General features: G+C 36.1%; 2 protein-coding genes and 1 long non-coding RNA gene across 8 annotated transcripts; 1 reads left to right on the forward strand and 2 right to left on the reverse strand.

Annotated features, from left to right (window-relative positions):
• Positions 1 to 13,492: 13,492 nt before the first annotated feature.
• TENT5D (terminal nucleotidyltransferase 5D) lies at positions 13,493 to 89,916 on the reverse strand. Of its 5 annotated transcripts, XM_084789593.1 has the most exons (7): positions 62,609 to 62,624; positions 62,329 to 62,398; positions 57,928 to 57,996; positions 53,745 to 53,822; positions 21,005 to 21,076; positions 18,277 to 18,390; positions 13,493 to 16,309 (listed from the first exon to the last, which is right to left on the reverse strand). In XM_084789593.1, exon 7 carries the CDS (start codon positions 16,288 to 16,290, stop codon positions 15,118 to 15,120), a length of 1,173 nt encoding a protein of 390 aa, XP_084645719.1. In that variant the 5' UTR covers positions 16,291 to 16,309; positions 18,277 to 18,390; positions 21,005 to 21,076; positions 53,745 to 53,822; positions 57,928 to 57,996; positions 62,329 to 62,398; positions 62,609 to 62,624; the 3' UTR covers positions 13,493 to 15,117. The 5 variants fall into 5 exon arrangements, with proteins under 5 accessions (XP_084645719.1, XP_084645717.1, XP_084645718.1 ...); XM_084789591.1 differs by lacking the exons at positions 62,329 to 62,398; positions 62,609 to 62,624 and adding an exon at positions 89,746 to 89,916; XM_084789592.1 differs by lacking the exon at positions 62,329 to 62,398 and having other exon boundaries at positions 62,609 to 62,678.
• LOC311601877 (charged multivesicular body protein 1B2) lies at positions 62,688 to 106,823 on the forward strand. Of its 2 annotated transcripts, XR_014780674.1 has the most exons (9): positions 62,688 to 62,857; positions 68,497 to 68,594; positions 88,779 to 88,925; positions 89,296 to 89,364; positions 89,452 to 89,559; positions 98,861 to 98,904; positions 100,651 to 100,723; positions 101,146 to 103,835; positions 104,009 to 106,823. XR_014780674.1 is itself a non-coding variant. In XM_084789596.1 (8 exons), exons 1-8 carry the CDS (start codon positions 62,842 to 62,844, stop codon positions 101,188 to 101,190), a joined length of 600 nt encoding a protein of 199 aa, XP_084645722.1. In that variant the 5' UTR covers positions 62,688 to 62,841; the 3' UTR covers positions 101,191 to 106,823. The 2 variants fall into 2 exon arrangements, 1 of the variants encoding a protein (XP_084645722.1); XM_084789596.1 differs by having other exon boundaries at positions 101,146 to 106,823.
• On the reverse strand, positions 106,594 to 113,767 carry LOC311601878. Its single transcript, XR_014780675.1, has 2 exons — positions 108,678 to 113,767; positions 106,594 to 108,610 (listed from the first exon to the last, which is right to left on the reverse strand). It is a non-coding gene; the product is annotated as an uncharacterized lncRNA (long non-coding RNA).
• Between the last annotated feature and the right edge of the window lie 30,412 nt (positions 113,768 to 144,179).

A 144,179-nucleotide genomic window follows, 5' to 3' on the forward strand; every position in this document is an offset into this window, starting at 1 on the left:
CCCACCCTCTTCCCCCTAGCTCCTACCTTAGTCCTCAGATAGGGAGCCCTTCTCCCTTATCAACTGACTCGAGTCTCATCAGGACTGTCTGCATCCTCTTCATCTGTGGCTTGGTAAGGCATCCCACAAGAGAGAAGTCATCAAAGAGCAGGCAACAGATTTCATGGTGGGGACAGCCCCTGCTCCCCCAAATAGGGAACCGATGTGGAAGAGACTGAACAATCTATAGGCTACACCTGAGTAAGAGGCTTAGGTCTTCTCTATGTGTGATCCTTGTTTGGTACATCAGTATCTTCTGGCCCTTCCTGGGCCTAGATTTGTTAGCTCTGTTGGTCTTCTTGTGGAACTCTTGTCCCCTCCAGGTCCTTCTATTCTGACCTGACTCCACTCTTCCACAGGACTCCTTGTACTCTGCTCAAAGTTTGACTGTGAGACTCAACTTCCATTTTGATCCCCTGCTGGGTGGAATCTTTCAGAGGACATCTATGATAAGCTCCCTTCCTGTTCCTTCTCTTCAACTGCTTCTAGTGGCTATTCTATTTGCCATTCTTAATGAGAGTTAAGCATGCTCCCTAGGCTCCTCCTTGTTACTCAGCTTCTTTAAGTCTGTGGATTGTAATATGGTTATCCTGCATTATATGGCTAATATACACTTATAAATGAATATATACCATGTGAGTCCTTCTGAGTCTGTGTTAGAGAAATCTAAGGAAATAGAAACAGTCATTAAGTCTCTCAAGCAAAAAAAGCACAGCACTAGATGGTTTTATTATAGAGTTCTAACATACTTTCAAAGAACTAACACCAATACTCCTCAAACTATTCCACAAAGTAGGTACAGAAGAAACATTGCTAAATTCATTCTAAGAGGCCACAATCACCCTGATACCTAAACCAACCACACAAAAACTCAACAAAGAAAGAGAATTTCAGACCAATTTCCCATATGAACAGTGCTACAAAAATGCCCAATAAAATACTACAAACTGAATCCAAGAACACATCAAAAACATCATCCACCATGACCAAGTAGCTACATTCCAGAGATATAAGGATGGTTCAACATCTGAAAATACATTAATATAATCCACCATATAAAGAAACTTAAAAAAAAAACCCTACATGATCATCCCATTAGACTCTGAAAAGGCCTTTGAGAAAATTCAATACTCCTTCATGATAAAAGTCCTGGAAAGAACAGAGATATAGGGCTCATATATAAATGCAGTAAAGACAGTATACAGCAAGCCAGTAGCCAACATCAAATTAAATGGAAAGAAACTTAAAGCAATTCCAATGAAATCAGGGAAAAGGACAAGGCTGCCCACTCTTTCTGTACCAATTCAATATAGTACTTGAAGTTCTACTTAAAGGAATAATGCAACTAACGGAGTAAACATCAGAAAGGACAATGTCAATATATCACTACTTTCAAATGATATGATAATATACACAAGTGACCCTAAAAAGTCTACTAGGGAACTCATACAGCTGATAAACACCTTCACCAAAATGGCAGGATACAAAATTACCTACAAAAATCAGTAGCATCCTGTATACAAAAGACAAACAGGCTAAGAAATTAGGGAAACAACACTCTTCATAGTAGGCACAAATAATATGATTATTGACAAAGAAGCCAAAACCATACAATGGAATATAAAAAGCATCTTCAAGAAATGGTGCTACTCTATTTGGATGTCTGCATGTAGAAGAATGCAAATAGATTTATATTTATCACTCTGCACAAAACTCAAGTCCAAGTGGATCAGAGACCTCAGCATAAAATTAGATCCATTAATTATGATAGAAGAGAAAGTGGGTAATAGCCTTGAACGCATTGACACAGGAGATAACATCCTAACAGAACACACCGCCTCAAATACTAAGATCTACAACTAATAAATGGGATCTCATGAAACTGAAAAGCTTCTGCAAGGCAAAGGGCACTGTAAATAGGACAAAATGGCAACCAGCACAATAAGAAAAGATCTTCACCAACCCTACATCTGAAAGAGGGCTAATATCCAAAATATTTAATGAATCAAGAAATTAAACATAAACAAAACAAATAATCAAAGTTAAAAATGGGGTAGTGAGCTAAGCAGAGAATTCACAACAGAGGAATCTCTAATGGCTGCGAAACACTAAAAGAAATGTTCAGTGTCCTTAGTCATCAGTGAAAGGCTAATCAAAATGACTCTGAGATTCTGTCTTACATCCATCAGAATGGCCAAGACACAAAGGTCTATGCATAGACAAGGCTCCATGTTGGTCACAGATTATTTGTGACTTATAATTAGAGGCCGTTCTTAGTATGGCATGGAGGAAGATTTGCAGATGTCTTACTTCTGTTCATACAATGAGCAGAGAACCAGCCTTAATTGCTCTGTGCATCCTCCACACCTCATACAATCATAATTTTAGAACAGTATAATGCTTGTGAGAAATTATCTTTTCAGAACAAAAGAACTGGACACTGACACTGGATCACACCTGACAGGATTCATTCCTCTCAGCATGCTGGGTGCTGACATTCTGCATCCCCCATGTTCCAGCCCCAGGACCTTCAGTTGCTGTTACCCAGCAGCACAGGACAGCTTCCAGAACAGCGTTGTAGAATGTTTCTGATCCCAATTGGTCCAGCAGTTCAGACTATCCCACAAACAACTCCTATTAGGCCTGGAATTTCATAACATTTAGAAAATGGACCACAAATGCTTTCCCTGGCTTACTTAACCATTTTCCCCATTTTTTTGGGGGGGAGGACTTCAAAGGAATTATTAACCCTAAATCAATCTGAGGAAACCTTAAGAGAACAATGTCCCATTTCCTCTAATGGGGGCTGGATAGGTTTCCATTTACTCTTTTGGTCTATAGATGCTTATTTTCATTGGGATTTGGTTATAAGTATTATTAGTCTTTTGCAGAGAGGAAACTAGGTTTGACTTAAGGACAGCTCTCTTTCCCTTTATCTTTCTTTTGTAGGTAAGGATATAGGAGCTGAAAAGAAAGAAAGGGAGATATAGCAATATAAAGGGAGGATAGAAGAAAATGTAGATTCAATAATCTCATCTCAAGGCCCTAATAGTTAATTACAAACAAGGTTATTTTTTAATTCAATGGTATTGATTTTTGTATATTGATGCAAATCATGCTCATGTCAAAAGCTAGTCTAATTTTATCACAAGAATATATATTCTAGGTCTAATAGGTAGATAAGATTCTATAGATATATAAGGTAAAATAGTTAAATAAGGTCTTAAAAAACCCCAGAGACCTACAGAATATGGCACTTAAAGATATTTTTATTATGCTAAAGATTCTTTGACAACAAGACAAGTTAACTCCTGGCAATACCCAGCCTTTCTCAAAGAAGACAATGAGCATCAAATAACCTCCTTATGGAGGTGGTTTCAAATTTGGCAAACCAGCCACTGGGCAAAATGTCGTTTCTGCAACAGACAGAATTCTTCCTAAAAATGGGCAAGTTTAGATGCAGGCAGAGTCGATGGCCAAACTCTGCCAAGACAGGGTAAGCAAGTCCTCAATAGTTCCTGCCTCGCAAATAGGTCTGTCAGAGATATTGGGCCAGAAGCCTTAAGATGATGCTCCAAAGTTATAGAGAATATTGGGTGACTGTTCACGCAGTGAACTGTCTCAGTAATTTTTTCATTTTGGAAGTTGCTAACCTGCACTCCAGATTCATTCAAGTATTTAAGCTTTACCCCTTCTCAAGTCTCTGATGGGTTTGAAAACCATACAGTTTAGTCTGTCAGTTAAGCTTAGTATGTTAGGGGTTAAGATGTTTTTAGATCAAGATAGATGTTTTAAGTTAATAGAAATGAGATATGATAGATACTAATCCCCAATCAGAAATTTAGACTCAACAAGAGAGGAAAGATGTTTACTTCAAGTTTGCCAAATAAAAATAGCCAAATTGAAGCCGGGCATGGTGGCGCATGCCTTTAATCCCAGCACTTGGGAGGCAGAGGCTGGTGGATCACCGTGAGTTCGAGGCCAGCCTGGTCTACAAAGTGAGTCCAGGCCAGCCAAGGCTACACAGAGAGACCCTGTCTCGAAAAACCAAAAAAAAAAAAAAATAGCCAAATTGCTATGAATGTAACATTTTTATAATTCTTGATTGTCTCATGGTTCTTCCTGCCATATGTAGTTTATTTTACTCATGCATAATAATATAAATGTATGTTTAAAAAGAAACATAATAAAAATTTTTTAAAGGAAGCTCAAGTGATAGCACATGCTGGTGAGGATGTGGAGCAAGGGGAACACTCCTCCATTGCTGGTCAGAGTGCAAACTTTTACAACCACTTTGGAAATCAATCTGGCATCTTCTTAGAAAATTGGGAATAGTGCTACCTCAAGAACCAGCTATACTACTACTGTGCATATACTCCAAAGATGCTCCATCCACCACAAGGACAACTATGTTCATAGCTGCTTTATTCATAATAGCCAGAAACTGGAAACAATCTAGATAAGCCCCAATCAAAGAATGGGCAAAGAAACTGGGGTTCATTTACACAATGGAGTGCTACTCAGCTATTGAAAACAAGGAAATCATGAAATTTTCAGGCAAATGGATGGAACTAGAAACAATTATCTTGAGTGAGGTAACCTAGACCTAGAAAGACACATATAGTATGTACTTACATATAAGTGGATACTAGCCATAAAACACAGGATAACCATACTACAATCCACAGACCCAAAGAAGCTAAATAATATGGTAGGCCCAAGGGAGGATGCTCAAATATCTCTCAAAAGGAGAAATAAAATAGACATCTGAATTAAATGGAGGGAGGGAACTAGGTGGGGCAGTGGTGGTGAGTGGAATGGGGATGGGGGTGACATGTGACAAAAGCAGTAGTAGAAAACACTAGAAGAGGGAAAGGAAATTGGTGGAGGACATCTCTGGGACAGGGGAGACTCCTTGGAGTCTATGGGAGGGGATCATAGCTGAGACTCTTAGCAGTCAAGTATATGGAGCCTGAAGTCACCACCTCCTGTAGCCAGGTGGGACTTCCAGTGGAAGGAGTGGGACAACAATCCACCCATAAAGCCTTCAATCCAAAATTTGTCTTGCTTACAAAGGTGGAGCAGAGATTGATGGAATGGCAAACCAATGCCTGGCCCACCTTGAGACCCACAGCATGGGAGAGATCCAACTATTAATTATACTCTGCTATGCTTGCAGACAGGAGCCTAGCATAACTGTCCTCTGAGAGGCTTCATCTAGCAGCCTAGCAGTTGAAGGAAACAGATGCAGAGACTCACAGCCAAACAATAGGCTGAGGTCAAAGAATCTTATGGAAGAGTGGGAGGAAGGATGGAGGGAGTTAGATAGGGCAATGATACCACAAGAAGACCTACAGAATCAACTAATGTGGGCTCATGGGAGCTCACAGAGACTGACTCACTAAAGAACTTGCAAAAGCTGACCTAGGCCTTCTACACATATGTAGCAGACATGCAGCACAGTCATCATGTAGCTCTCTTAACAAGGTGAATAGGCTCTATCTCTGACTCTTGTCTGCTTTTGGATCCCTTTCTCCTAGCTGGGCTATCTTGTCTGGCCTCAGGGAGAGAGGATGGACTTAGTACTGCTGTGACTTGATGTGCCAAGGAGCGACCCCATGGGGTCCCTTGCCTTCTCTGAGGAGAAAGCAGGGGCCAATAGGGGAAAGGATTTGAGGGTGGGACTGGATGGAGAGGAGGGAGGGGGCTGGGATTAGTCTGTAAAGTGATTCAATAAATACGCTAGTGGAAAAAAAAGAAATAAATACATACCATACCACCTAGCAATCAGACGTTTTAGTATTTACTCAAATCAGTGGAAAATATCTGCACCACAAAGAAACTATATACAGATGCTTACTGTAGTTTTATTCAAAATTGTCTAAACTTAGAACAATCATGGCATTTCCATTGAACGGATAATCTATATTACATCCAACCCAAAGTAATATTATATTTAACGAAAAAGAAATGAGTTCTTACAAGCTATGAAAAACATTGAGGAAATGCATACATATTATTCAATGAAAGAAGACAAACTGAAAAGCTGTATAATGAACTAATCCCACTATGTGAAATTCTTAAAAAGAAAAGCTATGGAGAAGTAAAATAATAATTGTTAGAGGATAGAAGGGAAAGAGGAATGGAAGAGTTAGAACGTGCATTTCTTCTCCTCCTCCTTCTTTTTCTTCTTCTTTTTGCCATGCTATTGGAAGCATTCTGCATTATAATGATGAATACATGCTATTTTCCACTTGTCAAAATCTATAAAGTATACAATATAATCTATGGAATTTAGTAAGCAATGGGTTGCCAATATAGGTTTATTGAATCTTAACAAATCAATCACTTTGGTGTGTCATATTGACAAGGAGATACTGAAAGCATGAGTATGTAGGAAATTTATGCTTTCTTCCTAACTTTTCTGTGATCTAAAACATCCTTGAAAGTGATTTCTTTTCCAGAAGTGTAACATGGTTTGCTATTCTAAGATTGAACCATTTTCTCCTAACATTGAAAGTTTTGAAGTCATTAATTCAAATCTTGTATGCATTCTTCCATTGCCTGTCATTCCAATATCTTTTGAAATCCCATGCTACACCATATCCACTGATTGTACTTTGGTTATTTCACAGGACCTTGTTTGTATTTTGATATAAATATGTAGAGAATACAGCTTATAGATGAGAAACGACATAAAATTGTTAAAGATGGAGTTCTGAGTTGTTATAACAGATAGTTTAATATTTTACCTGTGGGCTTCCCACAAGCAATTTGCTTAAAGTTACTCAATGTAGACTCTGAAAGTTTTAATAGAAATCACTTCTCTAGAAATAATGACTTTGGGGTGAAATTTCGAGGAATGTATCTTTCTAGAGGAAGAGTTGTTCAGGAGAGTTTCAAATAACCTTCAAAATGTACCCAGGTATGCGAGCTCTGTAAGAGTTGCTCTTTCATAAAACCACAGATTGCCCCCATTTTCTTCAAAATTTTCTATTATGCTAACTTGTCAGTTCAGCCAGTTACCTTAATCTTAGTATATCCATAAAAATTCTTTTACTAAAACTTTGAGGTTAGACAAGCCATTTGGTACATCTATCTGTATTAAGTGTCCTTAAAATTTGAAAAATGATTTTTTTCTCCATGAATATATTTACTGTGTTTGCCATATTTATGTATCCTTACAAGAATTGATGTGGGAGTAAAGGAATCTACACTACAGAGCTGAAAGAAGTGTGGGATCCATTTCACAGGTGTATGTGAAGTCTAAAGGATACTCGGTTTTTCATTTTGTTCATGTCATTCATTATAAATTCAGTGTTTTTCTGTATCTATAGAAACACATAAGAAGTTCAGAAAGTAAGATTGTGTAATACATAGCTTAAAGACATGTAAGGTAGCAACTAGGAAGGTTCACAGTACTTAATGGTAGGAATGATGGAAACTCATGTACCACTCTTAATTTTATATCTTTACAGACAACTTTACTGATAATTTTTCAAAATATGTAAAATTTATTCAAATTTTAATATAAAACAAAAGGTACCCTTCAATCATACACTAGATAATTTTATATAATCTTGTTAAGAACCAGATTTACTTGGTGAGATATAAGAATGTATATGCATATGTACATATATACTTACAAATGTGTGTGTACATGAACATGTATACATTATATAATATGCATGTGTGTGCATTTATTTTAATGTTGGAAATAATGTGGAAAGAATCCAAATATAGCAATCACATAATCTAGTTAGAAATTAGGTTTTATGTAATATTTATTTATTTATTTATTTTGAGAACCTGTTTCTCTGTGCAGCTTTGACTGTTGTGGACTTGCTTTGTACACCAGGGTGGCCTTGAATTTACAGATATCCACCTGCCTCTGCCTCCCAAGTGCTGAGATTACAGGCGTGAGCAACTGCACCCAGCTTTAAAAATTTTTTATTTTAATTTTATTAATTTATTCAGATTACAACTCAATTGCTTTCCCATCACTTGTATCCTCCCATTCCTCCCTTCCTCCCACTTTCATCCTATTCCCCTCCTCTAGGTCTATGACTGAGGGGGACCTCCTCCCCCACTATATGGTCATAGGCTATCAAGTCTCATCTTGGTAGCCTGCTTATTCTTTCTTTGAGTTCCACCAGGCCTCCTCACCAAGGGGAGGTGGTCAAATATGGAACACCAGAGCTCATGTCAAAGTCAGTCCCCGCTCTCCACATAACTGTGGAGAATGTCCTCTCCATTAGGTAGATCGATGTTTACTATTGTATTGTCATTGGTTAGTGCAATAGTTTGAGCATAACACCCTGGGCCCCAGTCCACCCATCACAATGTTCTACTTGTAGGTTTCTAGGACCCTCTGTGTCCTTCTATTTCCCCATCTCCTATATTTCTCTTACCTACAGTCCCAGTAGGATGTCCTCACATCTATCCCAATCTCCGGGTAAGTGAAGTTTTTCGTGGGACGTGCCTTTTGGGCTAGTGCCCAATTATAAGTGAGTATATACCATGTGAGTCTTTCTGCTTTTGGACACCCAGCTTTATGTAGGTAATTTAATGGCACCACTGTCAGGTTTCAAAAGTTGATGAATATGACTTCTATTAATGCTAAATAATGAAACATTGTTACCATGCTTGATGAAATATATAAATATAATGGTTTTACATATCAGGAATGGTCTTAACCAGAAGGACACAAGCAAAATATCATGGACCAGATACATGAATATATTGGGATTTTTATGTATATCCAGTTATTACTAAATTTAAAGTTGTCTATACACTTTGAAAAGATGGAAACTAGGATTCTTGTTATGTTTTAAAGATTACATAAGGGAGAACTTACCCTTGTATATTAAAGGATTAAGAACAGTGAGTCATTTTGGCTTTTTCTAAAATCATGTTTTGACTTCAAACCTTAGTCATCTAATAATTTACATTGTGTAGAGAAAATACCTTAATAAAAACTAAGTTACTGCTTCTTTTCCCCTACAATTTAAACACCTAGAATGTGGCTAGATAGTTGCTATGACTAGTTAAACCTCAAGCAAGTGACACAGGGTGCCTTATTTTTTCTTCTCCCTATTATTTTTACCAGTGTTCATTCTTTTAATGATGTCTCTATCCAAAACCATTTTTCATTCTTTAGTCACTTTTTCTCACTTGAATATGTGGTCATCATATACACCCTTTAAATATCACCAAGTTCTGCTAAAGGTGTATGCATGTATGTGTGCATTCATGTGTGTATGTATGTAGAATGGTATTTGTTATATAATTTTTGCCCGTTTCTCTGAATGATTCTGGCATGTAATTTCATTTAAATCCAATTATGTACATATATAATACATTATAGATAACAGTAATTTGAATAAGGGAAGATAGTAAACAAGGTTTACCAATGGGAAAAAATCAAATAAAGCTAAGGGAAATAAATGAATACAAACCATTTGTATACTTAGATGTTGTGGTTAGCAGTTTATATTGGACAGTGTTATTAGTTAGTCATACATGGTGATAGTAGTTACTTATACAAAACCGAAATGTACTTCAGGTCAGTAGCTTCTCATGTTCCATATTTACAACCTTTAATGAGAGCTGTCATTCTATACAAACTGTATGGAAAAACTCAAGCTGGTTCTTTTAAAAATACGTAACCAATGTGGCTGTTTTTGAAAGAATAGGCATTTACCCATTTTGCAGCTGGTGCACTGCTGTATGTTTCACAGTCATTTTATTTCAAAACTCATTTTGATCTAATAACAATATCTACATTAGATTTTCCACCAATTTTACAAACTCACAAACAGTTTATACAAGTATAAGAGCTATGTAGTGAACAATAAAACATACATTTATACTATTATCAGAATCAAAAATAGTTTCAACAAAAGATACTTCACTCTTCATATATTAATTTTTGTCAAACAGCAAAATACATTTCCAAAAATGTAGTACAAGTCTCAAAATTATATAACATTGTAAAAATCTATCCTTATTTAACATATATTTAACATTAAAGTAAGTATTCACAGTTTACTAAACTTTGGGCATTTTGGGGCATGTACTTAAATATGCCACTTCTGAAATAGTCCTGAAAAATTTACTTATGGAATCATGGTAAAGTTATTACATTACTTCAAAATGTTTGCACTAAGAGACTAAAAGTGGTGTTATAAACTATAAAAATAGAAAAGGCACCTTAAACATCATAAAGCTATATTTATATTGCCTGCTTTCCTAAAACAATTCCACAAACAATTCAGTGTATAAAAGATCATTCTTCTTGATGTAGTAGGGAGAGCTATTAGCAACTTTACTTGATATGGGCAACTACAGTTAGATTTTTTTAAATTTATTTTCCTAGTCTGACCATTACTTGTATCTCTGACATTTTCCTTAATGTTAAACATTTGGCTTTGAAATAACTGAATGTTGAAATATCTCTTGAAGAGACACATTTATGAATATAACTTGCTTAGTTTTGAAATGAGATGCTCTAACATCACTTGTCAGAGGAATTTACTGAAATGATATTGTAAGGCTTATGTTGTATTCCATAGTCATTTTAGATCATGACTGAGAAGACAGAATTCAGTAATGTGTCCCATAAGTAACTCAGATTAATCTTTCAGTATTCATTATTTATTGAGATGTTTATGTACTGAATTACCTGAGCATTTGCCTTCTTTGTTTTGTAGGCCAAGAAATTCCCTTAACAGAAGAATAACTTTAAAGAAAAAAATGCTTTGTGCTTGCTAATACTTTCTGAGCTAGAAGGAAAATTTCCTGACATTCAGCTCATGTAATCTGAACAGGAACTAGGCAAAGTTTAACAAATAAGTTATAAGCTGCCAAAGAGAATGCTACTCAGTTAAACCCAGTAGCAGTGTATACACGTGATGAGGCAGTAGTTTTCAAGGTATATTTGACCTGTTTTAAAATAGCAGGCAGTGTTCATTAAAAGAGGAAGTCAGCTTTTGCTCTGTCACCTATAAAATGGTAAATAGCCATATGGCAATATTATTTTACACCAGTGGATTGATATCTGGATATCTGATATTTTCAGATAATGAAATGGGTTATTTCTAATCTTCCTGGGATAGTTAAGCTTACTGAATTAAATACATACAATGTACTGAAATAAATTATTTAATATATGGGATATTAAAATATAATTTATGGAGGCAAGTTACCTATTACTTTGTTTTTTAATATAACATCATAGGGATTTTTATGTATTGTATGCTTTTAGTTAGTGCCTTTTGATCTTAAAATTTTAGTGCTTTGACGGCTAGTTTTTAATGTAACTACATGAAAAAATTACCGAGAACAGTTCAAGATCACAAAATATTGTACACAGTGGGTCTGGATGTGTCTTACTGAAAAAGAAGTTAGTTTGTACATCATACTCTTCTGGACATTAAATTAAAGAGAAAGGGAACTGAGTGACTTATGTCTTTTGTGTAGAATGCAAGGAATCTTCAAGAATCAAAAAAGCTAACATCTATTTCCAGAATCACAGCCTGTGATTTAACATTGTTAACATGTCCTAGGCAAGAGAAATCTTGAAAATCAGAGAGCCTAAAATTGTGTTCTATATGATGCATACATGTATGTTACTTTTCTACAATGAGGCATATATGAACACAATGATATTAAATTAACAGTTCCAGACTCCCTCCTTACTAGGAATTAGTCTTTTGTAAAATAAACACTAAAAAATTATTACTAGTTTTACTTTTTAAATTTCTGTCAGTGCTAAAAACAGAAGTGCCATTTTAGAAAATGAAGAAAATGTGAAAGAAATGGGATAAATTAAAACTTTGCTCTTTGGTAGGATGTCAATAGATAATACTAATATACTGTGAATTTCCAAAAGCTAGAATATGTTCAAAGTTCTCACCATAAAGAAGAACATGTGTTTGAGGAAATACATGTACTAATCAGATTTAAACATCAGCAATGTCCACATGTATCAAAACACTATATGATACTCTACTAATAAGTATACTTCTAATGTCTTATTTATGATAAACATATATTTTAAATAAAGATAACATGAAAACCTGCAACAAAATGTAGAATGCTCCTTTTTTGGAAGCTGCCAAGATTACCACAAGCTGTATCAGCCACTGATACTAATATAGCTCTATGGCTTCCATGTTTGCATATAGCCCTCAACATGGCTAAACCATAAAACCTCACATGTAGAATTTCTGTTTTAGTACACAGATATGGTATTATAGAGAAGGGTATCTTGCTTTTGACTTTAAAGATTATTTGAGTGCTTTTAAATTAATACAATTTTAATCTTGAAACTTGTTTTAACTTATATTCCTAACTTGCAGACAGAAGAATTTTATTTGTTAATGAAATTATAATTCCAGTAGTTAGTGAACAACAGATATTTGAAGTTTATTCCCTGAAAGTCAGGGTAGCAAAGGTGCCTTTAAACTTTTAAATCTGTAAAGATGATCAGTTTAAAGATATACTTTATGGTCAAGAAAGTCACCTATATGGCATAAATAAAATTACAATTTACAGTTTTATTTGCTCAAATAACTGTTAATATGGGCTGTATAAACTTTAATTTTATTTGTGGGAGGTGATAAAATTGTAAAACCCTTTAAAACAGAAAATGTAAGTATCAATGTTTTACTAATATTACTTTTAACTTTCAAAACATTTGGATGAGACTAATATAAACATATAGGAATTCTCTTTAAATTCTGATTTTGCAAATTAAGGATTTGATAATATCTTTACATTCTTGTTTTGGAATTAAGACTTCATTCTATATAGAAAGCTTTCAAGTTATTGTACTATAGTAAAAATAAAATGGTCAGGTACTGTATTAGTTGGAGTCCTCATACAGCTCTGCAATGTCATTTTTCATAGGGAGCAGTCTTCCCAACTCATTACCTCCAAATCTTTACAAGCTCTTAAACAAGAACCCAATCCCAGACTTCTGGGGTTCTTACACTAATTTAGTGTAAGGAATACATACATAGACACACACAAAAAACCCACATATATGTGTGTGATGTATGCATATGTGTCATACCTATAATGTATAGTGGATTAGTTAGCTATTGAATACATGTTTCTGGTTGTTAGGCAATAAAAGAAGGTTTAAGAGTGGTGATGTATTTAGAGAAACAAAGTCATGAGGAATAGGCTAAAGCTTTTTCTTCTATGGTATCATTCCCAATCAACATGTTTAAATGCTCTAACCTGAGAAAACATTTACATTGAGCTTCTTAAACAAAAGAACAAGACACTTAAAATGTTAGGAGAAAGCATGTAGATTTTAGGCATTCTTCCTATATTATAACTTAAAGCTTTAAGATAAAGAAAATTGCTTCTTAGTAAATAAAGAGTTTGGAGCAGATACCAGTAAGAAGCAACGGGATCATAGCTTTGATAAGATGCTCTCAAATGTCTACACAAGTCTATTATTGAACTACTATGAGAAATACTGAACCTTTAGCAATTACTAATCACTAATTAACAATCACTAATGCAATCCTTTCATTCTCAAGTAACCCCGCTTTAGAATTATTTTTGTTACTGATGAGTAACTTTGGTTTTATGTATATGTTTTCCATATTGTATTTCTGAAAAGTAAAGTTTATATATTAGGACACAAAGAAGAATCACTATGCTTTAGCTAATGTGACGTGTAGATAGATACACTGATACAATTTCTTAATTTAGTATTTAATATTTTTATTTTATTGCAGCCTGAAGGGGTCAATCCAAATATTTTAAAGCCTTGGGATTCTGTATTACACATGTAATTATTTAGATACACCAATGGTCAGTGATGTATGTGTGCAAAAAGTCAAAAATATTGGCTACTTGAAAAATTCCACAATGAGAAGAGACTTTAAATATAGTCTGTAGATAGCACATTCCCAGAGTTTCATTGCTAGTTCATGTTGTGAAGGAAAAATACTTGAAGTTTTCCAATGGCTTTATTGATATTCATTCAGAATAGCTTGCTGCTAGCATCCCAAACAGTTAAAATAAAGTAATTTAATCAGTTAAAAGAAACTTATTTTAAGTCCTCCTCATAAATTTGTTAGTGGATATCTGATGTACTGAATAGATATTCAGAATAATGGCAAATCTTGGTGTTTGAAAAATGAAAAAGTCCTTCATTTGATGATAAATTATTTCAATTACTAATGACGAACATTTCCAGATGTATAACGATGTCGATCAAGTAAGTAAAAAATCTTAAATGTCATGACTAAAATCTCTAATTTACTGTTGTTGGTGGTGGTGTTTTTTCTTTTCACTTCCATTTAGCTTTAATCTTAAGAGATGATGACAGAATAGTTTCACGTTCAGAATTGGTCTTTTTTTTTTTCTTTTCAAGTTATTTACATGCCAAAAAAACTTACAGAACTATCTTCTCAGTCGTTCAGCTGCAAGGTATTTTTTCAATCCATAGATTAGCTAAATTCTTACAATAAGGAGGATAAGTTCCTGTTTTCTAGAAAAATTTCCCCAGCAGTCTTTCAAACTTTAGTAGTATTTTCTACCTGATGAATATTATTGGGAAACACAGGCTTACAATTCACTGTTTAAACATCATTTAAATTTGTTATCTTTGAAATCAGACAACTTTCCATCTAAGATAAAAATTATTGTTGTTAAGAAAAAACTGTAACAAGGAACTAAGTGAACATAGAAATATTGTAATATGTCTTCGCTACACTTCTTTGTTTGAAAACAAAAGAAGGGTTCTTTTATACTTTAGTCAAAGGTGCAGGCACCGTTAACATACCAGTCATAGCAAATTTTAAGTATGAAATGCCAGTAAGATTTTAAAAGTCACCTCAAGGATTCTACTATATTTGAAATATTTTACAGTCAAAACATTTGATGATAATTTTAAAATAACTATTCAGAGATGATACCTTATCTGCTATGATTATTTAAGCTGTAATTGGTGAAAAATAGTTGGTAACTACATAAAAATAGAACTTAACTTTTACAGAATTAGAAAATTGCTTTTCAGAGGTGCTTAGACAAAACTTCTGGTATATGTGTTTCTTACATCATACCATTTTGCACAGGAAACTGTACTGCAGGACATGGCTGGAAATAAACAAGTGGTGGCCCAGATGCTACATAATAACTAGGGTACCCTCCCTCAAGAACTAGGTATGGAGCAGGTTGGTAAAAGCAAGTAACATTGTCTGTATTGGGTAAAATATTCTGTTCTCCAAGTACTTTCAAAGCCAAAAGGGTGATCATGTTAAGGGTCTGCCTTCTTTCATAACCCATGAGGCAGACAGTGCTTTGGTTCACAACTCCATGCAAGGTCATAAGGTAGTCATACTTGCTTTTTTCTTCACCTATGAAATGGTTACGGAGGTACGATTCAATTTTCTTTTGCTGTTCTGCTACATCAGGGAAGTCAATGAAAAATCTAGAACACATATAACGTTCCAGAGTCTTAATTTCTGTTTGGCAAGCTGGTTTGAAGTCGCGAACCAACAAATTGCTATATTTCAAAAGGCCACCACCTCTGATCTCTTCAGGTTTTCTGGTAGATATAAGCTTGTATTTCAAATGTATCATTGCTTCTTGGAAATCCCCATACATACTTTCAGCCACCACAACAGGACAGGATTCTTTGGTTAGCTTAGCATTTGGGACACTATAGAAATCTAACAAGGAATCCAAAAGAATCTGAAAAGAATCGACACTAAATTCAAATTGTCGTCTGAGTGAATTCACAAATTTTAGTTCTACATTCTTCCCAGTGTTATTTGAAAGGGAGATGAGACTCCAACGGTCCTGGTTATTGCAAATTTTGACCATTTTCTGTACATATGCTTCTTTCATGGTTTTTAGAGTAATCTTTTCTTTTTTAACACCTTTTGGTAAAAAGTCAAGTAGGCAGCCTAAAACTGCATCCTTAACGACCTGAAAGTCTTGATCACTTGGTAGATCAACACCGAAAATAATGTCCAAATCTTTATAGCTGATTCCATTATGGCTTGCGAGTATGTAACTTGCCGTAGAGCCATTCAGTCTGGTATCTTTAACAACAATGCCTTGCTTTATGAGTTGTTCTTTCACAACATGAACAATGTATTTTGGTTTTACCTCCAGCGTGGGGAAATTGCCCCTTCCATGAATTGGGATTACTTCATCTAACACACGATCCAGTGTGGTGATGTGATCCCAAGTGAGATTGCTGAATCTGATCTCTGACATTGTGAAGTCAACAGTTCAACTTGGGGGCAAAAAAAAATATTAAGAGAAAATGTCAGCATCATAAAACGAATGTTACATTAGTAACATTAATGTAACATCTAATGTAAAGCATATGAAAAAGTCCAAAATAGATTTACCCAAACAAAGTAAATGCTTTTTAAACAAAGTAAATACCGGCAAGTTATTAATGGGTATAATCACTCTAAAATATGGCAAAGTAACCGTCAAAAAGATGATAACAAATCTTGGTTCATTAGTAAGTGGAAACAGATTTCTCAGGGATTAATTGCAATTATATAATTCATAAAATAAAAATAGACTTTTTCTAATTATTCCTCACATAAACAAAAAATGGTGATACCTTAACATATGAGTACCTTATATGTTATTGAGTTTTTTATTTCATTGTTTTCATTTTAAATATCATTATGGAAATCTTCCATTATTAATTCTCTGTGTTTCTTGATAATAACGATAGCATCTAATTCATGACCTTTTCTATATACCCAGAGGCAACTTAATATCAGGTGAAAGAAATAATGACTGTTAGCTGAAATGAAAAATGAAAGTACCAAATTTGTACACTAAATTAAATAAGAATATAGAGAAGCATGATTCCAAAGTTTTAAAAACATCTAATGCAGGTATCTGATAGCTGAGCTTCTATCTGATTATAAGTTGCTCAGAAAATTTTACAAAGAGGAGCATCAAGACCTTCAAGTTTTGTAATATGCATAAACATAATGACTACAACTATATATAATTATGTATGTAGGACATCTATAGTGATTACATGTATCTTCTGGTACTCTATTAGGCTGTTCAAACAAATTAATTTAGGAAAGTAAGTGAAGTTTTTCATGGACATAGTCTTTGAACTAGGCATTATTTCCTGAATTCCAAGAAAGAAAAAAAAACCTGCACTATTCTTAAAGCAGATTGATATAGATAGCATTCATATCTTGAATATTTAGGGAGCTATCTGAATATATATTTAGAATTAAATTATGCATGTATCTCAAGTACAACTAGGGCAACAGGATTATATTATTTGATATTTGTAGATCGATTTGGGCAATTCAATTATTAAGATCTGCTATATCTGTGTTAATGATAAAACTAAACCTACTATGTTCCTTTACATATTATCCTCATAAATATGAATTGAAGACTCAGTGTGTATTTTATTATATAATAATATGGTTTTTATAATGGGTTGCTTGTTTTCTTTTAAGCTACTTTGTGAATATTTGTAGAGGTTGACAAACTATGTAAGTATACAGATAAAATCATAAACATGGGTGGATCAAATTGAATTACTTCAGGTTTTTGGATTTAAGTAATTAATCTAGTGAGCAAAATGAACAATGAAAAGAGCAAGAAAACACATTGGTTGCTAGGACATTCAGTAAACAATTATAAGACTACTTAAAATACATTCTCCTTGAACTACTATTTTAAACTAATGATTTGTCATGCTCAAGTTATCAGCCTGGAAAATAGACTTCATAACAACACCTGGATTTATGTCACTATTGTAGGAAGTTCTATATTATCTAGTAAATATTTTATAAGTTATCTAGCTTAAATCACTGTCATAAGCATTAAAATTCTTCCTTAATATTCAAATTTGTTTGAAAATTGAAATTTCCATTTTATTAGTGGAAAATTTCCTTTGTTAATATTAGTAAAAAAATGTAATGGCTTAATAATAGACTTACAACCACAGAAATCAAAATAACCTGTTTCAGTTATTTAATTGGTTAAATTCACCTGTTGTGTAAGCAAAGCCAGGAACCAGTCATGCTCTCAGAAAGGGTCAGAAATAGTCAGTTATATAGTAAATAAATTACAACTGTTTTCCTCAAGACAAACTTATTATCCTTCTGACCATAGAAATAAAAGGGAAACTCACTAGCAATTTTCCAACCATATTAATATTAGAAGTTTATCTTGAAAGAGAATGAGGAATGTCTTACAACTTACATTGCAAAGATAACTTGTGAGAACTCTATATAGTCAATATGATGATTTGGTGGATAGTTCAGACAAGATATGAATTTTCATCTTATCATGAAGTAAAGTCATGAAGCAACCAGTCTAAAGAAAAACAAAAAAATTGATACATGTTACATGAATAATCTGCTGTTCCTGATCATACTCTTACATACCATAAGTATACATGCATATACAGGCATGCACACCAAATAAATGACGGAAAAGAGGTTCCTAACTTTCAGGATGCATCATTAAATAGAGTTTGTGAAATATTTCTTGATCCCACTTCCAGAGTTTCTGAATAAGTAGGTGAAAGGGGAACCTGAATATATGCACTTACAACTACTTCCCAGATGCTGTTGATGTAGCTATACTTTAAGAACTATATTACTAGGAAGACACTCAGAGGCCCACTTGCCCCATTGCCTTTCTGCAGCAGGAGCCACTATGATATTCAAGTTTGTGGAAGAGAGAAAGAAAATCAATTGGGAAGTATGTGGAGAGAAAGTTATGAAGAGGTGAAAACGGGAGGCACAAGGGTAGAGGGAAATAGCCTGATGTGAGTAGCCTGCCCTGCCACCTGAGGCCATGGTGACGTGCTATTGAGGGCCATGTCTGGGTCTGTGGTCATGCAGCAGCAGGGGTCTGTGTCAATGTCCACGACTCATATGTCCATGTCCATACCACCAAAAGCCATGCATATGTCTCTGATCTGATCTGGGCTGCCATCTGTGACCATGCTGATGTCGCAAGGGCTGTCTTCAGCATTCCAAAGAACAGGCTCTGCACCTCACTTGGTTAGCTCAATAGAGCTGGCCCTGCTAGGAGAAGGGCAGGAGAGCTGGCCCCAAGGGCATGAGCTTGAGAGAACTATTGAGTTACTCTTCTGCTTTTGCCTTGAGATGGTTTGGGTGCGATACATGCCCTCCCGCACACCTTCACTTCTTGCCACCTCCAGCAGGCTGGGGAGCTGGCTCTAGGGTCATGAGAGCAGGCCCTGAACCTCGCCTAGGTATCACAATAGAGCGGCCTCAAGGATGTTGATGTGGGAAAGCTGAATGCACTACTACTGTGAAGTGGCGTGGGCACTGGAGAGATGCCCCATACTCCCCCATCCTCTCATCACCTCTGACAGTTTAGAGAGCTGGCAATGGAGTCATGAGAGCAGGCCCTTAACCTCACCTGGGCAGCACAGTAGAGAAGGCCATGAAAGCCAAGCTACTCTTCTGCCTTGAGATGTCATGGGTACCCCCTGCCTTTGCTCCTCACCATATAGTAGGCTGGAGAGGTGGCCCTGACGTCACGAGAGCAAGCCTTCTACCTCACCTAGGCAGCACAGTAGAGCAGACCAGAGGGATTTTGCATCGGAGAGCTGGTCATGCTACCCTTCTGCCCTGAGATGTCTTAGACACTGAAAAGATGCACTCTCACCCCCTTATTCATAGCAACCTCCTGCTGGCTCTAGGGCCATGAGAGTAGGACCTGCACCTCACTTGCACAGAATAGTAGAGCTGGCCCTAGGGTATGAGCACTGGAAAGCTGGCCCCCAGGGTGTGAGCTTGGGAGAGGTAGCCCTGCTACTTATCTGTGACATGGAACTGGCTCTGCCCCTTGCAGGCTGGAGCAATGGGTGGGTGGGGTGATGCTAGAGAGTTCTCCCTGGTGGTGAGGGTGCAGGAGAGCTAGCAGGCTGACTAATTCAGCCACCAACCAGGCCCAGATCCAGGGCTTTGAATTGGCTCACCTCAACATATACCTTATCTATGAACTCCTGGAGCATGTGAAGGGGCTGGCCTTGCATATCCAAACTGCAGGATCTCCATGACCCAGAGCAATAACAGAATATCTGAGAGGAGTTTTAGTGAGGATCCAGTTTTGACAGTGTAGCAGAAGCAAGAGGCTTTAAATCAGATCAATGACTCACTGCAATGAACATTTGCAAGTAAAGATATGCAGACAAAGGGGTATGCTGAGTGACACATTACAACTTCCATGACGAGATTTTTTTGCTTCATTTTATTTTTTTATTCTATAATTTTTCTGGTGGGGGGAGGTTGCAAAGGCAGGGCAAATACAAAGGGATGGAGAGATGAGTGGGATTGTGGTTCATGATGTGAAATTCACAAAGAATCAATAAAATGTTTAAAAACGAATCACATCACTAAAGGAAACTTAGAATAAATGATAGAGGGACAATACTATTAACAGGCATACCTCATTACTTGGTTACTTCTATTATATACAAAATAAGAACAAAAATACTACACTAAGAGCTGAGGATATGGCTCAGTGAGTTAAGTGCTGTGTAAATATGAGGATCTAAGTATGGATATCTGGAACCCAATAGAAACCAGGCATAGTAGGGCACATCTACAATCACAATTCTGGGGATACAGAAACCCATGGATTCTCAAGTGCTCAGTAGCCAGCCAGTCTAGCAAAAATGGCAAGCTCTAGGGTCAGTGAGAAGACCTTATCTCAAAAGATTAGATGGAAAAGTCAGAAAGACACTTGATGCAGATCTCTGGTCACCACAAAATAAATTAAAAATAGAAATTAAAATGAATAAATCAAAGAACTCTAATCCAAGCAAATGTTCTTTTAAAAGGTTTTTATAATCAGTTTAACAGTTCAATATTATTTTTCAACTAGATGTTAAGATTAATGAAGTCTGAACCTTGTATTGTGATTCTAAAACAGAAATGTTGCTAGTTACCTTAATTACAGTAATGTTTGTATGTAGCAGTAGGTGTCTCCTACTCTGGAAAACTTCAAAATTTGTATCCACCTACAGGTAAATAAACAGACATTAGTAATACTATGTACCATATTTCATAGATTCAAAGAAGTATGGAATATTATGTGACTGCTAGATTGCATATTTTGATATATTGCATTTGTTTCTAGGAGAGAAGATTAGGTCCATAAGAAATGAAGCTGTTGTATGTAAAAATAGTTTACTGAAACTGGACATTATCTCTTAAAGTTGAAAATACCTACTTCAGAAGAAAGCCATATGTATATCATGATGAAAACAGATTGATTTGGTATTGTCATGGTATACTAACTAAAACAGTAAATTGAACACCCTGGTTAACATTAATAGTAAAAAGCATCAAAAGAAAACATGAGATGTCATATCATGGAAACCCCTTTCATTGCTTTTGCACTACTAAAAATAAATTCTGAAGTATAACTTTAACACAGAGAAAACTCACAATGGCAGAATGCTTGCTTGGCATATGCAAGGTAGTAGGTTCAACTTCCAGCACTGCAAAACTAAAACTAAGATACAATTTCAACCCATATTTGATTAAAAGTTTAAAAGAATACTTAACATAATATTGTGTGATACCTGAAATTACTAAGCTAGACAAAAGCCATACAGAAGTGCTATCTGCTTGTGGTCCTACATTGTATCTAGATCAATAATGAAAATGTAAAATTGCAATGTTTTTTTCATTTTATCCTTCCAAACTATTTGTAATATCAAATTGATGATTTTTCAAAACATATTCTTTGGATTTAGTAATTGTCATGGAGTATAATATTTATGATGAGAATAAAATACTACAATAACTATATAAGAATAAGAGGAACTCTTAATAATATTCTTTTAAAAAATTCTCTCATACATTATATCCAAGCAATTTCCCCTCCCTCCACTCCTCCCAGTACCCTCCCACCCCTGTCTCCCCCAGATCCATTCCTCCTCCATTTAACCAAAAGATTTGACTTGTTTTTATTCTTAGCACTGCAAACAAGGATACAGAAATTAGTATAAGTAGTACATATCAAAGCAAGTGAGGTGTTTTTCATGTGATAAAAGTGGTCCTTGCTCTAGCAGAGAACTATGTTATTTAGTTGCTTGATTATAGAGGCAAATAAATTAAAGAAGTAGGCCCTATAACATTTAATGTGAAGGATATCAACAAAAAGTACACATAGGCCAAACTTCCCTTGTAAAAGTCATTGTAAATAGTAATGACTTTTTACACACAAAGTTTCTCTAGTAACCCAGTTAAGCTAAATTCAAAGGTATTATACATATTTAATTTTCTTAATATCTATATATACCTATATAAAACCTAAAGTAAAGCTTATAATAGTCAACAAATAATAATGTATGTCTTTTCAAAGAGACAGATATGATTCCATAGACTAAGATTATACTTAAACCCTCCTTAAATGAAGATTAACGGCTAGAGAGATGGAACAGCCGTTAAGAGCAGTGATTGTTCTTCCAGAGAACCTGTGTTCCATTCCCAGCCTCTATATGGTGGCTCACAACTATCTGTAATTGCAATATGAGGCAACCTGGCACACTACTCTCTCTTCTGTGGGCACCAGGCATGAATGTGATGTATAAACATTTGGGCAAGTACACTACTCATACACACAATAATAAATAAAATTTAAATGAAGATTCTTAGTTGGGATGCCATGAAAAACACTGGTTGTCTGTGGCTGTTATGGATATTATAATAAGGTATGCTAGAGTCTAAAACATACACACACACACACAAACACAAATGAAAATTAAGATAGGAAAAGAACTAATTTTTATTTTAAACAAAATTCATTATCTCTTTGCTTTACTAATTTCAAAGCAGATTTTGCTTACAAATGAAATAAATGTTTGTGTCAGTAGTTCAACTATAGATATATATAAAAGATCTCTGTTACCTAAAAGATATAATTTTAACATAATTCTCTTTTGAAAGTCTATATAGACCTGTTTATAAAAACATAATCACAACTTATTTGCCATTTTTCCACATAGATCGATATTTTATGATTTGTTCAAATGTTAATAATGAAAGAATTTCTTCATTCTTGGAGTATTTTTTCTCTTATCTCATTATATTAGTTTTAAAAAACTAATAAAAACATAATCCTAAACTGGGAACAGTGGCACATGCCTGGAATCCCAGCACTCAGGGAGTTAGAGGCAGTTGGGAGGTAGAGGCAGTTGGATCTCTATGAGTTCAAGGCTACCCTAGTCTACAAAGCTAGTCCAGGACAGCCAAGGCTACACAAAGAAACCCTGTCTCAAAAACAACAACAACAACAACAAAAGTAACCCTAAACCATTTTTCTGGTTAGATATAGTAAAGGATCAAGGGGAACACTCCTCCATATTGGTGGGAGTGCAAACTTGTACAACCACTTTCGAAATCAAACTGGCACTTTCTCAGAAAATTGGGACTAGTGCTATCTCAAGACACAGCTATACCACTCCTGGGCATAAACCCAAAAGATGCTCCACCACACAACAAGGACATTTGTTCAACTATGTTCACAGCAGCTTTATTATCAATTGCCAGAACCTGGAAACAACCTAGATGTCCCTCAACTGAAGAACAGATAAATAAACTATGGTATATTTACACAATGGAATACTAGTGAGCTTTTAAAAACAAGGAAATCTTGAAATTGGCAGGCAGATGAAACTAGAAACGATCATCCCGAGTGAGATAACCCAGACTCAGAAAGACACGCATGGTATGTACTCACTTATAAGAAGATAATGGCCATATTATACAGGATAACTACACTAACAATCTACAGACCAAACAAGCTAAATAACAAGGAGGACCCTAGGGAGAATGCTTAATGCTCATTCCGAAGGGCAATTAGAATAGACACTGGACGCATTTAAAGAGAAGGAACAGAATGGGAGCCTACCATAGAGGTCTTCTGAAAGACTCTGCCCAGCAGGGGATCAAAGTAGATGCTGAGACTCACAACCAAACTTTAGAGTGGAGCACAGAGAGTCTTATTGAGGAGCTGGGGAACAGAAGGACTTGGAGGTGTCAAGAGCTCTACAAGGAGACCAATGGAGCACAACAAATGTGGGCAGAGGAGGGGGATACTGCAGAAACGGATATACCAACTGAGGACCATACATGGTGAGGACCAAGACCCTTTGCGAGGATGTAGTAGATAGGCAGCACAGTCTCCTTGTAGGTCCCATAATATGGTGAGTAGGGAATACCTCTGACATGGACTCTGGTGACCACATGTTGATCACTTCCCTTTGGGCGGCCATTCCAGGCCACAGAAGGAGAGGATCCAGGCAGTCCAGATCAGACTTGATAGACTGAGGTCAGATGCTAGGGGAGGAGGAATTCCCCTTTCTGAGGATTAGGGGGAGGGGTATAAGGGAGGAAGGGTGGGAATGGGAGGTGATGAGGGAGGGGTCTACAATCGAGATGTAAAGTGAACACTTTTTTAAAAAAGTAACTCTAAACCCATTTTTCTGATATAGTAAAGGATATTTTATTAAAAATTGCAGACATTTTAAAAATTAACATGTTCAAATATTTTTGTGCATTGTTGAATTTGGAATTGTAATATGGATATATAATAGTTCCACAACCAAATTTAACATTTAAGTAAGCATGAGGAACTCACAGTAAGGAAGACTAAGCTATTTGAAGGGTTATAGTAAGCTTTTACTATTGTGTACATGAAAATTTTATATAGTCAATATTTAGAAAAATAACTACTTCAAAAGTACTATGTCACTTATGTGGTAATACACTGTTGATGTTGCGAGTCTAAAGATTCGCATGCATGTTCTCTCTTTTTTTTAATTTTTATTTTTTTTAATTAATTTATTCATATTACATCTCAGTTGTTAGCCCATCCCATGTATCCTCCCATTCCTCCCTTCCTCCCACTTCCCCCCTACTCCCCTCCCCTCCCCTATGTCTGTGTCTGAGGGGGACCTCCTCCCCCTGTATATGCTCATAGGGTATCAAGTCTCTCCTTGGTGACCTATTATCTTTCCTCTGAGTGCCACCAGGCATCTCCATCCAAGGGACATGTTCAAATATGGGGCACCAGAGTTTGTGTGAAAGTTAGATCTCCTTCTCCACTCACCAGTGGAGACTGTCCTGTCCATCGGCTCAAACCTACTTTGCATGACTCAGCATGTTCTCAATAGTGCTCACCTTTGGCATTATGAATTTCCAAATTTGGTTATGAAAAATGAGTCACATCACTATTGATGTTAAAATAATTTCAATTTAAGAGAATTTGCAAACTCATTTTAGTTTCAACATGGTCATCTCTGAAAGCATTTGTAATAATCCATTTGTCCTGGATTCTCTTATTAAAATTGATATTCACTGTCAACATTTATAGCTACTAGTGAATATATAAATGATAACTGTAAAACCTGTATAAAGGGTGTTAAAAGTGTTCTTAGTTTTTAAAAAATTAAGATCTTTAATTACATTGTGAATGAATTTGTTTATGAACATTTTAAACTACTAGAAATGACATAGTTGTCACAGAGGAAATAATGCTTATAATTAGAGTTAGGGCCATACTGGGAGAGGGAAAAACATCAATTTCTGTTGTGCCAAAAGATGATGGAATTGTTAAAGGTTTCAATTCTATGTAGGCACACAATAATAAAGTAATGTATTTTCCATTCTAATATTATTTGTATATTTGTCTATACTTCACTTTATGATCATGTCTTTTCAAATATCATGCTAAGTCCATCTTTTGCTCAAAGAATCAAAATAGTTACCACTGGATGTATTTACAAAAAATATCCAATATCCTGTCACTAATGTACAAAAAAGAAACTTTGCAAAATTTTTGTATGTAGGTGCAATAATGCTGCAAGAAGGCTTTTAAGTGCAAAGGATTACGTGAAATGTGATTAGAGGAATTAAGAAACATGCCAGGCATCTAGTTCCTTAAAGAAAGGAACACACAAGTCTGAATAAAGAACACCTTTGGATTTAAAGGCATGATGCTCATAAAAGAATGCCTCCCCATCGCGTTAAACCTATTCCTTTAATTCCATAAACACAAACAAAAACCTTGTCACTTTCTTTTTTTCCTAACAAACATACATGCTTGTTTGTTTTTTAATGTATGTCTGTGCTCTAGTTATCTGTTGCTTTTAAAAATGTGCACTCTTCTGAGAAAATCATCTCCTGCTTCCTTTAAATTTAGCATAAATGCTTTACAGTGAAAAGTATAAGGAGGTGACATTATAGCATCTTTCTTCCTCTTCTTCTTCTTGTATTACCTGGTAGAAGGTGATCATTATAAAATTTCAGTAGCTGCTTTTGACATTCTTTTTGCTTCTGATATTACCCAGTCAAATTGCTACCTCTGGAAAGTGCTCCAAAATTTAGAGAGATGAACTGTCCAGACACAACTCTAGTTTGCTTTCAATGGAATTCAGGACTAGGGCACCACTAAAAAGTCTCTGAAGTACAAAGAGCTTCCTGTACAGAAGCTACAGCTATCCAGTGAGACAAAATATCGTGCTTTCTGTACAGAACGCTTTTAAACTAACACAGCACACATAATACACCCAGAAGCCTGATAGCATTTAGCAAGTAGTTTAAGATCTCTAATTTCTCTTATGTATATGCCTGTCAAGACTCAGGGATTAAGGACTATACAGAGAATGAAGAAGACTCAAGAATTATAGTCAATACCACATACATGCTGAACATGACTCATAAATTCTATCCAAAGAAGCAGGAAAGTAGGAACTCACCAGAATAGTCCAAGAAAGCAAAACAAAAAACCCTTGTAAATACATAACAAAACCCTCTGTTCATGACTCTCCCCAGCCCCTCTCCATACCCTCTCAGCCCTTAGAACTCACTTCACCAACTGCTGATCTCTTCAAATCCGACCAGTGAAGGAGCAACTGGAGGGGGAGGAGGGATGCTAAAGTAAGGCTTCTGAAGAAGCCTGCTGATAAGCATACAGGAGCAAACGGTGTGGAGTGTTAAAGAGAGAAACTGAAAGAAATAAAAAAAAAATGTTGCAAAAGACAGGGAGGCATAAGAGAAATAGGAAGAAAGAGAGAATGAGCTTCAGAAAAAGAGCACAGAAAGCAAGCTACTGCAACAGCTGGCAAGGCTGCTACACTGCTGCTGTCCAAGGGCTAGGTGCTGAATGATTTCCCCAACACACCCCTCTAGTCCCACTCATCCACTCCATAGACTTCCCTGCCTCCCAGGCACATCCCCCTTTAGTAGCGTAAAACCATTTCCATGGCAACCTGTCGTCATACAATTTAAGGTGGTCCTTACTTTTGAGTTATGTGAGTTTTTCATAGCATAGGCAGAGTAATCTATTACTTCCATTCTCCTTTAGCATGGAACTTTCCCTGGTATGATAATACTGCCTTTTCTCCCTCCTAAACTGAAAATCAATTTCCCCTTCCCTTGCAAATGCTGCCTGGCCTCAAGGCTTTTCTACTTCCCACCTACATAACCTTCTCTCTCTCTCTCTCTCTCTCTCTCTCTCTCTCTCTCTCTCTCTCTCTCTCTCTCTCTCTCTCACACACACACACACACACACACACACACACACACACACACACACACACACACGGCACAGAAGGAGAGAGATTTTATCTCTCAAGTGTTTCTTCAATCTTTACTAACACAAAATGAACTAAAGTTTATACCCATAGGCAGTTTTGCTGAAACAAGCTCCTTGTTTTGTTTACAGCAGATTTCTGCACAACTCGCATCACCTTGGGAAATTTCCTCCCTCGCTTCAACACATTTTGCTCTCAGTTTGCTTAGAAGCATCCACAACTTCCATGTTTTCTCCTATATAAGCATAAACATAACAGCACAAAGGCATTCTTTCCTTTTCCAGGTCAGGGTTTCTCTGTAACAGAGCCCTGGCTGTCCTGGACTCCCTTTATTGACCAGGCTGGTCTCAAACTCACAGAGAGCCACCTGCCTCTACCTTCCAAGTGCTGGGATTAAAGGCCTGTGCCACCATGTCTTACTGCAAAGGCTTTCTTTAAAAAACAATTTAAAAATGCAATCACCAAAATCTTAAAAAGACTTGCTTTAATGAAATCAACTAAGTTTACTATTAATTTAATTCTTACTTCTATTAATGGCATTAAATTTTTCTGCTACAGGAAAACAAAGTTAACTCACTTTTAAGGTACTTAAAGACTGTACCAAATGGATGACTCATGAATGTTTATTTGGAAAAAAATCTAGGCATGAAATTTTAAAATGTAAAAAATCCATAATGCAAATATATATACTTGCCTATCTTACTGTAACTTTCATTCAATCAAATGCCAAAACTAAAGACTTCTTTCTATCTAAAGAGAGAGCTAATAATATACTGCTACTTTTATATGCTTCAGTTTAGAAATATCTTAAGATAAATCTGGTAAACTAGTCACTATCAGCCTATGTAGCCAATTAATCTAAGGAAGTTCTGTAACTCTTTTAACCTACTACAATTATGAATAAATGAACTTCTGGGTAATGTCATATTAGTAACATATCCTATCTTCCTCATAAGTAAGCTCAGCAAGTATATTAAAGTAATTATTGAAGAAGTTTTCAGTTAATTAATGTCTCAGTTTTTACCACAGTTATAATTATTAGCACAATTATTTATAAACTATATTTCCTATAATACTCAGCATAGAACTTCATTTCAGCTGAATAAAATGTTTATAAATCAAGCAAAAATTAAACATCAATTTCAATGTCTAGTCACAGCAGAAACTAAAAGGCAAAGTAATGAAATTCCCTTTATATATGATCTTACCATATTTTTGGTAACATTGTTGGACTGGATTTAACAATACTCTAGACTAAACATTAACTTCTTCCTATAGAGTTCCCCATTAACTTATGTCCCAATAGTTTCTGCAGCTCACTTCTCACCACACTATGGATACTGTTGCTAGGAGACTAAGGGTATTACTATTACATCAATAATGCTCATGGCTAGGACCATGTTTTAAATGAGAAATTTAGGTGAGCCAATTCTATCTGAATACAGAAGTGGATATGATACAGTAAAGATTATTTTAACTTTATTTATTCTTTTAAAAATTTCATACACCCTTTTTTATACCCTTCCTCTCCCAGCAACTCTCCTCTCACCAAGTCTCCATCCCACTGTCATCTTTTAATGTTGTTTTTGCCTATAAATTAAAAATAATAAATATAAATAAATAGAGATACAGATTGCCATATATTAGTGTTCTATATGTTTTATACCACCTACTCTGACTTCAGAATTAAAGTCTAAGTTTTGAAATACAAACTTCAGAAAAATAATGTCCATTTGTTTTTTTATACTTCACAAGTGATCATTGTTTAAAAGTACCCTTAAACAGCCAAAATAAACTGTAATTAACATTTACAATTTGTTTTGAGTTCAGCAATGAAGAGACTTCCTTGAGTTCCAAAATTAAAATTAATAGCATTTCTTTTCCACAGGATTCCACTACCTTTTGATAACATACTTTGTTGAATTCGAAATGAACAGTACTCCAGATCTAAATAACTTCTAAAGGCTAAGTTCGCAACATCATATCTTATTACCCTATAATTATCTCATAAATATTCTAATAGGACTATCAAAATTTAGAAGACAGGCTACTAAATAATATTTTGTATAAAATTATTTGGAGATGTAAATGATCCATTTGGGACAGCCTATTTAAAGACTTTTTTAAAGTAAAATAGTTAAAGGACTGAGTATATTTTGGGATGACTGAAGATAAGTCCAGATACCGGCTTTAATCCCCTCGGAACTATGGTATGCATGTCAAAATGAAACAATTGTGATTATTTTTTGTTTGTTTTTCAAGACAGGATTTCTCTGTGTATTATAGCCCTGGCTCAGTACAGCCTTGCTCTGTAAACCCTGTTGGCCTCAAACTCACAGACAGCCTGCCTCTGTCTCCCAAGTGCTGAAATTAAAGGCATGCATCACCACCGCTCTGCAATTATGAATAATTTCCAAGACAATAAACACTATATATAAGGAATGAAAATACTCATAGCTTAACTATAAGGAAAATATATAGTTTCTAAATAGAAGATAGGTAACATTTTATATGGAATATTGAATATGGATTTTCAATTTTACATATTTTGAACATATAAGTCTAAATAATAATGGGAATATGCTAAATACTTTAATTAGCTCATTTAATTCTCACTAAAAGGAATGTAAAGAAATCAGAACTCATAAACCAGATGGAAAAAATAAAGAAAAAATACATAAAGCATTTCATGAATAGAATAGATAAAATATCTCCAAAATGAGCTAAAAGCTAAAACAGGCAGAGAGTGAAGGAAAAGTTTTAAGTACAATAAAACATCAGGTATTTTGAGTTGTCATTTAATATACACAAAAGACTAATTGTGAAAAAGTCCTAAAATATCACAAAAAAGATTTCACTGGTTAGCAACAATCAATTCAAGAAACCACTATAAAATAAAACAATAAAATATCTATCAAGTGTGGATCAGAATTTCATCTTTCTTGTTAAGACGGTCTAAACTTTTATTAATTAGTGCATATCTGTGATAACAACATATGAGCATACTACAGTGAAATATCATCAAAAGATTAGCAGGAAACTTGGTAGAGGACAAAACAGAAGTAAAAGACAGCTATCATTAAATAGTTGTTTAGCAATCCAAATACCTGGCCTCAGGTCCTCTTATTCCAGTGGTTATAGTTCTTAATTTTACTTGATTACCCGTGCTGGAGGTCTTTTGATTGATTACACATGTGCACATGAACATGTCAGTTATTGAGGTTCAAACACAACCCTGAAATACTTTAAAAAGTCTTATCACTGAGCTATACTCTAGCTCTCTTTTAACTAAATTATGTTCTATTCTAAAGTAGAACTTAAAACCATTCTTCAAACAAGAAGCATGTCCTCAACTTCATATGGAAAAAACAAAACAAAACAAAAAACCTGAATAGCTAAGAAAATCCTGTATAATAAAAGGTCTTCTGGAGGTATCTCCATCCTGGATCTCAAGCTGTATTACTGAGCAATAGTAATAAAAACTGCATGGTGTTAGCAGAAAAAATAGGCTGGTTGATCAATGGAATTGAAACAAAGAACCACACACCTAGACACTTGATTTTTGACAAGGAAGCCAAAACCACACAATGGAAAAAAGAAAGCATCTTCAACAAATGGTGCTGGTCGAACTGGATGTCTGCATGTACAAGTAAGCAAATGAATCATGTTAAGTACACTGAGTGACCTCTCACATCATAGGAAAGAACACTTGACTCCTCTGAGTTGTAGTGAGTAAACAGAGTAGAGCAATTGTTTTCTGGAGAGTCGGAAATGTAGACATCTGGACAATCAATTTCAAATTTAACCTAGACATTGCCAAACATCCTTAAAAGGGTTTCTGAAGGTACCAGTAGAGAAAAGAGTCAATTTTTTTGCATTACAGATTGGATATATACTTGACTAGAAACATCTATTAAATGTGGCTTGTATTCTCAACTGTCTGGTTAAAATAGTGTTTACTGTTGTATCTGTATAAAACAGGTAAGGTAAATGGTAGCAACTGTTTGTCATTACAGATGTCTTAGTCATTAACAAGCATCAACATACATTTACTGATGGGATTAGCAGAGTGAAAAAATGCAGTGTGTGTGAAAGAAGGAAAAAACATGGTAAGTAGTGGATAAAAGAGATATAAACACATATTTAGGAAGTTTATATCCACAGCACAAGTCTGTTTCTCAGAGAAGCTTCTTATTGCAGAGGGTACTGGTTAAGGCAGAGACTCATAATTGTTCACAATGCTGAGACTAAACAACTGTGACTGCTCAGCCATCGATGGGAGCATCTATATAAACCTTCCCTCACAATTGGGACCTTACGGACCATCTCGGAAGGAGTAGGAAGAATGTAAGTAAGACCTGGAGGGTGGAAAGATGTGCTATATGAGATGCTGTCTTCCAGACAAGAACTCATAGCAGCTGTGGTTGCCTGCACCAACCCTGAACAAGATCAAGTATGAATGGGGAAGGGGCTCAACAGCCCCAGAGGAGCAAACCATATAACATCTTACACAATTTCATATGAGAAACAAGATTGCTCCTCATAGTGGTTTCCAGCTAATTTTTATTCATAGGCGGTCTCCATTCTTAAAAATCAACTTTAGGTTTTAATAACAATAACCCTATGACCACTCTGCTTCATTTAGATGGGCTTTGAAAAATCATATTTTGTGGATGCTAATACTGGTTTAAGTTTGTCATCCCTTTTTTGCTTACTATGCCACTTTATTACATTATTGCACATTAGTAAAGTACAGATTTGAAACTAGTCATTTCCTAAGTGTATCTGTGCTTTCTTATGACAATTTCTTTATTAGCTCACTCTGTCAACACTGAAAACCCCACAGAAACAAAGACCTTTAATGTTTCCTGACCATTATATTCTACAACACTGAATATATGCCTAACATGTTTTAAATGCTTAAAAACTCTGGAGATGGAGATATGACTCAGGGGATAACAGTACTGGCTGCCCTTCTAGAGTACGCAAGTTTAAATGCCAGCACCCACAAGGTGGCTTTCACAGCTTTCCATAACGTTAGTTATAGGTCACCTATTGTCCTCTTCTGGCCTCCATGGGTACCATGAACACAGGTGGTACATAGGCACACATGTACAAGTATGGAAAACACCCATAAACATAAAATAAAAATAAGATTAAGTTTAAACATCCTTCAGGATCTAGAGCGATGCCTCTAGTGTTAAGAGCTCTTGCAGATTACACTGATTTGATTCCCAGCACCCACATGGAGGCTAGCAACTGTTACTCCATTTCCAAATCCAGTTGCTGCCATCTTCTTGCCTCTATGGGTACTGCATGGATGTGGTGCACAGTAATACACAAAGGCAAAGCACCCATACACATAAATTAAAATAAGTAAATATTTTTTAAATGCTCAAAATGTTTGGTGTTAGAGAAAATGAATACATTTTATAAAATTAAACAATATTTTAATTCAGTATCAATTTACTTTGGATCTGCATCTTGGGAAGAATACACAACATGCTGAGAAGTGTCCCTTTAAAATTAATAATCACTAATTGCAAATGAAATTGTATTGTAGCTGTACAATCTTATAAAAGTTTCTTAGTTTATTCACACTCATATTTTCCAGACAATTGCCCATACTGTCTCTATTTTCCTTGACCCTTCAATACCTTTCCCCCAGTCCTTATTCTGATTTGAGCATCTTATCTCTCACCTTAGTGAGAAAAAAAGCTATTCTAAAAGCAACTTTAACTTATTTATATTCCTTTGTATCTCTGGTTACATAGGTCTACATCTCCCTCACTACTAATAATGACTGAATTATCCATATTCATGCAAAAGAAAGTCCCTGAACCTGTGTATCATGACCTATTCTCTCAAATACACAAGATACTGTCTATTGCTTTTGCTTTTCTACATTTGGAATAAGCTCAAATCTAGGGTTTTTATTTTATGCTTATAAACTTGTTGAGTACTAATTAATTTCATAGTTTAGTATTTTTCTTGATTTTAATGTTTCCAAAGCTGAGTTCATAGGAGCATTTGCTGTACCCAAGCATATCTCCATGAAGGTTTCATATACTTAGATAACTATGTCATCATGGACTTTGACTTTCTTTCACACCTAAATATATACCATCCAAATGAATTGTTGCTTTCTGCCACTAATATAAACCAGATGCCAAGTCATTTCTTCCCATACCATCACTTTCACTCTAATCCAACCTATCATATTTTGCACCTATTAATGCAGCACTTTCCTAGCTGGTCTCCCTGTGCTTGATTTTAAGGCTCAGCAATCTTATCAATAAAGAACCCATAGTGACTCTTTCAAACTTGTAGAATGAATCCAATAAAGAAGATTCCATGTGCCCTGGATGGGGAGACCTGGTGGCACTCAGAGGAAGGATAGCAGGTTACCAAGAAGAGACTTGATACCCTATGAGCATATACAGGGGAGGTAATCCCCCTCAGGAACAGTCATAGGGGAGGGGAATGAGGGAAAAATGGGAGGGAGGGAAGAATGGGAGGATACAAGGGATGGGATAACCATTGAGATGTAACAAGAATAAATTAATTAAAAAAAGAAGATTCTCCTCTATACTAAACCAAATAAAATACAAATATAAGTAAGCTTCACTATGACTTATAAGGGCCTACATAACTTGGCTCTCCTGTTAATTGTCTAATGTGTTTCAACTGTTCTTTCCACATCAACTCCAATTACACTGACATTCTTTGTGTTTCCTAAATATGCTTAGCGCAATAAAAATGAGAACTATCTGGTTTAGAATGTGTTTTTTTTTTTTTACTATGTATCTACCATGCCTTCCATACTTCTTTTGGATCTTAATTTAAGAGTTGCTTTTTCAGTAAGACCTTCCTGAGGCATCCTACATAAAACTCTGTTCTTTCTCCCATGTGTAAACTCATAATTTTTTCACTTTCCTTTGCTTTTTATCCTTACCATGGTTTACATATAAAATTCTCTATTTTACTTATTTTGTTTATCGTCTTTTTCCAGAGTAAAGGTGAGTGCTGGGATTAAAGGCACGGGCCAACATTTATCTTCAAATTTAGTTAACTTTTGTTGGACTGTGCCTTTCAATACTTCTGTGCAGAGTTGAAGTAGTTTCACAGTCATCACTGTGCAGCAGAACTCAAAAGAACCATATTAAGGTTTTAAGTTTATTTTCATAGTGTTCATAAGATAATTATTTAACTAATAATAGAAAATTAAAACAAAGCACAAGAGTATAGGAACCTGCACAATAATCACAATGCTATCAAGGAGAAATTAAACACTTTATAAAAATATTAAGATGGACACCACAATTTCTCTGCGTATATATATTCATGACTGTGTTTTCTCTGTCCACTATGTACCATAGAACTTAGGAGTAGATTGGCTTTACACTACATTTTGATTTTATTCATTCAGTCAACAAATGTTTATTAAATACCTAAGCTGCAAATGCTGTATTGGCTATTTGGGATATAAAATGAGAACAAGAGAATAATGATCCCATATTTGAGGTATCAACAATTGAGTAACACATAACTGAATTTCTATGTAGAACTTTGTCCATTTTTAGAAATTATTACACAAAAATACATGCAGAATATGCAAACTATTTTCAATTTAAACAGACACACAGCTATGTAGGTATCAGACAGTTTTTGGACCTAACGGTAGATACAAAGGCAAGATTTTTCACCATCACCACCATCAACCATTCTCGTCTGACAGTCAAAGAAAAGCCTGCAAGATAAAAAAAAAATGAATGAACTTCCTGGATATACAATGTCCAAGGGAAATGAAGTTTCCTCCTTTTTCAAGAGAAGTCTGCAAACCTCATCAGGAATGAAAGGGTTTCATCTGACCTCAGCCTAGCCAGGTTCATCAGGAATGCCTGTATCTTCTTCCTCTGTGGCCTGGCAAGGTTGCCCCACTAAGGGGAAGTGATCAACGTTGGGGTAGCCAAAGTCCATGTCAGAAGTAGTCCCTACTCCTCATATTACGGGACCCACTAGGAGACTGTGCTGCCTATCTACTACATCTGAGCAGAGGGTCTAGGTCCTCACCATGCATGGTCCTTGGTTGGTGCATCAGTCTCTGTAGGTCCCCATGGGCCCAGATCAAATTTAGTTATATTTTAATGTTTCTTATTTTTAGTTTTATAGTTTCTATTAAGCCTATTTAAGTGTACTATGAATACTTCTTTTGCACATATTTAAAGTTATAAAATACAGAAGAGGCTTCAAAAGTCCTTCTTCCTATGCTAAGCCTGTGTGTAGTCAATACCATGCTTATGACGTTCAGAATACAAGACCAAGATTGTGCTAGATATTACTGAGTAAAAGTACAATATATTATAAAAACCATTACTTTGCAAATGTGAACATATAAGTCATTGTTTAACTCTATTGAACACCTCTGACATACTCTACCTAAAATGAATGTGATGTTCAAACTCTGATATGTGGCTCTACTTTAATCTCCCTATTTCAAATGTAGATCATGCCTGCCTCCTTAAAATATGCTATGCGGGTCTTTTCTCTCTTACTTTCTACTTTTTTCATATAGTCAAACTTTCAGTTATAAATTAGAAGAAATTTTAGGAATAAAAATAATATATTTTAAAGTTCTGCATGTATGGTGTGTGCACATGTACACGCTTTTATGTGTTCATAAATATGTACCTGTAGGTGTGGTGGAGGACAGACATGAAATTTGAATTTATTTATCAGTTGCTCTCCATCTTTCTTTTTGAGACAGGGTCTCTCACTAAATCTACAACTAGACAGGAGGTAGGAAGCCCAAGGATCTATCTGCCTCTGCTTTCCCAGTATTGAAATTGCAGACATACTGCAATGACAGGCCTTTAATGTGCGTGCTGGGATCTGAACTTAGAACTTTGTGCTTGTGTGGCAAACACTTTACCTGCTTTGCCATTCACCAGTCCCAAGAAGAGAAACAATATGTTCCATATATCCTTGTTCATTAAAAATTCTTAAAAGGTAGCCAGGCGGTGGTGGCACACGCCTTTAATCCCAGCACTCGGGAGGCAGAGGCAGGTGGATCACTGTGAGTTTGAGGCCAGCCTGGTCTACAAAGTGAGTCCAGGACAGTCAAGGCTACACAGAGAAACCCTGTCTCGAAAAACAAAAAAAAATATTAAAAAGCAAATGAAATTATGCTTTGTACATTTTTTATAGAAAGCAGATGACAGAGAACTCATCAGACTATAAAATGTAATGATCTATCATATGTTTACTATAGCTTTAACTATATATTCTATACCTCATCTAACCATGGCCTTACATACACTTATCAATGACCTCAAGATCCTGTAACATTTTTACCACCTGAATTATCATTTCATAATAACTGATTCCTTAAAGAAGGGATAAAACAGTAATGGCATCTGGACTGAATTAATCAAAATACCTCTCTAACCAAAAGTCGAAATAACGGAGGCTTATTGCCCACAAATTATATCCAGTAAATTAATCCAAATGCTTCAAATTTATACTTACAATATATATAGTCATGGCCAACATACCTATAACTTTGGTTACTTATGTGATGGATAGCCATTACAATGTCACTATCAGTGAAGAAAAATGGAACCATAAATTAGATTAGTTTGTTAAAAATGCTTGTTAAAAATTGTGTAGAAAACGTGCAATTCTGCCTGCTTTGAGTAAAGAACAGCTACCAAGGTATCTGACAAGCATGTCACTATGCTGCTTACTCTGATTTCATTGCCCACATGTCACTTCTTGGTGCAACATAAGCTTACAGTTAGCAGTATAAAACAAAAACAGAGTAGATGCCACTTTTATGAATATAATAACTAGCCAGCCTCCATAATCCTCAAACATTCTTGATTTACTTAATGACGTATTTGTAGTTATCTTAATATCTTCATAAAAATGAAGTTTGAATGATAAACTAACAGAAGACATTTAGGAAGAGAAATAATATATATTTTCAGTGTTTTGAGATGTGCTGTATGCTGTTCATGTGGGTGGATTTGGAGGCCAGGGGTTAACTGTATGTGTGGATTAAATAATATTATAATTGTTTATTTGTGAATGTGTTTGTACACATGTGCTCATGTGCCTTGGGACACGTGTGGAAGTTAGAGGACAATTTACAGGAATTTGTTCTCTTTCCACCTTGTAGGTCCTAGGGATCCTACTCAGGTAGGTTCTCACCTTTGGCAGCAAGCACCTTTACCAAGTGAGCCATTTTGCCAATCCTATGTAGATTTTTCCAAGGCATTTTATGTTGCTTTGTGTGATTATACACTTCTGTACTGGCTAATTTCTATGCCAACTTGACTTAGGCTAGTATCATCTGGGAGGGAGGAAGCTCAATCGAGCAACTGCCCCTACCAAATTAGCCTGTGTGCAAGACTATGGGGCATTTTCTTGATTAATGATTGATCTGAATGGGCCCATTCTACAGGGAGGCACGCCACCACAGGATGGGTGGTCCCCAAAGTTAATGAGAAAGGAGGCTGAGGAGCCATGAAGAGCAAACCAGTAAACAGTGTTCCTCCATGGCTACCACTTAAGATTCTGCCTCCAGGTATCTGTCCTGAATTCCTGCTCTAACCTCTCTCAATGATGGACTGGAGTTTGTGAGGTGAAACAAACCATCTCCTCACCAAGCTACCTTTAGGTCATGGTGCTTCTCACAGCAATACAAACCCTAAATAAAACAAATTTTATAGCTTATACTGATGTCATCAACTCAGAAGATGCGCCCACACCAAATACTAAATAAATAGCACAAATAACAAATATTTTTATTACATATTAAGGACAAAGACATTTGGATTTAATCAAACCTTTTGTATTTTTTTAAAAAGACTGATTTATCCTATTGCAAAAGCTGCTGTATTGGCATAAATGTAAAATAAAATCCTATAGCAATCAAATTATACAGGGGCTGGAGAGATGGCTCAGTGGTTAAGAGTGGTGCCTGCTCTTCCAAAGGTTCTGAGTTCAATTCCCAGCAACCACATGGTGGGTCACAGCCATCTGTAATGTGATCTGATGCCCCCTTCTGGCCTGCAGGTGTACATGCAGGCAGAGCACTGTATACGTAATAATAAATAAATAAATCTTTAAAACAATTATACACAGCATTCCTGTTCTGAGATTACTCAAGTGGTCCACCGTAACACATCGAAATGGGCATACACATACAAACCTGTGGTGTGTGGGTACACAGACACATGTGCCCAAAAATGCCAAGTCAACCTTTGGTGTCATTCTCTGGATCTAAGCAATATAACATTTTCCCAAATGACAATGATTTCTGTATTACATAAAAAATATTTGGACATTGGCCTGCTCATTCATAGTACTAGAAGTCCCAGGAGATTCCATGGTTTAGTTGATGCTTAGAACCATTATTCTACATCCAGGACCATCATTTTCTAGGACCAATGACTTGTGAGAAAAACTGACCATTCCTTTTCTTGATAAAACATACTATATAATACACAATTAAACTAAAAAATAACCCATATTATGAAAAACTTGCCATGAAATGAAGCAAAATTCTCCTTATAGAACTTCACAGAATATGGTAGGAATAACTATAGCCTAGATATTCCTTAAGCAGCCAAACTGCTGATAAAATAAATGTTATTATGTGGTACATTATAAAATGTTCATGCAGTCAGCGTCTTTAGTTACTTCTCATGTGAACTTAAATTACATTTAACTATTTTCTCTACATTTGTTAGAATGATGCAAATGAACTGAAAATGAGGCAAAGCCCACAACTGGCAAATTAAATTTAAAAACAACAGAAATGAAACAAGCAATAAAGCGCTAAAACAGCACATGCATAAATCATTGACTATTGAGAATATGGTGATCTTCATAAGGGGATTCGTCCTATAAAATGGGAATTTTAGGTGATGCTTTATGAAGGAAATGGTACAAGATAAATGAGAAAAGGGGAATAGTATTAAAGATACATGACAAAAGAAAATGAAGTCCTGTTAAAACGGATAATAAAAAAGACAAAAAGAGTTTAAAATGGGAGGGAGAATTACACAGCAATTTTAAACAAATGTAAAATTAGCAATCATTGAAGAAGTAATAACCCTGAATCACAAGTGAATTTTATTCTAGCTTCTAATATGCACTACTTGTCTCGCCTTAAAATACTCATTTCAAATTTATCTAAGTAAGATTCAATTTGCAAAATGTAGAGTATTATCTCCATTTATAGAGTTGTTCTGAAGATATACGATTTATATGTAAGTTTCTTGGACAGTGTCTCAAGTATGTAAGTGGTTTAAGACGTATTAGCTGTTCTACATGTACATGTTTAAGAAGACATGCATATATGTAAAATTTATGCAATATTTTCAATTCACATCAGAAAATGAAGTTCAAACTGGCAAAATGACTAAAAATCAAATATCTGGGACAGATTATGCAGCAAACTTTGACTAAAGGTACTGGGATACATTTTCAAAATGTATTTGGCATGAGTTTAAATATAATTGCTTAGAGAAACACAAACTGAAGCAGAAAATGTTTTATGGTATTTAGCAATGAAGATAATATAATTGCAGAAAATTCAAGCAATCTACTAAATCAAATATGAAACACACTAAGTAATTGACAATTTCCTACTTTGATGAGCATTCATTCTGTGTCTTTGGAGACCTAAGCTATTTCTTTTGCACATATTTGTGATCCTTGGAACATGTTAAAAATATGCAAATGAGCCTGGAAATCCAGACAGATTTTCAGCATCATTTATAGTACTCTGGCTCTGACTTAGTTGTTCATAATATTCTTGATATATATTGAATTTCCTCTACAATTGCTTATTATTATCTATAATCACTTGCTGTTGCTTGTGAGTAATAAGTACAAAAAGACATGATTCAAAGTAATAGATAATTCCCTTGAAACTAGGTTTAACTGAACATGCATTACGGTTTTTGATGAAAATTCATGTTTATATGTATTTTCTGATTAGAAAAATAGTAAGATTAAATTATATACTTTGGATGAACATATACTGGCTACTCAGAAAAACTAAAAGTAAATAAATAAAAAAAGATGACCAACATGATAACATAATGACAGAAAGGAAAAGCTAAAATTCCAGAAAGAAGTGTATTCACAAATTTCAAAACACATGTCGAAAAAATGTATACCTAATTAATATTCCATTACATTTGAATAGAATATTTGTGTATGGGGGGACAACTGAAAGGAAAAAAATGACCAACAGATAAATTTTAGTTACCAGTTTGAATAAGTGATTCTCTGACCCTACCTATTCCTAGAAAATAAATTCATTTACAATCATGGTAAGAAAAATTAGCAACATTTCAGAGATATAGGAAATGTTTTGGTGCTTTATTGACTTTATAGATGGACATCATCATTATACAAAAAAAAAGAATTTCATGTCTAAATCACCTATTGTTCTTTCAAGGGAGGAAAATTAAAATCAGAAGAAGTATACAATTAGAACATAAACTTCAACCATTTAGAAGTAGTAAAATATTAAACTATGTCAAAGATCTAACATATACTCCTTAAAAGAACCAGCCTTTAAATTACCCATCTAGCCCAATAGTATAAACATATTATGCTATTCAATTTATCATTAGAGACATAAAATCTTTTTATACCAAATAACAGAATAATATATGGTACCTGATATTTATTGGCTAATACAATATAATCAGGTATTTGATTTCACTTGAAATAAGAGCAAATACAAAATTAAGCAGGATACATTTTTATAATTCTATATAGTATAAAGTTGAATTTTATGTTTTTATATTAAAGTTTCTGAATTTGGTTTGGAAATGCTGTAATTAAGTAATCATATAATTTTCATTAAAACCTAATAGGAGGCTTTTAATGTAGCAGGAATCTTTTTATCCCAGGGAATTTCTTGTTTAGGAATGAGCACAGAAAGTGATTAGGGAAAGACAATAGGTAAAATGGTCATCTGAATTAAACTGACTGAAAATATACAGGTACTTAGTATGCAAAATAAAGTGTCTGTGAACAATATATTGAAGTTATAAATTCTTCATTATGAAACATATATTTGATAGTTTAAAACAAAAGGGGTTAATGAAAAAGGTAAATTTCCATGACTCCTAAAAGCCAACCAGCAAGCTGTCTCATAAATAACAAAATGATCCACTGAAATCTGCATGACAATGCTCATGAACACTGTTTGCAGCTTGGTGATGATTTACCAATGGTATTAAATTAATAACACCTCCAAGTGATGCATTTTAAAAATTCATTTCTTATGTGTATATGTCATTTTACTTAAGAGTAAATTTGAGACAATTAAAAGCATGCTGATCTGTCGGTCTTGATTCCTTAGTGGAAAATAGGTAAATGCTTACAATTTGGTAACCATTTCCTTGTGCATGAATTTGGCAAACCTGAGGTTTATGTTCTTAGCAACAATAAACAATTCTGAAGTACCTAATCAATTCCATGCAAGATGACAGCTTCAGCCCCAGAGGACAAAAGATGAAAAGATTTCCCACTTTGAAAAAGTTAAGGAAAATTAATAAAAGCATTATAATCCGCCAGTACAGGGGATGATAGAATTGTACAAAGAAATTATTTTTTTAAGCGGGAAAGAAACTGTTCCTATCATTGTCATCATATCCAAATCTTAAATGAAGAACAAGAATTCTGGGACAGAGGGGAGGACATTCTAGTGGGACTCTAGATGAGAGAATCATGGGAGAATGGCAAAGTAGAAGGATCCAGAGGGTCCTAGAAGCCTACAAGAAGAACATTATGATAGGCAGATTTGGGCACAGGGGTCCCGCTCAAACTATGGCACCAGCCAAGGACAATACAGGTGGTAAACCTTAAACCCCTACCCAGATCTAGCCAATGGACAGAACATTCTCCACAGTTGAGTGGAGAATGGGGTCTGACTTTCTCCCGTACTCTGGTGCCTCACCTTTGACCATGTCCCCTAGAGGGGGAGACCTGATGGCACTCAGAGGAAGGACAGCAGGTTACCAAGAAGAGACTTGATAGCCTATGTACATATAGAGGGGGAGGTAATCCCCCTCAGGAACAGTCATAGGGGAGGGGAATAAGGGGAAAATGGGAGGGAGGGAAGAATGGGAGGATACAAGGGATGGGATAACCATTGAGATGTAACAAGAATAAATTAATAAAATTTTAAAAAAAGAATTCTTGGGGTTTAAAAAAAATGTTGGGATTGAAAACTGAGTAAAAATCCAAAGCTAAGAGACAGAGATGATAAACAGCATTATATGAAATTTGAGGCAAGTTTCTGGGTTGGTGCTATAACACATTACATATAAACATGGCCAAATTAGACAAGAAGAGGTTAAACCATACTTTGTAAAATCATCTGTGATGATGTTAACATTGAAATTTTATTGCAAATGTTGAGGAACAGGTTAAAACACTGATGAAAGATATGGCTAGCCTTCTGTTTTGAACAGCTCCTTCTGGTATGTGTACTGTTAGATAAGTTGAAAGCAGATAAGAATACATATAAAATATTTTTATAAAATTATGAAGCTGTGAGAGGTTGAACTGAAATAGTTATAGGAAGCAGCAGAAAGAAATAGATCCAAGAAATATTATCAAATATCTTTTTAATCTTCCATATATTTACCCATTTTGAGAACCATCAAGAAATAGATTTAAGTTAAAATTGCATTATATCAGTCAAACAAAAATATCTAAAGGAGATAAAAATTAGATAATGAAACAAAAAAGCTATAGACCCCAGAATTCTGTTTTGTTTGTATGCAAGATTTATGCACACATTCATGTTCAACTAATTATAAAACTTACCTAAATGGTGGAGTAAATTGTTGTATATATCTGGGATTTCTTTAAGGTATGAGGTTTTTAAAATTGCTTTTGTTAAAATTAATATATTGTAGCACCATAGTATATCATTTCAAATGTGACTTGTTCACCTAAAGAAACCCAAAGTGATCAGATTTCTCTAAATTATCTTCTCATTATACAGAGGCACAAAGTAAGCCTATTGATGTGGCCTGCTTGACTTTTTAACTGGATATGACGTTAGTAGGTGTTTGTACCAACCTTTGGTTGTCATCATCTGAAATAAGTTATATAAATCTTGTAATTTTTATTTTGTTATACTAATTTTATATAATAATAAATTTATGCTCTCTCATTGAGCATGAATTTTTCTTGTTACTGCTTATTATGAAGTATTCTCTTTGTACTATACTAAGTATCAAGAAACATTTTCATGTTTCATAAATATTTTCTTACTTTTAATATCTGAAATATACACTTTCCTGGACATTTTGATTTTGTTTTTAAATTTTTATTTATAAATGTGTGTGTGTGTGTGTGTGTGTGTGTGTGTGTGTGTGTGTGTGTGTGTTCATGCATGTGTGCATGAGTGCCATACTTCCAATATTGAGGTCAGAGAACAACCTGAGTCTGCTCAATTAATGTGGTATCTGGGAATTGAAACCAGATCATCAGGCTTGATGACAAACACATTTTCTTGATGATGAGGCATCTCAAAACTGTTGTTCCTTTGCATCAGTTCCTGAATAAATGTATATGTATTATAATAAAATGTGGGTTATTTCTGTATTAACTATGGCACTCCTTTTATTCCTTCTAAAATGGGTCTTATATTTTTTCAATTTTACTATTCTTTTTTGTCTATGAAGGTAAAAACTTCATGTTGTTCTGTTTTGATTCTCATTATTTTGTTTATAAATTTGAGCAAAACCTTGACAGTATTTCCAAATATTTCTTTTTCTCCTATTTTATTGAAGCCTGAAGATAATGTTATTGGGGTTTAGAAGAAAAACTTCAGAGCACATAAGCTAGAAATGACATCTTCCTGGAGAAAGAGAAGGAGGAGAAGGGGAAATGTCATGTTTTGGGGGCTAAGCCATCATGGAGGTCAGATACATGGTAGCATACAGCCACTGCAGTCCACATGATGAGAAGGTCTTCAAAGGAAGTGTAAAAAAAATGGAGAGGAGTGGGGAAAACAGGCTTAGAAGCAAATTTGAGAAAAGTTTTGTTTTCTAATTGATAGCTTATAATTCTTGTCCTTTCTGTCATTTTAGTGGAAGGTAGATTATTTTATTTCACTTAAATTTTTTTTACATCAGCCGGCACAGTGGCTACACATTTAATCCCAGAACTCAGAGAGGCAGGAGGCAGGCAGATTTCTGTGAGTTAAAGTCCAGCCCGCTCTATAAAGCAAGTCCAGGACAAGCCAAGGCAAAACACAGAAACCTTGTCTTGAAAAACTAAAATATATATAAATAAAATACTACTCTTATTCTGTTTCTTTTGTAAATTAAGAATTATTCTATTTTACTCTATGCTTCATTGACTGCTTAGTTTTAATATCTGATTTTTATTGACTAAAAATTTTACAATAAGAGACAATTATGACTCGGTGGGTAGCTTAGAGGAACCTCAATTGAGAAAATGCCTCTATCAGATTGTCTTTAGACAGGTCTGTGGGACATTTTCTTCATAAATAATTCATGTTGGAAGGGACAGCTCACTGTGCCTGGTGGCACCTCTGGGCAGATGGTCCTGGAGTGAATAAGGAAGCAAACAGAACAAGCCAGTAATCAGAGATCCTTTATGGCTCTGCTTCAGTTGCTACCTTGAGTTCCTGACTAAGTTTCCTCCAATGATAGACTATGACACAGAAGTCAAATAAATCCTTTCTTCTCTAAGTTGCTTTTGGTCACAGTGTGTATTGCAGCAATAAAAATCCAGACTATGATAGATATTGGTACCAGGATCATGGGATATTGTTGAGAATATCCCTCTACCAGAATTCCTGTAGGCAAGTTTGTAGGGTGTTTCATTGAATACTGGTTGATGTGAGAGGACCTAGTCCACTGCGGCTGATGCCATCTCTGGGCAGATAGTCCTGGAGTCTTTAAGAAAGCAAAATTAGCAAGCCAGTAGATATAACATTATTCCATAGTCTCTGCTTTAGTTCCTGCCTCCAGGATCCTGCATTGAGTGCCTGCCCTAAATTTCGACTATGACTGACTATGATATAAATGGGTAAGCCAAATAAATACTTTCCTCCCAAAGTTGCCTTTAGTCATGGTGTATTTCGCAGCAAATAGGGAAATCAATACAATATCAACAAAAATGTGGCTCACAATCTGTGAATACAATTTTGCTGCTACGATTATTAGTTGATATGTCTGTAGGTATATTGTGTTTAACAGAACAATTTATATTAATCAGAAAATACAGTGTCAGAAAATTAGTACACACAACAATAACTTTAAACAAATTCAATTCAATATTAAATTACTGGCTGTGAAAACGGTGGTTCAAGTAGATCAGGAAACCAGAAAGCACGCCCATTTAAATACATATCAGAGCACAGTATATATTTTAGCATTTAAAGAGATTGCACAAATACTCTTACTGATCTGAAAGCCATCAAGGATCAAAATTCAAGCATGCTAGCAGCGTTTATATTTTTGTGTACATGTGCTTTTTCTGGATTACTTACTCATTTACTTAGGTATAGCCAGAGTATTGTGTTTCTCAAGCTAGTTTTAACTGGTTATGTAGAAGAGAATGACTTTGAACTTCTGAATCTCCTATTGTGGTTAGTATATAGGACACTAGGAATTAATCCTAAGGCTTTGTGCATACTATACAGTCACTCTGCTGACTGCAATATATCCTCAGTCTGCCTTTTTATGATTTAAGAATTCAAGGCCATGCAAGATGTTTCATAATCTCTTCCACCTTCTCCCTATCCCCTATTAACTTCTATATTCACTTTGTTTAATGGGCATTTTTAACAGGCATCACATAGTGCACATAGATATTTAGATTTCTGTGCATAGCTAATTTAGCAACACTGGAAATGTTGAGTTATTTACAATTAGTCAGGTTTCCTGGCATACACCTCTCATCTCAGTATTAGGGAAGGTGAGACAGAAAGACTGGTATTAGTTTGCGGCAAGACTGGCCTGCATAATGAGCTGAAGGCCTACATAGTGAAGTCATATCTCAAAAATAAAATAAAACAAAATATTAATTATTAATTATCCTGATTTTTTCAGATAGTATATTACTATATAGTCCTGGCAGACCTAGAACTTGCTATGTAGACTATTCTCAAACTTATTATAATCCTACTATCTCAGTATTCGTGGCACAGGAATTACAGACATGCCCACCTGCAATAAGGTAGTTTTTAAACCAAAGGAACCCCATAATATATTCAAGAAGCATTCCATAACAATATTCAGAAAGTATCATGCTCCATACTATATCGAACATCTATACTTTATTTAAATGAAGTAGGAAATATAAAATCATGTTTAGAGTTGGTATTAATTGTAGACACACTGCAAAATGTATAGTCCAAGAGCTTGTATTGTGATGGCATTTAAACAACTACTGAATTGTGGTCATTTCTCAATATTTATTTGAACTACAAAATCTGGTACTTGTAGTAGACTTGAATTTGTGAGTTTCCCCCCTTTATTTATTTATTCATTCACTTTATATCCCGATTGCAGCCCACCTACCTCCCCTCCTCCCAGTCCCACCCTCATAACTCCTCCCTCATGCCCCCTTCCCTTCTCCTTAGAGAAGTAAAGCCCCCCCCCCAGTACCAATACACCCTGGCACATCAAATCATAGCAGGACTAAGAGCATCCTCTCCTACTAGAGCCAGACAAGGCAGTCCTGCTAGGGAAAACCCATGCAAAGGCAGGCAACAGAGACAGCCTCCACGCCAAAGGTGCTCATGTGCTACATATCATCTCTGATTTATTTGCTATGCAATCATGGTTTAATTGTTTGAATTATTTAGGCTTCACATGTTTTGCTTATATCTCATGGATGCTATGAAAGTTAAAACAATATTTTTTTTTTAAATTCCCCAACACAGTACATCAAACCTTAAAGTGTTTTAAAGCAACACTGCATAATAGGAATTATGAAAGTCTTGGAAGCTTAACATGCTTGGATTTCAATCTGAATACTTTTAACTCAAGAAAAATGTTACTATGAGTAAGTTACTTAATATTTGTTACTGTTTTTCATCTGTAAATGGGGATAATAACAATATTTTTCATATGACGACTGATGTTTAAATGGAAAAAAAGACCAATAAACAATTCAACAACATATCCAAACTTTTGTCCTTCATTCAAGATTCAAAGGATTGTGACTGTTTTAATGAATATTTAGAGACTGTGATAGGAGGATCATTGTAAATTCAAGGCCCGCCTCAGCTACAAAGTAATTACTATGCATGCCCGTGTTAGAATGAGACTCTATGTTCAAAAACCAATCAAATCAAATCAAACCAAAACCAAGTTTTACAGCCAGGTGTAGTGTCTCACATCTGTCACCTTAGAAATTGGCCAGCTGAGGTAGGAGAATCACAGGAGTTTGAGGCCAGTGTAGGCTTCAGAATGACATTCTGTCTCAAAAACTAAGAAAAAAAAGTGAAGAGGAAAAGAAAGCACCTAGATTTTACATCCATTGACAAAGAATATCCCTGAAGTTCTTACAAAAAATAACAGCCATACCATATTTTTAAAACTTTTTGTAGGATACATTACAATTTTAAGTATACTTCTTGAAACAACTAAATCCTAGTTGTAGTTCATCCAATAAATGATATTAAGATCTATATTAAAGTCATGGTACTGGCTAAATAAAGCACTTTATTATTTTATTAGTAATATCTTTTATTTAAGTATTGGACATGTGGTTGCATTAAGGATTTCTAATGAATTTGTATAATGAGTTTCATAAGAAATATATACACATGTAGCTCAGAGCCACTACTGCAGCAGTCTGTTTAGTGATACAATCATGATTTCAACTTTTCTTGACATGTGATGAAATTATATTAAATATCACAAGTGAGATTTAAACTAATCAAGTTAACTAAAAGCTGAACAAAATATTACATGCTATGGTACAACAAAGGATAGTCACACTATACTACTATTATAATTAGTGTAATTATTATAGTACTGATTTTTCTGCTCTTAAAAGTAAAATAGTCATTCTGAGTATTTATTGAAATTGTTTTCCTGTAGTCTGCTAAATAAATTAAATACATTCTCTCATTTTATCTTTATGAGGTCTCAATTGTCATTTTACAGTTTGGACCACTGATTTTCCCAAAGTCGTAGGTGGCAGAGTCAGGGTGTAAAATTTAAATCTAATTCCAAATATCTGATGTGGTAGGACTACTGTAATGCCAGCACTCTAGAAGCAGAGGCATGTGCTTTTCTATGAGTTGCATGCCAGCCAGTGTTACACAATGTGTTCCTGTCTTGTGTACACAAACACACACACACACACACACACACACACACACACACACACACACACACACACACACTGCATTGAACAGAAATTCCTTAAAATCTCTTTCTTATATGGAGATATTTCATTTTAGATTCTAGCAATAGCTCAAGGAAAGTTATTTGCTTTCCTTGTTACATATTACTTTAGCTCTTTCATGAAAATTAAGAAATTATGAAACAGATTCTGGTGTTTAGTTTGGGTACTTCATATATAGCTTTTTGTGGTTAATAGAAAATCATTGGCAAGAATTATACTCCAAGTTTTTATATTACTTTGTTAGCTTTGCTAATAATGTAAGTAGTAGTAGTTTTTGTTTCTTATTTGAGTTTTTTGTTTGTTTTAATTTATTCATTTACTGTACTTTATTCATATTACATCCTAATTGTCATCCCCTTGCTCTTGTCTTCCTGTTCCCACCCTCCCTCCCTCTTCTTGTTTTTATTCTTTGCAACAGGGTTTCTTTGTGTAGCCTTGGCTGTCCTGGATTCACTTTGTAGACCAAGCTGGCCTTGAACTCACAGTGATCCACCGGCCTCTGCCTCCCAAGTGCTGGGATTACAGTAATGCACCAATGTGCATTTCTAAATGTTGAGGAGATTACTGTTTAAGGAAATACATTTGATGCAGAGTAAACATTAGATACATGTCCTATGCAGAAATATCTAAATTATCTGGTGCACACACTTTTATAGTTAAGTTTTTATTTCTAAAAAGTAAGGGATGATAAGATTTACAAGGTTTTATTTATCTGCTTAAGGCAGCCATGAATATATGTGCTTATGTCTAATATATATACTCTATTCTTCCTTCCCTCTAGTCCTTTCTTCTTTTGTCTTTCTGTCCTTGTTCTCCCACAACCCCCTCTTTCTATCTCACACACGCATATACACTCCTACATGAAAATATACATTTCTTGGGGGGGGCAGTTAAAGTGGAAGACAGTTAATGTAAGAACAAAAATATCATTATATCATATATATACATGAAAAAAACCACAGTGAATCTCATTACTTTGTATGCTAACTTTAAAAGTAAAAATAAATAGGACAACCAAAAATTTTGAAAGCACTTATTTGTTTCTACAGAATAAACATCTTTTATGTCACTTGTTAAGTTAGTTTATTCTATTCCAGTAAAAGATCACATTTATTTTCCATACACAGTATATAATTATTGCATATAAAGACCTACATGATTAAAATTAAGTCAGAGAATATATTACCTAAATCTAGATAGAATTAAGTTTTTAAATCATAAAAATGAACAAAAAGTAACAGAATAGAGATGAAATCTGTATTAGAGCACTAAAAGTCAGTGGTCTGTAATTTCTATGAAAGTCTTCTGTAGTATATACCTTCATTATTATGGTTTGTTTACACATGTTCTATATTTCCTTCCATATCAAAATTATGCCATCTATACATACATTAACTCTCTTGGTTGAGGAATAACTTTTAATATTTTTTGTTTAAATGAGATAGAGGGTTGGTGCTATTAGGTCATAGCAAAGGTTACACAGAGTTCATTCCTTTTAAACACATCTATATAAATACATATAAAATATAAAAATTATTTCTGGTTCTCTAAGAGCAAGCAGATACTCCAAATGTATGTTAAGTTGAGAACCCCAAACTTTACCTTTTGAATACATTCTTCTGTGTAAAGCCCTATATTATCTTGAGTCATATTTCCTTCTACTGTATAAAATGTGAATCATAAGTTATAAACTTCTATATATAGAATCTCCTTCCTTTTCTCAATAATTTCTGATACCTGGTTTGTCCCAAACAAGGCAGCCTTTGGTCTTTCTATGCCTTCATCACAAATATTCAGAGAATGGAGCTAGTTTTATAGTATCTCTGAAACTAAGTTATTAAATACAACACATCAGTGTTCTCCCATATCATATATAACTAACAGCATTCTTAGTAACGTCTTCATTCCAAGACCTTAAGATAAAAACCACTGTTTCTTACTTAAAAACTATTTTCTAGTTCTAATTTAAGTTAAATCCTAAATTAGTTTTGTTTATGACCTATGTCTTTAACAGTTAATATATTTTACAAGAACCATTACTACTAATCTCTAAGATGAATGACGCAAAGTAAAAAATACTCTGAAAATCAAGAGTTACCTGCAATATATTCTGAGTAATTTGATTCAACACAAGTATTCTTGAATATTTTGACATAACAGGGATATATACAGAGACCTTTTACACAAAGAAAGCTTCCACAAATGAAATTGAACATGTAAGTCAGATACAGGCAACCAGCTTAACTGCTGAGTGTAACAAGAATTTGTGCCTTCTCCAATGTATGTTATCTCTTTTTCAAAAGATTTCCCTACTCCATTTTAGAAATGACATGGTTTTTGAAGTCCTTCCTTTATTTCTATAAGGTAAAAATGCTTCATATAATCAAAAGATAATAATAAGATAGAACTTGGTTCCTGTAACACCAACATGATACAGTGAGGACCTCTTAACTATTCCTAACATAAAGGCTCTTTTATGTATGGGTATGCTGCCCTTAAAAAGCAAACGGATCAAAGAGGTACTCTAATAGAAACTCAGTTCACTAGTCAAGTAACAGTATCATCTCATTCTTCATCATGTTAGTGTCATGAAATTGTGAACAATTTTGCTAGCCTCAAATTTACACATTTTTATTACTGTTAGAAAAGGCATATGAAATTCATGAGAATTCATTGTTAATTTTGTTGGAAGCAGACTTATATCTAGCTCCTGACAGTAATCAAATGTATCTGATATATTTTAAATATAAACAGTCTACTATCTGGCCCTATAAGATGGCTCCTTAGGTACAGAAACTTGCTGCCATGTCTGATTACCTAAATTCTATCACCAAAAAGACAGAGAATTGATGCCTACAAGTTGTGCTTTGACATTAACAAGTATAGTTTACACATACATGGACATGCGCACACACAAACATACACACACATACAAATTAAATGTAATTTCATTAAAAAAATAATGTGCTATCTGTCTCATACTAGTCATCCTCAACTGGATGTATTCACTTCAGTAGAACGATTTAAGAGGACATTATTGGTCATTGAAAATAAATTAATAGAATGTCCTCCCCTCTGTCTCAGTTTCCTGGTAAGTGAAGGCTTTCGTGGGACATGCCCCTTGGAATTAAGTTTTAAAAATTATTTAAGTCATTCATCTCTTATTTTAAGAATTTGCACACATTTCTCCACTTATGAAAATGAAATGGGATATGAAGACAGCTCTCTGAATGAAGGATGTAGCTCTAATTTATGATAGCTCTAATTACAACATGTTAATGCTTCATGAATATTAAAACCTAGTGAGTTTTGACAATATGTTAGTTTGACTGTTCAAAACCTACATGAGAAACAAAATAACTTGACCCTTAAGAAGTACATAAACTAACTGAAGAGATAAGGCACATATAAAAGGGTAAATCTGTCATGTTTTCCCATCTTCTATTTATGGCATATATGTGCATAAAATGTAAGTAATAGTCAAAGTGCGAAATCCCTAAGCAAAGTTCCACATCTACAGCTACCACATACATAGAACATAGTAATTCACAGGGACATATAGTTTGGGCCTGTGCAAGTGTTTCAGTGAGTATATTAATCTGGCTGCATGATGTTTTATTTTGTGTGCTCATTACAATAAAGTGATTTTTATATTAAATAAATTGTAAAAATGAAAAGGGAAATGTGCAATATCTGAACCTCAATGTACCATGCACTTACTTTGAACCTCCTTTGCATAATAGAGCAGCTTTGACTAGATCTTCATCCTACTTATTCCACAGCTTCCTATCCATTCCAACAAACTCTAATTTGGATCAAACAGACGGAAATTCCATTCAGCTTGAGATGAATTTTGTACAGTTGGCTTTGTAAGGATCTCAAAGTTATACTAAGCATATGAAAGGGACATGGTGAGGACAGTATGAAAATCTAGACTCATGAGGAGAACAGGACAGTGTGCTGCTTACTTTTGTCAACTTGAAGTAAACTAGGCGCACTTGGAAAGTGGGGACCTCGGGTGAGGAATTGCCTCCACCAGCTTGGCCTCAGGGCAAGTGTGTGGGGACATTAATGAATAATGTGGAAGGACCCAGGCTGTTGTGGCCAGTGTGACCCCATGAAAGACGGTTCTGAGTAGTTTAAGAAAGCAAGCTGAGCAAGCCATGAGAAGCAAGCCAGTAAGCATTTCTCTGTAGTGTCTGGTTCCTGCCCAGACTTCATTCAGTGATGGACTGTGACCTACAAGTATAAGATGGAATAAACCCTTTCCTCCTCAAGTAGGTTTTGGTCAGGGTTTCATCACAGCAACAGATAGCAAGTTAGGACAAATAGTGGAGAAATTCCACTGGTTTTAAAAAAAGAGAAAACAGAAATAAAATAATAGAGAAATGATTTCTAAATACATACTCATAATTTTTACTCCTATTCTCCAAAGTTGAACACTCATTTATTAATGTAACTATCAGAAATTTCTTAAGATGATCCTTTCTATACTGTTCATAATTATATCTTTAACTTAGGGCTAAAATATAAAAATTAAAGGCTTAATTCACATCAGCACAACATATGTTCTTTTACAGGTTAAATAACCTCTCCTTTGTCTACAATTTATAAATGTATTTCTTGATAAACTTTTTCTTACCTCCAGTTAATGAAAGTTCAATGAGACCAACTTGATGTACTGGATAATTTCACTTATATTCACTGAGAAATCTGAAAACTGAGCAAGATACATGGCTATTAGTGTCTCCCATCCTCCTTCACCTACCTCCTTCCTCCCTTCCTCTCCTGCCTCCCTGTCTTCTCATTCTTCTTTCATTCTCTCTCTCTCCCCACTCCCTATGCCTCTCTCTTGTGCTAGGAAAGGAATCCAGAAGTTTATACATTCTAGGTTAGGTAAGCCACTAAGACCTAAGGCTATTATTCTCCACAAAATACAAATCATTGCCTAATTCTTATTACGTTTTAATTTAGTACTTGCCTTAGAAATACAGTTGAATTTAGTTACCATATAAATTCTCTTTTGTTTTAATGCTATGATAATGATATTTAAATTTAATATCTTGCCCTAATATCTATTATACAATGGAAAAACTAAGTTTCAGTAAATCCATGATAACCTCCCAACAATCATCTATGAGGCTCAGAAAGGATGAAAAATATGATAAACTCTTTCTATCAGGGCTATTTGGATGAAACAGACAATCAGATAGGCCCATACATTTCAAACCTTTGGCTAAGACATTAATTTTTTCCTAGAAATAGTCTTTCACTCTAAATGGACAAGATTAGAATAAAAGCCATTCTGGATGAGACTCATAATTTATGTGGACAACACACTGTATCTCTTATGTGTAAGTTACTCAGTGATGAAAATACAATAAGGAAAAACTTAATTTTAGTGTCCATGAAATAAGCATGTATTTCTACATTCTGAGGTCACATTTTGAAATCAAAGCCAGATTTTCCATAAAATTAATGTAAATTTAACTATTTCCTGAACTGTAATTTTCAGTCAAGAAAACCTTTCACGTGTATAGAATAGCTTTTTGTTTTACTTTTCTTAGTTATTTTTGCCCTATGTCCCAAATTTCTAGTATACACTCATAGAAATGTTGCAAATATCCAGGTGTGCTGGCACAAGCCTTTAATCCTAGCACTTGGGAGTGAAAGGCAAGAGGATCACTGTGAGTTCGAGGCCAGCCTGGTCTACAAAGTGAGTTCCAGGACAGCTAAGGCTACACAGAGAGAGCCTGTCTTGAAAAAAAGTCTTGCAAATATATCATGAAATACATGTCACATTGAGTAATATGGCAGAGATTACAACTGATAAAAAAAGGAAAGCAAGCTGAATGTTCATAAAAGGTGAATGGCTAGGTATAACTTTCAGCATTTGATGGTAAATTATATAAATGTTGATAAACAGGTAGATTTCAAAATATTTTTGAAAAAAGGGTATGACAATAAACACCTAAGTTAAATATCCACGTTTTAAATCACAAAATATATAATTTAGAATATACACTTATAAACAAAAAATAATATATATTTTATGAAAGTAGTTATTGCAAGAGGGAGAGCTGAGAGTATTCGTGAATATAGTCAAGTAAAACTTTGGCTTCATTATGATGCTTCTTTTTTATGTAAAGTACTTTAATTTCTTAGAAAGGATAAAAATGGTTTATACAGAAGTAATTCTTTATATTATCTAAATTTTGAAAATTTACCAGGCTGGAGAGATGTCTCAGCAATTCAGAGCATTTACTGTTCTTTTTTCGAGACAAGGTTTCTCTGTGTAGCCTTGGCTGTCCTGGATTCTCTTTATAGACCAGGCTGGCCTCGAAATCACAGTTATCCACCTGCCTCTGTCTCCTGAGTGTTGGGATTATAGGCATGTACCACCATGTCCAGCCCCACTTTTATTTTTTTATATTTTTATTTTTCAAGACAGGGTTTCTCTGTGAAGCCTTGGCTGTCCTGGACTGACTTTGTAGGCCAGGCTGGGCTTGAACTCACAGTGATCTGCCTGCCTCTGCCTCCTGAGTGCTGGGATTAAAGGCGTGTGCCACCATGCCTGGCTGCATTTACTGTTCTTGAAAGGTTCTTATCTTGGTTCTCAACACTGAAATTAGGTGGCTTGCAACTTCTAGTAATTTCAATTCAGGGGAATCCAATGTCCTCTGGTCTCATGGGAACTTGCACACATGGGCACACATAAACTTATGTAGGCACACACATATACTCAAAATTAAAAATGATAAATATAGTTTTAAATTTTAATAAATTATTCATAAATCTGAAAGACAATAATATAATGCTGAAATAAAATACTATAAAAATGAACTATAAGCCGGGTGTGGTGGTGCATGCTTTTAATCCTAGCACTCAGGAGGCAGAGGCAGGAGGATCTCTGTGAGTTCGAGGCCAGCCTAGTCTACAAAGAAAGTTCTAGGACAGCCAAGCTGTTACACAGAGAAACCCTCTTTTAAGCCCCCCCAAAAAGAATTATATACTCTTATTTGTGGAGACTGTGTGAATATAAATTCATATATGATCTACATAGTTACTAATTTTATTTACTTTAATTCAACATATTTATACCTATTCTTTGCATATATACTATTAATACTCTATTCTATTGGATTAAAAGCCTTGTGGTATTTGTTTAAGTGGCCTTCTCTGGACTTCTCTAGATATAATTATTTGTTGAAGTACACTTAACAGAAATGACTAACTTTTCTAAGTACTAATAATGTACCATGTGTTTATGTCACACGTTTTTCAGTATTCTTTACAAGTATCATTCCTAATGATGCATAACTGATAGAATTGAAGCTGAAAGACTATTGTGATTTCTCAAATTTTCTCATTTACAAACTTTAATACTATACCATCTAATCCTAAATATAAAGTTATCAAAATACCCCATACTTTACCAGATAAAATCAGAATCCATGTAAGTTAAATAAACTGTTGAAGATAGTTAGCTGTATTAAGTGGAGCCTAGCTCTGAATGAATGATTCCAAATGCCCGATTTTTTTTTCACAGCCTTCAAACTTAGCAGAAGTTAGAATCACTTCAAAATCTCTTTCATAGGTTGGGGAGATGGCTCTATGGACAATGTGCTGGTTGTGCAAGCATGGAGATTAGAGTCTGGATCCCCAGAATCCATGTAAACCTAGACAGACATGGTAGCCACCTGTAATCCTAGCAATCAGGAAGTAAAACCAGAAGATCTGGGGAAAGCTGGCTAGCCCAATTAACAGGAATTAGTGAGCAGTGCTGGCTTAAGACGAGATTCCGCCTCAACTTAGCCCTCCACAGTACACATTCACAAACAGGTGCATGTACACCCATAGAAACACACATGCAAAGACACACACACACACATACATGGATTCTAAGTTTACTCTGTGTGTGTGTGTGTGTGTGTGTGTGTGTGTGTGTGTGTGTGTGTAATTTCAAAAGTTAGACATGATAATATTACTTGTTCTTTCTATTATATCTCTGGCAAAAGCGGGATGACATCTGTTTCTATTACTATTCTAAATCTTAATGGCTTAATATAGAGGCAATGTTACACAACTGTAAAGTGAGATTAAGTGACTCTTAACTGCTAATTTTGTACCCAAAAGAATATTAGGTGATTTCGGGAGACATACTTGATAATCATTACTTGGAAGGAAAGAGGAGTGCTTACTGTTATGTGCAGACTGAAGCCAGAAATGATACAAAGCATCCTTTCCTGCATAAGATAGTTCCCTCTCCAAAAGAACTGCCAAGCCTCAAATGCTTATAGCATCTGAGAAACATTTACCCAGAGATAAAATGTGTGGACCACACTGTAGAATAATAATATCCCCCAAACACTGCATATAATTACTGAACATAATATATATCTCCAAATTACTTAATGTAGCTGGGCATGGTGGTTCAAACCTTTAATCCCAACACTCGGGAGGCAGAGACAGGCAGATCGCAGTGAGTTTGAGGCCAGCCTGGTCTACAAAGCGAGTCCAGGACAGCCAAAGCCAACACAGAGAGACCCTGTCTTGAAAAACCAAAAGAGAGAATAAAAGTAAAATACAATGGAGTAAAAAATATAAAAAAAAAAAATTAGACATAAGATCCACAAGAATAGCTTTCAAAGAATTCTGATTTGAGAATCAGTCTATGGCTAAGGGTTGTATGGTCATGACAAATTAGTAAAAAATTAATTATTTATAGGTAAATGTACAGGTTCAGTGGCCAATGAAATAGAATATAAGAATACAAGACAGTTTTTTTTACAAGATAGTTTTTAAAAGAGCTATCTTTTTCTTACTTTGCCTTCACCCACACTTCTCAAAAAAACTTCTTACTTCTCCACTTAACAATTTTCTTCAAACAGTGCCTGCATGATAAAATAAAGGAGAATTATTTAATAGTGGGGTTTCTCTGCACATTTATGCTGATATTAAATAATTTTTCAATCATGTAATTTCCAAAATTAATGCAAAATCATTCTAATGTATAAAGTACCTCTAATAACAGCAAATGCTTTATTCTTTCTTATCATATCATCTTTTAAGAATCAATCAAGTCTTTCAGTGATAAAGTGTAATTTTATTTTGATTATTCAAGTATTCAGAAGGTTTCCTGACAAAGGGAAATTTTAAGGTCTTGATTGCTCTGTGTAAATCATAGGTTATAAAAAATATTCTTCTGATAATATATAGATATTATGATCATAAAATATCACCCTTTATTATATAAATAAGAATGAAATCAAAACACACAAAGAATAAATATCTATATATTCTTAATAATCCATTATTTACTTTTATCTCTTTATATTCATGTGAATCTTGTAAATGATTTTATTCTTCTGAATTCATTTCTCACTTTCTAACCATAAACTGAATGATTTTTTTAGTTCATCTATGTCGGCCAATCAAACCTATTCCTTTTGTTTGTATTAGTTTTTCCTAATTTTATTTATTTATTTAAGAGGAATTCTTTTTTTAAAAATCATCTTGCTTTATTGCCCTGGCTGCCCTAGACCTTAGTATATAGATCAGATATACCGCAACCTTACAGTAATTCTCTTGCCTCTGACTCCTGAGTGCTAGGTTTCTAGGCCTGTGACACAACACCTGACCATATTGCTTGTGTTTAAACTATTTTTCATCTGGTCTTCTATTTGCCTAAGCAAATAGAGCTTTATCTCTTCGGTAGCTCTAATCTCTTTCATCAGTTACTTGAATAGTTCTTTGCTAGTACAATTTGCACATGAAATCTGAAATGGCAGAACAAAATGTTTTTTATTATGAACAGGAAAGCTTCCCAGTTTATACTTCTCTAGCGTTTCTAGAAGTGAACTTATTTCTCTATAGAGAAACTTGAAAGACTGCACACCAGTGGAAATAATTGGTTTCTCTTCTAGTAAATGGGTACCTAACATAGAAAAAAAGCAAGCAACAGAAGTGGTCTCGCTTGTGATAACTACTGCACTCTGGTTCAGCCAACCTTCTGTACATATTAAAAAGAACTGCATTAGGAACCTAGGAAACTGGGTAGTAACAAGACTATTTGTTCAAAACTTACTGAAGCAAATCATCTTTTGAAAGCTTTTTGTTGTTGTTCTTGTTCCTGTTATTTTTGCCATTATTTTCTAATGGGTAGAGATGTTGATAATACCTGGCCAGGTTACTACAGACTATGAACTATCAAATGAAATAATTATGAGATAGATACTTTACAAACTGTTAACTTCCATCTAAATTAAGCTATTACATTTAGTAAAGAATGTATGGTTATATATTTGAATATTCATTTCCACTTTGTAAATACAGCTAAAATATAGACTTTTGAGCCCGTCTTCAAATTTATTCTATCATAATTTATAGAAAGTTAGGTTTATCCACTTTAAATTATAACAAGAACAGGAAACCCTGAGAAATATAAAACTACACTATGTTCATTCCCGGAGCATCCCTTTCTTTTCATTCAATGGGGCTTAGCTGCAATGAGGCATTAAATTTTCTAGTCACTTCAATATTATTTGCAAAAAGTCACATAACATTGTCACAAAACAGTCAAATCAAATATTAAAATTTATTATTTGGGATCCTTAGATTATTGTATAAATATTTTCATTTAAAATGCTCATTCATGTAACTGACTGAATTATAAAACTATTAATCATGAAAACAACTCAACCTCAGAAGAATTATTATAATTTTTCATATTAGTTTGCTTAGGTCAAGTTTTAAGAAAATATAATAGCTACTGAATCATCTTACAACACAGTATTCCCTCCATCTTTATATCTCCATTATTCCAGCAAAAAGCCATAAAAATTACAGTGCAACCTTCCAAGTACAAGGAGATGAAATTAACCATATTTACATATCCACATGTGACTTATGCTGCTCTATTTAAATATTCATTGTTAAAGAAGCTATGGGTAACCATAGTAAAAGAAAGCATCCTACTTGATGAGAAAGGGTATTTGGTTTTGCTGCATCCAGTAGAAAAGCAGAAACATAAGCAAAACACAAGATTATTCGAAACAAATGATATATGAATATAAGAAAAATGAGTAAATAAATTTGCCAAGTTTACAGAATTAAGTAATTTTTTTTATAGAAACCACTGGATATTTTGAAAGGTGCCCTTCATCAAAATATTTATCAAATGAACACACATATGAGGCTATGTCAGCCTAGGAAAAAAACCAAATAGCCATCATGAGGAAAATGGACAAATTAGGGTAAATTCATACAGTAGACTACTTTAGAGCAGCAAAATAAATCCATCACCAGTACATATTATAACACAATTGAGGAACTTTATGATGAGTTACAAAACAAGACAGGAACACAAAGCAGTATGGTTTAATTTATACAAGAAAATGTAAAAGCAGGCTACCCTAAGTAATATATTGATTGGAAATACAAATACTATAGTTTAAAAAAACAGGGAAATTATACATGAACTCAAACAAGAGGCTGCTTCTGAACAGAGAACTGTAGTTAGGAAAGTGTACACAGGTGAATTTTTAGAAAATATAAGTTTTCCCCTTAAATTTGTGATATTCATACACAGAAAACTGTGGCGCATATATTTCATAAATACTATTTAATATGTATCAAGCACTTGGCAAAACAACTCATTCTATACTCTATTTTCTATATTTTTCTAAAATGCATTTATGAGCTTAACAGCCACTTCTTTCAGCAGCTATTCTATGTAAATACATATAAACATTAAGCAGTTTAATAATTTCTGTGGCTAAGTTAAACACTTTTTTTTCTAAACTCACTTTAAAAATCAGATATTCAAGAAAATATAAGGGCAACTTTAGGGATTCAAAACATCAAAGACCTTATAAAAACTAAAAACCCTATTAAGCTTCTAAGTTTTTAGCATAGGCTGTAACAGGATTTTTGTTTGTTTTTAACTTAAGACAGCAACAGCAAATACTCTCTCTAAACAGATATCTTGCTTTAAACATAATCTTATCCCAGGAAGATGCTTCTTGAGAAATTCTATAATTTTTTAAAAATATTTTTAAAATTTAAGGTTTATTTTTATACATTACATACATATAACTAACGATAGCTTTTTAAAACCTACAAATGTTTAAGTTTTGGTAGACTGTTCTAGTACTTACAGTTTTAGTGAAAGAATGATGTTAAAAATAGAAAGTGCTAAGGGAACATTTTTCAAAACATATCTTTACCTTTATCCTTCTCTACTTAGTTTTCCAACAATGAAATACAACTGTTTTACGCACACAGAGAACTAATGAAATTTCCAAAGTTTTAAGTTTCATAAGTCCCCTTCTTCAACTGTAAAGTGAGATGCAAAACTAAAAATAATCTTTACATGGTTCTGCCTAATGAAATGATTTCTAAATTGTACTTTCCTTGAGGCTTGTACTGAGAAAGTGCGCTCGCTCTCTCTCTCTTCTCTCTCTCTCTCTCTCTCTCTCTCTCTCTCTCTCTCTCTCTCTCTCTCTCTCTCTCTCTCTCTCTTTCTTCTTTAAAGCACGGACTGTTCATAGTTAGAAAACAGTCTGAAACTTATGACCAACTATCACTAACACAAAATAATAAATTAATTCAACTCAGAGCCAGCTTTGTTAATAGGAAATAATCCTAATTATAAAAGTTGTATGGCATTACACACATATTTCCACACGTTGAATTTAAAAATTAAGTAAATGCCAAACTTCTGAGACTCACTAGTCCCGATAATTATAGTAACTTTCAGAGTAGTACCTTAGTACAAGAAATTTCTATGAGACTAAACTTCAAACGCCACAATTATGCTTAAGGTTCCCTCTTTTCCTAAATCCAGAGAGAGCATCTAATAAATTCAACTTTGGACATTTTTGTAAATCAAATGTAAAACCGCTAAGCACTATCTACTGCTTATAATAACCCACTCCCGCCCATTATAAAGATTTTATATTAGTTTTATACCATACATCACCTACGCTTAAGAAAAATAAAATCACCCACCTAGTATGAGAAAGTATATCACCTACCGAGTATGAAAAAGTATTTCCTAGCAACACTACCCCGTTAGCGGAGCCTTACTTTCCCCCCCTTCCCCTTCTAGCTTAAAACTCTAAGGCTCAAAACTTTAAAACCTCAACATTATCAACCACATTAGCCCATCCAGCCGTTATTTTACAGTTAGAATTTTCTCAAAAAGTACTTTAAAAGTCCTATACCTTTGTCTTCATCCTTTAAGACTTAAGCTCTGAGAAAAAGGGATGGGGGACGCGACGGATGGTGTGAAAGCTGAGGGATAAGACGGGGCGGAAGGTTAAGCAGAGTCCGAGTGGCAAAAGAAAGAGCTAGAAGACTGGTGGGATGCCGGACCGGACCAGGTTAAGCGCAGAGTTATCCTGAGCGCACGTGAAGCATCTGAGTGGGAGGGACCTAAGCTTCTGCTGTCGGATCTCCACCGCCCCCAAGCGACGAGAGCCTTTCCTAACCGTAGTTACTCACTGCAGCCATTTTGGCGTCTTCCGAGTCCCGCCTCTCCGGCTCGGCTCGTACACGGGGAACTCCACCCACCACGGGTTCTAAACCGAAACAGGAAGTGGCCTCAGAACCTCGAACTCGGGAATCACAGCTACTTTTCCCGCGCCCTAGTGACTCGCGACTCGCGGGTGCCCTAGCCCCTGTCCTGTGTGTTACGAGTCCCTTCCTCTCCTCCTGCCCTGCGAATTCGTGAGATCATGTCGAACATGGAGAGTATCCTTTCTGTCTGTCCAGGTGATACAGGGGCCTAGTGGGCCGGAGGATGGCATAGGCAGGGGGCCGGGGACACGCCCAGGGGGTTGACCTTTTTGGTCCGGGTGTGCAGTGAGGGCGCTCTGGCGCGGACGGGTAGGCTCCAGCAGCTGCGCTTGGCTTTTTAACACCCCCCCCGCCCCCCTTTGCTGCTGCTGCTGCTGCTGCTGCTGCTGCTGCTGCTGCTGCCGCCGCCGCCGCCGCCGCCGCCATTCTAGAATGTGGGGAGGGTCAGGGGAGCCTGTGGACAGAGATAATTGAGCCCGTACAGCTGCTTGTGGAGGATTTCTGTCACCTGCCTTATCAGTGAATTTTGGTGTCTTTTAAATGGACAGGCACTGGTGTCAGAACAGAGGGGAGGTGGCTGGAGTTTGCCTACGGTTTGGGGCGGAGATGTAGGTTTTGAATGCACTACGTGGACAAATAGCTTTTTGGGAACTGCCCTTTAATGAATTCAGGTGACTGGTGATGAGGTTGGGCAATTGCTAGGAACCCTCTGAACTAACTGTGCCTGCTTTCTGTTCCCGCTGCATGCAAATTTAACACTTGAGGAAACTCAGGTTATTCCTGAAGCCTTGAAGTCCATCAGCCAAACCTGTGTAGCCACTTGGCCAATAGTAGGAACTAAAAATAAAGCTGCCTCGTGACATCATGAATATGAAATCGTTTTTCACTACTATAATTCCATCACAGCAACTCCACGTCTCTGTAATTCTTCTTCCAGAAGTTGGCATTAGAGAAAATAGAATAATTTTGTTTTTTCCCAGGCCAAGGTGGCAAAAAGATAAAATGTGGGTAATGATAATTGTTCAGTAGCTCATGTTAGATCTTCAGCTTCATTAGTTTATAAGCCTGAAATACAGGTAAATTTTTTGATGGATTAAGTTTTATCTCACAGAGAAAATACTGCTAACATGACTTGTGCAGCACTAGCCACGATACACTGAAAATTAAAATGTTAGCCTTTGAGGAAAGGTGCAGGTCATGAAAAGAATAGATGACTAAAGAAAGGTCCGGTTTTTATTGCATTGAAAAAAAATTACGAATGTAGGTAACTTTAATAGTACTGTAAAGAGCACTGAACTATGAATCAAAAGATCAGTTTTATTTTTCAGTTCCTTTAGGAAAAAAAAATTCTGAATTAAGGCATGGCATATATCCTCTGTTACCCACTTGACTCATTTGAAAAGCATAATATCTAACCTTTCAACCCTAGAAAGGTATTTTTAAGGAAAAAGAAATGGTACTGCCTACTAAATTGTATTTCTGAATAAACTATGAGGTGTGAGATATTTAAATAGCTTAAAAATTATTAGCTCTTTTCCTAGAAATTTCAAAAGTTTGAATGCAATAGCTAGAGATGTGGCCTCAGTAGCCGCTGTCCCATCAGTGCTGGAATTTTAAAGGGGTTGAACCTGTGTAGGTATTATACAAGTAACCACAGCTTCTGTGTGTTCTTGTGTACAGCAGCCACGACAGGTCCAGAAAACTGAATTGTATAATACTTCATTTAAAAACACTCAATATAAGTAACTTTTGTACCTAATAAAAATGAACTGCCCTTCAGTCTATTATGCGAAGTTACAGTAAGGTTTAACTTGATCTGAACCATGTGATTACTCCTCTTGGTTCATTTATATGTAAACCAGAACCCCAACCCACCCACACACATAAAATATAGAGATAGAAAATAATGTGGACTGAGCTCTACCTTGCATAAATAACCTGAAGTTAAATTTGAAGAATACCTTGTCCTTTTATAAAATGTAAAAATCTCATTGTAGTGTATAAGATTGGCTGTGATAAAATAATTCAGTTAGCCTTGTAACATTTCATCCTGTCTTTGTACAACGATAAAGCTCATTTTAAAAATTTAATTGAAGCAAGGTTTAATTACTGATATATATATATATATAGAGAGAGAGAGAGAGAGAGAGAGAGAGAGAGAGAGAGAGAGAGACATATATATAGCATAGCACTAGGTTAATTACAGGAATGAAAAATTAGTAGATAATTAAGGGCTACTCCAGTGGTATGTGTTACTTTTCCTCCCTTATATACCCCACTAATAAGTAATTTTACTATTGGATTCAGTTTAAGTGTGATTCATTTACAGGAGGCTTTCTGTTTTCCTAGTCTAAACTGATGTTCTTCCAAAGTCTAAGAATGTCAAGATGGATGTTTTCTACCAGTACTCCTGTTCCTTTCCTCATCATTTTACCCTTTATTTAAAATCTGCACACTTGGAAGCATGTTTATTTATCTCTCTTTTATTAGACTATGAATTCCTAGAGAACAGAGCCGTTTATCTTCAAATGCTCATTTGCATGCACAGCACAGATCCGAGATAGTAGAGACAAAATGAGCAAATTTTTAGCACACATGAATCAAGGTCTGTAGAGTAAACCATATACTATGTAGTGGATACATAAGGATACTGTTTCCCGCTTTGAGCAGCTTTTGATCTAGGGGCCAGAGGTTACACATGCTTGACAATAAATACCGATGCATATGAACTCCTTACTGATTCAGATAAGTACTAATATATGGACTTACTAAATATTTTTAAATTGTATGCAGTTTTGGATATTACTAATGCGCATCTTTCTGGGAAAAGTGTCTGTTGCTATGATTTTTTTTTATAGGCAGTCTAACTTGAGGGAGGTTACGGACCAATGAAGTAGATAATAAGTACTGGACATACTCTGACTTCGAAAAGGGACTTCAAAAAGAGAATTCTGGACTAATATCACTTGGGGCTGTATTGGACACAGAGATAGCTAGGTCCTTAAAAGTAGCTGTTAGTCATTGCAGATCTTACGAATCACTATAAATCTTAAAGCAAAACAAGTTACATATCAGATTCAGACTTGTGTTTTTATGAAGGCACTGTCAACATAAACAACCATTCTCAGTTCAAAGGGGTAACAGTTTATTCTAAAGCCAAATATGATTGACCATGGCCTAGGAACATAGATTCAGGTTACCCTAAACTCCATGTCCCAGCATGATAATAGTTTAGTGAATTTTTTATAGCAACAGAAGAAAGTTATAAATCAAGGCTCTTTTACAATATGTCAGTGGAGACATCAGATAGGTGGGTTACAACAAAGTGGAAAAATCTCAGCTATAGGCCTCATTTTTATCTGAGAACACTCTTAGCTTTTTGGTTGGTGGAAGCTGCTAGTCTGTTAATACATTTCAAAAGGTTTTATCTGTTAGTCACAGGGTGTTAGGCCAGGCAGAGGTGGGCAAGGCTGTTAAGGGGACTAAAGATAGCCTCAAGACAAATTGTAAATTAAGCCCTGGACCTGCAAAATTCCAAGCTCTCCACAGTCATGGAAATTCTAATCGGTTCAGTCAGTCTTGCTGAAGGTTCAAGGTGTAGCCTCTTTACTGGCATTAGTTCCCGGTGTATACAGTATTTCAAATTTGCCCATTAAATTGATTCCCTGCCAGTGCATATGTAATTTATGGCTTATAGAATCAACAGCACACTGTTAAATGTTATTTTGGCTCTTCCTTTCCATACCACTTAGTGATCAGTTCTGAGAAATTTCCTGTAATAGTTAAAATGCATTTGAGAACCTCTTGCTTCTGTATTCCTTAGTTACTCTATGCTTGTCCATTTGTAGCAGTGGTTCTCAACATGTGGATCAAGAATCCTTTGGGGGGTGTCGAAGGGCCTTTTCACTGGGGGTTGCATATCACATATCCCGAATGTCGGTACAAGTCATAACAGTAGCAAATTTACAATTATGAAGTACCAATGAAAGTAATTTTATGGTTGGGTGGTCACCATAACATGAGGAACTATATTAAAGGGTTGCAGCAATAGGAAGGCTGAGAACCACTCATTGATCAATAGGTTTATGTTTTTAAATTAGTAAAATTATCTCTAGTGTTCCTTACAGTTCATATAGTCTCACCCAATTCTTGGATTCCAAATTTAACACCATAAACCACATACAATAGTAACCAAAGACCTGGTAACTTTAAAAGCCAGAAAGCTGACAGCATAATGCCATTTATCAAATATGTAATCTGTGGTATTGGTAGACTGTTTTATGCTAAAGCAACTATTAGTGGAACACTTTTTTAAAAGATTTATTGGTAATTACTAGACAGAGAGAGAGAGGGGGGGGGGAGAACACTTGAGTCTGAGTATGTGCACCAAGTGTAGGTGCTCACAGATGCCAAAGGAGTATCAGCTCCTCTGGAACTGGAGTTAGAGATGATTGTGAGCTCCCTGACATGGGTGCTGGGAACTGAACTCTGGTTCTCGGCAGGAGCAGCAAATGCTAATAATCACTGAGCCATCTTTTAAGATTGCCCAGCCCTCTCTCTGAAACTCTTTTTTTTCCTCTTAACTGTATTTTTTAAATATTTTATTAATTCATTCATATTACATCTCAATTGTTATTCCATCCCTTGTATCCTCCCATTCCTCCCTCCCTCCCATTTTCCCCTTACTCCCCTCCCCTATGACTGTGCCTGAGGAGGACCACCTCCCCCTGTATATATGTTCATAGGGTATCAAGTCTCTTCTTGGTAGCCTGCTATCCTTCCTCTGAGTGACACCAAGCCTCTCTATCCAGGGGACGTGGTCAAAAATGGGGCATCAGAGTTCACATGAAAGTCAGACCCCACTCTCCACTCAATGGTCAACCTCTGTTGTTGTTCATCAAGAGACTTACATAATCTGACTGATAGCATTTGTAATACAATAGCTTCTGAACTATGTACTTAGAGAACTGTCTTCCCATCTTTCAGTAAGAGTTCTGGGATTATAGATGCATGCAACCACATTAGGCTATTTTTAGGTAGGCACTGGGAATGGAACTTTTTTTTTTGTCCACTTGATACAAGCTAGTCATCTGGGAAGAGAGAACACCTGTAGGCAGATCTCTGAGGCATTTACTTGATTAATGATTGATGTGGGAGGATCTAGCCCACTGTTTGCATTGCCACCTCTGGGCAGATGGCCCTAAGTGGTATAAGAAAACAAGCTGAGCAAGCCATGGGGAACAAGCTAGTAAGTAGTGTTCCTCCACGGTCTTTGCTTCAGCTCTGCCTCCAGATTCTGGCTTTGGCTTCCCTCAATAAGGGATATTGATAGTTTCTCAGAGCCTTCCAGTAATGCTTGCTTCATTTAGTCAGTTACTGTGTCTCTGTTTGTGCCAGTTGTTCAGTTATTCCTTGCTCTTGGTGAATTTGACATTTGCAAATATATAGTGCTCATAACAAGTGAGATTGCTTTTAGCAACAATGCCATGATGGTATATTATTCTCAAGGCATCATTTCAAAAATTAAAGAATGTTTACATACCTTATCACTGATGACATTAAACTCATAAAACCCAGTTTCTTCAGGGTAGTTATTTTTCCTTTATAATTAATAATATATCTTCTACTAACTTGATTTTGGGTAAAAGGAAATTTAAAAGAAATAGTTTTTTCTCTTTCCACAGAAATTTTTTGATTAGTTGGCTTAAATTATAATATTAGCAGATCATTTTAAAATTATTTTAATATCAAGTTGGCAGGTCTTTATGTTGGACATATGACTTTGACAAGCTAGCCTTAACCTGTATTTTCAGAACACTTATTTAACTTGAAGTTTGCTGCAAAAGAACTTAATAGGAATGCCAAGAAGTGTGATAAAGAAGAAAAAGCTGAAAAGGCCAAGATAAAAAAGGTAGACTACTTGTAGTATATTTACTTTTCTAATTCTCAAAATAAGTACAAATATATACACAGGAGTAGTTAATTATATAGTGTCTCTTTAGATAAATCATTATTCTACACAGTTGATAATGCCTTCTTTACTATACTTAAATGTTTTTGCTATTTATATGTGTAAATATACCTATAAAATTGTGTAATTTTTTAGTTACTTGCAAATAAAAACTGTCCTTAACTAATTTCATTCTTCTTGAGAGAAGCCCATATAGAAAATTTTTCTGCTTCAGTCTGATTTTAACACTTACACATGCTAAGGTTTTCTATCTAAACATTGCATACAATTAATGTGTATTATACTTTGGTATTTACTAGCAGGAGTCATTGGACACAGTAGGTAGTTTTTCTCAGGATATAGTAAATGGTTTCACAGAAGACTAAGCAAAGAAAACCACTACATGGGGTAGTCTGTGGGATTTAGGTTCACACTTCCAGGAGTCATTTTTCAATGGGGTCACATTAGAACAAGCTTAGTTTCTCCAGCAAGTCAGAACATAGGTGGAACAATGCCTAACAGAAAAAGCTCTGGGTGTGAATTCTGAAACTTTTATTGGTACTCTGTTATATTGGGACTTTTTACTTGGCATTCTCTGGAATGAAAGTAGTTGTTTGACCCAAAATACCACTGCACAAACAATTCAGGCATAGTGAAACAGTTTTTCTTAATATATATTCATTGTACATAATGATGGGTTCCACAGGCATTTTCAAACAATTCTGTCATGTATTTTGATATATTCATGTCACTCTCTTCCTTTTATTCCCCCTCCAACTCCTATTCATTACCCTCAGACAGACTAACTTTTACTTTTATACCCTATATGCATATTTGAATTTGTTATCTCTATAAGAGAGAAAATAGGGTTATACTGTATCTGACTTATTTCATTTACTATCATGCTCCTCAGTTATATCCATTTTCTGCAAATAAACTCCATTGTGTATGTACATCTGTGTAAAGTGACAGTTTTCTTTTTTTCATCTGTTGGTGGATACTTAACCTGATTCAATAACATGGTGATTGTGAATATTGCTGCAGTAAACATGGCTATGCAAGTTCCGGTGCGACATGTCGATTTAGAGTCCTTTGAATGTGTCCCCAGGGATGGAATGGCTACGATAATCTATTTTTAGTTTTCTGAGAGGCCTCCATGTTCATTTCCATAGTGACTCAACTACTTTACATTCCTTCCAGCAGTATGTAAAGGTTTCATTTTCTCCACATCCTCATTAGCATTTAATGTTGTTAGTTAGTGATAACAATTCTAAGCAGCTCAGGTGGAATCTCAGTTTTGTTTGTATGTTCCATTTCCCTAGTGGCTTAATTTTTCTTAATTATCTGCTTCTTTTAAAAATTTTATCTTTTGAAACCTGTTTGCTCATTTTATTATACCATTTATTGCTTAGATTATAAACCATTTTTAGCAACTCTGGAAATTATCCTAAAATCTAGATTACTAAGGCAAGACTTAGAAGTAAAACTTTTAAAGGATGATATTTACAAGCATGCTATGTTAATTAGTTTTACACATGTGTATTTACATGTTTTTCTTTAAATTTTCTTGTTTGAGAATTCCATGCAAACAGATGATGTGTTTTTGGTTAAATTTACTCCCATTCTTTCCCATAATTTTCTCCTCTATCACTTCTACTATTCCCTCTTAGCTGCTGCTTCTTCTTCTTCTTCTTCTTCTTCTTCTTCTTCTTCTTCTTCTTCTTCTTCTTCTTCTTCTTCTTCTTCTTCTTCTTCTTCTTTTCTGAGACAGGGTTTCTCTGTGTAGCCTTGGCTGTCCTGAACTCACTTTGTAGACCAGGCTGGTCTCGAACTCACAGCGACCCTCCTGCCTCTGCCTCCCAAGTGCTGGGATTAAAGGGATGCACCACTACCACTTGGCCCTCTTAATTTCTTGTGCTTTTACTTTAAACCCACCAAGTCTGTCTGTCTGTCTGTCTATCTACTGGCACAGGGGTAGCCTATTGGACCATGTCCCTGAGGAAAACTGACTCTTCCTTTACCAGAGGTCACTAGTTGTGTTAACTCCACAACTAATGGTGAGACTTTGTGATCCATCCCCTTCCCAATCCTGGCTAGGAATTCTTCTGGCTTGATCTTCAACAGGCCTTGTGCACGCAGTCATTAGCCACTGTGAGTTCGTGTGGCCCTGTCATATCTAGAAAATTCTGTTTCAGAGTATCATCTGCTACCTCCTTAGCCTTTCTACCCACTCTTTCACAATGATCCTTGAGCCTGAAGTACAGGTGTGTGATATGGATGTATCGTTTAGAGCTGAGCACTCCATGGTCCCTTATTCGCTTCACGCAGACTGGTTATGGTCTTTGTATTAATCAGGGCTTCCAAAAAATGAAGCTTCTCTTATAGAAGTAGAGAGGGGCACTGATCTATGACTATAAAGCAAAGAATTTAAGGATAAGTTTAATACTGTGTCCATTTAGCAAAATAATAGTAGCAAATTACCCATTGGGATATTTGGTTTACCCAGTTATAGACTCTTGGCAACATTAAAAGTTCCAGGCATATGAGCTCCATCTTGTGGAACAATCTTAAATCTAATAACAAAGTGATTGGTTACTCTCATGTACTAGTGGGCATCTCTTACCAAGCCGTTCAGTATTGTAGCTTGAAGGGATCACAGCTGGGTAAGACTATTAATAACTTTATTCTCTCTTTAGCATGCATAGCACCTTCCTACTGTAAAAGCTAGCCAGTAGGAATGAAGTTTCAAGTTCAATTCTAGCTTGATTTCTCCATGTTCTATGACCAAAATGTGTGGTATCTTCAACAATAAGGTCTTACTATCAGTATCTGAAAGTAATTAAGAACAGCGACAATAGCTTGTAATTTGGGGGCGGAGAGTAGGAAGGTGTTTATCAGACTGCACTAATGAATAAATCAAAAGAAGTACCTCATAGCTGACACTGGATTTTTTGTTTCGTAGCCTGTGGTGTTTGGGAGAGGCACCATCCTTCCCTACCTGTCCTCATTATAGGACACTCGAATTAAACTATTTTTTATATATGTATATATATATATATATATATACATTGGGATGCTTATATATGTATATGTATATATATATATTGGGATGCTTCCATAGCAGTAGGTTTCCATGTTTTTTCCAAATGTCTTAGTTAAGGTTTCTATTGCTATTTTCTTTTTCTGATATTCTATTTCCTTTTTTTCCCTAATATTGTACTTCTATTGTGATTAAACACCATGGCCAAAAAGCAAACTGGAGAGGAAAATGTTTATTTGGCTTACACTTAGATATTGTAGTTCATCACTGAAGGAAGCTAGGACAGAAACTCAAACAGGGTAGGAACCTGAAGATAGGAGCCAATGCAGAAGCTGAGGAGGGGTTCTGCTTACTGTCTTGCTCCCCCATGGCTTACACAGGCTGCTTTCTTATAGAACCCAGTACCACTAGCCCATCAGTGCCACCATCCACAAGGTCTACAGGCTGGCTCACAGCTCAGTCATGTGAAGGCATTTTTAAAAATCAAGGTCCCCTCCTCTCAGATGCTTATAGTTTGTGTCAAGTTGGCATAAATCTAGCCAGCACACCAAAGGTCTTTTGTGTTCCTTACCCCCATACTCCCTCCTGTACCTTGACCTCCTATCTACCACCCTATTCCTTCCTGCTTGCTTCATTGTTCTCTATCTTTATTCCCGTCTGCATTTTATCATCCTTCCTGTGAAAGCCCTCTCCCATGACCTTCTCCCACAAGTTTCTTGATATCTGTGTGTACTCTGGTTGAAACAAATGTATTTAAAATGTGAATGCTTTCATACGTATAGGAGATAGAACAGGTGGCTTATGTCCTTCTGGATCTGGGCTGCCTCAGTGTGAATAATTCCGGCTCCAATCATTTACCTGTACTTTGACAATTCTATTTTTTCCTTACAGATGAATAATATCACACATTTTCATGTGTATTCATTTGTTGATGGGCATCTAGGCTGTTTCTGTTTTCTGGCCATTGTCAATAGAACAGCAATGAACATGGATGAACAAGTATCACAGTAGTAGGATATGGCTCCTTTGGGAATATATCTAAGAGTAGAATAGTGAATCATGTGATAGATCTATTGCTAGCTTTTTAAAGAACCTCCACACTGATTTCAATAGTGGCTGTACTAGTTTGTACCCTTACTAGTAATGAATAGCCTTATTTGTTGGTATGTGTTTTGTTGTTCTTTATCTTTTGACTGTGGTAATATGAAATCTCAAAGTAGTTTTTATTTGCATTTCCCTGATAGCTAAGGATGTTGAACATTTTAAAAATGTTTCTTAGCCATTTTTGTTTTTTCTTTTGAGGACCCTATATTGTAGGGTCCCCATTTTATTTATTTTGTTTTTATTGAAAATAATTTTCATGCAATTTGTTCTGATCATGGTTTCCCCTCTACCAGTTACTCCCAGATTGTTTCCATCCATCCACATCCACACCTTCTTTTTTATACTCTTTAGAAAACAAAAAGGCAAATTAAAAAACAAACAGGATAATTAAAAACAGTAGCACAAGAAACATATACACACATACCACTAACAAAAAAAATTAGAAACTACAATATACAAGTAAAAAAAGCCCTACAAAGCAATATGAGACAAAAAAGATCTACAAAAATAACATTGAGTTCTTTTTCTGTTGGCCATCTACTGCTAGGCATAGGGCCTACCCTTAAGTGTGATTTATGTACCCAGTGAGACTGCATTGGAGCAACAAATTTTTCCTTTGCAAGCTGTAGTCAATTGAAGATATCTTCTTGGTTAGCAATGGGAGATCATGTCTACTTCACCCTATCAATGCTTGGGACCCTGTCTGGCTTGGATCCTTACAGGACTTGTGCATGCTGCCATAGTCTCTGTTAGTTCATATGTGCTGCATCAGTTCTTGTTTCCTTGGTGCCTTCCATCCCCTCTGGCTCATATAATTTGTTTGCTTCTTCTTCCACAGGGTTCCCTGATTCTTGAGGGGTTTGATGGATACATCCCATGTAGGGCTGAGTTTTCCAAGGTCTCTCACTCTTTAAACATTGTCCTGTTGTGGGTTTTTCTTTTTGATCCCATCTACTGTAGGAGGAAGATTTTCTGATGATGGATTAGTGAGGCACCAATCTATGAGTATAGCAGAATGTCATTAGGAGTTATTTATTTATATGTTTATTTAGTATAACAGTAGTATTTGGAATTCCCCTATGTTCCTGACCTACCAAATCTCAGGTTCTTGCCCTCCCCAGGCAATGTTGGATAAGGATTCTGTCTCACAGACTGGGCCTTGAATCCAGTCTAATAGTGGTTGGTTATTTTCACAATGTTTGTACCATTATTTCACCAGCATATCTTGCAATCAAATCACCATTGTAGAGTAAAAGGTTTATAACTGTATTGGAGTTGAACTTGCTCCTATTGTAGCATGCAGGATACCTTTCAGTACCATGAACCCTAATCAGTAAGCATGAAGGATTTAGGCAGGGACCAGTTTGACTTCTCCATGTTACATAAGTTATTTAAGTGTTGACTTCAGCAGTAGAGCCTTACCACCCATTGGCAGAAAGCAACTAATAGCCTTGGCAGTAGGCTGGGATTTGGGGAGGTTTTCATGGGGTCCCTTTAGCCAACAACTCAATTAGATGTAATCCATGTCTGGCGCTGGAGGTTTTATTTGGTGGGGAGGGATATGTAGTTGGGGCTTTGTCTCCCCCTTTATGTATTTATTCCATTTAGATTTCTTTTGTATATGTATATATTTTGCAAAGTTTCTACTGTAACAGATTTTCATATAACCTCTCAAATGGCTTTTAGTTTTAGCTGTCCCTCAAATTTCCTCTCTTACCTCCTCCACACTGCCTCCCCGTTTGATTATCCTGTTCTACTCTGTCTGCAATACACACATACACACACACACTACCCATCCATAACTTTCTATTCTATTTCTCCCTCCCAGGGAGATCCTTTTCTCTTCCCTAGTCTCTTTTTGTATGCTTAACCTCTGTGTTTATGGGGACTGTAGCCTGCTTACTGAAGACCTAGCAACTAACATTTACATATAAGTGAATACATACCATATGTGTCTTTTTGGCTCTCGTTACCTCATTCAGGGTATTTTTTTCTAGTTCTGTCCATTTACCTGTGAATTGCTTTTTTAAATTTTTAATATTTTATTAATTTATTCATATTACATCTCAATAGTTATCCCATCCCTTGTATCCTCCCATTCTTCCCTCCCTCCCATTTTCCCCTTCCTCCCCTCCCCTATGACTGTGACTGAGGGGGACCTCCTCCCCCTGTATATGCTCATAGGGTATCAAGTCTCTTCTTGATAGCCTGCTATCCTTCCCCTGAGTGCCCCCAGGCCTCCCCATCCAGAGGACATTTATCTGTGAATTTCATGCTTTATTTTTAGTTGTTTAGAGGATAATTTTTAAATTATATTTATGTGCAAAAAACTTAGCAGTATACATTTAACCAAGTTTAGTGGTGAGTTCTTTGACTTTTGCTTGCCTTTTCAAGCTTCATTGTAGAAGCCACTGATTTAGCAACCAAATTTAGAACCCAGGACTTTGCCTCCCAAGTGACAGTGGATGTTGGATGTCATCTTATCTGTCATTGTTATTGGACATAATAGCTTCCACCAGCTTATCCAGAGAACCTTTGTCTTCTGAGTTAACCTGTGAGAAGTCAGCAATAGTGCATGTCTTCCTTTGGACTAATGTCTTCCTTTGGACTTGCCATCCTAGCCTGGCCTTCCTTGATGATTCAGTAGAGGTCCCCCATCTTGTGACACAGGGCAAGCAGGACAACCAGCTCAATGGGGTCTATATCAAGGATAATCACCACAAGCTGAGCCTATTGTTCTCCACCAATTGCTAACTATTTTGCCCTAGCTCAAAGGACAGGTGGTCGCTTAATTGAACAATTTCCTTTGCCATCGGCTTTCTTCTCAGCATGGGCCAGCAGCCTTTGCTTCCCCTGCCTTGTCTCTGGCCTGTACTTGTGGGCAAGCTTAAGCAGCTGGGTAGCTGTTTGCTGGTCCAGGGCCTAGGTGTACTGGTTAATGGCAAGAGGTGATGGGGTCATTTAAGGGAATAAGTGAGATTTCTTGGGCTGGATGTTCTGCCCAATGCTGAAGTTCTTAGGTCATTTCTCAGAGGATTCACCATGTTTTTGGCCTCTTGTTTTTTCATGGGGATGGGGGTGGGGCACTTTCTTCTTCTTGGCCTTCTGTCCTTTGGGTATGTTCCTTGGCTGATGAAGAGAGGTTTTTGTTTGTTTGTTTGTTTGTTTTAAGGCGAGTAAGATTCTGTTGTATAAGCCTAGTATGGTGGCATAGGCTTTAATTCCAGCAAGCAGGTTTCTGTGAGTTCAAGGCCAACTTTGTTTACAAAGTGAGTTCCAGCACAACCAGGGCTGTTACACAGAGAACCCTGTCTCCAAAAAACAACAAAACAAAACTAACAAAAAAAAAACCCCAACCTAAAACAATGACTAAAAAGATTGTATTCTGTAAATTTACTACATTTTATTTATCCATTCATTTGTTGATGGACACCTAGACTGTTTCTAGTTTTTGGTTATTATGATTCTTGCACTATGAGAGTTCTATTTAAACAGTACTTCCTTGTACTTGTATGTTTAAGTGTATTCCTACATTTTCCTCTAACAAATTCAGGTTATCCTGCTGGGTCACAGTAGGGGTTGAGGTTGCTGCCTGGGGAAGTATGTCCAGGTAGGACTGTAGGAGTTCTTCAAGCATCAGGTCTGAGGTTACAGTGTCATTCATCGATTTTTAATGTTGTGTGACTTTATATATTCAGATATTTTGTAAGTGCACATCTCATGCTTCAATTGAGTTATTTTAGGGTGTTTGTCTGTTCTTACTTGAGAGAATTTAATAGAAAAAAACTTACAGAAAGTGGAAGCACCTGTGTGGAGTTGAACTTAAAGAGTGAAGATGAAGGAGAAGATGGAGCATGAATATGGTCATAATACATGATATACAATTTTTTTCAGACTATAAGACTCACCTGACCATAAGACGCACCTGGTTTTTATAGCAGTGAAACAAGAAAAACAGTAAAAACAGCAATCAGACCATAAGGCTCACCCTAATTCCCCCCCCCTCACTTTTGGGGAGAAAGTGTGTCTTATGGTCAGAAAAAATATGGTACTTGTTTGAAAATATCTTGATCTACTGTTATGTGTATTGAATGTATTCCAGTTACTGTCCCTGAGAAATTTATGTCAAATTTTATGTTAAAATATATGTTCAGCTCTAACAAGAAAATAGAAACCTCCAATAGATTTTTGATCAAGTGCTTTTATTTATATGGTGAGGCTTTTAATAACAATAAACTATGATATTTTAAGTTTCAAGTCTTAGGCAAGCACAAACATATTAACTGTGTAAAATATTCTACCCTTATATCTTGTTCCATACTGACAGGGGAGAAAGATGTCAAACAACATAGCTTGTCTGTAGAAATATGTATTCCAAAAATTTTTTTGTTTAGATTTAAAAAAGGAACTTTCTTTCCTTTTTTAAAGGAAAGTGTGTGTGTGTGTGTGTGTGTGTGTGTGTGTGTGTGTGTGTGTGTGTGTGCGTTTAGATGAACATGTATGTGGAAGCACAAAATTGAGTCAGAAATCATCTTATATCTCTTTTCTACTTTATTTGTTCACTAAGGCATGAGTGTGTTATAGCAGAGGTCAGCATACCCTGCTCTACAGGTTAGATCCATCTTCCAGTCTTTTTGTAAATGAAATTTTATAGGAAATGCTATATGAAAAAAAAGTTGTTGGTTCTGGAAAGGAGCTGACACATAATCACCTTTCAGGAATTAGCTTTGTTTTTTAAGAGTGAGGGTCTTAGAGCCATGATCAGACCTTAAGGGAGGCGAACATGCAAACGGAACAATATAGACCATTAAAAACAGGGCCTTGAAGGGAAAAAAAAGCTTTCATTTAAAGCCTATAGAGAAATTTCCTGTGAAAGAATAGCTGAATGTAGAAGACAGGAAGCCTTTATAGACAGGATGCTATGTGGGAAGATGTTCAGAAAAGAGAGCTTTCAGAGACTTCCTCCAATGAATGGGGTGGGGTCTGACTTTTACAAGAATGCCATTTGATTTAGCACTACTTTGGAATAGCTCACAAAATGAAGATGTTGGAGGCCTCCAGTCCTGGGGAGGATTATAAGCCACAGAACCACAGAAGAACTTCTTAACTCTCTGTTTCAGAGAAAGAAATGCAGGGATATATGGCAGGGCCTGATTTTTTTAAACTATTGGAACTGGCCTCTTACAGTGACCAGTTTCATAAAGAGGCAGGCATATCAACTAACAAGAACATAAAACATTAACTCCTACATAAGTCTGACATTTTCTGTGCTGCAGTTAGAGTTGAATTCCTGGTAAGGTAATATTATTACTGCAGAATTGTGACATCGCCTGAGTTTGAATAAAGCAACCTAAGTTTAGGGACAGTTTGCCTACAGTATCTTCCCACACAAAAACATTGAGACTACAAGAAAAGGTAGGAGATTTTTTTAAAACAAAACCAGAAGTCAGGGAAAGGATTGTATGCCCTGTAAAAGGAAGCAAATTGTACAAACTAACTGAGAAAGGATTAGAGAACCCAGTGTTTGTTAATGCTTTTATTAGAGTGGGCATGAAATTGTGTCCTGCTTAGGATTAAATGACTATTAAGTGTGAAAACTGTTTACCACTTGGGCCAACTGAGGAAGAAATAATTAACTACATTCTAAAGTTTTAACTTTGTACTATATTAATGACTGTCTTCTGCTGTCCAAATCTCAGAATGAATGTTAAAATAAGAAATAGTTAACAAGATTTTATACTGTGAATTTAGCTTTTTGCTTTTGTTAGCTTTGCAGAAAAAAGTAATAAATAATAACAGCTATTACCATCAGTTTGCCTTTTTGTTTTCTGGCCAGTTTATGGCCCTAAGCTACTCATTTTGTTCCTTTTTAACAAAACTGTGACAAATAGGTTTTGAGCCTTACTTGTATGAAAGGATTTTTGTTCATTATTTATTTATTTATTTATTAGCTTAAAATACAATGTTTTCTTATGTCAGTTTCATACTGTTTAGTTTTGATTGATTCTCTCTTCCTCTTGCTCCTCCCTCATATATCATTGCATGATATATTCTCTGTATTCTCTCTTCTTACATACCTCCCTCAAAGCCTCTTTTTATCTATGTCATGGACCCCTTTCTGGTTTCCTGGCCCCAACCAAAGTCACATATTTAGCTATTAGAGCTAGAACTCACACATAAGGGGAAACATAAAGTAGTTATCTTTCTGAGCCTTAATATATCTTCCAGTTATACCCACACTTTAAAGCATTTGAATGCTTTAAGCTGTCTTTAGAGAACCTGCTTATTCTTCAAATTCCCTGATTTTTGTCTATTCTAACAATATGGCTCACATCGTTTAAATTACTGTTTGGCTTTCTGGAAAAAAAAAGGTGTTGAGATCACTGCATTATAGGACCCTGAAACTAAAAATAGGAAGGCTGCAGCTACTGACTCTCAACAATATGATAACCTAAACAAGACATAGATAATGATACCACCAGTTTGCAGGTCATTGTGGACAAGGGAAATCTCACAAGGCCTCACCTCCTAGATAAAGAGCTACAGAAAATTAGTTGCTTCTGAAAGAGAGAATCAGAGAAATTGCCACCCATATTGGTTTTCCAGTACTAAATGGTCAGCCCTAAAAACATACTAAATGGACTGAGCAGGATGTATTTATAAAAGTATTCATTTATATATTTAAGTGTGAAAAAGAGGTCATGAATTTGAGAGGGAATGGAGAGGGCATAGGAGAGAGCATGTTGTAAATATAGTATACATATATGAAAATTTTAAAATAAAATTTTAAAAAAGTTTTCAGAAACAATATAGACAGATGAAAGGGAAAAATTAATATTTTCCCCTCATGTTCAAAATATGAAAGGTGATTGTTAAAACAAACAATGAGTTGCCTTTGTTAGGAAAGTAGTGATGGGAACAAAGACAAAGTGAACAATTTAGAAGCTGTTGCGTGTGTGGAGAGATTGTTTAGCAGTGAAGAGCACTTTGGCACACACTTTTACAGGGGGATCTCTTTGAATCTGAGCCCAGCCTGGTCTACAGAAAGAGTTCCTGGACAGCCAGGGCTACACAGAGAAACCCTGTCTCAAAAAGTGAAAAAAAAGCACATTTGTTGCTCTTCCAGAAGACCCCAGGTTCAATTTTCAGCACCCACATGGTGGCTCACAGCTCTGTAACTTCTGTTTCTGGTGCTCCAGTATCCTCTCTTGCCTCTGCAGATACCAGGCACATAAGGGGTGCATAGACATGCATGCATGAAGACAGAGCACTCATAAAAGTTCAAGTTTTACAAAACTAGAAGCTATTGAGGTGCTAGAATCTGATTTTGATGACTGATTTGTGGGGACGAGGGGGAAGAAGTCATCAAGAATCACTGAGTCCCAGCTTGGGCAGATGGTTGAAGGAGGTGGTGCCTTTGGTTTCAGCACAAAACTACCAAACATATATTAGGTTGTTTGAGAGAATCTTGAGCTTTTGGTATGTTACCTAATGTAGTGGTCTAATAAAGGGATTTTTTTCCAGGAATCTAAGAGGTAGATTGAATCAGGAGGTAACAGAGTTGATAAGACTTAATGCTAGAACCATGGCCATATGTGGGAGAGAGCAAGCAGTGAGGACCACACTAGGCTAATAAACCAGTCTAGGAAATGCAGTGGAATAGAGGAGAGGAGATGGAGAATGAAAAAGCAGCAGAGATTGGACAGGAACAATTAAAGAAGATCCAAGACTGAAAGAGACAAGAACAATCCAAGAGAAGAATGGTTGACAGGCAAAAATAAAAGCTAATTCAAAATTATATGTTGGAGATGACCAGCAGAAAGACAGTAGTTTCAGAAAGAACAATTGTAGTGGAAGAGAGATAAAATCTTGGTTACACAAAGTTGAGCTATGAATGAGGAAAGAATTTGAAGGTATGTGTCTTCCTGGCATAAAGTTCTGCCTTCTGATCCAGACTTGTATATTTGCCTATGATTGTATCATTTCTACTTAATCATTTCTCAAATCTACTATTTTCCTAATTAAATGCTTGATTTCAGCTTTCTGTATATAGAAAAACATCACCTGATTCTGATCCATTATTTTTTATTTCAGTAAAGAAGAACTCATGCTTTTGTGCTAGCCAGAGTGTCTTTGTTACTTAATTTTTTTTAGCTTCTTGTTTTCCACAAATCTATATTTAAAAAAGATCCTGAGTTTAATTCTTACCCTTTCTGCCACTCGTACCCTAAACCAGACTGTATCATTTTTTATCTGCCCTCTCAGCTGCTACCATTCTTCTCCCACCTCTCAGCTGGTTTATCTGTATCTACCATTGTCCTCATTAGTTGTTTCTCCCCTGGGTAGCCATAGTGGTCATTTTTGAGCAGTATATTATGATTATGTTCATCTTTTGCTTAAAGCAGTTGTTCTCAACCTTCCTAATGCTGTGACCCTTTAATACAGTTCCTCATGTTGTGGTGATTCCCAACCATAAAATGATTTTTTTTTTGCTACTTCAGAACTATAATTTTGTTACTGCTATGAATCATAATGTAAATATATGATATGCAACTCCTGTGAAACTAGTTCAAAGCTTCCAAGTGGCCTCATAGCCCTAGAAGATCCTCTCTGATCAACTCTGCCTATATTCCCAGCCTCTTCTCCTTAATGCACTCCAAAACACAGTGGATTTCTCAGCACATATAGCTCAGTCTTATCTTTAGGTTTTACTTTAGCTATGTCATTCTGCTGGACAGATTTTTTAAAATTTTAATTTATTATAATGTATTCAGATTATATCCCTCTCTCCCTCTTCTGTCCTGTTCCCCTCCCCTAGACCTCTGACAGAAGGGGATCTCTTCCCCCACCATATGACCACAACCTATCAGGTCTCATCCAGATAGCCTGCATCCCCTTCCTTTGTGTGTCACCAGGCCTCCCCACCAAGGGGAAATTATCAAATCTGGGACACCACAGTTCATGTCACAGACAGTCCCCTCTTTTTTCACAACCTTGGAGAATGAGCTGTCCATTGGCTAGATCTGAACAGGGGTCTAACTTTACTGCACACATTGTCCTTGATTTGTGGAACAGTTTGTGCAGCCCTCCCCACCCCCAAGTCCAGATCCACCAGCCTTGATGGTCTCCTTGTGGGGCTCCTGAACCTTCTAGGTTCTTCTATCCCATCATTCTTGATGGACAGATTTTTTCCCCTGTGTATTTTTAGAGCTGGTTCATCTTAGTCATTGACTTTAAACATGGTTTGTTTTCAAGTGACTGTTCCTAACTACCTACCTGAAAGTACTTCAGTCTATCCTGTTACCCCATTGGATCATCCATTATATTTTCATTAAGGCACTTATTATATATGGTATATACATTGCTTACTCCTCTGTTTCATTCTACCTGTAGAGATCATATCTTGCTAGATATTTTATTAGTACCTGATACACAAAAGGAATTCAGCTGCTAGTACTTAGAGGAAATGAAAAATGTCTCATATATTCCTATTATCACATGGTGAGGTTTCCCCCTCCATGTCATTTAGCTAATTATTTGCAATATCTGCAGACTTTCTGTATTAATAAAATACTATTCCGTCATGTGGATATAATTTACCTCAATTATCCCTCTATCTTTGAATATCTAAGTATTGGCTGTTTTGTGTTTTGTTTGCTGTACCTAGGCCTTACACATGTTAGACAAGTACTCAGCAACTGAACTCTATCTCCAGTCCTAATACTTTTGGTACTTTAAGTATCTTCTTCTTACATATAAATCTTTGTGGAGTTCTCTGATTATATACTTAGGATTGACTTTGGCAATGAAAATGGCTGCATAAGAGTATTTTAAAGTTCTTTTATAGGCCTTTTCAAATTATTAGATGTAAGAAGACATTAAGAAAGTCACTATGCTATGGTGATAGGTTATAGTACATTTCCTTAATTCATTCATTCTTACATTAACTCCAGTGACCACATCATGCCTTCTTTCTTTGTAAACTTCAAGATCCCCCTTTCTTAAAGTTGACTGATGATCACTATAGATAGCTGCCTCAGTTGCCATAGACAGTCATTTCCTCCTCTAAAGATAAACTGGTAATGGTTCTAAGAATTAAAGCGAGTCTGCTCTTGTGCTGAGGTGTGTTCCTCCAAGTACCACTATTCCTGTAACATTCTCTTGTACATTATCAGTTTTCTCCTGTGTGCTGAAAAAATTGTGTCAGTGCACAGTCATCCTTAAATCTTTGAAAGCTCTTGTGTGAGAGCCTTTTCCATCTCTTGATGCTCTCATGGTTTTTCATACTGTTTGTGTGAAAGTTTTTTGGGGGGTGTTGTTTATTTGGTTTTAGGCAAGCAGTTAACCACCAGGCTCTGTGCCCAGCATCTTTTCTGACCCCTGTTGACTTGTTTATTTGCAAAATCCTTTGAAATACCCCCCTATTTTTATTAACTCCTAAGTCCTCCTATTTCAGTTTTGTTGTTTGTTTCATTGTTTGTTTACACTTACACCTCTACCTGAATAGAAACTGCTTATTCCAATCATCTGTTCCTAATCCACATTTTATTAAAACTCCCAATAGCATTACTCCTTGCTTCACTTTCTTGATTTGGCTGTTCAAAAATCACATTCACCACTGCCCAAGGTAAGTTCCCTTTACTGTGGTTGTTTCCTTTTGTGGTTTCCAACCTATATTGACTCCAGAAGTAAGTTCATCTCATCTTCTAGCTTTATTTGCATGATGATGCAAATAAACTCTAGCCCTGCCTGTATACCTGAACTGAAGACTCACTCCTATTATTGCTTCTGTTTGGATGACCAAGGGGGAAAAATCAAACGTGAAACAGCGCTCCGTAAGTGCAGGGTTTCTGGTATGTCTGTAAGGCATTTTCTGTCATTCAGATAAAACAGCCTTAGAATGGCATTATGCTTAACCTCTTCTTTCATACACTACATCTGACCCTTTGAAAATCTTTCAGAGGTATTTAGAATCTGTAAAAGATACTTCTTAGAATCTGATCACCTCTTACCAAGTCTAATGTACCTATCTCCACCCAGGTCATCCTTATCTTACCTCACTTATTGCAAAGCTTTTAGTTGGCCTCTTTGTTTGGACTCTTTTCCCATAATGGTTGTGTTTAGATTACCTCCCCCTCCCCCAGGGCCAGGAACCAAACCCAACACATTGTTCCTGTTAGACAAGGACTCTACCACTAAACTGCTGAGCTACATCCCTCAAGGCCCATAAAAGTAATCTTAACACAGCAGCCAGAGGAAGTATTTTAAAAACAGAAGTCATATCCTGTCAGTGTTCAGCTCAGAACTATGTCTTGATCTCTTATCTCCAAGTAAAAACTTAGACTTTTAAAATGTCTTCAAAACCATGTCAGATTTATTACTAGATTTTATTTCTCGTTTCCCCTTTTGTAGACTTTGTTCAGTTGTGTTGACCACTCCCCCTGCCCCAATTTACTCAGAGTCTTTTCACTGGCATTTTTCTGCCTGCTGTGCTAAATACCCATAGAGCTGGCTTTCTTTTGTAGCTAAGATTGAATCCTTTTTATATTTCATATGTTCACTCACGTCTTACTACATTAAAAGGCCTTATCAGGGTCTAAAAATTCAAGAACCACAGTTGCAACTTTTATTTATTTTAAATATTTTAATTTATAAGATTATAATTACATTATTCTTCCCTTTCCATTCTTCCCTTCCCTTCACATCATCTCATATACATCCTTACTCTCTTTCAAATTTATAGCCCCCTTTTTTTAATATTGTCACATCTCCCTACTATTCTCTACCTCCTTTTTTTTTATTGAGACAGAGTCTCACTATGTAGCCTCCACAGGCCTTGAACTCAGAGATTGCCCTGCCTCTGCCTCCTAAGTGCAGGGATTAAAGGCATGTGTCACAACTTGGGCACACCTACCACCTTTACCATTTTTTATTTTAATTGTCTTATTATCAGACTCTCTATTTGGACTCTATTTACGTTCCATAAGAACCCAGGGATTTCTTTGAATTTGCTACTAAATCTCCAGTGCCTAAAATGCTGCTTTGCATTTGCTTATGCTAGGCTCTCAGAGAGAGTGATTAAGTTGAGAGAAAGTCTTTTAAGTATAAAGTATTATTTTTCACTTTAATGCTGTATTTATATCCAGATGTTTCTTTTGTAGGAGTTTTTAATTAGCTAAAATGAACAAAATTAATTAGGCATTGAACAAAATACCTTGAATATATTAAACAAGAAAATGCTTTAATCAGGGAAGCAATTATTGTTGGAAGATAATAGGTATATACGCGAGTGAGAGGCAAGCCTGCAGTACATGCCTGCTATCCCAGCTATTCAGCTATTCAGGAGGATCAGGCAAAAGGAATGAGATTTAAAGGCCACCCGGGGTAACTTAAGGAGAACCTATATCAAAATAAAAAAATAGTCTAAAGGAGTAGGACTATAGATCAATAATTTAACAACCTAGATATTTCATTCAAATGAGCAACAAGTTTTATAGATTTTTAGATACCAGAAATTAAAAATTAAAAATAAGAGATTACCTTGAGCTACAATTGCATTTAGAGCACAGTAAAATAAATAGACATCTATTTAAAAGCTATAATTACATATACTATAAAATACTAGTCATCAATATAGGAAAAGTTATATTACATGTAACAAATACATAGCCATTTAATAAGAAAAAGTCCAAAAATATGTCATACATACATAATATTCAAAAAACTATAAAACTACTTTATGTAATGTAAAGCTAATAGGTTTAATTATGATTTTTCTTTTTATTACATGGTTTTATCTGTAATGTATTTTGATCATATTTTTCCTCTTCCCCAACTCCTCTCAGATCCTCCCCACCTACCTAACTAACATGTTCTTCCTGCCCCCCTCTCTCTCTTCCTATCTCTAAAAAAAAAGAAATGAAAACATTTTCCCATGCAAGTATATAATATACTTCAGTTATCTTCACTTCCTATTACCCACAGTTTTCTTTCTCCTTCCTCCTACTGGTCCCTCCACCAAAATGCCCCCTTCTAATTCCATGTCTTTAAAAACAAATCTAGGTTCTACTTTTCAAAGGAAAAATGAGTTGTTTGACTTTCTGAGTCTAGTTTATTAAACATATTATGATGATGCACACTATGTTTACTTTTGTACAGATGTCATAATTGTATCCTATATGACTGAACTGTATGTGTGTAAAATACCACACATTTTCTTTATCCATATATCTGTGCATAGGTGTCTAAAGTGATTCCATCACTTAGCTATTTTAAATGGTGTCATAGTAAACAGTGTTGTATGCTGGCTTTGAGTGTATACCCAGGAGGAGTAAAACCAGATTATATGCTAGTTCTTTTTAACTTTCTAGGAACTTCCATTTTGCTTTCTAAAAGGCTAGAGTACTCTAGAGTCCCATCAACAGTACATAAGACTTCCTTTCCCTCATATACTCACCAGCATATCCAACCTTCCTTTTAGCCAAACAAACTCAATGAGGTACTAATTTTTTTCCTTTATTGAAAATAGTTTTTTGAGCCGGGCGTGGTGGCGCACGCCTTTAATCCCAGCACTCGGGAGGCAGAGGCAGGCGGATCGCTGTGAGTTCGAGGCCAGCCTGGTCTACAAAGTGAGTCCAGGACAGCCAAGGCTAACACAGAGAGACCCTGTCTCGAAAAACCAAAAAAAAAAAAAAAAAAAAAAAAAAAAAAAAAAAAAAAAAAAGAAAATAGTTTTTTGTACAATATATATCCTGATTATGGATTCCACTCTCAGTTTCTCCCCTCCTGTCCTTCTATCCAGATCTACCCCCTTTCTGTCTTATTAGAAAACAAACAGGCATCTAAGGAACACTAATAAAATAAAATAAAAACAGACAAGTTGGAATAGAAAACAAGCACAAAACAAAAAGAGCTCTCCCAAAAGAAGCACAAGAAACACATATGTTCACACACATACAGGTATACCATAAAAACATAAAGCCAGAAGCCATGATATATATGGAAAGGACCTGTAAAGTGTATGTATGTATATATATATATATATATATAGTGCCTTGACCCAACATTATGAGTCAGAGAACCTCTAAAGATGCCCCTGAGTTTGTTTTGTGTTGGCAAGTGGTTATTGATTGGAGCCAGCTCCTGGTTGGGGATGGGGGCATAGGTCCACTTCTGTCAGCTCTAGGACCCCATCTGGTGGTGACTCATGGAGGCATTGTATTTACTGCCACAGTCTCAATGAGTTCATATGTATGCCAGTCCTATTGTGTTTAGAGGGCCTTGTTTTCTTGGTGTCCTCTATCACCTCTGGCTCTTATACTCTTTCTACCTCCTCTTCAGACAGAGTTTCCTGAACCCTAAGGGAAGGGATTTGATAGAGACATCACATTTAGCACTGAGTGTTCCAAGATCTCTCACTCCCTGCACACTGTCTGGCTTTGGATCTTTGTTTTTGTTCCTGTCTATTGAAGAAGCAAGCTTCTCTGATGATGGCTGAGCAAGGCAGTGATCCATGACTATAGCAGAATGTCTTTATGAGACATTTTATTGCTATGTTCCTTTTGTACAGTGATTCTCAACCTGTGGGTTGAGATCCCTTTGGGGTAGCATATCAGTTATTCAGCATAGAAGATATTTATATAACAACTCATAACACTAGTGAAATTACAGTTTTAAAGAAGCAACAAAATAATTGTATTGTTGGAGTCACCACAACATGAGAAACTGTATTAATGTGTCACCGCATTAGGAATGTTGAGAAGCACTGCTTTAATAGAAGAGTAGTGTTTACTTTTCCCTAGATCACTGGCCTTTCTAGTCTCCGGTTCTTGGCTGGATACACGTGCAGTGTCAGGTATGGGTTCTGTCTCATGCAAATGTACTACATTATACTTCTTAGATCGTGATGGACTATAATTGTAACATCCAATGTTGATTATGTTACCTGTGAATAAAGCGAGAGCACTATTCGAGAAGGTAAAAATTGTCATAAGCATCAAGGGAGTATAATTAAGTGTGAATATACATCTGCATTCATTAATTCAATACCCAGGTATTTGTCTTATGAAAACATTTGTAAAGTATGTAAAGCTGCATATACTAGGAGAGCTATAAAATGCCTATTTTTTTGAGAAATTGGGATCACATTCTTGAATTTCTTTTATTTCTCTACTACCTATTCTACCTTGTTATGTTAGAGGACAACAAAGTCTGAACTATTTATTTAATATTTTTTCTTTAGATTATTTTTCTCTTTTAGCGTTATCACTGGTCTGATGTATTATACAAGGAAAAGGCTGGATTTCTGTTACTTATAGCATTTTCATATGTTCAGTAAAAACATGTATGATCAGTAGTTCTTTTACTGTATGGGCTGTATGATACAGCCCTTAAAATGATGATGTCATTGTGTTTTTAACTTATAGCGATTTTTTCACATGAGAGAAAACCGGATACATAACAGTGTATTCTGTGTGCCTGCTTTTGTTACAAACTATATAACATTAAATGTGTTTATATATTAGGATAGTATATACTAAAATAATAACAGTAAAAATAGCATGGTGATATAATTAGGAGCAATTTTAAACTTTTAACTTCTTTGTATTATACTTTTTAGTCAAGGTCTCACTATGTAGCCCTGGCTGGCCTGGAACATGCTATGTAGACAAGGCAGGCTTCAAACTGAAGAGTCAGCTTGCCTCTGCCTTCTGATTGCTGACATTAAAAGCATGTGCCATATCCAACATACTCTAATTTCTTAAATTGTTAATCCGTGTATATTTTCTAATCACGAAATTAAAAGAAAATAGGATTGTAAGTTATTCCTTCATTATTTTAATCATAATTAGCTATCAAAAGGCCACATAAAAGCTCCTATACACTATAGTTAATTTGGCATCATTTAATTTTAAAAATTATCTGTACTTATTCTCTTTGTCTTCACTGGTGTCTTACTGTGCTGTTGTTCTCCCACACTCTTTTACTTCTGTTTAAAACAGGCCATTCAGAAGGGCAATACTGAAGTTGCAAGAATACATGCTGAAAATGCAATCCGTCAGAAAAACCAAGCAATCAATTTCTTGAGAATGAGTGCTAGGGTTGATGCTGTGGCAGCCAGAGTTCAAACTGCAGTAACAATGGGCAAGGTAAGACTAAGCATCTGTCAATAAAAGTAACACTTGACTGAGTTTAATGAGAGCAGGAAGACTCACAAAAGTAATGAATCTGAGTCCATTGCATGGTATTACAGCGTGTTAAGAAAGGATTTCATGGAAAATTAGACTTTGTGAGGAAAATTATTTTGTCAGTGCACTTTTCAACTGTTTTATTAGCTGATTACTAAGGAAATGTCAATAATATAAAATAGTACCTAGTATGTAAAATAGTACCAAGAAACATAATATGATTTTACTGTTAAGGAAGTAATAAACAAGTTTCCTAAGTTGATATATAAGTGATATATTGAAAAGATTATAAAATTTACATGTTGTTAAATCAGTTTTATATTCCAAATAGGTGACAAAATCCATGGCAGGTGTAGTTAAATCTATGGATGCTACATTGAGGAGTATGAACCTTGAGAAGGTAAAAATATAAACAATTATCTCTATTACTTGATATTCAGATTGCATATTTTCAGGTTACATTTTTCTTATGTTCATATATTTATAGATTTCGGCCTTAATGGACAAATTTGAACATCAGTTTGAAACACTGGATGTTCAAACACAACAAATGGAAGATACAATGAGCAGCACTACAACGCTAACAACACCACAGGTAAGATATTATCTTTACTTAGAATAGAATAGCTGTAGTGACACATGCTTGTCATTATAGTACTCGGCAGCCTGTGCTATGGCGTAAATTCCAGGCCAGCATGGGTTACATAGTGGGAACCCCTCTCAAAACAGAAATCACCCACTTCAAATATAATGGCTTTATGAGTATAAATCATCTCCTTACCTTATAGAAGTGTAGTATATCCCAGATGCAAATAGGCAGCTTGCTATTGCTCTGCCCTCAGCTCCTTGGGAATGTTTTAGAGGATAATGTTACCTAGCACCTAACATGGTTTGGAATTCTGGGGATTCTGTTGGATCCATGTGTAGAATCTAGAGCCTGTTTACACAGTTTGCTAATGCTCTTATTTTATTAAAATTAAATTTAATAGGCACATAATATTTGGGTATCATGTTTTGATACATATATTCTTTAATGCTTAAATATACCTACTCAAACATTTGGTATTTATAAAAGGCTTAAAAATGTAAAATCCTTTAGTACTTAGAAATATACATTACATTATTGTTACCATAGTTATTCCTTGGCACATTAGCATACCAGAAATTCTTGCTCCAGCCTTAACTGTTATGTATTACTAACTTATCAACCATTCCTATAACTCAGTCTAATTCAGCTTCTGACATCCATAACTATAACCTCAACCTGCATTTGTAATATTATATACAGCATGTCTTTCTCTGCCTAGATTATTTCATTTAGCACTTTGTGTTCTAACCTGTTGTCACAAATGATGGATTTTTGTTCTTTGAGTAGAGCAGATAGTATTTTGTATGTAGTACATGCTATTTTTCTATATTCCTTGACTGATAGCTACCTAAGGCTTTTCTATTTCATAGCTCTTGAATGTTATTTCAATGAATATGAGAGTACCTGTCTCTTTACCATATCATTTTAATTTCCTTGGAATATACCGCTCAGTCCAATAGTAGTTTACGATTTTAAGGAGCCATTATACTGTTCTTGCCACACTAATTTACATTTCACCAATAGTATATGCAAGGCTCCTTTTCTCTACATTTTCCTTATGAACAGGTACATTATATCACTTCAAGATGATGCTATGTTTAGTTAGATTTCAGATACACAAGTAAATTGGAAAGATGATCTGGATTAAATAAAGATATTTGAACTTACAATCCTGCTCTGCTCCAAATTAACTTTGAGGACTGGATTAAGATACTACTCTGAGGTTCTGAGGATGTAGTTCAGTTGGTAGAATGCATGTATAGCATACAGAAATTATAAACATTATTCTTTGAAGGCCATTTATCTATTATGAGTAGTGTTTTATCTAGAGAGAGTTGAGGTGTCAAGTTGACAACAGTGGTTTCCACATACTTTGGGTATATGCTCAATATGGGATTGCTGAAACATATAGTTCATCTACATTAGGAACTTTTAAACATAATTTAATTTTTAATAATTTAATCTTCTCTTGTATATTACATCTTGATGACATTTCCCCCTCCCTCCTCCCAATCTCCCCCTCACCTCTGCTCTCCCTCAGATCTACTCTTCCTCTTTTTCCCTTCAGAAAAGTACAGGCCTCCCAGTGATATCAACCAAACATGGCATAGCAAGTTATGGTAAGACTAGGCACCAACCCTTATATCAAGGCTGGATGAAGCAACCCACTAAGAGGAAAAGGATCCCAAGCACAGCCAATAGAGTCAGAGACAGCCCCCAACTGCCACTGTTGAGTGTACCACAAGAACACTAAGCTACAAGATTATAACACAGATGCAGAGGACCTATATTTATTGTGCAAAATTAATTTCATTATGACATTTTTGTTCATATTTTTTCTCATAGTTGCCCCTGTTTACCCCTTTAAGCTATTAAGAATTGACCAGCAATGAACAAGGATAAGCAAGTATCTGTGTATTAGGTTTGAAGTGTTGTCCTGTGGGTATATGCTCAGAGTGATAAACGTAAATATTAAGGTGAATCTATTTCCAGCTTCCCAAAGACCTGCCACACTGTCTTCCATAGTGTCTATACAAGTTGCATTCTGATCATCCATAGATGTATATTTCCCTTACCCCACGTGCTTGTTAACATAAGCTGTCAATTGTTTATTGATTTTGGTCATTCTGACTGGTGTATGATGAAGGCTCAGAGTTGTGTTGATTTTCATTTCCCTGATTGCTAAGGATGCTGAACATTTATTTCAGGCATTTGTGTTTCATCTTTTGAGAACTCTATGTTTAGATCTATACCTCTTTTTAAATTGTGTTGTTTTTGTAATCTATAGTTGCTTGAGTTCTCTATATATTTTAGATACTAGTCCTCTATCAGATGTGATTGGTAAGCATCTTTTCCCTTTCTTTATGCTACTGATTTGACTGAATGATGGTGTCCTTTGTCATGCAGAAGTGTCTCAGGTTCAAAAAGTCCCATTTATATTGTTGATCTTAGTGCCTGTATTGTTGGCTCTTATTCAGAAAGTCTATTTATATGCCAGTGAATTCAAGACTGTCTCACTTTCTCTATTATCAGATTTGGGGTATCTGGCTTTATGTGGAGGTTCTTTATCCATTTGGAATTGAGTTTTGTGCTGCATTATAAATATAGATCTATTTACATTCTTTTACATATAGCTGTCCAGTTTGACCAGCACCGTTTGTTGAAGATGATGTCTTTCTTCCAGTCTGTATATCTGGCTTCTTTATCAAATATCAGAGGCTCATAGCTGTATGGACTTATGTCTGAGTTTTCCGTTCAATTTCATTGATCAACCTGTCTGTTTTTATGCTAGTACCATACTATTTTATTACTATAGCTCTACAGTACAATTTGAGATTGGTGATACTTCCAGTAGGTTTTTTTTATAATTTAGAATTTTTTTAGCTATCCTGGGTTTTCTGTATTTCCATATGATGCTGAAATTAGCCCTTTCAATTTCTTTGAAGAATTGTGTTGCAATTTTGATTCTATAAATTGCTTTTTATAAAATGGGCATTTTTACTAATCCTATCAATCTATGAGCATGGGAGATCTTTCCAATTTCTAATATCTTGAAGTTTCTTTCTTCCAAGACTTGAAGTTTTTGTTATACAAATCTTTCACTTATTTTGTTAGAGTTATACCAAGATATTTTTTGAGGAGATTGTGAAGGGTGTTGTTTCACTGATTTCTTTCTCAATCCATTTGCCATTTGTATATAGAAAGTCTTCTGTTATTTGTGTATTAATGTTGTATCTTGCTACTTTGCTGGAAGTGTTTACAAGTTGCAGAAGTTTTCTGGTATAGGTTTAGGGCCGTTTACATATACAATCATACCATCTACAAATAAAGTTAATTCCACTTTTCCTTTCTTATTTGTATTCCTTGTTCTCCTTTAATTGTACTATTGCTCTAGCTAAGACTTCAAGTACTATATTGAATATGTATGAAGTGAATATCTTTGTCTTCTTCCTGATTTTACTGGAAATGCTTTTGAATTTCTTCCCATTTAGGTTGTTGGCTGTAGGCTTGTTTCTATTTATTATGTTGCTCTGTGTCCCTTGTATCCCTTGTATCTCTGTCTCCAGGCTTTTGATCATGAAGATGGCCTAGATTTTGCCAAACCCTTTTTCTTCATCTAATGAGATGATCATGTGGCTTTTTGTTTGTTTGTTTGTTGTCTTTTGGCCTGTTTGGTTGAGCCATCCCTCATCTCTGGGATGAAGCTCACTTGATCATGGTGGATAATCTTTTTGACTTGTTTTTGTATTCGTTTTGAAAGTATTTGAGAAATTTTGTATCTATTTCATAGTGGAAATTAGTCTGTAATTTTCTTTCTTTGTTGGATTTTTATGTGCTTTAGGGGTCTGGATAATTATGTTATCATAAAAAGAATTAGTAATGTTCTTGCCTTATAATTTAAGAAGTATTGGTGTTAACCATGGACAAAACGGGCAGTCATCATCAAACCCCTACCCAGATCTAGCCAAGGGACAGAACATTCTCCACAGCTAAGTGGAGACTGGGGACTGACTTTCACCGGATCTCTGGTGCCCCATATTTGGCCATGTCCCTTTGTGGGGGAGGCCCAATGGCACTCGGAAGAAGGATAGAGGACTACCAAGAAAAGACTTGATACCCTAGCACCATATTCAGGGGGAGGAGGTCCCCCACAGCCACAGTCATAGGGAAGGGGGATTGGGGTGAAAGTGGGAGGGAGGGAGGAATGGGAGGATGCATGGGATGGGATAGAAAATGAGATGTAATAGGAATTATTTTTAATTTTCAATAAAAATGTGTTAAAAAAAAAAAAAGAAGTATTGGTGTTAATTCTCTGAACATCTGCTAGAATTTGCCCTGAGTCCAACTGCTCTAGGCCTTTTCTTATTGAGATATTTTAATTACTGCTTCTATTTCACTAGTGTTGGTTTAGGTTAATTATGTAATCTTGATTTAGCTTTAGTAGATTTTGACTGCTATTTTACTGGGTATAGTAGTCTGGGCTGGCATCCATGGTCTCAGAGTTTTTGAATATCTGTCCAGGTCCTTCTGGCTGTTAGCAACTCCATTGAGAAGTCAGTTGTTATTCTAATGGCCTGTTACTTGCTCTTTTTCTCTTGCAGCTTTTAATATTCTTTCTTTGTTCTCTACTTCCAATGTTTTGATTATTGTGTCCTTTGCGGTGTTTCTTTTTTGTTCTAGTCTATTATTTTGGTGTTTCTTGTACCTTTATAAGTATATCCTTCCTTAGGTTAGAAAGTTTTTTCTATGATTTTGTTAAAGATATTTTCTGTACCTTTGATCTGGGTTTCTTCTCCTTCCTCTACCCTTAGTATTTGTAGATCTGTTCTTTTCATAATGTCTTAGATTTCCTGGATGCTTTATGCCTACTTTTGTTTTTGTTTGCTTGTTTATTTTATTTAACATTTTATTTGACTGAAGTATCCATTTTTTCTCTCTTGTCTTCAATACCTGAGATTCTTTGTTTAGTACTCTGTCTACTGAGATTTTAGTTTGGCTTTCTACATTTTTCAATTTCATTTTTACTTCAATTTTGGGTTTTCTTTAGTGCTCTTCTTGTCTTGAGCTGCATTCATCATTTCATATTAACATTTGTTTGTGTTTTCACAGACTTCATTAAGGGTTTCATTCATACCCTCTTTAAGGACCTTAAACATATTCATGATAGCTATTTTGAAGTTTTTTCTTGTGCTTGCTGTCCTCTGGGTCCACTGTAGTGAGGTGGCTGGGTTCTGGTGGGGATGTGTGCTTAGGCATCTGGGATTGGGATAACTGGGATTCTAGGTGTTGTTGATAACTGGTCTTTGTTGGATGGGTGTTCTATTCCTTGCTTTCTCTTTCCCTCTCTGAATCTGAGAGAAGTGTGATGGTTGTGGGTTTCCTGGAAGAAAGTACTTCTGTGGCAGAGAGGAATAAATGTAAGCTAGGAAAAAAGGCTAAGCCTAGACTTCAGGAGAGAGCTAAGGGGATCCAGTCCACACCTAGAGATGGGGTCTACAGGGAGTTAGAGGTATGGTAGGAAGAGCTACCCTACAAGTAGGTTACAATAAGGCAAAGAATTATCTAGAGAGATAAAGATGAAAGGGCAAGGGGTGCCCTGGATCAGACCTAGGTGTTAGAGTCAGGAGTGAAGGAAGTTGAGGTGGGAAGAGCACCTCTGAGCAGGTAGTTGTTACTAGGCTGAGGTGAGAATGGAGAGATCACAATGGAAGACAGGAAGGATAGTGCAGTTTAACCACTTGAGTACCTGTCATATGTGGTCACTAGGCATTCTGGGTAGAAAGTATTTTGAGAATTGGGGCCTGACAGAAAATAAAGAGGCTAACATAGAAGCAGGGGTTGTGAAAAGGGTTAATCTCAGCTGGGACCCCTGCTGATTTCAATGATGGAGTCTGGGAATGAGACAGAGGAGTTGCTATGGAGGACAGGAAGGATAGTGAAGATGACCTACCTGCTTTCCATGCTGGTGTGAATACTGGGTTCCCAGTTAAGAGAATGTTTCTAGGCATCAGCTAGTTGACATAAGGAACGTGATTCCCTAGAAGAGGGGTCTGAGAGGATCCACTGGAAGGAAAAAAGCTAGGTCCATTGCAAGATTAGGTGGAGTCTCTAGGGAAGGAAGACAGGGGGAGGAGAAGTCTCTGCAAGTGGTCTGTTACAGAGCAGGGGATGTGACTGGGGAAACTGCAGTGCTGAACAGGAAGGAAAGTAAAGATGGTCTGCCCGTGTTTGTTTTCTTAATGATAGTATTCTCATACAGTTAGTGCTAGAATCTCATGTGGTTTTGATTTGCATTTCTCAACTTAGGATAATGAACATCTTTTCTATACATTTTGGCCATTTCTACTTCTCAAAACTCTGTACTCAGTTTATTTGTTCATTTATTGATTGGAATATTTTTACTGTTTAAGATTTAAAGTTTATATTAATTACCTGTCTGAAACACAGCTGGCCAAAAATCCCTCCCATTCTTCAGGTCATCTTTTCGTTGTTTTGTTTCGTTTCTTCCTTTGCTGTGTAGAATCTTAATTTTCTTGTAATCCTCATCCAGTTCTTGTTACAATTTCCTATTTCAAAAACCCCATATCTATTCCTATAACTTAAGTTTATATTTTTTCTTAACATTTTTACAGTTTCAGGATTCACATTAAGATATATGATGCACTCTGATTTTATTTTATGCCGAATGAGAAATAAGAGTCAGGTTAATTCTTTTAAATGTGGATATCCGGTTTTCCCGGCTTTCTCAGCAAAATTTGTTGAAATATTTCTTTTAATTTATGGTTTGGGGCACCTTTGGAAAATCAGATGGCTAAAGTGGTGTTTATTTCTGTGCCCTTTTTTGTTTGTTTTCTTCTTTCCATAAATACTCTTTATTCTACCATAGGCTCCTTTCAGGAGCCCCTCCTCCCACTCCATTCCCACTCCCTAAAGGGAGGTTCTTGGTGTAAGCCCAGGGTCTCCCTAGCCCCTCCATTCTTTTCTCTTCACAATTACTTTTAGTCCTACTGCCTCCCACTCTACTTCCATTCCCAAGGGACTCTACCATTTGGTGTAGACCCAGGATCCTCTTAGCTCTTTTTGGCTGTCCCTTTCAGCCTTACCTTGTAGTCCATGTGTATTTCTTTATGTCACCTGCCAAGCCGCAGGAACACTTTATACTCAGCACACTGGGCTGAAACATAGTGTCATTATCCTTTTTGTCCTCCATTCTGATCTCTCTGGAATGACTGTTAGCTTCCTGCAAAGCCCCTTTTCCACCCTACCTTTGCTTCTTGAGAACAATATCTCTTGATGGGGACCCTGGTCCACTAGCTTTTCACAGCTGCTCTTCTCAGCCTCTTCTTCTAGCTTTTCTTCATTCTTTTGGGTTACTCTCTGACCCACAAAACTATACTTACTACCAGGGACCCCAAAGCCACCACATTTGCCTAGAATCTAGAGTAGGCAATAGCAACCAAATAACAGAACACTCATGCAGGAAGAGGAGTCCAGATAGCTACACCAAGATACCCTTTAAATATCATAACTCCTAGATCCCAGTGAAAAATCACAAATATGAACAGTTAAGACAAATGTCTACTCCAAAAGCTAGCAACCCTATTGCAATAGGCCCTGAGAAAAGCCATTTAGCTGGAGCACAAAGACTTCAGAATCGTAGAAATGAATATGTTCAAGGAATGTGAGTAAATACATTCATTAAAATATAAATACAAATTGTCTGTGATAAAAATTAAGAAAATGTACACAAATATGTTTGCTTTAGTATGTTTATATATTACAAGTGTCCATGAAAAAGTTACATTGAATGATCTAAATCTCTAGATAACAATAAAATTAAACCTTAGAAGATTAAGGAAGACAAGCTATAGATAATTTTAGGGCACAGTGCTGCTTTAGATATGGATATAAACAAAACCTTTTTATGTTTTTATTATTTTCTGAATCTTTTCTACATTTTGAAAACATTTTTGAAATGGTTAAAGAACAAGAGAAAGTAATGTCCCAATAGTAAGATATTTGGTTCCTTTAAACCACACAGCTTAGTACTGGTAGCACTATGACCCCATTTTAGATCTCCTTCCTGTATGTTCAAAACACTTTTAGTGGCTGTTTAAAAATGAGAAGTGGTTTTTTAATTAAGCAGACTGTATTATTTCCTGAGAACTTGTATACTGTAATAAATGCTTCAATATAGGACTGGGTATGATGGTGTACATCTGTAAGCCTAGAATCCTAAAACCAGTGAATCTCAAGTTTCAGGACTACCTACTTTACATAGTGAATGCCTCTCTCAAGAAATCAACAACAAAATAACCAGAAATCCATGAGATCTGTTCCAAGATCCCTAGTAGACATCAAAACCCAGTGATGCTCAATTTCTCTTCATAGTTCTAGTATGTGCATAGAACATATATACATCTCATATAGTTTAAATTGCCTCTTGATTACAAATAATGCCTAGCACAATGTAAGTACTATATAGTTAGCTTCTAGAATTATAGAAATGATAGCAAGGTGAAAAGTCTGTAAATTACAGGTACAGTTGCTTCTTTGAATGTTTATGTTTTACATTTGGTAAAATCCCTTATACAGTTCTGTACTATAAGTACATACTTAGTTATGAAGATGAGATATGATATTGATTTATGTTCAAAATTTTAGAGTCACCAAGATAGGAAAGATTTTCTCTTCAAGGTTGCCAAATACAAATAGCCAAAGCACTATGAATGTAACATTTATATAATTCCTGATTGTTTTGTGGTTCTTCTTGCTGTATGTAGTTTGTTGCATATATGTGAAATAATATAAATGTATATGTAAAAAAAAAAGCTTAACATTCAGAAAGTTCTCTCTGAAATGATGCAGCGCCCTCTTGTGGCAACAATATTTTTAAAGTTTGTTTTAAAAGTTTTTCAGGGCAAGGGAGGGTTTTTTGTTTGGCTTTGTTTGTGTGTGTGTATGTGTGTGTGTTAGGGGAGTTGTTTTTTGTTTGTTTTGTTGTTTGGTTGGTTTTGCTATTTTTTTATTCACCAAAAGATTTATTAGTTTACTTTTAATTATGTGGGTGTGGGGACTTTGTATTAGTGACAAGTGCCTGTGGAGGACAAAGGCATTATATCCCCCAGGTTTTGGAAATAAAGGCAGTTGTCAGCCTCTGAACATCGTCACTAGGAACTGAACTGCTAAACCATTTCTCTAGCCCCTATTTTAAACGTTGTAGATCAATTTCCCAAGTCAAATCAATCCCAAAACTACCCCAAAAGCTAATCCTACAAAAATACAAATTCCTATTTTCTTATTTTAGAACCAAGTGGATATGCTGCTTCAGGAAATGGCAGATGAAGCTGGGTAAGATGCTGACTTTATGTCCTTTTAAATAGTCTTGCTTTGATATTTAGAGGTCCTAAATGTTAGCAGTATAAGGTTTAGGATGTTGTCAGAGTTTTCTGCCTATTGCATGTGAGGACCTGGACTGAACCATAAACACTACTAAAAATTTGTCTTTAAAACCATTAATCCGGCTTGGGGTTTTGACTCTTTATAGAGTTTGTGTTTCACAGGCTTTTTACAGTTACCCTTTCTATCCATGTTCACAAAGGTATGACTTTTCAAACCGTAATAGGATTTTCTTCAAAATCTCTCGACATAGATTTATTCAGAGTACAATGTTAACAGATGGCTAGAGATGGTCAATGGTTCAAGCATTTGCTGAATGTCCACTATGCATAGCTTCCTTATATCAACATATACATATTTTCTAAAGAGTGTGGAAAAAATTTCAGTGATCTATTGATGTATAAGTCCAACATGAATCCTACAAACTGAATAATACATATAAAGTGTGCAAAGGAAAAAGCAAACAGAAACATACCAGCTGGTCATTTATTTTAAGTAATCAGTATCCTTTTTCATATGGTTATTGGGATATCTTATGCAGATTCTTCAAATCTTTTGTATTTAGGAGAATAACATGACCATAATATCTGTGTTATAGACATCATGTTTTATCAGTGTTAGATCAATAACATAGTAGTAAATAATGAAATGTTTAGAATTAAATCATGGTAATACCTTAGACTTTTCGTTCAAACCTAGATTAATAAAGTGGAGTAAAGTTTACATATTCTGCTTATTTTTTAAAGAAAGAGAAAAATTCAGAGATATTAAGAAAATAGAGTTGATAAACATTACTCAAAGGTCTAAAGTAACTCCTGATTATAATGAACAATGAGGGACATTAATCAACTTTTAAAAACAGTAATGTATAGTTAGTAAATTAAATGTTAAATGTTAATAAGTGTTACATAAGATTTGCAGTGTCTAAGAACAAGGCTTGGAGGCTAACTTGGGAAACATTTGGCTCCGTTAGTATTGTGACAGGCCCATAGGCCAGCACAGGAAGGTAACTGCAAAGGGTGATTTGATCATAACATATAAGAGTCAATCTTAGTAATAAAAGAGTAAGGACTTGTTTCTGATTTTCCTAAAAACTGAATGAGAGTATTTGGACTTAAAAAGATAGTGATAGAGATCCTTAAAAAATGAGTGTTAGCAAATATTATAGCCTTACCTATGATCACTGTTAAATAAAGATTAGTAGGCAACTTTTCATAAGGCTAGAACATAATTTACCAACTTTAGCAGTGTTAACATCTTAGATTAAATAATCTTATGGGTCTTACGCATTGTAGGATGTTTGCCAGCATCCTGGCCTCTACCCACTAAAAACCAGTAGGACTATTTCTCTCAGTTGTGTTAGCTACATATCCAGGAAATATAGCACAACAGATGATCCTTACTTTGGTCCTTTGTTTGGTGCACCAGATCATTTCTCAGTCTTTAATTTGCTTCTCTATTCCAATATTATCATCTATATGGATCACTATTTGAATTCAAGGAAAATACTTAAAAATCATTAGTCACATACCCCAAATCATTTTGAAATATTCAGGTTCTATTTACATTTAAGCATGGTTTTATTTTTACTTAAAGTGATAAAAGGATACAGTGCTCATGTTTCCAGTACCTATTTCATTATTATGAAATGTCTATATTAACATTTATTTATTTGGATTGTTTTTAAATGTATCTTAGGCTTGATCTCAATATGGAGCTCCCCCAGGGTCAAACAGGCTCTGTTGGTGCAAGTGTTGCTTCTACGGAACAGGTAGAGATTGAATTTTATTTTGACTTTCTGCCTGATTTATATTTAAATTAATAATTTAGGAAATATATATTGTATATAAAACATGTATATATTCATATACAAGAAAGCATATTCACCTTTTATAAAGAATATTTTTCTACTATGACACATCATTATAAATGAACAAAATATGAACAGCCGTGAGCTCTGTAATGGTAGGTGTTTTCATTTGCATGTACATTTCATTTTTTATTTTTTTGCTAAACTTCATAGCTGCTGCTCTGTGTTCTTCAGTTTCATTTGAGATATCTAAAAAACTAAATGCCTAGTGTTCATATAAATTTTAAGACTTCAACTTATCTTTAGAATGTAAGGGGATTAACATTGTTAGTGGTGTGTGTTTGTTACAGCCTTTGTTAAGTTGTATATTTGGCTTCCTCTAGGATGAACTGTCACAGAGGCTTGCTCGTCTTCGTGATCAAGTGTAACTTAAATGACCGGTGCTTCTTTTTCCTTCGTGTGTGAAACATCATTTGTGTGTGCTTATAGATAAGTTTACGCTCTAGTTACAAAACCACCATACATGCTGGAATGTTTGAACATTATTTCTATATGATGATTTCTTTTGCCTTGTGTATTTCCCAGTGCATTAAGAAATTCCAGGGAATTTCAACACTGGCAAATGTTATAGTTCTGTATATTATGTGGAAAAGTGTAAGGGACATATTTTTGTAGATGTCTTTGAGAAAGCTAGCATTAGTTTTCTGTATATTATACATCTTCCTCAAATATTAAAGCAAACATCTATCACCAAAGTACAGCTAAGTAATTATGTCAGAATAATGTGTAGAATAAATCCTTTGTGTTTTTATCGAAAGTAAATTTCAATTGTCTGTGATGAAATTTGACTTTGTTAAAATTAAAAAGAAGGAAAGCATGTTTATTTAATATGCATTAATAGCCAAGACCTTCTTATTTTACGTGTGACAAAATAGACTGTATTGTTTTCTATGGGATTTTTGAAAATTCTTTTTATTTTGAATGTGTGGTTGTTTTCCCTGCATGTACAACTGTGTATTGCTTGTGTGTCTAGTGCCCACAGAGGCCAGAAGACGACATTGGATCCCCTGGAAGTAGAGTTACAGACAGTTGGGAGCCAATGTGTAGATCCTGGGATGCAAACCTATCTCTTCTAGAAGAGCAGAAAGTACTCTGAATTCCTGAGCCATGTGTCCAGTTCCTGGTTTTTGTGTTGTTTTTGTTTTGGTTTGTTTATTTTAGAGCTAGGACAGGAATATGTAGCCCAGAGTAACCTGAAACTCAGCCTCCAGCCTTGGTCTCTCGGTATACGCCACCACAACCAGATCATTTTCTATGATTTACGGGGTATTTTTGTTATGTGCATTAGTTATTTTACTGTTTCTAGGATTTAAAAAAAGTCAAAAGTGGCTTCTAGAAGAAAGAAGTTATTTTGGTTTATGGTTTCAGAGTGATGAGGGTCCATCATGGTGGGGAGGCATGGCAGCAGGAGCAGGGAATGGCAAACACCAAGCAGAGGGAAGAGGCTGGATGTGGGACAGGACTCTAAGCTCTCAAAGGCTACCCTGCTGACATTTCATTTAGTAAAGCCCCATAGCCCCATAACTTTCCAAATAGCACCACCAACTGCGAAACAAGTATTCAGATACATGAACCTATGGCCTCCATTTCTCATTCATACCATCACACTCCTCTTTCTGGTTTTCATAGACTCATAGCCATATCATAACACAAATGTATTTAGTCCAACTTTCAAGGTACCCATAGGCTTTCTCAGTCTGAATACTATTTGAAATTTCAAAGTCTAGCATCTCTTGTGAGACTCAAAGCAATTTCTTAGCTGGAGTCACCAATAAAATCTAAAAACAAATAGCATACTTCCAACATACAATAGCACAAAATATACATTATCATTTTAAAAGGGAGGAAGGGGAATATAGTAAGGAAATACTGGACTACAAAAAGACTGAAACCTTACAGGGCAAACAGAGAAGCAAACCCTGTAGCTCCATGTCTGGAACTTTACTTTCTAAGTACCTGCATGGCTTAACCCTCCAGCTTTGCTGCCCAAAATAACTGCCCACTCTCTAGTGTCAACTTATCTTAGTTACTTTCCTGTTGCTGTGACTGAGCACAATGGCCAGAAGCAATTTATAGATGAGAGAGTTTACTTTGGCTTACAGTTCCAGAGGGATATAAAGAGTCCATCATGGTAAGGGAGGCATGACAGCAGGAGCAGGAAGCTAAGAGATCTTTCATGACAAACACGAAGCAGAGAGAGCCAAGTAGAAGTGGGGCAAGGCTATACAATGCCTCTCTGGTGAAACAATTCTTCCAGCGAAGTTAAACCATAACCTGTACCATAACCTTCCCAAAGAGCACTACCAAGTAGTGATCAAAGTTCCAAATATGTGAGCCTATCTCATTCAAACCACCACATTATGTAAGGAGAAACACAGGAAATATTTACTCTGTTTTCATCAGCTGTTAAGTTTAAATTATTAGTTGTTATCCATAATTTAATGATGACTATTCCTTATTTTGTAAGCCTTTTAATTGTCAATATGTTATATAACTAGGAAATTTCTGCAACATTAATCCAAACAAATTAAGGTTTGTTTCTTCTTACACTTTCTCTTTGCAACATATTATTATTACAATTCCCAGAAAGCTCTTTTTTCAGGATGCTTCCAAGACAACAGCTCTCAAAAACTCCTGGAAGTAGACAATAAACAAAAACATTGTATTTTCTCTGAGACCTGTGAGATGTGTATAGCCAACGGCATAGCTGTGATGCTCTCTGTGAAGAGTAGAGGAGTTATGTAGTCCAAATCAGTGGTGGGAAGGTTTGCTTTTCCAATAAAGCAAGGCACCCTGACCCATGCCAATATGCTGTTGAGTAAAGGTCATTCTTGTTATAGACCAAGAGGAATTGGAGAAAGAAAGCACGAGTCAGTTCACAGATACATTGTGGGTCTAATCTGAGGGTTCTCAACTTGGTTATTGTGACAAAAGAAGAGAAGCATATTCCTGGACTGACAGATACTATGGTGCCTTAGCAGTTAGGGCCCAAAAGAGCTAGCAGGATCAGAAAGCATTTCAATCTCTCTAAACAAGATGATGCCCATGAATATGTTGTCAGAAAGCCTTTTAAAAAAGTAAGAAGCCCAGGAAGCACCCAAAATTTAGCATCTTGTTGCTCACATGTACTGCAACACAATTCATTGCATTGCTCTGAAAAAACAATGCACTAAGGAAAATGAGAAGGCTACAGACTATTGTAAACTTTCGGCCAAGAAAATGAAGGAAGCAAAAAGGGGGACAGGGGGCAGAAACAGGTTACCAAAATGTGGAAGCTATCCTCATCCTTGCTGAGCTCTTCACCTTTTCTTTCTGAATGCAGTCAGAATAAGTCTTTGTGGCCAACATAAATGATCAGATCTTTTAAAAAATTAGAAAAAAAGCTTTTCATACATTCAAATGAAATGTTTTAATGTATTTAATGGTTCATTTAGTTATACCTAATTTTGTTATGCTATATTTGCATTATATTAATGTCACAGTTTTACATGTGATTATTGATTCATTTTCCAGAATCATTCTTTTCAAGATAATGACCTTTAATAGCAAAAATAATAAGCAGAAGTAGATAAAATGTTTTGTCCAGTCATACAAGCACCTTCCATCTCAGTGGAAGTTGGGAGAATAAGATGAAGTCAGGGACAACAAAGGCAGCCGTGTACAGACTTCAGACTAATCAAGCAAAGCCTTAAAAGAACACCTTTGATCACCTGCTGTACTACCTGTAATGTCCTCAGGCACATTTATATTTTACTAAGCAAAAATAACTCTTTAGCACTTGTCTACTTTTTTAATGTTGCAGTATCAACTGTGGGAAAGTAACCAATTTGTGTTTTAACATGTATACTACTAATCTAGGTTAAGACCAATCCATGAAATAATTCTAGTGTATCTTGAAGTTCAGTTGAAAAATAAGACCCTGTGTTTCATCTCCAGCACCATGAAATGTTATTTCCCTTATAAGTCATAAAGGTATTCAAAATGATATAATGAAAATACTTTCTCCAGCAAGTACTCAACTATTCATATATTATATCTCTTATGCATAATAATGTAGGTAAGTGAAGATTATATTTACTTGCTGCTAAGTTAAGAAGTTTTTGATAATTTTCTTTAAAACTTTTTAACTTCAATAGTAGTTGATTATATGTTTGTGGCCACAATATATGCTTTCAGTTTTATTTGTAATTGATTTGTCATTATTAAGACAATGTTGTTTGTATTGGAGCACCCTAGGTACCCATGGAAGAGATTTGATGGGCTAAAGTATTTATGACATAAATAATTTGCTTTCCATTGGTATGAATTAAATAGCTTCTGATCTTTTAACTTGAATAAAAATGTTAGGTTTGATATTACCGCTTAGCTCCACAGCCAACTGTCCATCCCTTTATGTTACAACCATGTCATATTTGCTTTTTAAAATATTAATATTGGGGCTGAAGAGTTAAGAGCTTATGCTAATGCTACAAGAGTGACCCAGCAGCCACACCAGTCAGTTCAGTGTCCCGTAACTCTACCCCCAGGGTATTCAGTGGCCTTTCCTGGCCCGCACAGTGCACCTTCACTCATATTTACAGATGCACACAGACACACATACCCATAATTTAAAAGTAAAAGTATACAGTCATGGTGGCACAGGCCTTTCATCTCAGCACTCACAAGACAGAGGTAGTCTCAAAAAATATTTTTAAAATATTGATAAGGTGGGTAAGATAGTTTAGTAGTATGTATAGGCACTTGCCACCAAGCCTGATGACCTGAGTTCAGTTCCTTTGACCTATATGGTAGACAGAGACCCAGTTCCTGCCAATTGTCCTCTGACATCCACACATTCCATCTCATGTATACATCCATTTATGTGTATACAAATACAGTTTTTGAAATTAAAAAACATTGATGGACACTAAGTTTTATTTTTACTGTCATATATTTGTTTTTTGTCAATGTAGTGAAAATTTACCTCTTAGACTTTATTCCTAAATCAGTAACCTCAGAGACTTTAGCATAATTTTACTTCTAACTTGATAATGGCTTCAAAATTTATAAGTAGCATATCAGAGTATACTATCATGAGAAGTAGAAGAGTATTTTTCATTTGTTTCAAGATTTAATCCTCCATCAATCTTATGTTTTTCTGATGTGTTTCCTAAGCATTTGATGATGTCAATTGCTTGAACATATATCCTCAAATGCTTAAAACATTTTTTGCACTTTGTCCTATTGGATAAAGAGGCCAATAATATTTCTCCATTTCTTCATGTATCTTAATGCTTAAAAACCATGTGCTTACCTGTGAACCATTTTAGGTAACATTATGGACTAGTTTGTTTTACCTAGTTAATTGATTACTCACAAATGCCACATGGAGGAAAAGGAAAAGAGATGTGAATCTTGGGAAATCCTCAGGAAAGAGCATCTGTATTATCTGGAGAAAGCAAAAAGAAATGATAAACAGAATCAAGCTCACCAGATTCCTATGGATTAATAATGTTGCTAATTATTTCAAGATAAACTGAAAAAATAGATCCTCCTCAACAGGCCACAGGGAAAGATGATGTGATCAGTTCTGATACAATTTGATGTGCTGGGATGGGGGGCTCTTTTCTGGCGAGTAGAGCAGGGGGAATAGGGGAAAGAGAGAAGGAGGGTGGACCACTAGGAGGAGAGGAGGGAGTGGGCTACAATTGGGACATAAAGTGAATAGGTAGGTAGGTAGGTAGGTTGATAGATAGACAAACAGATTGATTGGTTGATTGATTTTTTTTAAAAAATCCTAATAGGACCTAGAGAGAGTCTCAACAGTTAAGAGCACTGGCTGCTCTTGAGAGAGGCCAGGTTTGATTTCTAGCACCCACATGGTGATTCACAACCTTCTGTAACTCCAATCCCAGGGAATCCAACCTACTCACTTAATGTCTGTGAGTTTCTGCACACATGTGGTGCATGAACATGAACTTGTACACTCAGACACATATAAATAAATAGTTTTAAAGTTGTATTTACTCATACTATTTTTTTCATGGGAAGGATTTTGTACTGTGATGTTTCACAATCATAATCGTTTGGTTATTCCAAACTCAATTCTCTAATACTAATTGAGAGTGTACTTATCATGTGATATGACAATTTGTTCTTGAAACTGAGGAGACAGAGCAGGATATTATTATCCTCATTTTCTAGAAACTGCAATGGAAGATACTGAGTGATCTCTACAAGGTCAGGTCAGCTCACCTGTGCAGCTGAACTCCAAGGTTTTTCCTCCTTTCTCTGTTGCATAAAATTATGGCATTCCTTGTTCACATGCCACCTAAAAACTTATATTACCATACCTGCTCCTCAAAATGGAGAGGCTCTGAGGGATGGTGAACTCCCTGCATTGTCATGTACATTCAAAGCAAAATCAGTTACCATCTGCTGGATTTCTGGTTTTCCACTATTCAATAATCCTTCCTTAGAGGCACTTTTTAATGAAAATTCCTAGAAATATATGCACTATTGATAGTATCACCTATCACTTCAGTATGACTTTATGCAAAATTCAGTAACCCAGATGCCTCGTTCTAGTGAAATATCTGAAATACTACAAGTGCAAATAAATGTTGGCTGGAGTGGAGATTAACATGGGTAAAGACAACCTCCCAGAAATAGGGTTGGGTGGAATTGTCAGTCTAAGGCTAGGTACTATGAAGAGAGTGTTTGGCATAGAATTAGGAAAGCCAAGAGAACAATCTACTGCAGGTAAGTTTTGTCAGTCTCTATTGTACAAAGAGTCTGTCTTAGCCCTCATAGAAGTGATTACTTCAACAACTGTCAGGGTTGGGAAAAGTGCATAGTACATCTCAGTAGTTGTGACTAGATCCATGATTTTCGATCGTGAATAAATAGTAGCATTACTTGGGGCCATTAACCTCAGTATTTCAGAGACAGAAGCAGGTGTATCTCTATGCGTTTGAGGCTAGCCTAGTTTCTATAGCCTAATAGCAGGGCAAACAAGGCTACATAGCAAGACTTTGTCTCAAAAAAACACCCAAACAAATAAAATTCACAAAAGTCTATGTTATACCCCATACCAAAACCTTGGTTTTGTCACTTTCATGATAAGTGTGCTGGATGGTTTTATGTCAGTTTGACTCAAGTTAAAGAGGAGGGAACCTCTGTGCAATCAGGTTGTAGGCAGGCCTGTAAGTCATTTTCTTAATTAGTGGTTGATAGAGGAGGACCCAGACCATTATAGTTCTGGATTCTAAACAGCACCCTTCCACAGCCTCTAGGTTCCTGCCCTGAGTTGTCTTGACTTCCTTCGATGGTGAGCAGCCAAATAAACCCTTTCCTTTCCAAGTTGCTTTTTGATTGTAGTGTTTCATCACAGCAATAGAAACCTGAATTAAGACAAGAGGCAAGTAAGTGAATTTCTTTGTGCTTCAACATCTTTACTGTAAAATGTAAGTTATTACATTACCCAACATAAATGTTCTGAAAGGAACACTTTGAGGGCATGTTTTCATTGAGCACTGAGACATCAAAGCCTTAATTGATCAGTGTCACTCTCTAAGCCTCAATTTTCTTCAACTGTCAATTCAGAACAAAGATACTCACTCGGCTAAGAGTAATATTTTTAGACTCAAATAATAGAAAATCTGAGTGTATACTGTAAAGTATGAGCGAAACCATGTAGCTAAAAGAGGTTATGAAGTCTTATTCTCCTGAAGGGAGAGATAAAGAGTCACTGTCAAAATTAGTGGAATGTCTACAATTATCCAATCCTTGGCCTGGAAAGGCCTTTACCTGCCATTCATCTAACATCTTCATTGTTTATAGAGTACAAAGGAAAGTTATAGAGAAAACGGCATACTCGAAGTCACCAGAAAATGGTGACATAGCTAAGAGGTGATTTGAAGATAAGAGCTGATCTTAGATCCCAAGGCTTCTGCTGCCATTTTATATTCTGTACCCTTTGTTCCTGGCTCCTCTATATCTGAGCTCTTTGTGTCCTGTGCTGTAAACAAAGAGCTTGACTCGGCTTGAGCCATTAAACAGCAGGACTGTTTTTTTTTTTTTTTAGAAGACATGGAGTTCATGTGATCAGTTAAGATGTCCCTGTGTGCTGTACTGATTGTATGCATCAGAAGCCTGGGAATCCTGAACTGAGAAATGAATGGGGGCATGTTTCTTACACTTTGTGCTTAAGGGCCTTTCTCATTTACTTCAAACTACTATTGATTTTCTAACACCCAACAGAAAATTTGCAACTCAGAGCAAGACTTAGTTCAATTGTTTAGCTTCCAGACACAATATAGTGTGTGGGTATGTAGGTGTGTCCTTTTAACAATAGTTTAAAGAATTCAAAGTTTGGGGATTAATAAACAGAGGTGGACAATGAAGTGGCTTAGCAGGTAAAGAGCACTTACAGTGCAAACTTGATGACCTGCATTTAATGCCTGGAACTCACATAACTGGCACCTCAGAGCTAGGGTCATCTCTAAACACACACACACACACACACACACACACACACATGCACACAGGCATGCACCAAACGCATGCACCATGCAAGTACATACCTTAATGCTAAAAATAATGTAATAAGAAGTGGACAGAAGCAGGAATAGTGTATTTAGCCTTAAAATTAAGGCAGGCATTATGCCAAAGGAGCAGATAAAGCAATTGTCCATGGACACTTAAAAGTTGTAATTATGAGAAATGATCTTGATTTTTAAGATATGGTTCTAGAAATCTGTTATCTTCAAGTGTCATTACCTTATCTCATACCTGAAATTAATAATTTCAAAAACACAAGAAATTAATCTACATCTTTCTCACTGCCCTACACACAAAAAAGAAAAGTAATTAATAAATAATTGAAGAGTCAACAACAATCAAGGTTTCCTTTAGCATATATCATGGGAAACCTTCATTTGCCCTCAATCCGTGTTATACATTAGTTCCAGCCTGTTAGAAAAGACTGAGACAAATTGATATGACCTGGAAGTTGATAAAATCCATGGCAGTTCAACACTAACTTTTCCTTCAGACATTTAACAGAATTGGTTTGAACATCCCAAAAGACCTATCCTCACATCTTCTGCAGGCATACTTTTTGTCCATGATTAAATGTTAATGTCTTATCAGATTTCAATTATTCAGACAGTAAATACTAACATTTATTATATTAATGCCAAAAGGCTAAATTGTTTAATAAATCAAAGGAGATTGTAAAATGCTGCTAGAAATATTGTTTCAAAGTTAGAAGATACAGCTTTCTCTCTCCCCTGGATCGTTTGACCTTTAATTTTTCAGTATTTAAACGACACTGCAGTTTTAAGTGTGTTTGTGTGCAAAGGGCCACTTAGCTAAAATAGAATGAATAATGTGATCACATGGAATCAGTGGGATGCCGAGGCTATTCAGAACTGGCTTGGCAAATCCTGCTGATTAAATTGTCAGCAAATTTGTGACCTGGTTGACTTTAAGTAGCTTGTAATTGGCCTTGCTGGGAACACATGCAAGACTATATTGACACTTTAAAGTTCAATTTGCTTTCAGTAAATTGTTAGAACTTTATTAGCTTTGACAGCTGCTTACTTTCAAAATCGTCCACATGTTTATTGACATATTCAAGTGACTTGTGCAGACAGCTCTTCTGATCCACTTTTACACATTGCTTGTAAGCTATTAATCAACTCAGTTTTTAAATTAATGGTCTTAATGTATTACTATTACCATCATTTTAGAGTTTTTGTTGTTTATTACTATTTATATGTGATATGAGCACTTCATAGGTAGTATCAGCTTATGTTTAACTTTTCTTTATCCAGCCTTGACAGTCTCCCTTTTAATTGGGGCATTTAGAATATTCTTATTTGATGTCATTAATGTCAGTAAACAAGTGGCCAATTTTGAAAGTAAACAGTATAATTAGCCTTATTTTTTGTTTCCATTTGTTTGCATTCATTTAGATTAATCAAGCATTTTTTTTGTAATGATGTCTTAGCTGCTTAGTTTATTTGCTATAGTTAGTTAGAATGTACCTGAAATATATATCACTTCATGGATAGTATAAATTCCAATTCTCTTCCCATCTTGCATTTTGTGGCTATCTTATAAGAATATTAAGTTTTAATTATTTTTGTGTTCTATCATATTTTTAAAAGATTTAAATAAATTTAATAATTGTTATAATTGTAGACTTTGTGTATATGGATACATATATGTGTGCATGTACCACCTTAGCGGGACTGCCATTGTTACCTTTTTATATTTGTGCATATTCGCATTTTTTTGGATACTATTTTCCTTCCTCTACAAGCATTGCTTGTAACATCAATTATCTGATGGTGAAATGTTTCCATTTTTTCATGGCTTTAAGTCTTCCATCTTTAATTTTGAAAAAATATTTTCAGTTAGTACATGACAGACTAACTGTTTTTGTTCCATACTTAGTGTTTTGCTACAGTCTGATACTGACTGTATATAGCTCCTGAGGAAAAAAATGCTGGTATCTTCATGTTTTAGACTCTGAATATAGAGTATTTTAGTCCTCTGGCTGATTTTAAGATTTATATCCTTTGTCTCATATTTTTAATATTCAGCATTATTTTTTTAATGTTTCCTGTGGCTTCTTGAGCTTCTTACATGGATTTCTACACTTATAATTTAATCAGATTTAGAATATTTTTAGCTATTATGCCTCCAAATATATGGGAGAGAGTACTGAAGATGAGCATCTGACATCAACAGCCTGTCCCATTCATATATAGACATGCTACTAGTGTATATTTTTCTTTGTCTTCTTTGGATAATAAGCATTCCTACAGTGATCTCAAACATTTTGACAACCTAACTAGAATTGAACAGTATACGGCTGGCTGGAAATATGTTCCTCAGATTCTACTCATACTAGCTCTTTAGAAATAGAATTGGCCAGTGTTGATTTCTGGAAAAATGTGGCTATTTTGTAAATGTTCTTCTCAACTATTTTTTTTCTTTCTGGTTAGTTATATTTATGAAGGACTGCTGGCCACTGAATTTGAAGCATTCATTCTTTGCTGTTTAACAGGAGACAAATCAATATGTATTGTCCATATTTGTTAATTTATTGCTGTTACAGTTGGACTGTGTGTGTGTATGTGTATGGGTGCTGTTGAGGGTATATGAGTACAGGTGCACATGTGCAGTGACATGAGTCTGAAGGACAGAAGAAAACTTCAGTTTTGGGTCCTCATCTTATACTTTTTGTGAAATATGGCCACTTCCTTGTTGTCTTGTTGTTTGCCTCTGCATAGGTCAGACTAGCTAGCCTGTCAGGTCATCTCCTGTATTGCCTACTATATTTTTTCATTCTTTTTGTTATTTTTCCTTTTATTTTATGTTTAATATTATAGTATAATTTCAACATCACTCCCTTTTGTCCCTTCAAATCCTTTCGTGTACACCCTCACTGATCTCCTTCAAATTCGTGGCCTCTTTTTTTCACTAATTGTTATTGCATACATACATATATGTGTGTGTGTGTATATAACCTGCTCAGTTCATATAATGTTACTTGTACCTATGTTTTCAGGGCTGATCATTAGGCACTGGACAACCAATTGGTGTGTTCTCCTGCTCTCAGCTATACTTAGTTCTTTGCCTGTAGTTCTTTGTGTAGAGTTGAAGATTTTGTTGGGTTTCTGCATCCAATTTCATTGGTGTCAACTTTGCTCAGCTTACATTTGGGCAGCCATGTTGTTTTATATTAATAATATTATTTTTTATTTTGGTAGTTTTCTAGTATATTTTTACTTAAGTATAAGTGTATTTTATGTTCTGTCTTCTAACTTGAAGGATATTACTTTTATTAACTTCACTGTCTTTCTCCATCTTGTCAGCCAGTCACATGCCTTTAAATACAACCTTTATACAAATAATTCATCTTTGTTTCTAGCCCCAAACATTCTCCAGAATTCCTGAATGTTTCTAGGACTTATCTTGTGATTCTGCATCTCTTGTACTCAGCTAAGTGGTCCTGGTCCTATTCAAACTGTAATTGTGGTAAACTTGCTTCTACCATCTGCACCCAGTCATTATCATCATGTCTTGCTGGGTTAGCCATCGCCTTCTAACCAGTTTCCATGACTCCATCTAAATTTTAAAATAAAGCTTATTCTTATTGTTATAAACTTTTATAAAATGAACATATCCATTCTATAATAGTATTAGACCCCAGAGTCCTAGCCAGATTACCTTCTTCATGCAGTAAGCAAAGCTGTTCTACATGCAAAATTTCAACAAAACAAACTATTCTTCCCACTGTAGGCCAGTGTTTGCTGAGACCAACAGAATTCCTGATAAGGGAAATAACAGAGTGCACATATATAAGAAATGTTCCTGTTCCAGGCTTTCCTCAGCTACCAATAGTTCTTTGTGGAGGGCTGGGGCTTCATGGGCATTCTCTATGTGCTTTGTAATATCATTTGGTGCCCTCCCTGTTCAGCTCACAATTTGGACAGTTATGTTAGTTATATAGCTTTATGGCTGTAGCTTCAGATATTACTAGAAAATACAATATCACAGCAAACTCCCTGATCCTCTGTCTTTTACACTCTTTCCACCCCACCTTCTGCAAAGTCCGCTGAGCCTTAGATATGTTTTGTAGATGTATCCATTGGACTGGGTTCCATAAATCTGCATTTTGATTGTTTGTAGTTTTCTGTGGTAGTCTCCATCTGGGGCAAAGACTAGTTTCCTTGATAACAAATGTTTATATATTGTTGTTTGGGATTATGCTGGTTTAATAAATTAATGGTTGTAGATCCTACTGCAATAACTATTACTTCACTAGCACTGAGTAGTTTGCTAGTTCTCTAGTACCAGACATGACTTCCCTCTTTTTAAGAGTGTCTTAAGTACAGAGAGCTGTTGGTTACCAGACAAGTTATGAATACCATTACTGCACCATTAGGGTTATTATGCAGTGCTGGTCATTTATGTGGTTCGTTGGGGGTTATAGCCTCCCTCCCAGTCTTTGGAAACTTGCATGGTACCAACAGTAGTTTTTATCCTTTAGATGAGTACTAGAGCTACAACCATCCTACCATGCCCAGTTTTTACATGGAATCTGTAGTCTATACACTTGCTTAGCAGGTGCATTATCCACTAAGCCATCTCCCCAACTCTGATGCTATAGCTTTTTAAATATATATTTTGTTGATTATTTGAAAATTTCATACAACATATTTTGGGTATTTTCACCTTCCTCAACCTCTCCATTTACCACCTCCAACCTTCCAATTCCTTCCCAGACAGCTTTGAAGTTATTTCTTTTTAAAGTTTCTTTCCCCAGCGAATCCAATTTGTGTTTCCCAGCTCAACTTGGGATTGAGGCCTGCTCTGGTGTGTGGCCAGCCTATCAAGGGCCAGGTTGTTTACAGAAAACCCTCCTTTTTCCCAGCAGCTCTCAAATGCTAATAGCTCCTCAGATAGATCCTTAAGCCCATTCTACTTGAAGTTTTCAGCAATGACAGTTTAACCTGCTCAGCTTATGTGATGAACAGTTTTCCCATTTCTTCTTTTTTAAAAAAAATCTTCCTTCAGTTGGTGAGGAAGGGGGAGAAAGGCAGAAAAGGAGAGAATGAGCAACGGCTGTCCAGATCATCATACTACAGGGAGCATTTGAACTGAGTTTTAGCTAAGACAAAACAGAAGATTCTGCAATTCACCTAACCTCTAACCTAAACATGTTCCTCTTTCCCTTTATTTGAATAATCTAAAGAAGTTATCCTTACCACAGTTTGTAGTTTTGGAAAATGAATTGTACATGAAATAATAGAATTATATCAATGGTACAGGTTCTGAGTTTGATAACTGTACCATTGTTTTATAAGATTCTATGCTTATTCTTTGGAAATACACACTGAAATATTTAGAGGCAAAGAGTCATAATTTGAAGCCTCCCTCAAGTGGTTCAGTAAGGAAAACATAAAGATAATTAAATTTTAAAAGTTTTGAGTTTATCTGAAAGAGAAAAAGTGTCAGATTTCCATCTTTAACTTCAGGGACTGGCTATAGCAACAAGTCACATTTCCTTGCCCCAGGGCCGTACAGCTGGAAACTGACAGGGCTGAGCCTGAACCCTGTAGTTCAGGCTTTCCATTCTATTTTTTCAAAAATGTGTATATGGCATCTAAACTTACATTTCTTTCAGCTTTTGACATACAGAAAAAACAAGATTTTAAGATTTCAGTGAAAATATTGATGGCATCTTTCTGAGTTTTTGTTGACAAAATACCTCAGAGGAAGGCCCCAAACAAGTGAAGCAAATATGATTTCCAGCTTTACCTCATTCATAGAGCATCTAACTATTGAGAATATGTGAGATTCCATACATGTTGGCAGACAGGAACTGATAAAATGAGATAATCTGCATTAGTGAATTCAGTGAGTCACAATTGGATTTTAATCTCTTAAGTATTATTATTACATTTTTCTGACCATAAAATTTGCGGGCTGTTGTTTGAACAAACACTATTCAAACAGACCCTTTTTGAAGGAAGTATTGAGAAGTTCAGATGTGGGTAGTCAAAACATGCTTTGTTTGAAAATCTAATTGGATATATCACAAATATATAGCACCTTAATATCCTTTGTACAGCCTTGGAAACAGGAAACAGTTATGTGAAGTACTTTTGACAGCAACCAGAAGACATGAAATATGTGGATCGGTGATCAGACACACTGTTTATTCCACTGTTGGAAGGTAATGTAGCATTCATTGGGTTGTTTTCAGAGTCTTGTTTTGCTTTGAATAGAAAACAACTTAGTATTTCCTCATTTAGATCAATTAATATATGCTTCTCTGATGCACAGATTGAATCATTTTTCTACAATGTGTATGGGGAAAAAATAAAATTCAGAGAACAAGAAAAACTTCAGAGAATCTTGCTAGTATCTGAGAGCACACTGGGTAGCCAAAGTCAGAAGAGTGGAGATTTCAAGACAGCTGGTAGCTATATTGGACAGTGGAGAGTTTGTCACACGTGTGCTGTGTTAATTGAAATCTCTTCAGCGGTAAGTAGAAACACTAGTAGGTGACCTAACCAGAACTGAAAATAGTGCTCCCACAAATCAATTACCATCTTCATGTTCGTGAGCAGAAACATCCTGCAGGTCTGTGAGGACAGGCAGCTGAGGACTGACAGCAGCAAATGGGAACTAGAAGGACTCCTCATAGCTCCTGGGGTAGCTGACCTCTGCAACCCCATGTGAAACACAAACAAAAGGAAAACAAAAGCTGAAAGAACTAGACAGTAAATCACTGAACTAAATTATGCAGTCCCGATACAGCATGCTTCCAAACATTGATTAATGTCAGGTAGTAGATTAACATGAGGCCCGGAAAAGCAGGACCATCATGAAACCCATCTAGCTCAGATCTGTGAAGGTCAACATCTGCTTGCTGTCTTTCCCTTGGTGCTGGGAAAAACACACAAAAAGTGCTTATGTACTTTCTATTGCTGTCCCAGTAGATAATTGATCATTTAGAAGTTTTCTGTCTTTAAGTTGGCTATTTTCTATGAGAATTACCTATCACCACCCCCTTGATTTCACCCACTTTTTTTGAAGAACACAAGAAAAAGAAAACTAGCTTTGACCTCTGTTTCATTGCAATATAATTCCACATGCCTGAGAAGAAAACCATATAATGAGGCCCATATGCTATTAATAGAAAAATTGGTTGCCCTAATTCTTGTCTAGAATAATGTTTAAGAACTTTGAGATTGTTTTTTAACTGACAAGTCCAAAACTCCAAGTTTGGCATCACTGGTATTGTAGAAAGTAGGGGAAAACACAGGGGGGGATATAAAAACAGGTCATTTTCTTCCAGAATAGCTTGCATATTTTCACTCTAGTGAAAGATACTTTGTCTTTTATTAACATATATATATATATACATATATATATATAATAAACTAATGCTTTTCATTGTGACCTTTTCATATTTGTAGGTACTGTATTCCAATAATATTCAACCTATTTATTATCTTCTCTTATATTCTCTCCCTCCGGAATACTTCCTGGGAGATATTTGTGTATGCACATAGGGAATGTCACTTCTTGAGAGCTTGATCTGATCGATCTATGGATATAAAAGTTCCTGGCAAGTTTGTCATTTATATTTTGTTAAGCAACCAAACAAGAAGATCATTGAATTTTTTTAAAAATTATATATGGTTAAGAAACTATATGAGGGGCAAAAGCAATAAGCAGGATATTTGACAACTCTGAGAATTCCCATCTCAATCTTTTATTATTAATTTGGTGAAGAGGAAAAAAAAATACAAGAATGGAGACTCAGATTAGCATGCTCATTGAAAGTGTAATCCGGAATGAGTCTAAACTGTCATACATACAGCAGTTATAAACTTATTCACACTCACTATAACAGAAAACATTTATAAACTCTGCCAAAAGATACCATGCCAATGTCAGGGGGATTTTTCCTATAAAATAAAAGTCTTTTATGATGGCAAGAAACTTTACTGCACTGGGCCAACAAAATTTGGAATAGGATAGCTAATATTGCTTAAATACCTTCCACAAGCAGAGCCATGTGTAAGCATCATTTTATTACTATAACTTTAATTATTTATGTTTTCACTGAAATGTATTTTTACATATTTTTGAGACACAATGTTATGTTTTGATCAAATATATTGAGTAGTGATCATCTGAGAGTAAAAATAGGACTTTTATTTTCATTTTATAGATAAGGAAGTAGGCTTCGTGATTTTCCCAAAATACTGTAATTAGGAAGTAACACAGTTGTGATTTGAAGTTAAGGCCTCTCATACTTTTGCCAGTCTTGCTGTTTCCAAGTTTAAGTGGTACATAACCAAGTTAGAGTAGGTTAGAATAAATTCTCTGGGTAGAGTGCAGTGTATTAAAGTTGGCCTGAGAAAAAGGGCCCCTTTGGAGATTTCTCTTTCAAGAATGATTAAAGACTCATTTATGCGAAGCTGTTTATTCTTGCCAAGAGTGAAAAGACAATGCTTAACTTACAGAAGGAAGTAATGATTATGATATTAACTAACTTACTGCAAAAAGGCAGGTGGAGTTTGTAGCAAGGTCTCTTTCAAAACTATCCTGTGGGCAACTTCCTCTTTACTTTTTATTTTGATTCTCATTTTATATGTTTTTAAGTGAAATAGAAATGCATGACTTTCCCTCTCCTAGCTACTGGTCGTCTAACTGCTGCTATGGTCCTCCACTCCCGAGTTGATAGTCTTTTTTTTTTCTTTAGTCATTATTGTTACGTATATATGTGTATTCACAAATACATACAAATATAAACCTCTGAGTTTATTTTGTTTAATGTTTGTGTTCTGGCTCTTACAATTTATCAGTCCCACCTTCCACAATATTCCCTGAGCCATAGATGGAGGAGCTGTGACACAGATATTGGGACCGGGTTCCCCATCATTCATTTTCTTTCTTTCTTTCTTTTTCTTTTTTTTTTTTTTTTTTTTTGGTTTGGTTTGTTTGTTTGTTTGTTTTGTTTTTTGTTTTTTGAGACAGGGTTTCTCTGTGTAGTCCTGGTTGTCCTAGACTCACTTTGTAGGCTGTACTGGACCTGACAGAGATCCACCTGCTTCTGCCTCCTGTGTGCTGGGATTACAGATGTGTGCCACTGCACCCAGCTACAAATGTTCTTAGCTCTCCATATTCTTTCTTTCTTTCTTTTGTTTGTTTTGGGTTTTGGGGGGGGTTGGTGTTTTTGTTTGTTTGTTTGTTTTTGTTTTTGGGGGGTTTTTGAGTTTTTTTGTTTTGAATTGTTTTGTTTTTCTTTTTCAAGACAGGCTTTCTCTCTGTAACAGCCTTAGCTGTCCTGGAACTCACTCTCTAGACTAGGCTGGCCTACCTCTACCTCCTTGAATGCTGAGATCAGAGGCATGTGCCATCATCACCTCGCTCTCCACATTTCTAGTGTACTCTGTATATACATAAAATTGAATTTTATTCTGGCCTAACTAGCTGTGTGACCATAGAACAGTGGCTTTTTTGAACTTTTGTCTTCCTTTTGGCAAAACAAACAAAATAATAATAATTCTTACTTCAGAGAGTTGTTTTGAGGATTGAATAAAGACTGAATAAGAAGCTGTTTGAATGCCTGTAAATAACAACAGCTACCAGATTTATAATGTTTACTGCCTCAGATTCTGTTTTATGTATTTACATTCACTTACATACTCATGAGGACCTTGTGAAACAGATATACTATTCATTCCCACTATGGAGATGAAGAAACTAAAGCAGACATAGGTTAGTATACCCAAGGTCACATAGCTATGGAGTGACAAGGTCACAATTTGCAGAATAGTTGATGTTTACCTACTTCCAAGTGTTATATTCAAAATAAAAGATAATTACATAAAACAAAAATTTAAAAAGCATTAGGTGAAGGAACCATTTGGACAATAGGACTTCTAAAACTAAATATTTTTTGAAATAACACTGCATACCTGAGAGTATTTTAAAAACAACAGTAGAAGTAATAATCCTTATCCAGCCACTACTCCATAGTAGATCCTATAGTACCCTGCAAAAAACTCTGAGCTGTTACTACTGTTCAGTAAATATTTCAATTTGCTATTGTAATTATGAAGCTCATAATACAGATGAGTAACAGTGTATGTACACAAATAATACAAAGTGGAAAGCACGGGGAAAAGAATTAAGAGAAAGAAGGAGATTCAGGGCTTGTGAGGCTGAGGATTTATATGTTGCTGACAAACCAGGCTTAAGAGGAAAGGTGGTTAGTCCATAAGCACGTGAAAAGGATCAACTTTGCAAAGTGCAGAACAGAAAGTGGAGCTCAATTCTGAATCAAAGGTACAAAGATGGGGAAATGAAGATGTTTTGGGAATCAGTAAGTCCGTTTGATTGTGAAAGTTACATGTGAGACATGAAATGAGCAAACTAGGAAACATTCAGATTTAAGAAAGATGTGATAAGGTCAAAGTAAGATTTTCAACTTTAGGAGTTTATGGAGTCAGTGGAGACTCTTCAAAATGTCTTTCTATTAACAATGAACTCAACTTCAGGAAAATTAACCTAGAAGCCAATTGGGGAATGATTTAGAGAGCAAAGTATTACAGACAGGCATTGCTTTGCAGGATTATTGGGATAGTGAGTCGACATTGATGGGGGAAAAAAAGGAATGAAAATCCTGAGTCAAAGGGACAGTTCAAAAAACATTGACTCAAACACACTTATTAAATTCTTTCTGAAGGGGAAACACTTTGGTGAATTGACCTGACTTTCCTTCCCTTTGGAAGAGGCTTACTAAAATTATACTTTGGCAACCGTAGTTTAAACTCCCCAAGTAGTACACGCTTTGAAAAGAATCCTTAACAAGCAGCAAGTCTACCCTTTTCAGACAACAAAGGCTGTGAAATCACAGGATAGAATAATCTCACAGGAGGGGACAATAAACAAGCTTGCTTGTGCTCATTCACAACCATAACCTGTACTAAACTGCTGTGACCAGTAGATGGCGACTATAAGCTTTTGCCTATGCAACAAGCAGCTGTTCAACCGCGGAAGAAATTGGAAGTCTAAAGGAAGGGAGATTGCGATGGCAAGTGAAGGGAAGAAGAGACTCTGGGATTGCACAGTGAGATGTCAAAGTGATGAAAGTTAGGCTTGCAGTCCAACAGACTTCCAAAGAAGTCATGCAGTTTGGCGCTATCTTTCTAAATTTGTACCTATACTTACTGGGGAAGAAGCAATTTGTACCGGCATGCAGGCAAATACAGAACACAATAATCTTCCTGTTCTACAATTCCTCAAACATAGTTTATAATTAGGGTTGTAGATAATATTTCAAACAGGGTTGAACAGACCTTTCAGCCCAGTGTATTGACAGAGGCGACTTGAAAATCTCAAGTATTCTTCTCCCTTCACAGGAATTTTTATTCAGAACATGGCTGCTCTGGTAAGAGATCTCATCCAAAGACCTTCTAGGTTGTGTGATCCGGCTGGAATATAAACACGCCTTTAATCCAGGAAAAAGAGGCAAGCAGATCTGAGTTCAAGCCCAGCCTGGTTTAGAGCAAGTTTCAGGTAAAGAAAAACTCAAGTCTGGGCATGGTGGTACATGCCTTTAGCCCCAAACAATGATGGTAAAGTTAGTTTGTAGAAGGAAGCACCCATGTTTGAAAGTGATGTCTAATTGAGTGTCAGAAAAGGTGATGAGTCAGAGAAAGATTTGACAGAATAGGATATGCCCAACTCTCATGAGAACAGAGAGAAAAGGGACACTACTTAATGGGCAATGCAGAGAAAGAGGAGACAGCTTTACTAAGTGAATTTTACAGAGAGAGGATGAATGACAGAATACATTGGTGAAGACAGAATGAGCCAGAGAATGAGAAGGATCCAGAAGATTAGAACAGATTGCTGAGTTAGTTTGAGGCAAAGCAGAGCAATTCAGGAGCCCAGGGGCCAAGAGAGAAGGCAGATTGAATAAGTCAGCTGGGAGAGGAGTTTGACCCAGAACAGCTGAGTTGAACCAGCCGGCCCAGAGCTCAGTAAGAACAAGAAAGTGTGAGCTTATTAAGTAGTAATTCTCAGAGGCTGAAAACATTCTAGGCCTAGGTTAGATTGTACTGAGGCTAGAAGCTTCCATGACTAGGCCTAGGTTAGCAGGAGGCAGTAAGCTTCCCAGACAACAATTACCTCAAGAGAATAAAACTTCCTTTTACATCTCCTCAGGTTTCTCTTTTTAGTTCTACTGAAAATTCACCCTAAGATTGTCTCAACAATTATAAGGGTATGTACTAAAGGGAAAGCAGAGATTCCAGTAAAATCAGGTTTGGAGAGGTAAGAGAGAGAGAATTCCCAGTTTAGCAGGTGGCCTATGCTTAATACACGCACCAGGAATAACAGGTGTAAAGCTGACCAATGGAAAGCAGGAGAAGGCAGAAGACCACCCTACTTCTTTGAGAACGTGAATGCCTCTTTGTTCACTTTTGGTGTTGTCAGAATATCTGGAAGTAGAAAGTAGATATGTATTGTTAGGAATAAGAAGGGTTGAGAACAGTTTTCCTAAAATAGTTTCTCTTTGAAACTGTCAATTGGCCAGTCAGAAATCTGGCATGGGCTACATCAGGCTAAAATCAAGATCTTGGTTCCTTTCTAGCAGTTCTAGGGGATAGTTAGTTTCTTCCATCAGAAAGGTTAGTTACCCTTATAGCCTTCATGCCACTATTGCACCAGTGGACAGATCTTGCCTTGAAGACCAGTATTGCAGCACACAGGGTTTACCACAAGGTAATACTGTTGATTACTTTTCCATCTTCAGTGGCTTGCATATCATTGTTCAGCATTATGAAAATGAGTACACAGGGAGAAAGTTTCCAAATCAGTTTGATATTAATTTCTCTCTCTCCTGAACTAAAGTGTGTGGTATCTTCCACAGTTGGTTCTTTTTTAAAATTAAGCTCATTTCTTTATTCACTTTACATCCCAAACACAGCGCCCTCCCTCCTCTTCTCTTGGTCCCACCCTCCCACTCTCTTTCCCCTTTACTCCCTCCCATTTTTATCAGAAAAGGGGAGCCCCCTCCATATCAACCAACCCAGCACAAAATATGGAATGCTTCATGAATTTGTATGCCATCCTTGCACAGGGGCCATGATAGTCTTCTCTGTATTCTTCCAATTGCGCTGTTGAGGCAAGCACCACAATAGATTCTTACCATGTAGTTGTAAAGAGCAGCCAAGACAAATGTCAGTAGCCTGTGTAGTTGGGGAAGGGGATGGACTCTGCAGGCAACAGGTGAGTAAAGAAACCTGGGCCTGGTGTGGGATTTTGAAACCTCAAAATTTACCCCCAGTGATACTCTTCCTCTAACAAGGCCACATATACTCCAACAGGGCCATACCACCCAATCCTAAGCCTTGTCAAACAGTTCAACTCCCTGGTGACCAGTGTTAAAATATATGAGGACATGGCCCATTCTACTTCAAACCACCACAAATATCGTATTATGTATCTTCTCCATCCATAATGTAAAGAACTTAGGAATTGGGCCAGTAAAATGTATTTACAGATAAAGGCACCTGTTTTCAAGGCTGATTGTATGCTTCATTATCAGAACCTTTATGGTGGAAGGAAAGAGCTAACTAAAGGTTTTCCTCTGACTTTCACATATGCCATATGTTACTTGTGAGATCACACACAGATAAAAAACACATACACATGAATAAATAAATACTTTGGAATCAATAAAAGAGAAAATTGTGAAAACTCACAAGTTGTATGGCACTTAACAAAACACTTAATAAATATCCAATGAGTTAGATAATTTGTCAAAAGGAAGATTAGAAAATATTTGAAGTGAACAAATATAAGCACAAATTACCAAAACTCAGGGAATATGGTTTAAAATATTATATTTAACAGGAAATTGTAATAATCTCACATTTTACAGTAAGAGACAGAAAAGAGTAACAAACTAAACAAAATAAAAAGAACTAAAGCTTTCAGTGCTTCAGTGAATGTAATGAAAAGTAACCTAGAAATTTAATAAAGAAACCCAATAGGACTATGAATTAGTTTGTAGAAAGGGTGAACAAAATTTACAAATCTTTCTTGAGTGCCAGAAAAATGGTAGACTAGGGTTTTGGAGGGCTGGTTCCACCATAGAAATATACTTATAAGCAACTATAATTGTGTGGAAATAACATTTACAAGATCTAAGAAAATTAGCTTTTAAAACTAAGAAAAGCCAGACTGAAGGAAGGAAGAAAACCTGTCTTACATTACCTTCTTTACTCTCTCTTCTACCCCAGATATTACTGCTTGGGAGACAGAAGTTTGAATGGGACATTGCCTTGGTTTTTAAAACTTGGCATATATCAGTAAAATCAAAGACTAGTTGTCCCCACAATCTGACTCCAGAATATTACCCACAGAATGTGCCTCCAGGCCCATCATGACACTAAGCCAAATCATGTAGTTCTGGTCAGCAGGCTCCCCTGAAAGCAGATTAACCCCAGAAGTTCCAGTTTCTGCACTGCACAGTTCTACTCACCCAGTGAATCCAGGCACCAAGCCCATCCCAATTCTTGTTGATCTGACATGGATTCAGAATCAAGGACACAGTAACAAGACAGTTCCTGTGGACTAAAGACCTCAGGACTTGACTATTCCCCATAAATCCGTGTGACTCCATGCCTGGGTAAATACTTGTAGTGCCAATAACAAAGGTAGACTTTGGGGGCTGTGACCTGCAGACCAACATCAACACATCCAGAATCTGTGACTGGTTATGTAGACCCAGTATCATTGCTGGTTCTTATAGCCATGAGCTCTGTGTCAGAGCCATACATAACTATAGAATATTTGTCAACATCAGGATCCCAAGGTGAAAATCAGTCCCTGCAGATAGGTTCCACATATGCACAAGCATTAAGCATGCACTAGGCTTCAACACAGTTGACATGGATTCAGAATCAAGGACACAGTAACAAGACAGTTCCTGTGGACTAAAGCTTCAAGCTAAATCCTGTGGTTACATGCTGCCTGCTCATCATTATGGAATCTGTCACTGAGCTTAACTATCTAGATGCCAGATTTGAATTCCTGTTGAACCAGACATTAGACTATCATGTTTAATACTTCAACAGCAAGGCCACCTGTGCTGCCATGTTGTGTAGTCTTTCTAAAACCTTTTGATGAACTGACCGGTAAAGGCTTATTGGATAGACCCAACCTACAAAGGCTGAGAAAGTCCAGACCTTTTCACATATCATAAGTTTATGACTTTTTCTGGAGAGACATAAACAGATGTCCATTCATTCTAACTAGATTTTGCCCAAATCTAACTTAGTGTACAATGAGTTTGTTGGCATTACTTATGTAAGCACAGGTGAAGAGTTATTTATTTACTGGATTTGGGGAACTCAAGGGCATCTTTATCAATGAGGGCCAGGGGCCCTCCCAGCATGAGGGACAATTTACAAAAGGCCCAATCTTAATTTGCAAGGAGCTAACTCCAACAAAATGTATCAACATTTATTAATTTTGTAACTTTGGTTCCTAGCCTTTTGAATCTTGAAAATTTCTGAGCTTCCTGAGCTTGTAAGTTTCCTAACTCAGTCTTAGAACTGAGTCTTAGAAGCTTCCCCCCTCTCTGTAGGAGAGAGTGCTGGAGCACTTTAATTTATAAGAAAATCATACAAAAGAAAAACAGAAAACTAAGGTGACATTATACCACAAAATAATACTATACCCTCCCAGTGAAGAACACAAATGAAATTGACACATAGAAACTTTGAAACAATGCATTCTAAAACAGTCATTAGGGAGAGGCTTAGAAACCTTCATAAGAACTTAAAGAAACTGCAGTGAGCTCAGGAAATCAGTGAATGAACAAAACTGGAAATTTAGCAAGTCAAGGGGAAAAGAGAAAAGAATGAAGAGGAAGAAACAAAGCATCTTTGCTAGAGTATCAACAGACCATGCATGAGTGGAAGAACTTATAAAGGAGAATAAAGTAGAAATGAAAAAAGATAGAAAAATGAACACAATAGGAAGTTTTAAAAAGTTACACTAAGTGTGACAAACACAGATTACTCAAGTAACTATGGAATACAATTTAATATTTTCTATGAATTTGCACCTTCATTCTGATTTATTTCTTTCAGCTCCTAGCTTTCAAAATACTTATCATTAACATATTGAAGGTGAATGCAGTGATAAACTTTGATGGCTTTAAAATAAATACACAATTACATATGGGGAGATAAGTTCATGATACCCTTTGGATAACATAGTAATTGGAAGTAAGTACAATATATGTTATTCTTGAAGTGTCAAAAAGCTTATATTAATTTATTAGATTTCAAAATGTATATGTATTTAGAAATATCAGATTATATGTTTCAAACAGTTAATTGTTGGTTAAAAATAAACTATAAAATTGCAAAACAGATACAATTCAAATTATGAAACTCACTAACAAAAAATTAGTATTAAATTTGAAGGAGTATAAAGGAAATTTGGGCCAATTGGGAAAATAGGGATGTGCCCTTTTTAAGATAAGTTACTACTTTGCCCCTGACCCCCCTACCTCATTCATGAACTTTGCAACTGTTATGATTTTTTTCTGAGATTTTAAAAACTGTTAAGGACCACTAGGAATTATCAGGAATATTAGGAACAGTTAGAAACAGCACAGAACTGTTAGAAACTTTTAGGAACTGTTAGGAAGTGTTAGAAACTGTTAGGATCTATTAGGAACAGTTAGAAACTGTTAAGAATTGTTAGGAACCATTAAGAACTCTTATTTGACTACCTCCCCTTGGTGGGGAGGCCTGGTGGCACTCAAAGAAAGAATAAGCAGGCTACCAATATGAGACTTGATAGCCTATGACCATATAGTGGGGGAAGAGGGCCCCCTGGGTCGTAGACCTAGGGGAGGGGAATAGGGTGAAAACGGAAGGGAGGGAGGAATGGGAGAATACAAGTGATGGGATAACAATTGAGTTGTAATCTGAATAAATTAATAAAATAATGAAAAAGAACAAAAAAGAGAACTCTTAGGAAATGTTAAGTAACTGTTAAAGCAGAAACTGATTTGAACCCTTAGGAACAGTTAGAAACTTTAAGAACTGTTAGGGACTGTTAGAAATTAGAGTTGTTAGGCATGCCTTTGACCATTAATGGCAAGGGGGGAAGGAATTAACTAAGATATCCTGGCATGACCAATCAGGGAGAAGAAGAAGGAGGGATTCCAAGGGTATGGATTCAGGAGCCTATAAAAGACAGCTCTGGCCCATGGGAGCTCAGAGCCTGAACCACCAACCAAAGAGCATACTGGGCCTAGACTCCCTGGACCCCCTACACATATACACATATGTAGCCGATGTACAGCGTGGCCTTCACATGGGTCCCCTAACAATGGTAAAGGGGCTGTAGCTGACTCTGTTGCCTGCCTTTTGGATCTCTTTCCCCTAGCTGGGCTGCCTTGTCTGGCCACAGTGGGAGAGGATGCACTTAGTCCTGTTGTGACATGAAGTTCCAGGATGGGTTGGTACTCATGGGAGGCCTCCCTTTCTCTGAGAAGAAGAGTGGGAGTGGGAGTGGGGCGGGGAGGGAGCATAAGGGTGGAACTGACAGGGGAGGAGGGAGGGAGCTTGTATCAGACTGTAAAATGATTAAATAAATTAACGGAGAAAAAAGTGAAATAAAAAAAGACACAGCCTTAGGCTGGACTCCCATCTCTTAAGCACTCCCCATCCCCTTGGTGGGGGCCATTGTTTGTTCCAGTGAAGTCTGTAATGTCCTGTCTACCTCTCTCTGTGTCTGGTGCTCCTTCATTCTCCACATCCCTCCTGGTCTCTACCTGGTGCTTGCCTTTTCTTGACACATGCTGCTCTTGTTCCTCCTGCATTTTATCTTCCCTCTTTCCCAGAACTCCACTCCTTTGTCAGTCCCAGGGAAGGCCATAGATTCCCTACAGAACCACCACTTGTTCCAAGACAATCATAACAAATTTACAGAAAGTAAAATGCATCGTAATAAGATGATCAAAATAAATCGAATGACATAAAAATTGAAAACCTGCCAGAAAGACATAACTGAACTGAATAAATGAGTACAAAACCTGAATATAGTAATAAGGGATTGAATTAGTAACAATTGGAATCTACCAAGCAAGAAAAGCCCGAGATGAAACTGTTCCAGAAGCATTTTTTACTAAATATGTAAAAGATATCTAAATCCTCTCTAAAGTCTAAAAAAGTAGAAATCCTTTCCAACTTACTCTGAGTCTAGGTTGTCATTGTATTAAAACCAAACACTGAAAAAGAAAGACAGTGATAAACCACTCTCATTCATATCATGTACAAATGCTCAATAACCTATTAATAAACTGAATCCAAGAACATGTAAAGGGATTATACACAGAAACCATGTGGGATTTATCACAATATATATAAAATATCTGACAAGACTAAACAAACAAAACCAACATTAATTCAGCAAACACAACAAAGCATTAGATAAAATTAGAATAACTTGGCCTCTGTAGAGATGACTCAGCGGTAAAGCGTACACAGTGCTTTTGCATAGAATGTGAATTCTGTTCTTAGCACCCACAGACAGTGGCTCACAATCACCTATAAGTGCAGCTCCAGGGAGATCTGATGTGTCTGGCCTCCATGGACACCTGCGTTCATGTTCACATACACATAATGAAACATAAATAAAATACTTTTAATTAAAATCAGACATCACTTTCCTCACCCTACTCTGGCCACTCTCTCCCCACCCCCACCCAACCTCTAGGCTTAAGCCATGATTTACCCTAAGTTTATCCACATACAGATCCCTTGTGCCTCTACTACCTACTCCATATCCAGATTTCCCACATCCTCCTCCAGCATCTAGTCTGGGGAGTACTCCTGACAGCCTCATCCTTATTTTTCTGAAATCCACCAGTCTTAGCCTGGGTCTCACAACCTGTGCACCAGCATAGTCTGATCTTCCCTGCCTGCACTCTAAAGGAGCTAAAGCTAGGACTGAACCAGGATACTGTCTACCTGTCTCCCAAAGCACAGGACTCTCCCAAATCCTAGCCAACTGTGATGGATATTCTCAGTTGTCAACTTGACTACATCTAAAATTCACTAAAAATCCAAAAATGAAGGGCATACTAGTCAAATATTTTTGCTTTATTTGAAGTAGGAAAGATCCACTTCTAGTTTAGATCTTGAAGCAGACAGACACATGTCTTTAATTTTTGTCTTGAGGCAGGAAGATATACTTTTAATCTCAGCCACACTTTCTGCTGGAAGCCTATGTAAGGATATGGATGAAGGATGCTTTTTGCCTGATTTTTCTTGCCTGCTAGCAAGTCCATTCCATCACTGCCATTATAGGCTAATTCTTTGGGATTCCAGTGTATACAAAAGACCAGATGTAACATCCATACTCATGGACTGAGCATCTTCTGCATTCTTGGACTGTTCACAGCCAGCCATTGTTGGGCTAGCTGGACTTACATCTGTATGTTATTCTAAGAAACACACACACACACACACACACACACACACACACACACACACACACGTGTGCACCAGTGCTGTTCTGGGGAAGATTGTGAAAAGATTTTGGAATTTTCTGCTTTAACATCCATTGAGAATTTAGAACACAGTGAGCTGTTTGGTAGGAGGATAGAAGATAATAATGATGAGAGCAATGCAGAAGATGGAGGCCTAGCAGGTGAAGTTCCAGAGGAGAGGCTACTGCTGAAGGTGCAGCCCAGTTGCAACAAGGGACTCAAGCCTCTTCATCAGTTCCTATGTCCAGATTCCCGTCCTGTTTGAGGTCGTGCTTTCAATGATGAACTGTGATAGGGAAATGTAAGTAAAATACACTCTTTGCTTCACAAGTTGTAATAAAAACCCTAACTAAGAAAAGGAGCTACAAGCACTTGGCAGCTGATGAGGTAGAGAGACTCAGTTTTTTCAGGAATGAGTCCTGTGGGAGTAGGTTGCCCATGGCCCAGTGAGCCATGTACATACCCATGTAAACATGGGCAATGCTAATTGGAATCAGTAATATATATATATATATATATATATATATATATATGTGTGTGTGTGTGTGTGTGTGTGTGTGTGTGTGTGTGTGTGTGTGATATAGAGATGGTGTATATATAATAAATAGATATGAATAGAACAGGATATGAATTTTAAAGAGGAAAGAGGAGGAGTTGGAGGGTGAGAGAGGGGTGAATATGATCAATGTGCATTGTATTCATGCATAAATTTTTAAAAGACCCCTCTTCCCCTAGAAACGGCTTAAGCAATAGATTGTTGTGCCACACTACCATATCACATGGAATACCCATCTATGGCAACTTTATGTAAATAGCCTATACTTTGAATTGTTTTTTGTGGTAATTAGAGGTTTTTTGAAGACCATTTTTCCTTTTTTCCCAACGTTATGTTGTCAAAAATGTGTAAATGGGTTGCCATATAAGCTTCAAAGTGTTTCTAAGACTGAATGTGTGATGTTCCTATTGAAACTGTGTCATCAAGTTGTACAAAAGCCAATTTCTTTATCTCCTATTTTCTTTGTTCTTACTCTCTTAAGTCTTTTCTTAGCATGCTGCAGTGGAAATGAACTAGTATGGAAGTCAGCAAATTCAAGCTCTAGTTTTAGCTTTGCCCTTAACTTGCTGTGTGCTATTGGTTAAGCAATTGACCTGTGAAGCTCAGATCCCTAATCTACAAAATATGGAAGTAATTTTTAAGTTCCCTTCCTTCTTTAATATTATGACACTCTGTGATTTTTCTGCCCTGATTTTCTTCATTCTTCTTTATGTAAAGCCTTCCATCTATGACCTAATGTTTAGGAAATGCATGCTTTTGAAGGAGAAAATGCTTTATAAATAAATGTGACTAATAATGTAAATAGTGAAGGAGAATTACAACACTTCCAGAGGTAATGGGAAAGCATATTCTTCCTCTGAGAGCACAGCTGCATACAGAAGCAGTTGAATTATTAAAAATAACTTCCCGTTATTTCCTAATCAGTTAGAACTCAAAAGAAATTTCTTTGTAAAATTAATATGGAGCATCTTCAACTTATTTATTCCATATGTAAAATAAAATGAAGTTATGTGGATATTGGAGTTTTAAAACAAAACTCACTTGAAGGTACTGAGAAACTAGAGCTGAACTGAGACCATGCCTGACACTTTCACAGGAGAGTTTTTTTCAGGTGAAAAATGTTCATAGTCCTGTCACTCTATGGAATTGGAATTAACTCAAAACGTACTAATATAATGCAAGGAATATGCCATTTCAAATAACTATATAATTGAATACATTACAAAAATGAGAGAATGTTTATCCTTGCTTATTGTTTGCTTGCATTAGAATAGTAACTGATAGACTTTATGTGGCTTAGAATTTTAAGTTAAAACTTCCTTGTTATAGAAGTTGAAAAGCTCTCAAATAACAGTTTTTCTTCTAAATAATTTTTAAAATTTAGTGTGTCTATTAATAAAGTGTATGTATGTATAAAAAGGAAGATATTTTCTTCTCAGTAAGCAAAGAATTTAATGCAAAGGAAATATCCACTTCAAATAATGCTTTACAGTCTCTTTACCCCCCTGAAATAATGATAAATGACAGTCTGTAAAAATTATATCCAAATGTTGATGTCTGGGGAACAGATGATCATTGTCGAAAAAGAATAGGCTATTGGAGAATGGTGATTGACAGCAAAGGTCAGAATGTGGCGAGCATGTGTTAGGCTCCTTCAGATCCTAGGGAGTTGCTGACAGCTCACTCTGCAGTTTGCTTCCTTCTCATCCCAAAAGCAATTCAGAATAGACACTGAGTTTTCTTAACTTAGGAAGCCACATTGAATAATTGTGTTTTTTCCAAGATTGTAAAAGTTTTCTAGTCTTTTCTTCCTTTTTTTATTAATTTATTCTTGTTACATCTCAATGGTTATCCCATCCCTTGTATCCTCCCATTCTTCCCTCCCTCCCATTTCCCCCTTATTCCCCTCCCCTATGACTGTTCCTGAGGGGGATTTCTTCCCCCTGTATATGCTCATAGGATATCATGTCTCTTCTTGGTAACCTGCTGTCCTTTTCTAGTCTTTATGGAGCATTAAGGCAAGTTTGAAGGGAAAGTGCTTGAATGACGTTTGATAAGCTTTATTTTTAAAATATTGTACTTGTATAGCAAATGCTATCTAGTTCTCAGCATGTACGTGATTCCAACTGGAAGTATGTATCAAAGGCCCTTTGAAAGCATATCCTTAGTTTAAAATATTCAGGGATCATAGTTCATCACCTTAACCACTCAGCTACCTCATTTGGCCATACTCCAGTGAGTATATAAATAACACAAATTGGACTTGGTGTACATATTTTTCTTCTTCTTTTTGGGGGGAGCTGAGCCTAGAAGGACTGAAAAGTGAGGGTGATCAGGGTGCAGTATATGACATTTCCAAATAATCAATATTAATATTATATTGGAAATAAAATAATATAATAATAAAAATAAATAAAATGATGATAATAATGTACTAAATTGTTCAATGACAGATCTTAGTTGAGAGCAATAAAATAATATAAAACTACAACAGAACTTGACTACAACAATATTTGAACACTCATTTTATGTGCAATTAGATAATCATAAGATACCTAAAATAAAAATATGAATTATTACACTAATGTTTTTGCCATTTATAAAAAGCTAAATCTTCAATGTAAATATAGACACCAGCATTCCTTTGTCTCTTCCTTATGCTCTTCATTAATAACTGCAGTATTGAAGAATTGGGAGTTAAGAGCACTAACTGCCTTTGGCAAGGACCTGGATTCAGTTCCTGGCACCCCTAGGGAACAGCTCACAATCATCTATAACTCCAGTTCGAGGAAATATGATGCCCTTCTCTGGCCTCTGTGGACATCTGCATCCACGTGGCACACAAATCCTCATACATGCGCAAACACTTACTCTTAATTTTAAAAATCTATCTTTATCTTCTCTAATCTTATCTCTGTACATCTTGTATGCAGGGTAAGTTTTGGGTCAAAGTTTTTGTGGGTGGGTTGGTGTTCTCCTTCCTCCACTAGGAGTCTTGTCTAGTTAGAGGGTGTCCACTTCAGTCTCCATAACCCCTGCTACTAGGAGTCTCAACTAGAGTCCTCCCATATCCTCCCAGAAGCTTATTCTGACAATTTAGGTCTCCAGCTTACCACAAAGATGCCTCCATCCATAGTTTCTCTTTTCTCTGTCCTCCCTCCCCCAGTCTCCCCAGGTATGATCTACAGCTTTATTTTTCTCTGCATTCCCTCTCCTACCTTGCTCCCTCTTTACAACAACAACTTCTGTCTATTCAATTTCCCCTTCTGAGTGAAATTCAAGCATCCTCCCTTAGGTCCTCCTTGTTACTTGGCTTCTTTCTTTCTTTCTAACACTATATTTTATTTCCCCATCTTTAAAAGAGTCCTTCTTAAATGGATAAAAACATGTGGTACATTTATACAATTGAACATTACTCAGCTATTAAAAACAAAGACATCTTGAAATTTGCAGGAAAATGGATGAAACTAGAAAAAAATCATTGTGAGTAAAATAATCAAACCCCAAAAGACATGCATATTAGTGGATATTAACCATAAAGTACAGGATAATAATTCTACAGTCCACAGACCCAAATAAGCTAAGCTACAAGGAAGACCCAAGGGTGGATGCTTGAATCTCACTCAGAAAGGGAAATAAAAATAGGCACTGGAGGTGGACTGATGGAGGGAAATGGGTAGGAGAGGGGCTTGGATGGGGAGCAGGCATGAGAATTAGGAGTCATGGGAGTTGGGGAGAGAGGGCCAGGTGAGAGAATCAGAAGTAGGGGGCACTTCTGAGACTTGCCAGAGACTTGTGATAGGGGATGCTCTAGGAAGTCTATGGGGTAACCCTAGAGGAGAACCCTAGCAGCAGGGTATAAGGATCCTGAAGTGGCTACCTCTTATAACCATTCAGGATATCCAGTGGAGGGATAAAGACACCAATGCACCCATGAAACCTTTCACCCAAAATTTGTCCTGCCTATAAGATATTCAGGGAAAAGAAAGATGGAGCAATGATTGATGGAATGGCCAACCAAAGACTGGCCCTACTTGAGGTTCATCCCCTGAGAGAGAATTAATCCCTGACACTATTAATGTTACTCTGATATTCTTATGGACAGAAACATAGCATAACTCCTCTGAGAAGTTTCACTCAGCAGCTGACAGAAATATGCCGAGACCCACAGCCAAACAATAGACGGAGCTTGGGAGACCTATGGAAGAGTTAGAGGAGCAATTGAGGGAGCTGGAAAGGTCAAGGACTCCACAAGAAGACCTACAGAGTCAACTAACCTGGGCCCATGAGGCCTCACAGAGACTGAGCCACCAGCCAAATAGCATGCATGGGCCAGACCTAGGCCCCCTGCACATATGTGGCAGATATGCAACTTGGTCTTTGTGTGGATCCCCCAATAACTGGAGTGGAGGCCCTCTCTGACTCTGATGCCTCCTTTGGATCCTATTCCTCTAGCCAGGCTGCCTTGTCTGGACTCAGTGGAAAGGATGCACCCACCTAGTTCTGCAGCAACTTAATGTGCCAGGGAAGATTGGTACCCATGGGAGAAGAGGAGAGGAGACTTGGGTGTGTGTGCAAGGAGAAGCCTTGGAGGAGAGGAGAGGGGCTGCAATCAGGATGTAAAGTGCATAAATAAATAAATTTAAAAGAAATGAAACAAAAAAAGAAAGAGACCTTCTTCTGCTTTGGTCCCTTACTAGCGACACAATATCTGTGATTATTTGGATTGAAACACATACATTTAAAGCTTCTTCTTGCAGTAGATAGAAATTAACACAGAAAGCCAACCAGGCAAGATGCAGAGTGAGAGACCTTAGAGTACTCAGCCTAAATGGGATGTCTTTAGCAGACCCCTCTATCAAGACTCAGGGATCTAGGTGGAGAGGAGGTGGGAAGATTTTAATACACAGAGATTGTGGATTACTCCAAGGAAACAGTGTATTCCAGAGATAGCAGGACTGATACACATGTGAACTCACAGAGACTGCCACAGCGCACACAAGACCTGCACAAGTTCAACACAAACAAAATTCCAGAGAAGGGGAAGTAGGCACAGATTCCTACCCTTAGCCAAGAAAACTATTGTCAGTTCATACCTTCTGGCAAAGGGAAACTCAGTTTTCTCAAGTGGCACACGGATAGGTATACTGACTATACCCCAAGACAGGCTCCATGGCTGGGAGTTGGTGGCCAGCTCAAAAATTATTGCTACGTTCTGTAGTTTTGATGCTCTTTGTTTTGGTATTTTTGTCTGTTTGTTTGTTTTGATTTTCATTTTTGTCTTGTTTTTTTTTTTTTGAGAGAGAGAGAAAGAGAGAAAATGGGGGAGGAAGAACTTGAGTTTGAGTAGCTTGGGAGGTAGGGAGAATCTGGGAAGAGTTGGGGGAGGAGAAAGAATGTGATCAAAATACATTACATAAAATTTTAAATAAAAATTAATTTAGAAAGGTAACTTACCACAAAAACATCAGATTAAATGGCCCAAGTTTATAATTGCAGTTCTGGGAAGGTGGAGACACGAAGATCCCTATGGGAGGCTGACCAACAGCATGGCTTATATGGTCTATGTGATATTTGCTTATCATGTTAAATATTCTCTCACATCCATACAAGAATGCATCAAACTTTGTGTAATCATTGGTTTTGTTGAGCTTTTACCAAGCTTTCAGTGATTGATTATTTTTCTATACATTTTGTCCTTTGCTGATATATTTATATATAATAAATATATATAATATATAATAAGTCTCTACTTGGCTTGAATGAGGACAGTGAAGGACTCTTCCTAAGTAAATAAGGTGGCTGGAATGACGCCCTAACAATGATCCAATGTTATATGTGTACATGCATCTATATAACCATGCACACATATGCATTCACACAAATCTTAGTAGAACAATAATTTAAATATTTGAATAAAAAGATAAAATGAGCCTGTCATGGAGGTCCATGTCCTTAATTCCAGCACTCAAGGTGCAAAAACAGAGTACTGTGAATTCAAGGACACCCTGGTATACATAGCAAGCTTCAGGATAGCCAGGGCTATGTGTAGAGACACTTTCTCAAAAACTGGAAAAAAAAAAAAAGAAAGTGAAACTGGGCTTTCTTCCTTCTTCTTCTCCTCCTCCTCCTCCTCTTCCTCCTCCTCCTCCTCCTCCTTCTTCTTCTTCACTGTAACACACTCTACAACATGAACCTCCAAAAGAGTCACTGACTATTCAATCAAGCAATACAGAAGCAACAGAAAGGAAATATGTTTTAGAATAAATTAGAGAACAATATACCTGGCAGCAGTCTCACTGTCTTCCATAAGAACATGAACATGAACAACACAGCACCAAGAGAAGTGTGTATTCATAGTGGAGGTTGTGGCGACATCTGCATGACAGAGGACAATGCTATTCTCTTGGTAATGGTGTTTCAACACACTGCATGATGAAAGATGCCAAGGAGCCCTATTAATTGAGGTAGATTTTGGCATTCTAAGCCCATGGTATATTTCTAAATAAAAACAGACCAAAAAACCCTGAATTATGTGAATACAGTATACTATACCAATTTAAAATAAACTCTAATGAGTTTTTTTACTTAAACTCACTCATTGTTATCCTCTATTTGCTTTAGATAATGCCAGAATGTTTGCCATTCTGTCATACTACCATAAATGCAGCATTTTTATTGATTCACAGTGCATAAAGTAGTCCCTAATAGTGCAAACAAAATAGCTCCTGAAGTATTTTGATAATTTTTTCTATGCTTTTTGGCCTTAGGATATATGAAACCATTTAATTATAACTTCATATTTTCTAGTATTTACATATAATATTTACATGATGATACAATGATTTCTGTGAGCCTCAGAGATTGCTCACTGTTTAAGAGCACCTGCAGAGGACTTGAATTCAGGTCCCACTGACTCCGTGGTGTCTCAAGATTATTTTCGGCTCCAATTCTAGGTGCTCTGATACTCTCTTCTGACCACGTCAGGCACTGCACACACAGAGGGAGAGCAGACAAAATATTTATTTACATGAAATAGAATAAGTAAATCCAAAAACATAGTGCATTTCATCCACTAGCTATAAAATTAATCATAAATAATTGCATATTTGTAAATTAATTAGTGGCATAGAGTTCCCAGCACTAAACTCTCCATAGAAAATTCAGTTTTAGCAATCATCTAGTCATAAAAATATTAAGAACAGAGAAACTGATATAAGAAAATTTTGGAATCCACACAGAAAACAGAAATAAAAAGGACATGTTGAAAAAGCATGGGAAGATGAGTCTTACATTATATACATCCCTTGCTCCCAAGCTCTTGAATCACAGGACAGAGATAGATGTACTTTTCATAGAAGGAGCATGAAATAAGAACCCAAATTTAATGTACACTCTAATACTAGTTCTATGCCAGTGACAATTAGTGACATAAAAACTCCTACATACTGATGTTTAATTCTTCATTTTTGGACCCATGCTCAGGATTCATCTTTGGGGTAGATGAAGTCACGTTGAACCAGATAACAGACCAAAATCTGTAGACCCAGAAGTTAGGTTATCTCTAACATGTAATATTAGGTTGGTACATATACACAAAGACCGCATGCAGACTACCATGGTTCTAGGCTCTAGGCTGGCACTTTATTTTCTAACACTTTGTCTTCTTAGCATCAGGCAATGCTATGTGGCTTCAGGTACAAGGTTAGCTCTGAGTGACACAGGCTGTAAGTTTACCTCCTAGATCCTGTGGTGATATCAACATTAAACCTATGACAGAAACAAAACAAAATGGCACCAAGTCAACTTCTATGAACTCATGACCATACTTTTACTAGTGATGTTGATCAATGGAAAAATAAGACTAGAGATCCACCCCCAGAAGACTCATCTCTATGGTACCAGTTAACAGATCTCTTCACTGGACCTTTTAGGCCAGCTCACCTGACCTTATGACCAGACCTTGCCTATTATCACTCCGGCCCCTACATTTTCATTTTATTTTGCTTTGACCTATATATTTCCAGTCTTCCCTCACATGAAAGAATTCCTGCAGAATCACACTCACTTAACCTTGCTAGAGGGTTTTCTTTTCGCTCCTAGTTTCCTCTGTCCTTCCTTACATCTCTTCCTCCTCCTTTCCATTTTTTCTTTTTTATTTCTGTCCCTGTGTTGATCAATCAACAGAATGATTAGGAATGAAACTTGTTTAGAGTTGTTTCCTTTGGTGTGTGGCAACTCCTTTTCTGAGATCCTTAGCTGAAGAGCAATTTAAAATGCCCACATCCCCATATAGATCTAAGATTTGATGAGGGCTTTCTCTATTACAGGTCTTCTGAAATGTAACCACACGCCTAACACCTAGCCTGGCTTTCAGACACTTAGAACAGAGAGATAACATGAAATACTTCAATCACCAATGTGTATTGCTACCTGATAAATTTTTTTTCTTTTCAATCTCCATGTACTTTGCTTCATGTCTAATGAGTAATATACTATAATTCCTGGGACCTGCAATTTTGGCTTGTGAAAAGGAGATATTGATATAAAGGAAAGGAAAGGAAATGGTCTTTACTGACAGAGCATGCAGAGTTTATATAATAGAAGAGTGGCTGCTACTTTTCTAATGCCAACAAATATCTTGTTTCACAACTTGGACCAGAAAGTGAGGAATGACAAGTAAATATATATTTTATAATGTATAGATACTTATACTCTAGGTTCAACATCTACATATGATATGTCATCGATTTTAGTTTTCTATTTGCTTCAGACTTCAGAACTTGTCACAAGTTTTTCTCAAATTGCAGCATCTCTTCCAAATTTTCTAAACATCCATTAAAACTGTCTCTTTTATTTCCAATCTATTTTGAAGTATCATCTCTTTGACTTTATATTTTCCTTATTGCTCTATCTGTATTCAATGTTTATAACTATCCAATCACAATATACACTTAGACAACCTCAAGTAAAAAGTATGACTTGCCACTGCCATATTTATGATTGTGTTTTAGAAAAAATTGTGAACATGGCCTAGAAAATTCTATAAGATCTGATGCTTTTAATCATTCCATAATCACTTCACAGTATACTCTGCTCTTTTTTCAGTGATTCGGTCATAATTTGTTTTTTTTATATCCTTAAATGTATGACACTCATATCATCCACAGGCTTGTTAAACACTGGGACTTTTCATTTGAAATGCTCATATAATTCTGTCCTATTCATTCTTTCAGATCCTACTTTGGTATAGGATCTTCTATAGATATAGAAAAATACCTAACACATTGTTCCAATGGTTCTGGAAAGAGAGCAATGACAATAGGTAATTAACATTTATGTGAAAGGTTAGAAATATATACAGTTTAAACCAGATACAAATGTAATTTAAAGGGAGGAGGAGAAATTCCAGTTACAGCACGATTCTAGGAAAGCTTTAGTTAATGATATTTGAGTTCCATTTCCAGTGTGGAGAAGTAATCTACCAACATATGGATCGTCTTGAAGATGAAACATAAACTCCAGAAAAAAATACTACATGTAATCTAAAGGCTCTGGAAAAATTAAAGCTGAGGTGTATAAAGAGGCATCAAAATTGGAATAAAAATAGAAACAACTTCCAAAGTTTGACATCTTAATCATAATTAATTACAAGTCTTATTTACAAGAAAGGTAATGCTTTATCCAAAGCTTAACACATCTGTGACAAATGAACTTACAGAATTAACCTTAAAGAAATTATGAAGAAATCAGATGAAAACCTGAAAAGTCACAAGAAAGGGGTCCTCTTGCTTCTTTAAAAGAACGGAATAGAGAGATTAAAAAATAAAACCATACATCTTTAGACAACCAATTATTGAACATGGTTTTACAAACATACACTGGAGAAAGATAACCACTTTAAAAATGATTCTGGAAATATGTACATACATATATAAAAATAGTTATCTCATAATTTATAAATTTCAAAGAAAATGAATTAAAGTCTTAAATATAAGACCTACAGCTATGAAACCACTGAAAGAAAATATAGGATATTGTAAAGTGCAAAGATATTTTGGAGAAAACATGAAAGCACTGAAAACATGAAGAATTAGAATTATGCCAACTCTACTACAGAATGGCCAAAATGTCTTGCAAACTATTCCTCAGAAAATGTATTATTTTCTAAAATATATAAGGAAATAAATTTTTTCAACAAAAGACTAAACCAATTAATGATTAGAAAATAATCTGAATAGACATTTCTCAAAGGAATGGAAGCAAATTAAAAATAAGAACAGGAAAAAATATGCCTGGAATAACTAGTTATCAGTGAAATAATTTAAATGCAAACTGCAATCTTCATGAATACCATCTCACTGCATTCAGAATGGCAAGTATCAAAAATAAAATAACAACATGGCAATGAAGATACAGAAAATGAGGGACTCACACACAAAAGGAATGTCAACAGATATTGAAATTATTAGTCTATAATAAGATAAAATATGTGATCGATGGAAACCAGTTAAAGTTGTAAATTATGAGAAAGAATGTAAACGTGCATCTGAGGTAAGATTCCTGGAAAACTAGAAATGATGACTCTACCATCAGATACATTTCTGACAGAAATGAAAAGGAATAACACCTATGAGAAAAAAGTTGCATTTTTCAAATAATAACATAGAATTACTATATGACCCAGCTATTTAACTACTGAGAATATAGCCAAAGAAAAACCTGCACACTGAGGAGATACCCACACCTTATATTCATACAGCAGGTATATAAAAACAACAGAGGCATACACCGGCAGGTGAATGGGTAAAGAAAAATCTTATACATATCTATATAATGATACCTTTCAAGCAGAGCAAGAAAGATACCTTTCAAGAATTAATCCTGTCAATTTTATTCAGGTGAGTAAGAATGGAGGCTAACAAAATGAGGCAAATTTAGGACAGCAAATAGCATTTCTTCTCATTTATATGTGGAATTGATAAAAGTTAGTCTCATAGAATAAGATACAAGAAGCATGGTTACCATACACGTGGAGGGATAGGGGTTATGGAGCAGAGAGAGAAATTGGGTAATAAGTACAAAATAAAATCAGACAAGAAGTATCATTTTTACTGCCATAGAGCACACACAGCATGTTGTGAAGATTTATACATTTTTATAAATAATTAGGTAGGAAAAGTTAATGGACATCAAATGCAAATAAATAACAAATCAGGAATAATTGGAAAATGGGGGTCAGAAAGGTCTAGACTTACAACTAACAATAAATACTATACATAAATGAGTATGAAAGGTATGTTTCAGAGCGTCAGATATCTTTAACCTGCAAATTTCTCGTTCATTTACTTTTCATCTCCATATATTATAATTATTAAAGTAAACATAATGCTTTTTGCAAAAATAAAGAAACTTAAGGATTAGAGAATTTAAAGAGGATTCATACTGTTACATGGAAGTTAATCATAAATTCTTTTTCCCTTTTTGCTACACCTAGCTTCTCATCTTTCCTTTACCTTTTTGTCTCAACAAAAGAGTGTGTTCTTTTCAATGATTAACCCATGTTCTTCTAATGTTTTCTTTTTCGAAATATTGATATTTATAATTTTTATTGTTTGAGAATTCCATGCATGTATATCATGTGTTCTAATCAAGTCAACTTCCATTCACTCTGTTTCAGCCTCTCCCTAATTCCCACCACCACTACTCCCTTCCAATTTTGAATTTCTTTTTATCTAAACCTACTGTGTCTTCTTAGTGTGTCTGCAAGTATATGCCTTGGTGTCATGTCATCTAATGGAACATAGGTAACCTCTATGTTAGCCATAAGTCTAGATGTTAACTTACAAACAAGCATATGCAAAATTATACAAAACAGAGAACACATCCTAAACTAGTTTTTAAATTTTATTAATTTATTCAGATTACAAATAAATTGTTATCCCCTCACTTGTATCCTCCCATTCCTCCCTCCCTCCCACTTTCATCCTATTCCCCTCCCCCAGGTCTATGACCGATGGCAACTTCCTCCCCCATTATGTGGTCATAGGCTATCTAGTCTCATATTGGTATCTTGCTTATTCTTCCTTTGAGTATCACCAGGCCTCCCCACCAAAGGGAGGTGGTCAAATATGGAGCACCAGAGTTCATGTCAAAGTCAGTCCCCACTCTCCACATAACTGTGGAGACTGTCCTGTCCATTGGCTAGATCAGAGTAGGGGTTCTATGTTTACTATTGCACTGTCCTTGGTGAGTGCAATAGTTTGAGCAGACCCCCTTGGGCCCCGATCTACCCATCATGATGTTCTTCTTATAGGTTTCTAGGACGTTCTGGGTCCTTCTATTTCCCCATCTTCTACATTTCTCTTACCTAGAGTCTCAGTAGTATGTCCTCACATCTATCCCAATCTCCTGGTAAGTGAAGACTTTCATGGGACATGCCTTTTGGGCTAATGCCCAATTATAAGTGAGTATATACCATGTGAGTCTTTCTGCTTCTGGGTTAACTCGCTCATGATCATTTCTAGTCCCATCCATTTGTCCAAAAATTTTGGGATTTCCTTGTTTTTAGTAGCTGAGTAGTATTCCGTAGTGAAAATGTACCACAGTTTCTTTATTCTTCAACAAAGGGACATTTAGGCTTTTTGTATGTTCTGGCTATTATGAATAAGGCTGTTATGAACATGGTTGAACTGGGCCCAGATGGTAGCTGGTAGCCCAGGTGGTCAGCATTTCTGCTCTGCCTTATTTGCACCTCCAGAGTGAGCTCTCTGTGGCTAGGCCACCCAAGTAGCAGGAGGCAGGGTCAGGCTCTGCTGCTCTCATGCCCTAGGGTTTGGCTCACCTGGACCCATGCTTCTAGAGCTGGCTCGACTGTGTTGTCCAGTCAAGGTTCTGGGTCTACTCTCTCAAGTGCTGCCAGTTTTCCAGAGTGCTGCCTTCAGTGAGAGGTGGCGCCAGCTCTCCAAAGCTCCCCTGTGACCCCTCCCCCCCATGCACTACACAGTGACCAGTAGGGCCAGTTCTGCATAGTCACTGACAGCCAGTGGTCCTGGAGACTGCCCAGACAAGGGACAGCCCCATGTTCTTTAATAGTAATATGAGTCATGGACATTGATATGGACCCCTGCCACTGTGTAGCTATGGACCCAGGACATAGCCCTCAGGAGTAGCTCAGGCTGGGGCCTCACTGTGCCCTCATGTAGCAGGGCTGTCCATTTGTTAACAAGCTACTCTTTTCGGCCCTTGTCTCCAGTTCCATCTCTCTTCATAATGCTCAAGCTGCTCCAGTTCCTTTCTCTCCCATCTGACTACCACATACTCACACATTGTGGTAGCTCCTGTTGCAGGTGGGTCCGTGGATGACAGATGGTGGTGATGAGTGACCTGCCTGCGCAGTGCAGAGGAGGGCAGGTATGTGAGTGGCATGGCAGTCTGTAAGTCTCTGTTTATATTCTTCCTCCCATGCTGCATGGCCTGGGTTTCATTTGACTTGATTTTTATGTGTTCTGGGCATAAAAGAGCTTTGGCCATCAAGCTAGGATGAACAAAAAGACTGTCATCTGCTCTGCTCCTGACTGAATAAGAACACCACCACCAACAAGGTGTCTCTTTGCCTATTGTTGGGACTGTGGGAGCAAGACAGGACTATTATTTTTATGTGTGCTTACATTACAGAAGATAAATCAAACTGAGTATTTTTTATACACACAAACTTATTTTTTCTAGTAAAACATTTAAAATCTGCTTTTAGTTGTTTGAAATACAAAATTTTAAATTATGTGTGCCTTGTCATACATATGCGTATGTAATGATACACATATATAAATGATTAAATTTACAATTTTCCCTTCATTCTTGAAACTATTCTTACTTTCTTTGACTTTACAACAAAAAAAATTGTTGACTTGGCATAGAAATCCTGTTAGAGGTAAGTAATTGAAGCAATAAAGTAACATCGAACATGCTGAAATGAAAACAGGGAAATTGTCACCCACCAAAGGCATAGGTTACATTAATTAATATTTCATGTCTCAAGCATGAAATCTATTATGCACAGTTATATAGAATGAGAAGGGGACTTACTTCCAGGATCTAAATATTGTATTGTTATATCATTTTCTGTCTATCTCTTAGCTGTGCTTTATTAACATAACTTTCTGCCTACTGAGTTTGCATAATTTAAATGCACATAGGAAATACCAGCATTGTTCTTTATAATACTATCTAGCCAAATGCAATTTAATTCTAGGACGGCAAGAGTATATTGATGTTAGAAAAATTGAAGACATATTGTGTATTATGAATATAACAATTGACAATAATAGTTTATATACTATCAAATAATGGGTTCAATATGTGACACAAAGGGATTTAACAAAGTTGAACTTCTAATCCTTACCCACAAGATATGTGCCAGGGACCTATATGATTAAAAATTTAACATCTATATGGGGTCATTGTTGAATGAAATTTGAAAGAATGGAAAGAGATTTTTTTCCCCTTTCAGTATAGGTTGAAATATGTTGTGGTTGTTAAAAGCCATAAATTAACTTTGAATTATCCTGTAAACTAAATATGTAATGAAAAATCTGCCAATTAGGGGTTGAGAAAAATACAATGAGATTCATATGGGAAAATATACACATCAAATAATAACAAGGGTTTCTATAATAAAAAGCCTGTGCATA

The sequence above is a fragment of the Acomys minous genome (assembly GCF_964271855.1).
Source record: "Acomys minous genome assembly, chromosome: 7".
Taxonomy (NCBI): Eukaryota; Metazoa; Chordata; class Mammalia; order Rodentia; family Muridae; genus Acomys; species Acomys minous.

What these genes read in the sequence shown, in the direction of transcription:
- TENT5D (XM_084789591.1), bottom strand. Translation starts at nt 16,290, where the DNA reads ATGTCAGAGATCAGATTCAGCAATCTCACTTGGGATCACATCACCACA.
- LOC311601877 (XM_084789596.1), top strand. An exon ending in CTGCAGTAACAATGGGCAAG is followed by an intron (nt 88,926 to 89,295) that starts GTAAGACTAAGC and finishes TATTCCAAATAG; the next exon opens with GTGACAAAATCCATGGCAGG. An exon ending in CAACGCTAACAACACCACAG is followed by an intron (nt 89,560 to 98,860) that starts GTAAGATATTAT and finishes TTCTTATTTTAG; the next exon opens with AACCAAGTGGATATGCTGCT.